The following is a 121,681-nucleotide window of genomic DNA, read 5'->3' on the forward strand; positions in this document are numbered from 1 at the left end:
CAAGGGGAAGACAGGGAGAGAGAAAGAGAGACATCTGCAGCACTGCTTCACCACTCATGAAAGCTTCCTCCCTGCAGGTGGGGAGCAGGGCTTGAACCTGGGTACTTGAGCATGACAAAGTGTGTGCTCAACTGGTATGCCAGTGCCCAGTCTCACTCCCCCCCCCTTTTTTTTTTTTTTTTTTTGCCTCCAGAGCTATCCTGGGGCTCGGTGCCTGCACTACAAATCCACTGCTCCTAGAGACTATTTTTCCCATTTTGTTGCGCTTGTTGCTACTGTTGGATAGGACAGAGAGAAATCAAGAGAGGAGGGGGAGACAGAGAGGAGGAGAGAAAGATAGACTCACCTGCAGACCTGCTTCACCGCCTGTGAAACGACACCCCTGCAGGTGGCGAGCGGGGGTGGGGGGGTGGGGGTGGGCTCCAACTGGGATCCTTAAGCCTGTCTCTGGTCCTTGTGCTTTGGGCTATATGTGCTTAACCCCTGCACTACCGCTCCACCCCCTCTGCTTTCCCTTTCCTTTTCTTTTCCATCTCATCTCCTCTACTTTCCCCTCCTTCCTTCCTTACTTACCAGAGAAAGAGAACATCATTCTGGCACATGCAATGCTAGGGATTGAACCCAGAACCTTATCCCTGAAAGTTTAATGCTTTATCCACTGTTCCACCTATCAGGTCAGCAGCAATACATTTCCCTCCCCTTCTTCTTCTCCTTCTCCTTCTTCTTTCTTCTTCTTTTTTTAACCAGAGTATTGTTCAGGTCTGGTTTATAGTGGTGCTGGGAACTAAACCTGGCTGGCATATTTGGTGCCTCAGGCATGGGAGGCTTTTTTCCCCCCATCTCCCCAGCTCCATTAATCTTGTATGACCTAGTGGTCAGCATAAAAAGCTCCTCGGACTGGTCTACAGACTGTCTGCAGAGTGGTGCCAGGGGGCCTGCATGCTGCCATGTGTGAGGACCCAGGTTCAAGTTTCCAGTCTCCACTTGCACAGGGAACAGTCACAAGTTGTGAAGCAGGGCTGCAGGTGTCTCTGCTTCTCTCTCCCGACCTCCCCCTTCTCTCTCAGTTTCTATCTCTATCCAAAAAATTACATATTTTTTAAAAATGAAGAAGGGACCAGGCTGTGATGCACCTGGTTAAGAGCACACAATGGAAGAAGGGGGCAAAAAAAAAAAAAAAAAGCACACAATGGGAGTCGGGCGGTAGCGCAGTGGGTTAAGTGCAGGTGGCTCAAAGCGCAAGGACCCGTGTAAGGATCCCGATTTGAACCCCGGCTCCCCACCTGCAGGGGAGTCGCTTCACAGGCGGTGAAGCAGGTCTGCAGGTGTCTATCTTTCTCTCCCCCCCCCCCCGTCTTCCCCTCCTCTCTCTATTTCTCTCTGTCCTGCCCAGAACGACATCAATAATAACTACAACAATAAAACAACAAGGGCACCAAAAGGGAATAAATAAATAAATAAATATTTAAAAAGAGCACATGTTACAGAGTGCAAGAACCCAGGTTCAAGTCCCTGGTCCCCATCTGCAGGGGGCAAGCTTCATGAGTGGTGAAGCAGGGCTGCAGGTGTCTCTCTATCTCTCCCTGCCCTCTTAGTTCTTCTGTCTCTATTTACTGAGAAATAAATAAAAATTCTCAAAAACGAAGAACAATGATGCCAGGAAAAATAGGCTAAGAGAATGTAGCTACAGTGAAAAGAGTTCTCTTACTATTATTATTTAAAAATTTTTATGTATTTGTTTTTTGAAGAATTTTCTTAGCTTCCAAGATTGGGCATGTTCAGTGTGGTATGGCCGTAGACAATAATTTTTATTTATTTATTTATTTATTTTCCCTTTTGTTGCCCTTGTTGTTTTATTGTTGTGGTCATTATTGTTGTTGACGTCATCGTTGTTGAATAGGACAGAGAGAGATGGAGAGAGGAGGGGGAAGACAGAGAGTAGGAGAGAAAGACAGACACCTACAGACTTGCTTCACTGCCTGTGAAGCGAGTCCCCTGCAGGTGGGGAGCCTGGGGCTTGAACCAGGATCTTAATGCCAGTCCGTGCATTTTGCACCATCTATGCTTAACCTGCTGTGCTACCACCCGACTCCCAACAAGAATTTTCTTTACAGTAGCTGAGATGGTGAAATCAACTGAACAGATGCCCAAACCACAATGAGACTGGAATGTCTGACCTTGGCTTCATAAATATATCAAGCCTGCTAGGAGAATTTCTCAATTTAAAATACTAAGTTGAGTTGTAACCTTTTTTAAAAAAATATTTATTTTTCTCTTGTAGTTATTATTGATGTCATTGTTGTTGGAAAGGACAGAGAGAAACGGAGACAGGAGGGGAAGACAGAGAGGGGGAGAGAAAGACAGACACCTGCAGACCTGCTTCACCGCCTGTGAAGCACCTCCCCTGCAGGTGGGGAGCCGGGGGCTCGAACCAGCATCCTTAAGCCGGTCCTTGCGCTTTGTGCTGCATGGTGTATTAACCTTGAATCCCTCTTGGGATTCCAGCTTCCATCAAGCATTTGTCCTTGGAATGCAGGGAAGCAGAGCAGCCTGGTGGTTAGGGAACTGAACCAGGGACTTTGGAGCCTCAGGCATGAGAGTCTCTTTGCACAACCATTATGCTATCTACCCCTCCTCCCGACTGTGAATTTTTATGAGTTAAGAAAAAAAAAATAAGACTTCTTTTTCTTTTTTTTTTTTTGTACCTCCAGGGTTATTTCTTGGGCTCAGTGCCTACAAGTCCACTTCTCCTGGAGGCTTTTTTTTCCCTTTTTGTTGCCCTTGTTGTTTATCGTTGTTGTTATTGCTGTCATTTTTGTAGGTTAGGACAGAGAGAAATGGAGAGGGGAGGGGAAGACAGAGAGGGGGAGAGAAAGACAGACACCTGCAGACCTGCTTCACCTCCTGTGAATCGACTCCCCTGCAGGTGGGGAGCCGGGGAATCAAACCTGGATCTTTCAGCCGGTCCTGGCTTTTCATGCTATGTGCGCTTAACCCGCTGTGCTGCTGCCCGACTCCCAAGACTTATTTTTCTAATTGCTCTTGTGTTTATTTTATTTCATCTTATTTTATTTTGGATAGAGACAGAAACTGAGAAGGGAGGGAGAGACGGAGAGAGAGAGAGAGGTGAGAGAGACACCTGCAGCTTTGCTTTACTGCTTGGGAAGCTTCCCCTCTGTAGGTAGGGATCAAAGGTTTGAACCTGAGTCCTTGCACACTATAATGTGTATGCTCAACCCAGGTGTGCCATCACTCAACCCTCTTTAAAGAATTCTATTTCTTTATTTAAAAATATGTATTTATTTATTTTCCCTTTTGTTGCCCTTGTTTTTCATTGTTGTTGTAGTTATTATTGTTGTTGTTATTTGATGTCGTCATTGTTGGATAGGACAGAGACAAATGGAGAGAGGAGGGGAAGACAGAGAGACCTGCAGACCTGCAGACCTGCAATTTCTCTCTCTCTCTCTCGCTCGCTCGCTCTCTTTTTTTTTTTTTTTTTGCCTCCAAGGTTATTGCTGGGGCTCAGTGCCTACACCAAGAACCCACTGTTCCTGGAGGCTATTTTTTTCCCCTTTTGTTGCCCTTGTTGTTTTATCATTGTTATGGTTATTATTGTTGTTGTTATTACTGTTGTCGTTGGAGAGAGAGATAGAGAGAGGAGGGGAAGACAGAGAGGGGGAGAGAAAGATAGACACCTGCAGACCTGCTTCACTGCTTGTGAAACGACCCCCCTGCAGGTGGGGAGCCCAGGGCTCGAACTGAGATCCTCACACTGGTCCTTGCGCTTTTCGCCATGTGCGCTTAACCCGCTGCACTACTGCTCAGCTCCCTCAATTTCTCTCTGTCCTGTCCTATTAAAAAATGGAAAATACAGCTGCCAGAAACAGTGGATTTGTAGTGCTGGCAGTGAGCTCCAGTGATAACCCTGGAAGGAAAAAAAAAAAAAAAAGGTCATTTTTACACTGTAGGATCATCACTATTATATATTGTTTTTTTTTTTTTCTTTTTGTTATTTTGTAGGACAGAGAGAAATTGAGAAGGAAGGGGGAAGTGAGAGATACCTGCAGGCCTGCTTCACTGCCTGTAAAGCTTCCCCTCTGCAGGTGGGGAGTGGGGGCTTGCTGGGTGCACTGCTGCCTGACCCTACATTACATATGCTGTTTAAAACAGTGGTTGGGGCCAATGAGATAGCATACTGGTTATGCCAAACCTTTTTTTCTTTAATTTGTTTTATTTTTATTTATTTATTTATTAAAACTTTATTTATTCCCTTTTGTTGCCCTTGTTTTATTATTGTAGTTATTATTGTTTTTATTGATGTCGTCAGTGTTGGATAGGATGGAGAGAGGAGGGGAAGACAGAGAGGGGGAGAGAAAGACACCTACAGACCTGCTTCACCGCTTGTGACGCGACTCCCTTGCAGGTGGGGAGCCGGGGGCTCCAACCGGATCCTTACGCTGGTCCTTGCTCTACGTGCGCTTAACCGGCTGCGTTACCGCCCGACTCCCAATTTGTTTTATTTTAGATCCTCACATTTTTTTGTTTTTTATTTATTTTTATTATTTAAAAAATATTTATTTATTCCCTTTTTTTGCCCTTGTTGGTTTATTGTTGCAGTTATTATTGTTGTTGTTGATGTTGTCATTGTTGGACAGGACTGAGAGAAATGGAGAGAGAAGGGGAAGACAGAGAGGGGGAGAGAAAGATAAGATACCTGCAGACCTGCTTCACTGCTTGTGAAGCGACTCCTCTGCAGGTGGGGAGCCGGGGGGCTGGAACCGAACCGGGATCCTTCGCTGGACCTTGCGCTTCACGACATGTGCGCTTAACCCGATGCACTACCGCCCCACTCCAGTTTTGTTTGTTTTTTAACCAGAGCACTGCTCAGCTCTGGTTTATGGTGGTATGGGGATTGAACCTTGGAGCCTCAGGCATGAGAATCTGTTGGCATAACCATTATACTATCTACCCCCCCACACACACCTATTTGTTTTATTTTAATGAGAGAGCTACAGAGAGAGAAAAACAGAAGACCAGAGCACTGCTCAGCTCTGGTTTACGGTCATGCCAGGGATTGAACCTGGGACCTCGAGCCTCATGCATGAAAGTCTTTTGTAGAACCATTATGCGGTCTCCCCAGCTCACAAAAAGACTTTCATGTCTGTGGCGCCAAAAATCCCAGGTTCAACCTTTAACATCACCATAAATCAGAACTGAGCAGTGTCCTGGGGGAAAAAAAGAAAGACAGCAGCCATTAGTTTTCCAAATTGCCTTGTTTTCCAGTTTCTGAGTTGGTTTCTACTATTTATTTACTTATTATTTTATTTTATTTTTGTTGCTGCCTTTTCACAAAATGTCTTGAAAGCCCTAAAGTTTCCTGCCTTGCCAGCTTCAGAAAGAAAGGCCTTTGGCTTCCTAACTGCTAGTTTATCTTTATTTTATTTTATTTTGGTGCAGGGACATGACTTAGTCAGTTTCACTGCTTCAGGCCCACTTTGTGAAATAGAAGGAGACAGACCAGGAGGTGATACATTGGTAAAGCACTATACTTGAAGGCATGAGGGTTTTGGGTTTGATTCCAGGCACCACATCTCAATGCACTGGAGCCGCATGAAGGCTTCATTCCCCCCAGTGTTTTTTTTTTTTTTTTTGTAATTATCTTTATTTATTATTGATAGTGATAGCCAGAATTTGAGAAGGGAGGGAGTGCTAGAGGGCTACTTTCACTACCCAGTGAGCCATCTCTCTTACCGCCTCCTCCCTTTTTTCTTTCATTAAATTTAATCATTACTTTATTAAATTTATTAAATTTATTTAACTTTAATTTATTAAATTTATTTAACTTTATTAAATTTATTTAATTTATTAAATTTATTTAATTTAAATAAATTAAATTTATTTAATTTATTAAATTTATTTAATTTATTAAATTTATTTAACTTTAATTTATTAAATTTATTTAACTTTATTTTAAATTTTTAATATTTTTAATATTTTAGTATTTTTAATAATTTTTAATATTTTTAATATTTTAAACTTTATATTTAAATTTATTTAACTTTATTAATTTATTGAATTTATTTAACTTTAATTTATTAAATTTATTTAACTTTATTAAATTTATTAAATCATTACTTTATTAAATTTAATCATTACATTAAAAGGATTTCCCCCTTGTCACTGGGGCGCCACCACCTTGGCTGGGTGTCTTGGTCAAATAAATAGAGAAGAGTAAAGACGGAAAGAAAAGAAATTGGAACTTGATTTTTACAGGTCTGGTTCTTTAGCTGCTTATGAAGCTTCCCCCCTGCAGGTAGGGACAGGAGTCTTGAACTAAGGTCCTTGAGCATTGTAACATGTATGGTCTATTAGTTGTGCCCATGCCTGGCCCCAGAAGTCTTTTTGGTGTTGATGTTTTTGTTGCTGGGACTTATCAGGGCCGACTTTTTCAGATAAAGAGGCAAAGATGCGTACAGCATCTAAGCTTCCTCCAGTGCAGTGGGAGTTGGGCTCTAAAGTGGGCACTCGGCAAAGCAGGTTCTTTCCCGGGTGGGCCATCTTGCTGGCTCCTGGGGAAACCTTTTTGTGACTTTTTTTCTTAAAGATTTTATTTATTTATGAGAAAGGAGCAGAGAGAAAGAGTCAGACATCACTCTGGCACATGTGCTGCCAGGGATCGAACTCGGGACCTCTTGCTTGAGAGTCCAAAGTTTTACCACTGCGTCACCTCCTGAACCACTTTTTTTTTTTTTTTAAACCAGAGCTTTGGCTTTTGGTGATGTGGGGGATTGAACATGGGAATTCAGAGCCTCAGGCATTAAAGTTTCTTTGCATAATCAATATGCTATCTACCCCTGCCTAGAACCTTTTTTATTTTTTATTTTTATTTTCCCTTTTGTTGCCCTTGTTTGTTGTGGTTATTATTGTTGTTGTTATTGATGCTGTTGCCGGATAGGACAGAGAGAGATGGAGAGAGGAGGAGAAGACAGAGAGGGGGAGAGAAAGACAGACACCTGCAGACCTGCTTCACCGCTTGTGAAGCGACTCCCCTGTAGGTGGGGAGCCGTGGACTTGAACCGGGATCCTTATGCCAGTCCTCGAGTTTCACACACCATGTGTGCTTAACCCACTGTGCTACAGCCCGACACCCCCCCCTTTTTTTTAAAGGTTAGGCCCAGGCTCAAGATCCTGGTCACCACCTGCAGGAGGAAGACTTCAAGAACGTGACGCAGTGCTGCAAGTGTTTCCCACTCTAGCTCCTCCTTTCCTTTTGATTTCTCCGTCTCTATCCAATAAATAACACATTAAGAAAGTATATATATATATATATATATATATATATATATATATTTTAAAAGATTTTATTTATTTATTCATGAAGAGAGAAGGAGAGAGAAAGAGAGAGAGAAAGAACCAGACATCACTCTGGTACATGTGCTGCCAGGGATTGAACTCAGGACCTCATGCTTCAGAGTCTGATGCTTTATCCACTGCGCCACCTCCTGGACCACAAGAAAGTATATTTTTTAAAAAGGCGTCTGGGTCGAGGGTAATAGCTCAACATGATAGAGTACAGTGCTAGCATGCCTGAGGCTCTGAGGTCCCAGGTTCAATCCCCAGTATCACCATTAGCCAGAGCTTAGCAGCTCACTGGGTTTCTTTCTCACTAAAGTCAATAAATAAGTCTTTAAAAAATGTGTATAGTCCTGCTCAAAATTGTCACCCACTCTTCTAAAAGTTCCCCATCTCATTCACACACATCCTGCAATAGCAGTACTTGACCAGTCTTCCTGAAACCAGTGCCTGCGATATTGTACATGCTTAGTAAATACTTGTTGAATATTTATTTATTTATTTATTTATTAGAGAGAGAAGGATATATAAATACATAGAGGACACCAGAGCATCACTCTGACACATACCATGTGGACCGGAACTCAGGGCCTCATGCTGGAGAGTCCTGTACTCTAACCACTGTGCCACCTGCAGGCCTGATGAATTTTATTTTGCCATGTCGAGTTCTGGGGCCTTGTGCATGTGCAGCTTCACTGCTCCAGATCACTTTGTCATTCAGATACAGAAGTGAAGAGGAGACATCCCAGCTCCACAGCTTCCTCTGTTTTTACACGTCCCATATATTGCTGGGCTTGGATCTGTGCTGTACACATTGCAAAATACACACCCTATCCAGTGAGCTATTTCACTTTTCCTCGCCTGCCTGCCTTTCTCCCTCCCTTCCCCAGAGCATTGCTCAGTTCTGGCGGTGCTGGGACTGAACCTGGGACCTTGCAGGTGGTGCAGGAGATAAAACCTTGGACTCTGAAGCTTGAGGTCCTGAGTTTGATCTCCGGGTCGCGTGTGCCAGAGAGATGCTCTGGTTTCTCTCCCTCTCATCAATAAACGAATATTTGAACAGCCCGGCTAGAGTGCTAGCAGGCGTGGCGATGTGTGCGCTAGTGCATGATCTCCGAGGCGATCGCGCGCGGGCGCGGTTGTTTGTTCTCCTTCCCAAAGGGGGCGCTCCGAGGCCGCAGCTCGCGGAGCCTCAGCCTGACCTGTCCCCTCTCCCCGCAGGTCCCGAGCGAGGCGCCCGCGCCCGTGGCCGACCCGGCGCGCCCCTTCGCGTGCTCGGACTGCGGCCGCGCCTTCGCGCGCCGCTCCACGCTGGCCAAGCACACGCGCACGCACACGGGCGAGCGGCCCTTCGCCTGCGCCGAGTGCGGCCGGCGCTTCTCGCAGAAGTCGGCGCTGACCAAGCACGGCCGCACGCACACGGGCGAGAGGCCCTACGAGTGCCCCGAGTGCGACAAGCGCTTCTCGGCCGCCTCGAACCTGCGGCAGCACCGGCGGCGCCACACGGGCGAGAAGCCGTACGCCTGCGTGCACTGCGGCCGCCGCTTCGCGCAGAGCTCCAACTACGCGCAGCACCTGCGCGTGCACACGGGCGAGAAGCCCTACTCGTGCCCGGACTGCGGACGCGCCTTCGGCGGCAGTTCGTGCCTGGCGCGCCACCGCCGCACGCACACGGGCGAGCGGCCGTACGCCTGCGCCGACTGCGGCACGCGCTTCGCGCAGAGCTCGGCGCTGGCCAAGCACCGGCGCGTGCACACCGGCGAGAAGCCGCACCGCTGCGCGGTGTGCGGCCGGCGCTTCGGCCACCGCTCCAACCTGGCGGAGCACGCGCGCACGCACACGGGCGAGCGGCCCTACCCCTGCGCCGAGTGCGGCCGCCGCTTCCGCCTCAGCTCGCACTTCATCCGCCACCGGCGCGCGCACCTGCGGCGCCGCCTCTTCATCTGCGCGGGCTGCGGCCGGGACTTCAAGCTGCCGCCGGGCGCCACCGACACCGAGCGCTGCCCCGAGTGCGAGGGCAGCTGAGCCGCGCCACCCGGCCCGGGTTAGGGCGACCGGCGGATCTGGCCGCCCGGGGACGCCGACGGGGGACAGTCCCCACCCGGGAAACCACGAGCCCCCACTCCACCCCCAGGCCCCGTTGGTGAATAAAGTGTTCTCTCCTCACCCCGCTTGCCTGTGAGTGCGGTGCGCGGGACGGGGCGCGGGGGCGCCCCCAGGCTTAGCGACCCCAGAACTGCGAAGCCAAGTAGTGCCAGAAACCAGGGAAGTGGGTTTGCATAACCACTAGACTATCTCTCTGAGGCCCCCTCTAAACCTTGCATGTCTAGACTCCGAGGTCATAGGTTCAATCCTATGCACCACCATAAGCCCCAGCAGATCAAGCAAACAGTAACGGGCTGATGGTGCACCTGGTAAGCGCTCATGTTACAAACAAAAATAAGCCCTCCTGGGAGGCAGAGTTAGAGCTTTGGAATTATAAGCATGAGATCCCGAGTTTGATGCCTGGCTTGAGATGTGCCATGTTTGACATGCCAGGTTGATGTTCTAGTTTTCGCTAAAAAATAAAATACTTAAAAAGTTAAGTCACTACCGACGGCGGTAGTGCAGCGGGTTAAGCGCAAGTAGCTGAAGGACCGGCATAAGGATCCCGGTTCGAGCCCCCCGGCTCCCCACTTGCCGGGGCGTCACTTCACAGGCGGTGAAGCAGGTCCCCGTCTCTGTCTTCTCCTCCTGTCTACATTTCTGTCCTATCCAACAACAACGACATCAACAATAATAACTACAACAACAATAAAAACGAGCAACAAAAAGGAAATAAATTTTTAAAAAGTTAAGTCATTTACTTGTTTTAAAATTTTATTTATTAATGAAACAAGAGGAAAGAGACAGAACCAGACAGCACTCTAGCACATGTGTGTTGCTGGGGACCAAACTTGGGACTTCTTGCTTGAGAGTCCAACACTTTTCTCATTTCTTTTTTCTTTTTTTGTTTTTCATTTCTTTTATACTTTTCATTTATTTATTTATTTATTATTGGATAGAGACAGACAAATTAAGGGAGGGAGAAGATAGGGAAAGAGACAGAGAGACACCTGCAGTTCTACTTCACCACTTGGGAGAGTCCAGTACTTTGGGACTCCATGAAGTCACCATATGCCACTGTAGCATGTGCACTCACCAGATGAGCCACCACTAGGCCTCTGCTTTTCTGCTTTGTAAAATATTTCTTTTTAAAAATATTTTATTTATTAATGAGAATGATAGGAAGAGAGAAAAAAACAGACCACTCTGATACATGTGCTGCTGGGGATTGAACTCAGGACTTCATGCTCGAGAGTCCAATGCTTTATCAACTGTGCCACCTCCCGGATCACTTGTAAAATATTTCTTTTCTTTTTTAATTTTAATATTTATTTATTCCCTTTTGTTGCCCTTGTTGTTTTAGTGTTGTAGTTATTCTTCTTGTTGTCGATGTTGGATAGGACAGAGAGAAATGGAGAGAGGAGGGGAAGACAGAGAGGAGGAGAGAAAGATAGACACCTGCAGACCTGCTTCACTGCTGTGAAGCGACTCCCCTGCAGGTGGGGAGCCAGGGGCTCAAACCGGGATCCTTACGCCGGTCCTTGTGCTTTGTGCCACATGCATTTAACCTGCTGTGCTACCGCCCGACTCCCCGTAAAATATTTCTTACCACGAGAATCATCATCACTCTGGCACATGTGATGCTGGGGATCAAACTCTGGACCTCAAGCTTAAGAGATCTAACCACCCTCTCTCTAACTACTGATAGGCCTCCCAGGCCTCAAAAGATTTATTTTATTTATGTTTTAAAATATTTATTTAATTTTAATATGAGAGAGACAGAGCAGACCACTGTTCAGTTCTGGCTTATGGTGGTGCTGGGGATTAAACCTAGGTCCTTGGAGCCTCAGACACAGAGTCTTTTTGCATAACCATTATGCTATCTCCCCAACCTAAAAGATTTATTTTATGATGGGGAAAACCACAGCACCATTCTGGCATGTGTAGTCCTGGGGCATTGAACCCAGGACTAGGCGTGCAAGTCCTGCACTCTACTGCTGAGCCACCTCCCAGATGCCGGACTCAAAATCGATTAAGCTCAAGTTCATAGGAGTCAGAGTGGGTCAGAGGAGAGAGGGCAGTGTCACCAAGATGCAGGTACAGGACCAGGAGCAAGACAGGAGAGCACAACACCTCAAACGATGTGTATGAGGTGCGTATGGAAGGAGCTGACGGGACTGGAAGTAACAGCTTGCAACAATCTGGGAGGTGGCGTGGGCTCTCAAAGCCAGCTGACCCCCTAACTTTGCATGTGTTGGAATGGTGCTTTGGCTCTCTCCAGTAAATTAAAAAAATTTTTTTGGGAGTTGGGCGGTAGCGCAGCGTGTTAAGTGCATGTGGCGCAAAGCTCAAGGACCTGCATTAAGGATCCTGGTTCGAGCCCCCGACTCCCCACCTGCAGGGGAGTCGCTTCACAGGTGGTGAAGCAGGTCTGCAGGTGTCTTTCTCTCCCCCTCTCTGTCTTCCCCTCCCTCCATTTCTCTCTGTCCTATCCAACTACGACATCAATAACAACAATAACTACAACAGTAAAACAACAGGGGCAGCAAAAGGGAAAATAAATATTAAAAAATTTTTTTTATTATCTTTATTGATTGATTGGATAGAGATAGTCAGAAATCGAGGGGGAAGGAAGGGATAGAGAAGGTGAGAGACAGAGACACCTGCAGCCCTGCTTCACCACTTGTGAAATTTTCCCCCTGCAGGTGGGGACTGGGGGCTTGAACCCAGGTCCTTGCACATTGTAACATGTGCGCTCAACCAGGTGCATCAAAGTCTTTTTGCCTCTCCCCCAGCTTGGGGATAAGGAAGCCATGAAGTCTTTCCTGGGGAATCGTTAACCATGTGTTTCATGAATTCATGGTTCCATTCGCCAGATGGCGCTGTAGTGCTGTCCACCTTATTTGCTTGAATTTGGGGGACAGAATAGCATAGGGGCTGCGGGTGGGGAGAAAGGCAGCCCTGAGCCCAGGCTCTTAATTGTGAGGGGAAACAGACTGGTTGAATATAGGCAGCCCTCACACACACACCTCATGAAAGTCTGTTAAGTAAAGTGTTTATCTCCGCAGCTCCCTCATCCCCCTTAGACAAAAAATATTTGGGGGCCAGGCAGTAGCCCTCCTGGCAGAGCACACACACTGCAGGTCTCACCTGCAGGTCTAACTCAATCTCTCTCTAACTTTATTATACAGAAAAAGAAAGAAAGAAAGAAAAAAAAATGAGCCACTGGGAGTTGTTGATTTATTATGCAGGCGCCAAGCCCTTGAGTTCAATCCCCGGCCGCACATGTACTAGAATGATGCTTTGGTTCTCTTTCTGGCTCTCCTATCTTAATAAATACAATCTGTGGTCTGGGAGGTGGCGCAGTGGTAAAGTTTTGGACTCTCAATCATGAGGTCCCAAGTTCGATCCCCAGCAGCACATGTTGCAGAACGATGTCTGGTTCTTTCTCCTCCTGTCTTTCTCATAAATAAATAAAATCCTAAAAAAATAAAATAAATACAATCTTTCAAAAAAAATTTTTTTTTAATTTGCTCTATGAAAGGAGAGCACAGCACAGCTCGGATGTGTGCACTGCTGGGAATTGAAACTCCTATGGGAGAGAGAGAGAGAGGTCTTCAACTGAGCCACCTCCTGAGCACAGTATCACTTCTCAAGAGGCCGGGCTGGAAAAACCCCATGGGAAGGAGTGAAGAGAGCTGGTTTTCTCAGTAGGGAAGAAGCCTGATTATGCTTCTGCAAGGAAGACAGAGAAGTTCTATAGAGAGAAGAGATAAGTGAGCTGAGGGCACAGGTAGATAGCAGAGGGGGCTGGGTAGTACACCTGGTTGAGCGCACATGTTACGGTGCACAAGGACCCGGGCTCAAGCCCCTGGTCCCCACCTGCAGGGGGAAAGCTGAAGCTCCAAAATCCCAGGTTCAATCCCTAGCACCTCCAAAAAACAGCTGAGCAGTGCTCTGGTTAAAAAAAAAAGGGTCTCGGGCAGTAGCCCAGCGGGTTACGCGCACATGGTATGAAGGACTAGCCTAAGGACCCAGGTTAGAGACCCCGACTCCCCACCTACAGGGGGGGTCACTCCACAGGCAGTGAAGCAGGTCTATAGGTGTCTTTCTCTCCACCCCCCCGTCTTCTCCTCTCTCCATTTCTCTGTCCTATCCAACAACATCAATGGCAACAACAATAACAACAACAAGGGCAACAAAATGGCCTCCAGGGGCAGTGGATTTGTAGTGCAGGCACCGAGCCCCAGCAATAACGCTGGAGGCAAAAAAAAGTGGGGGGAATCGGGTGGTAGTGCAGCAGGTTAAGCGCACATGGTGTAAAGCGCAAGGACCGACAGAAGGATCCCAGTTTGAGCCCCCGGCTCCCCACCTGCAAGAGGAGTCACTTCACAAGCGGTGAAGCAGGCCTGCAGGTGTCTTTCTCTGCTCCTCTCTGTCTCCCCCTCAATTTCTCTCTGTCCTGTTCAACAATGATAGCAATAACAATAATTACAACAATGATAAAAGTAAATAAATAAAAAAACAAGGGCAACAAAAGGGAAAAAATAGCCTCCAGGAGCAATGGATTCATAGTGGCAGCACCAAGCCCCAGTGATAACCCTGGAGGGAAAAAAGAGAGGAAAAAAAAAAAAAAAAGAAAAACCTAGATAGCCCAAACTGCAAACCTATGACAAGTACTGTGGGCCAGGTGGTGTCCAGCACTTGCTCTACTTCCAATAACTAACTTAAACCTCCCAACCTGTTCAGGTACAAACTATGCCTTCCTTTCAAACACCCTCCGGTATGTGGTGCTGGGAATGGAGCCTGGGATCTTGGAGCCTCAGGCTTGAGTCTTTTGCAGAACCATTATGCTGTCTCTCTGCACCTGTTGCATTTTGCAGATGGACTAAGGTGCAGACAGATTCATTTGAATAGTGCCGTTTGGTTTCCCAGTATAGGCATTTGAAAGTATCCCCGATGGTATTTTTTTTTTAATTATCTTTATCGGATAGAGACAGCCAGAAATTGAGAGGGCAGGGGGAGATAGAGAGAGACAGAGACAGCTGTGACACTGCTTTACCACTCAGCTTTCCCCCTACAGGTGGAGACCGGGGGCTTGAACCTGGGTTCTTGTGCTTTGTAACACATGCACTCAACCAGGTGCACCGCCTCCCTGCCCCCTTCCCCCCATGGCATTTATTTAGCCACCAGGGTTATTGTTGGGGCTTGGTGCCAGCAGTACACATGCACTGCTCCTGGTAGCTGTTTTTTCCTTTCCCTTAATTTTGTTATTAGATAAGACAGAAGTTGAGAGGGGAGGGGAAAAGAGAGACACTTGTAACTCTGCTCACCAGCAGGTAGGGAGTGGGGGCTCGAACCCAGGTCCCTGTGCATGGTAACTTGTGTGCTCAACAGGGTGCGCCATTGCTAGGCCCCCATGAGATGACTTTTGAACCTAGTTGCAGAGCCAGAAGTCTTTTGGGCGGAACTGGGGCAGGAGCCATGTCACTGCCTCGAGGCATTTTTTCCATTCACACATGGAGAGACATCACAGCTCCCCTCGTGTGGTGCTCAGGCTAGGACCTGAAGTTGTATGCATGATGATGCAGGCACCCTACCCCATGAGCTATCTCCTTGGCCTTCAACTCTTCTTTTCCACTATCTTTAAAAATATATATTTATTTATAATAAATTTATTTATTTATTTATTCATTCCCCTTTGTTGCCCTTGTTGTTTTATTGCTGTAGTTATGGTTGTTGTTATTGATGTCGTTGTTGGATAGGACAGAAAGAAATGGAGAGAGGAGGGGAAGACAGAGGGGGAAGAGAAAGACAGACACCTGCAGACCTGCTTCACTGCTTGTGAAGCGACTCCCCTGCAGGTGGGGAGCCAGGGGCTCGAACTGGGATCCTTGCGCCGGTCCTTGCACTTCGTGCTCCATTCTTTTTATGTCTGATAGAGAGAAACACCTGTGTTGCTCCACCATCTACGGAGCTTCCCCTGGTGCTCCCATGTGGTGCTGAGGCTCGAACCCAGGTACTTGAGCATGGTAATGCTTGTGCTCTGCTGGATGAGGAGCTATCTCCCAGCTTCCAGAATCTGGACTAACACCACACACAACCTCTGATCTCTGTTAAGAGGCTAGGGGTGAGAGAGAGACTTGAACAAGATCTAGGAAGGAACTTACTAGAAACCAGAACTCAGACCTGCAGGAGGGAGGTCTGATGGACAGCCACGGGGTGGGGGGAGGGGGGGGCACTCTCCATGCCCTTCTGGGATATTCTGCCCAGGAAGAACGCAGAAACTGCGAACCAACATCTTTATTAAGAGAGAAAACACCGGAAACCAGGAACTGTCTTCTGGAGCTCCTTGGGCCTCAGACCTCGGTACGTGGGGTTTCTCCAGGCCTAGGAAGACTAGAAGGTTCCACGCTAGGTCACCCTCTGCTGTTCAGATGCCGCTCTGACCCGCAGGCTCTGTGCTCAGCTGCTGTGAGGTCTAGTCGGAGCTGTCACAGGGCAGGTCTACAGCCCCCACAGTCTGATCGCCAGAGTTGCCCCCATGGGGCAAGTCTGTGTACTTGCGGGCCGAGCCTCGGGCCAGATGAGCCGGGTAACGGCGGCGGTTCAGGTCCATCTTGGAGAGCACTGCTCGGGGTAGGTCCACACGGCAACGGGCTGCCAGGGCCACCAGGTAGATGAGGACATCACTGAGCTCCTCCTGCAGGGCGGCTTGCTCCCTGGGGGTCCAGGCTTGGGGACTGGCCTCCTCGTCAGGCTTCCACTGGCTGGAGGCAGAACAGACAGGCAGCCCCTCACACAGAGGCCCACTCAGACCCTCTTAGGACAACTCAACCCACAGGGCCCTGGGCAGAGTCCAGAGAGGGAGGACATCCCAGGAGATGCTGTGTCCCCAGAACTGAGTCCCTTAGTTGAGCCAAGAGAGCATCTCACGTGCCATGATCTGCCTTCCTCTCTCCAGCCCTAGCTGCCACCACCCTGGACAGAGCCTCATGCCTAGACCACTGCAGAGCCTCACCCCCTAATTCTTGCTCAGTACTGTCTTTTTAAGGTATCATTACAGGGTTGGGGTGGCACACCCAGTACAGTGTACTTGTTATGATGTACAAGGACCTGGGTTCAAGCCCTGGGTCCCCACCTGGCAGGAGTGAAGCCTCATAAGCAGTGAAGCAGTGCTGCGGGTCTCCATCTATCTCCCCTTCCTTCTCAATTTTGCCGTCTCTATCCAGTAAATAAAAATTTCAAGAAAAGGGATCAGGCAGTAGTGCAGTGAGCTATGCGCACGTGCGCAAAGTGCAAGGACCGGCGTAAGGATCCCGGTTCGAGCCCCTCGCTCCCCACCTGCAGGGGAGTCACTTCACAGGTGGTGAAGCAGGTCTGCAGGTGTCTTTCTCTGCCTCTCTCTGTCTTCCCCTCCTCTCTCCATTTCTCTCTGTCCTATCCAACAACGACAATATCAGTAACAACAATAATAACTACAACAATAAAAAGGCAACAAGGACAACAAAAGGGAAAATAAATATTAAAATTTTTTTTTTTAAGTTTCAAGAAAGTAAAAAAAAAATATATATATATATGCATGGTCTTTTGCATATACTATTCATGGCTAAAAAAAAACTTTTCGGGGGTCGGGCAGTGGTGCAGTGGGTTAAGCGCACGTGGCGCAAAGTGCAAGGACCGGCGTAAGGATCCTGGTTCAAGCCCCCGGCTCCCCACTTGCAGGGGAGGCACTTCACAGGCGGTGAAGCAGGTCTGCAGGTGTCTATCTTTCTCTCCCCCTCTCTCCATTTCTCTCTGTCCTACCCAACAACGAACAACATCAACAATGGTAATAATAATAACCACAACAATCAACAATGGTAATAATAATAACCACAACGAGGCTACAATAACAAGGGCAACAAAAGGGGGAAAATGGCCTCCAGGGGCGGTGGATACATGGTGCAGGCACCGAGCCCAGCAATAACCCTGGAGGAAAAAAAACAAAAAAACTTGGGAGTCAGGCAGTAGCATAGCAGGTTAAGCACATGTGCCGCAAAGCGCAAGGACTGGCATAAGCGTCCCACCTGCAGGGGAGTCGCTTCTCAGGCAGTGAGGCAGGTCTGCAGGTGTCTGTCTTTCTCTTCCCCTCCTCTCTCCATTTCTCTGTCCTATCCAACAATGATGACACCATCAACAACAATAACAACAAAAACAACAAGGGCAACAAAAAGGAAATAAATATTTAAAAAAGTCTTTTTTAAAAAAGACTTTTTAGTTCTTGATAGGTGAGAAAGTGTGAAGGAACGGGGATAGAGACACACCTACAGCTGCTTCACCCCTCAGGAAGCTTCTTGAAGCTTGAACCCAGGTCCTTGTTCTTGGTAACATATGTACTTAACCAGGTGCGCCACTGCATGGGCCCATCCAGATATATATATATGTGTGTGTGTGTGTGTGTGTGTGTGTGTGTGTGTGTGTGTGTGTGTGTGTGTATATAATCTCCCTCTCTCTCTCTCTCTCTCCATATATATATATATGCCAGGGGTTTGAACCTGGGCCCTTGTGCACTACTAACTGGCCCCCAGACAGCCTTTTGATTTTAGAGACAGAGAGAGAGACACCACAGCACAGGACTCTAATTACTTTGGCTGGCTCCCCGCAGCCGTCTAGCACCACTGCGGCACTGCTCACTCTGGTATAGGTGATGCTGGGGGTTGAGCCTAGAACCTTTGGTGCCTCAGGCACGGAAGTCTTTTTTGCAGAACTATTATGTTGCCTCCCCCAGACTTTATTTATTTACTGAGAAGGAACCAGGAGGGGGCCAGAAGCACAAGCAATGCTAAGGGCTGAACTTTTTTTTTTTTTTTTTTTTGCCACCAGGTTTTATTCTTCGGGTTTGGTGCTTGTATGACAACTCCATCATCTTTGGTGGCTTAAACCTGGGTCCTTTGACATAGTGATGTATGTGCCCCACCAGGGCCCCCCTCCAGTCCTGCTTAAAATAATATTTACATTTTTTTTCTATTATTGTTACCTGTAGCCCTGCTTCACCACTGGAGCTTTCCCCTTGCAGGTGGGGACCGGGGGTTTGAACTAGGGTCCTTGCACATTGTAACATGTGCGCTCAACCAGGTGCATTACCACCCGGACTCTTCTTTTTCTATCTTCTAGGGTCCTACCCCTCCTGCCTCCACAGCCCCATCTCTCATTCAGTAGATATTCCCAGTGTCCCTCCTCTTCCATTGAGACCCTTACACCCATGGAGTTTCAAGCCCTTTGAAATTCTCTCACTCTCCCACGCACCACCTTTGCAGACACATCCCCCACCTGCAATGCCGCAGGCAGCTAGGTCTCCTGCAGACTATCTTCCTTCCCATCCCAGGGACTGAGAGGTAAAGTAAGGTTGTCACCACCCCTCCTTAAGCCTGGATCTGTCTAGCTGTTTCCACTTTTCTCTCCCAGGAGACCGGGCTGCCCCAGAGGGCAAGGACAAGTGAGTCATTTGTGTCCCTGGCACCAGGCACAGAGCCGGCCAGTGCAGAGGGGAAATCAAACAGACGCATAATGCTGATCAAGTAAACCCTCCCCTCCCACACACTGCACAGAGTTCCAAGAGGCCTTCCATCTACTCACAAAAGCTCTGCCAGTTCTCCCACTTCTCCCACCAAAGCCAGCAGGAGGTTCCGAGGCTGATGGAACTGGTCCCAGTCTCGCTCCGCAGCAAATTCAGCGTGGAGGCGGCGGCTGGAATGGGAGAAAGCTGTTGGAGGCTCAAGTCCCAAGGTTAGGAGAATGGGGAGAAGGTGCATGCAGGGCCCAGGCAGGTATCTTGGGGGCATGTTATCAGGAATGTTACTCATTTCCTTGCAAGAGGAGACATAAGTACCTTCTTTGTGGCACTGGGTTTCCTCATCTGTAAAACAGCAAAGCCCCAAAACCAGAGTGACAGTCTGGTTCTTCCTCTCATTAAATAAATAAATAACAGTGCAGGGGTAGATAGCATAAAAGTTATGTAAGGAGACTCTCGAGCCTGAGGCTCCAAAACCCCAGGTTCAATCAATCCCCTGCACCACCATAAGCCAGAGCTGATAAGTGTTCTGGTAAAAATAAACAACAAATCCTGGGAGGTGCCACAGTGATAAAGTATTGAACTCTTCTTATGCATGAGGTCTCAAGTTCGAGCCTCAGCCCCAAAGTGATGTTCTGGTTCTTGCCCATGAATTAATATACAACCTGGGGGTGGTGGAGGCAGTATAATGACTATGCAAAAGGACTTTGATGCTGGAAGCTCCAAAGTCCCATTTTCAATCCCCAGCACTACCATAAGCAGAGCCAAGCAGTGGTCTAGTTAAAAATTATATCATATATGACCTAGGAGGTAGTGCAGTGGATAAAGCGTTGGACTCTCAGGCATATGGCCCCAAGTTCCATCTCTCGAACTGCATGCACTAGAGTGACGCTATGGTTCGCTCACTTTCTCGTTAATAAATAAATAACGGGGGGGGGGGAACCACGGAAGTTCTACTAAATACTACTACAAGTTAGCAGTGCCCTCTTTTCCATTATCCCAGCACCTGTTACTGTTGCTTCTTCAATCTCCTCCATTTTAAATGCCTCTTATCTCTATTTTATCCTGTCCCGTCTAGAGAGTTAACTTTTAGCAGATCCCAGGTCACTAGACAGTAAGACTGCCTGGATTTTATTTATTTTTTTTCTAGCAAGGCCTTGCATTTCTTCTCAGCTCTGCATTTGCCTAGAAGGTAGGCAGAAGCAGCAGAATGGGTTTTCCCCAGGGCTGGGTCTGTGCTCCCCAGCTCCCCGGCCTCAGGGGTGTACCGCTATGCCCGCCTGGCATGTGATGGGGAGGCTGGCAGGCGCACCCGGGTCAGAGGGCAGAGCTCGCCCCGCGATCTGCCGCTGGGCTTCCTGGAGACCACGTGGAGGGACCCTCTCCAGTAATGGAGAGAAAGATGCGCCCACCCCAGCAGCCCCGACAAGCACAGCTTACATGTCTTCAAGCGTGGGCTCCGGGCTGAAGCTAAATGGATCGGCGGTGGCAGCCCCCACTTGCCCCTGGGCCTCGTGCGGCTCCCCACCGGGAGTGGACATAGCGCCCACCGTTCGGCCGCCGGACCTGCTCTCCCGAACCCGCGCCGAGCTCGGAGCCCGCCCCTGACCAATCACAGGGCTTTTCGATTACGTAAAGGGGCGTAACCTAACGGCAAGGCCAATTAAGAGTGTTGAATTTACTACAGCCCGCCTCCGACCTGGACTGGACCAATCAGTGTGGACTTCAGGCCTGCGCTGCGTGACCGACACTTTCTGCCAAGCACCTTAAAGGTAAAGGAACCAGATTTGACCGAGAAAAAGACAAAAGGGCAGCGGGCTCGTCACTCCTCTTCTGGGCACCAGATGGCGCCAGCGTGAAGGAGAATCCCGCTCCTACCAGGGTTCTAGTAAATGGAGAGTTTAAGCTAGAGAGTTGGTTGTTTTTTAAGATTTTATTAATTTATTCATGAATAAAATAGTCTGAGAGAGTGGTCCGAGAGGTGGCGCAGTGGCTAAGGCACTAGACTCTCAAGCATGAGGTCCTGAGTTCGATCCCCGGTGCACATGTACCAGAGTGATGGCTGGTTCTTTCTCTCCTATCTCTCTCATGAATAAACTCTTAAAAAAAAAAAGAAAAGAGGGAGTCCGGCGGTGGCGCAGCGGGTTGAGCGCACGTGGCACAAAGCGCAAGGACCGGCATAAGGATCCCGGTTCGAGCCCCCGGCTCCCCACCTGCAGGGGAGTCGCTTCACAGGCGGTGAAGCAGGTCTGCAGGTGTCTATCTTTCTCTCCCCTTCTCTGTCTTCCCCTCCTCTCTCCATTTCTCTCTGTCCTATTCAACAACGACGACATCAACAACTACAACAATAAAACAACAAGGGCAACAGAAAGGGAATAAATTAAATATTAAAAAAAAAAACTTAAAAAAAGAAAATAGTCTGAGAGAAAGAACCAAACATTACTCTGGTACATGGGCTGCCGGAGACTGAATTCTGGACTTTATGCTTGAGAGTCCGGTGCTTTATCCACCGTGCCACCTCTTGGACTACGAGAGGGAAATCTGTTACTGGGTGTCAGCTGAAATCAGAGATCTCAATTCATTTTATTTTATAATACTTATTTATGAGAGGGAGAAAATGAGAGAGAACCAGAGCATCACTCTGCAAGGCCAGAGACTGAACTTGGAACCTCATGCTTGAGAGACCAATGCTTTACCCACTGCTCCGCTTCCCAGACCACTCAGCTGATTTTATGAGACACTCACCTGGAGATTCAAGTGGGGGCGGTCCGGAACATGGTGCAGCGGACAGGCACTGGACTCTCAAGCATGAAGTCCTGTGTTCATTCCCCAGTCGCACATGCACCAGAGTGGTGTCTGCTTCTCTCTCTTTTCCTATTTTTCTCATTAATAAATAAATAAAATCTTAAAAACAAAGCAAACAAAAAACAACCAAGATTCCAGTGAGGAAGAATAACAGATTTTACTGTGTGAGAACTGCTCCAGATCCAAGTTTGAGTGCAACTGCGTACTTTGGAAAAGAAAGAAAATAATCTTTTGGGAGTCGGGCGGTAGCGCAGCGGGTTAAGCACAGGTGGTGCAAAGCGCAAGGACCGGCATAAGGATCCGGGTTCGAGCCCCCGGCTCCCCACCTGCAGGGGAGTCGCTTCACAGGCGGTGAAGCAGGTCTGCAGGTGTCTGTCTTTCTCTCCCCCCCTGTGTCTTCCCCTCCTCCGTCTATTTCTCTCTGTCCTGTCCAACAACAGCAACAATAATGGGAAAGGGCTGGCCGCCTGGCTGCTGGTGCCGGCACGTGCATCTCCGCAGCTCCTGGAGAACCGGCGCCTTGTCGTCCCTGTGACCCACTGCGAGTCCTGCGGGCTCCCACCGCCACTGGAGGCAACCTCGGTGCCGTGGCATCTTTCCCTCTCTTCCTGTGTCTCTGTCTGTTTCTCTTTTCCAGATGTTTTTGGCTTCTTTTAAAAATATTTATTTCTTGGGTAGAGGCAGAAGTTGAGAGGGGTGGGGCAGATAGAGAGAAAAACAGGGAGACATCCGCAGTCCACTTCATCACTCATGAAGCTTCCCTCCCACAGGTGGCGACTGGGGGCTTGAACCCAGGTCCTTGCTTTTTTTGTTTTCACCACTCCCCTCACCAAAGGTGGAAATATATATATATATATATATATATATATATATAGAGAGAGAGAGAGAGAGAGAGAGAGCCTGGCTCAGTATTTTTAAAAATAAACCATTGACAAAAGCCCTGGACCAAAAAGAACCTAGGTCCTTGCACACTGTCATGTGTGCTCAAGCAGGTGTGCCACCACCTGTCCCTTCTGTCCCTTTACCTGAAAAAGTTGGCCTCAGGAGAGATCACTGTATTTTGTGTATTAACTTAAAAAAAAATCTGTCAATAACAGGAAGTGTACTTTTTTTTTTGCTTGAATATCCCATTTTTCTATGCAAAAGGAATCTCGCTAGTTTACATAAAAATTGAGACTACAACTACAGAGTTTTCCAGATTATTTAATCAAGTTACTTACAATGTACACATTCCTGAGTATAAGCCATTGTAGCGACATTGTTTATTTCCAGATTTTTAAATTTTTTTTTTGTTTTGTTTTCAGCTTAAAAGGTGTTTCTTCCCAAGAAATTGGACTTTTCGGTCAAATGCACTTGATCGAATAGGAGAATTGGGTTCATAGAAGGGGTTCACGGCGAACTTTATGTACAAGTCATAGACGTCCGTGAAGAAGTTCTTTATCCCATCTTCCTGCTTCACGTCATGAAGCATAAGAAAGCGCATGTGGCCCGCGGTCACAAAGGCAGAAACGAACCACTCGTTGAACTTGTCCACGGTTTTCAGGTACATGCTGTTGGACAGCCACATGCTCTCGTCTACCAGGTCGAGCGCGGCGTGGGCTATGAACTGGTCCAGGTGGCGGTGATCGTCTTTGGATTCTGCTTTCCCCGCGGGCAAAAACTCCATCTCAAAAATAGGGTTATCGTGGTGGCCAACGATCACAAAGTAGAAGCTCCCGGACATCGTCTCCCCCGGATAACCGCGGCAGCGGCGACCCTCTCACGACCACGACTCGGGATCAGCCCCAGAGACGGAGGCCGGCGCTCCACCACTTCCGTCGAGACGCCCGGGGCCAATCCTCGCGAGACTCTGCCTGGGCGCTCTCGCGTTACTCGGCGGGATCTTCAAGCTCCCAGAAGCCAGATTCAATCCCCCGGCGCCGCCGTGAGCCGGTGTTAAACCGTGCTCTGGCTTATAAACAAATAAATTAATTTAAACTATGTAAATGATATATGATAGACTTAAGTATTACATACACGCATATATATGTACATATAAAAAGCTACAAATATAGTTGTCACTGCTTTCTATATACAGTGGGCAACTCAGCTTGCTCAGCTTTCTCCTGACTCTGGGAGAAATTCCTACTTGAAGTCGCTGCAGAGTCTAGCTGTAACTGCCTGCTCGGTGACAGAGGTTGAGAGTTGTTTTTATTTTGTCACTGGAACAGGTGGTTTTCTTTCTTTTTTTCTGAAATATATATTTTCTTTTTTTTTTTTTTTCCTGTATTACTGCTTCATTCCAACTCTAGCCCAGGAGAGGAGTCCTGAAATGTATTTTCAGTTGCCAAAGGCTACAAGGATGTCTCCAGAGTGAATCTAAACTAGAGAAGTGCGCGCGCGGTGTGTGTGTGTGTGCGCGTGTGTGCGTGTGTGTGTGCGTGCGCGCGTGTGTGCGTGTGTGCGTGTGTGTGTGCGCGCGTGTGTGTGTGCGTGTGTGTGAGTGCGTGCGTGTGTGTGTGTGCGTGTGTGTGTGCGCGCGCGTGTGTGTGCGTGTGTGTGTGCGTGCGTGTGTGTGCGTGTGTGTGTGTGCGCGTGCTTGTGTGTGCGTGCGTGTGTGTGCGCGTGCTTGTGTGTGTGTGCGTGTGTGTGCGCGCGCGTGTGTGTGTGCGTGTGTGTGCTGCGTGTGTGTCTGCGTGTGTGTGTGCGTGTGTGTGCGTGTGTGCGTGTGTGTGTGTGTGCGTGTGTGTGCGTATGTGTGTGTGTGCGCGTGTGTGTGTGCGCGCGTGTGTGTGTGCGTGTGTGTGAGTGCGTGCGTGTGTGTGTGTGCGTGTGTGTGTGCGCGCGCGTGTGTGTGCGTGTGTGTGCATGCGCGTGTGTGTGCGTGTGTGTGTGCGCGCGTGTGTGTGTGCGTGCGTGCGCGTGTGTGTGTGCGTGCGCGTGTGCGTGCGCGTGTGTGTGCGCGTGTGTGTGCGCGCGTGTGTGTGTGCGTGTGTGTGTGTGTGCGTGTCTGTGTGTGTGTTTTAAGACAGAAAGAGTGAAAGACCACAACACTAAAGCGTCCTTTCACGAGGTGGGGGCTGGGCTCAAACCTGGGTCATCCATATGGCAAAGCACACTATCCAAGTGAGCCATTTTATTGGCCCTAAACAAGTATTTTAAATATTCGAAATACACCCCCACCCCCCACCCCCCGCCCGCCAGCGCACTGCTCAGCTCTGGCTTATGGTAGGTAATGTTGGGGGTTGAATCTGGGGCTTCAGAGCCTCAGGCATGAGAGTTGCTTTGCATAACCATATGTTAATTTACCCCTGCCCCTGACATACTTAATCTTTGCAGCAACTCAATGAATAAGTAGCAACTCAATGAATAAGTGAAGTAAGTAGTTTTAATGTTATCTGCCCATTTTACAGATATGGAAACAAAAATTGAGCAGTGAGTAAGATGGTAGCTAGATTTTAAATTCAGGCCATTTGGCTTGACCTTTTGGTACTAACCCCCCTACAGTATGTTAATGTCCCAAGTGGAAATAAATAAAACCAAAGAATTTGTTTTTCTGTCTGTCTGTCTGTCTTTCTGTCTACCTCTCTAGAACAGAGTAGTGTACTTTGCTCGTATGTAATTCCCAGGGATAGAATCTTGGACCTGAGGTTTTCAAAGCAACATGCTCTCCTTGCTGAGCCAGCTCCCAGTTTGTCTGTTAGTGTTTGTTTTGCCACTAGGACCTCGATGGGCTGGGGGCTTCATGCCCACATAATTCCACTCATCCCAGGTAAGAGACAGGTAAAAAGAAAGACAAGACAGAGGAAAAACCCCACAATACTGCTCTACCATTCACAAAGCTTCCCCTGTGCGGGTGCTCCTACATGGTAGCCAGGGGCTTGACTCTAAGTCTTTAATCATGGTCAAGAATGTTCTCCATGGGAGCTGGGCGGTAGCGCAGTGGGTTAAGCGCAGGTGGTGGAATGCACAAAGGCCGGTGTAAGGATCCCAGTTCGAGCCCCCAGCTCCCCACCTGCAGGGGGTTGCATCTCAAGCTGTGAAGCAGGTCTGCAGGTGTCTATCTGTCTCTCCTCTCTGTCTTCCCCTCCTCTCTCCATTTCTCTCTGTCCTATCCAACTACAACAAGCGCAACAAAATGGGGAAAAAAATGACCTCCAGGAGCAGTGGATTTCTCATGCAGGAATGGAGCCTCAGTGATAACCCTGAAAGCAAAAAAAAAAAAAAAAAAAAAGAATGGAGAGTTGGGCGGTAGCTAGCAGGTTAAGCAAAGGTGGCGCAAAGCGCAAGGACCTTCATAAGGATCCCGGCTCCCCACCTGTAGGGGAGTTGCTTACAGGCAGTGAAGCAGGTCTGCAGGTGTCTATCTTTCTCTCCCCCCTCTGTCTTCCCCTCCTCTCTCCATTTCTCTCTGTCCTAACAACGACGACATCAATAACAACAACAATAATAACCACAACATTAAAACAAGGGCAACAAAAGGGAATAAATAAATATTAAAAAAAAAAAAAAGAATGTTCGTCATTGGCTGAGCTGTCTCCCTCCACCCTCCAATTTTGTTACTGAGAAGTTGGAAGAGGGCTGGAGAGGCAGCATAATGGTTAGGCAAAAAGACTTTCATGGCTGAGGCCCTAAAGTCCCAGGCTCACAATCACCAACTCTACCATAAGCCAGAGCTGAACAGAGCTCTCGTCTCTCTTTCTGTGTGTATCTTTTTTCTCTGTATCTCTCTCATTAAAATAAAATTAAATTAAAAGAGAGAGAGAAGTTAGAAGAAGATTGTTGGAGACTTCTGGGTTTGAGCCTCCAGTGCCAAGACAAGGGGAAGATTCAGAAGCCGTGAAGCTGTGTTGTGGTGTCTCTCCTTCTGCTGACCCTCTATCTGATTGTTTTTTCTTTTTGCTTCCAGTGTTATTGCTGGGGCTCAGTGCCTGCCCTACAAATCCACTGCTCCTGGAGGCTAGTTTTTCCCTTTTTGTTGCCCTTGTTATTTATCATCGTTATTATTATTGTTGTTGTTGTTATTGCTGTCATCGTTGTTGGATAGGACACAGAGAAATCGAGAAAGGAGGGGATGACAGGGCGGGGGGGAGAAAGACACCTGCAGATCTGCTTCACCACTTGTGAAGTGACCCCCTTGCAGGTGGGGAGCCAGGGGCTCGAACCGGGGTCCTTGTGCTTGGCACCACGTGGGCTTAACTTGCTGCGCTACCGCCCGACCCCCACTATCTGAATTTTTTTTTTTAAAGACGGGAGTCAGATGTTAGCGCATGGGGTTAAGTGCAGGTGTTGCAGAGCGCAAGGACTGGCATAAGGATCCCCGTCCTTGCTATCTCCTTCTCTCCTCTAACTCCCCTCCCCTTTCAATTTCTCTGTGTGCGGAGGGCCAGGTGGTGGTACACTCAGCTGAGCACACGTACTGCCGTGCTCAAGGATCTGGGTTTGAACCCCCACTCCCAACCAGTAGAGGGAAGCTTCACTAGTGGTGAAGCAGGTCTGCAGGTGTCTATCTTTCTCTCCCTCCTCTCTCAATTTCTCTCTGGCCTAACAACAATAACAGCAGCAGCAACAACAATGGAAAAAAGATAGCCACAGGAGCAGTAGATTCGTAGAGCTTCAGTGATAACCCTGGAGGCATAGAAAGAAAGAAATTCTCTGTCCTATGAAAGAAAGGAAGGAAAGAAGAAAAAGAAAGAAAGAAAGAAAGAAAGAAAGAAAGAAAGAAAGAAAGAAAGAAAGAAAGAAAGAAAGAAAGGGGCTGCTGGGAGCAGCGTAAATTGTCACGCTGGCCCCAAGCCCCAGAGATCACCCTGATTGGGCGGGCGTGGGAGGGAAAGTCTGCTGGGAGCAGTTGAATCTTTCAGGCGCAAAGCCCCAGTGAAGCTCTGGAGGAAAGGAAAAAAAATAGAACAGAACAAAACCTCCTCATAAAAGCCCTCTCTGATCTCAGCCAACACCCAGCTACTCTCCCGTCCAGCGCCCTGTGTTTGCTTCGCCGTTCTCATCCTGATCTGCAATTACCTTGAGCATTCATTAGTTTGCTTATAAATAGGAGTGAGGTCATGGGAGGAATGTTGCTGCTATAACGACCCCCACACACCACCACCACCACCACCACCACCACTGCTTTGGCAGCTTGGCCTATATGGCGAATCCACTGCTCCTGCTGTCTTTTTTTTTTTTTTTTTTTTTTTGTCTGCAGGGTTATAGCTGGTGCTCGGTGCCTGCACTACAAATCCACTGCTCCTGGAGGCTATTTTTCCCCCTTTTGTTGCCCTTGTTGTTTATCATTGTTGTTGTTATTATTGTTGTTATTGCTATCATTGTTGTTGGATAGGACAGAGAGAAATGGAGAGAGGAGGGGAAGACAGAGAGGGGGAGAGAAAGATAGACACCTGCAGACCTGCTTCACCGCCTGTGAAGTGACCCCCTGCAGGTGGGGAGCTGGGAGCTCAAACTGGGGTCCTTGTGCTTCATGCCATGTGTGCTTAGCCCACTGCGCTACTGAATGGCACCCCCTTTTTTTCTTTGTCATAGAGCATGAGATAGAAATAGAAATGTAGAGGAAGAGAGAGAGAAGGGGAGGAAGAGATAGAGATAGAGAGAAAGAGAGAGAGAGGAAAGATACTTGAAGCACTGCTCTGCTGCTTATGAATCTTCCCTGCTGCAGGTGGGGACCAGGGGTTTGAACCCTGGCTCTTGAACATGGTAATATGTACGCTGTACCAGGATACACTGCTGCCTTGACTCGGGGGGAGAATTCTTGTTCTTATTAATATTTTCAGGAGGAGTCATGGGAGAAGTTTTTTGGAGTCTCCAGCCCAGCCCCCTTAGGCCAGGGAGTTCCTGGAAGCCTTACAAGTCCTCTTCCCCCAATCTCTTTGCCCAGTCCTTTCCTCCACAGGAGGGCTGAGGCCTAGCCAGATATCCTCTCTCTCCTTCTCCCTCTTTCTTTCTCTCCCTCTCCCTCTCTCTCCTTATCAGAGCACTGCTCAAGCCCGGTTTATGGTTGTTCAGGAGATAGAACCTTGGACTTGGGAACCTCAGACATGAAAGTCTGTTTGCATAACCATCAAGCTATCTATCTCCCCCATTCATCAAGCCAGATGTTCTCCACTTACTCCCCAGTTAGAATGTTCATTTTCCTTCTCTGTATGTCAAATAGCATAATGGTTATGCAGAGACCCTCCTGCCTGAGGCTCTGTAGTCCTAGGTTCAATCCCCTGTACCACCATAAATAAAGAAAGTAAAATCTGTTCTCTACTTCCACACTGCCATGTCTTCATTCTCCTTCGTTCACTGCATCTCCAAGTTTCATCCAACCTTCAGAGAATCCTGCTTCAGGTGCCAGGCGGTGGCACACCTGGTTTAGCTAGTACATTACAGTGAGCAAAGACTTAAGTTTAAGCCCCCAGTCCCCACCTGCAGGGGGAAAGCTTCATGAATGGTGAAGTAGGGTTGCAGGTGTCTCTGTCTCCCTCTCTATCTCCCCCTCCACTCTCAATTTTTCTCTGTCTCTATCAAATAAATAAATGAATAAATAAATAAATAATTTAAAGAGAGAGAGAGAGAATCCTGCTTCAAAGCCACCTCCTCTGGAAAGCCTTCCTAACAGTCTTCCAAAAAGGAAAGAATTTAACTTCCTTTTTTCTTTAATTTATTATTTATTTTAGATAGAGAGGGCAGGGCTTTGGATGGCATAATGATTATGCAAAGAGGCTTTCATAACTGACGCTCTGAAGTCCCAGGTTCGATTCCCTGCACCACCACAAGCCAGAGCTGAGCAGTGTTCTGGTGAAAAATAAACTAAGAAAGAAAAATCAAAAGACGGACATAGATATGGAGAGAGAGAGAGAGAGAGAGAGAGAGAGAGAGAGAGAGCTGCAGCACTGCTTCACCACTTATACAGCTCCCTCCCTGTAGGTGGGGAGCTTGAACCCAGGTCCTTGCTCATTGTTACATAGACCCTCGACTGGGTGTGCCACCCCCAGCCCCAGAATTTTACCCCCTAAAACACTTAATCCACTCCAACTCTCCTGGTACTTACCACTCTTTTAGAGAATTTTTAACAGTTTTTATTTATGTTTACTATTAGATAGAGACAGAGAGAAACTGAGAGGGGGAGGGAGAGTGACAAGAGACACCTGCAGCCCTGCTTCACCACTTGTGAAGCTTTCCCTTGAAGGTGGGGATTGGGGGCTCAAACCTGGGTCCTTGTGCACTGTAATATGAGTGCTTAACCACACGCACTACCACTGTCCTCCCACCCTCCTTTATGAGTGGTGAAAATTGTTGACTAATTACTAGCTGTATTTTTATATATTTTAAATAATTTTATTTATTTTAATAAGAGAAATATATATATGTATATATATATTTATATATATAGAGAGAATAGAGCACTGCTGGGATCTCAGAGCCTCAGGCTTGAAAGTCTCATTGCATAGCCACTGTGCTATTTCCCCAGCCCTATATTCATTTTTTTTTTTTTAACCAGACTACAGGTCAGTTGGATTGAAACTTGGACTTTAGAGCCTCATGCAACAGTCTCTGTATATTCATTAAGCTATTACCTCCCCAACTCAGTCTGATATACTTTTTTTTTACTTCAGTATTTCTTTTTTCACTTATTATTTTTATTTTTTTCCTCCAGGGTTATCTCTAGTACTTGGTGCCTGCACTACAAATCCACTGCTCCTGAAGGCTATTTTTTTCCTTTTGTCGCCCTTATTTATGGATATTGTTATTGCTGTTGTTGTTATTGCTGCCGTTGTTGTCGGATAGAACAGAGAGAAATGGAGAGAGGAGGGGAGACAGACAGGGGGAGAAAAAGAGAAACACCTGCAGACCTGCTTCACTGCCTCTGAAGCGACCTCCCTGTAGGTGGGGAGCCGGGGACTCGAACCCTGATCCTTACACCAGTCCTTATGCTTTGAGCCATGTATGCTTAATCTGCTGCACCACTGCCCAACCCATATTTAAAATTTTTAATCTTTATTTATTGTATAGAGACAGCCCAAAATTGAGAGGGAAGGGGGTGATAGAGAGGGAGAGAGACAGACACCTGCAGCCCTGCTTCACCACTTGCAAAGCTTTCCCCCTCCAAGTGGGGACCAGAGGATTGTACTGGGGACCTTGTGCTCTGTAATGTGAACACTCAACCAGCTGCACCACCACCTGGCCCCTCTTTTTCACTTTTTAAAAAATCTTTATTTATGTATTGGATAGAGACAGCCAGAAATCAAGAGGGAAGGGGGATAGAGAGGAAGAGAGACAGACAGACACCTACAGCACTGCTTCACCACTCATGAAGCTTTCTCCCTGCAGGTGGGGACAGGGCATTCAAACCTGGGTCTTTGCGCATTGTTAACATGTGCGCTCAAACAGGTGTGCCACCACCGGGTCCCTTTTTTTTCACTTTTTAAAAATCTTAATTTAAAAAAAAATTATTGCCACAAGGATAATAGCTGGGGCTCAGTGCCTGCATGACAAATTCACTACTCCTGCTGGCCATGTTTCTTTTTTTCTCCCCCACCCCTTTTCTTTTTCATTAGTAAGGACAGAGGACTGAGCAGACAGTATAATGGTTATGGAAAACACTTTCGGGCCTGAGGCGCCAAAATTCCCAGGTTCTGCCCCCAGCACCATAAGCCAGAGCTGAGCAATGCTCTGTTTAAAAAAAAAAAAAAAAAGCAATAAATGGCCACCAGGAGCTATAGTGCCAGCACTGAACCCCAGCAATAACCCTGGAGACAAAAAAAGAGAGACTTGCTTTGCCACTTGAGAAGTTTTCCCCACTCTCCACCTCCCACCAATAGGAGGGGATCAGGGACTTGAACCATGGTCTTTGTGCATGGCAATGTGTGAACTCCACTGGGTGTGCCACCACTTAGTCCCTATTATCTTTCTTCTTCAATATTTTAATTTATTATTAGGTAGAGAGAAACTGATTGGGGACAGGGAGATAGAGGGAGAGAAGCAGAGACACACCTGCAGCTCTGCTTCACCACTTGTGAAGCTTCCCCCTGGAAGTGACGACCAGGGACTTGAGCTTGGATCCTTGTGTACTGTAATTTGTGCGTTTAACCAGGTGCACCACTGCCTGCCCCCTCCCCATTATCTCTTTTTAAGGAGAGAAAGAGAATATGCACTGTTCCCCCATCTCCATTTTCCATTTTTTTCCTTTTTATTATTTATTTTCTTTTGTTGCCCTTGTTGTAGTTATTATTGATGTCGTCGTTGTTATTGGATAGAACAGAGAGAAATCGAGAGAGGAGGGGAAGACAGAGAAGGGAAGAGAGACACCTGCAGACCTGTTTCACCGCCTGTGTTGTGACACACCTGTAGACCTGTTTCACCGCCTGTGTTGTGACACCCCTGCAGGTGGGGAGCCGGGGGCTCGAACCAGCATCCTTATGCTGGTCCTTGCGCTTTGTATCACGCGTGCTTAACCCACTGTGTTACCGCATGACCCCATCCCCATTTTTCAGTTTTAATTCTCTTGTCTTTGGTTGAGTCTCTTGTCTTTTGGTGTGCTTGCTGCCTTAATTTGTGTGAGTTTATCCCTTTTATTAATTTTTAAAATTTAGTATTTATTATTGGATAGAGACAGAAAGAAATTGAGAAAGGGAAAGAAGTGGAGACACACCTGCAGCTCTGCTTCACCACTTGCAGGTGGGAACCAGGGGCTTGAGCCTCGGTCCTTGTACACAGTAATATGTGTGCTCAATCAGGTGTGCCACCGCCTGGCCCTTATTCTTTATTGGATAGAGACAGCCAAAAATTGAGAAGGGGGGGTAGAGGGGGAGAGAGAGAGAGATACACTTGAAGCACTTCTTCACTTGTGAAGCTTTCCCCCTGCAGGTGTGCATGGGGACTTGAACCTGGATCCTTGCGCATTGTAACGTACACTCAACCAATTGCACTACCACCAGGACCCCAAAATATCCCTTTACATGCCAATGTGAGAGGCTGTGATGTAGAGGACTTATACAAACTTTTTCTTTATTCTCAAGCACAGGGCCCTGAGTTTGATCCCCAGCACTGCATGTGCCAGAATGATGTCCTGGTTCTCTCTCTCCCATTAAGTAAATAATCTCGGGGTGGGGGGGAACTGTAAAGGAAAAAAACAAACAAACTGGGAATTCCAATGATCCATACATTAGCTAGAACAGGTTTTCAACAGAGTACTTTTTATTTCACTAGAAATCTATTAAATCACCAGCAATTTTCAGTGCGAGGTTTAACGTCGTAATGGCCATCAAGACCTGGGCTCTGGGGGTTGCTCTGAGTCTCCCAGCCCTTAATGGGGTTTAGAGGGAGAGACGTCATGAACAGAGCCCAAGTCAGACCGCATCAGGTTTTCCTTTCCCAGTCACTGGACAAGCTGCTCAATTCTTGTCCAGAGCAGGAAAGAGCCAGACTTTCAGACAAATGTAATAAAGAATTTGACACTGCATTATAAGATTTCTCTGCACAATTCAGATTTGTCAATAGCATTGGTCCAAACTGGTTTGCTTCGGATCTAAGTATTTTTTTTGTTTGTTTTTACAATTTTTTTTTTGGTGTATGTAATTTTAATAATCCCATTCCCTGTGCAGAAGTGAATCGAATTCAGTACCAAGAAAAAGAAAAAAAAAAAAAAACCCTCATGCCTGAGTAGCCGCATCTTACTCTTAGAAAGAGGAACCCGGCTTTGCTGCAAATGGTGAACAAACCTCCCCCTTACAAAGTCAAAATGTTACTTTTGGTCTTGGAATGTTTTGACTTCTGCTGGGCCAAACTAAGATGCAGGCAGCCTTGTTCGGAAAGTTCTTAAAGTCAGTCCTTGGGGATGGCTGGATGGCTGCTCTGCAGTACAGACAACTGCGGTCCCATCTCACGAGCTTGGCTCTGCAGAGGCGCTGGAACTGTCCGGAGCAAGAGCAGCTGCGGAGGCTCCTCGAGGTAGGACTTCGATAACTCTGGGCTTATCAATGATCCGGGCCGTCCGGTTACCCTTCTCCACGATGCCCACGATCCACGCCTGGTGGCCTTCTCCGTACTTGGAAGATTTGATCTCGGAACAGAAGCGAGCTGCCTGCTCTCGCGGCAGACAGATGAGCAGGCCTCCAGAGGTTTCCGCCGAGGTGCCCTGCAGGAGCCCGAAGCGCCCGCTGGCCTTGCTGATGGCCGCCATCTTGGCGATGATGGGCAGGTTGTGGATGACGAAGGACACCTCGTTCCTCTGCTGCTTCGCCAGGTTCTGCGCGTGGCCCAGGATGCCGAAGCCCGTGATGTCGGTGGCCGCGTGGGCGTTGAATGTGTGCATCAGGCCCGCGGCCGTTCTGTTGAGGGTGGCCATGTTGAACATGGCTTCCTGGTAGGCCAGTTCCACCTCCTCCTTGGAGACCACCATCTTGATCTTATTCCACCTCTCGGGGTGGTCCAGCCACTGGTGGGCGTTGACGGCCACCTGGGTCCCCAAGGGCTTGGTCAGCACCAGCACGTCCCCGACGACCGCGCTGTCGGGCATGATGAACTCGTTGGGCTGACACACCACCGTGGCCACCCCGCCGACGATGATCCACGGGTTCACCACCGTCTGACCGCCCGTCACCGCCGTCCCGCCTTCTTCGGCCGCGTCCCGGAAGCCCCTGACCATCAGGGGCACGACCTTGTCCCGCTCCTCGTCGGTCATGCTCTCGCTGACACTCAGCAGCATCAGCATGTTGTCGCACTCCGTGATGCCCAGGGCGTACAGGTCGCTCAGCACGTTGGCGCAGGCGATGCGCCCCATCATGTAGGGGTCCTCCACCAGCGGGTAGAAGAAGTCCGTGGTCTGCACCAGCGACAGGCCCCCGTGCCGCAGGGGGATGACACACGAGTCCAGCCCGATGCCCAGGGATGGAGATGCGGGGCTGGCCTCGGTCCCGATGGGCAGCCCGGCTTCCTGGGCCGCCTCCTCCAGGCCTCCGAGCGGAGCCCGGCCCAGCGGCCGCGCGTCCGGCTGCGTCAGTCCCGCCAGGAGTTTGAGCAGCGTCTCCTGGGGGACCTTGCAGCCTCAGCCCTTCATGCCGGAGAAGCCCGTCAGCCGCCAGCTGGGGCTCAGCCCCAACGTCTGGGGCTCGAAGGGCCGGTAGCTCGAGAAGCCGCGGCCGAGACACCAGCCCGCCGGGCCCAGGGAGCCTTCCACCGCCGCCATCGCCTCTCCGCCCGCGCCGGCCGCCCCGGAATCCGCCATCGCGTCCGTCGGGCGGGGAGCCGGAGAGAGAAGAGGCGCGGGCGCCGGCGTCCCCACTCGAGCGAGTCGGGGTAACAGTCAGACACCACCGCGGACGCGCCCGGACCCGGCTCGCGGCGCTGCGCTCGCGCCACTCCGCGCACTCCCACCTTCTTGCCCGAGTGGGCGCCGCCGCGCCCCATATTTATAGTCGCTGGTGATTGACAGACGCCCCATCCAATGACGGCTCCGCACGGGGAGGCGGGCTTCCTTTGATCTGAAAGGTACACGTACTTGCTCGCTAGCCGCGTTTGCGAAACCGTTCCCGGCGAGATTACAAAACTAGCTCTCGGGTTCATCTCTCCCCCTGCGTGGAATTTAAATACTGTGTCGGGAGTGGCTAGAGGATCTGCACTCCCCTTCCGGCTAGTTTACCAACTGCGGCGTTTTCCAAGTCCCGGGAGGTCACTTGGCAGAGCTCATGCGGGTCAGAATTGTCCAAAGGTCACTAGTCAGGACATTTGTTCAATCCAGGATAGGGAAACAGTCCGTGGAAAAACTAGGGAGCAATGAGAAATGAGATATGGGTGCGGGTGGTGGCGCACCTGGTTGAGCGCACACATTACAGTGCACAAGGACCCCGGTTCAAGCCCCTGGTCCCCACCTGCAGGGGGAAAGTTCACGAGTGGTGAAGTAGGACTGCAGGTGTCTCTCTGTCTCTCTCCCCTCTCCATTTCTGACTATACCCAATAAACAAATAAAGAAATTTTAAAAAGAAATGAGATGTGAAGTTCCTCTCTTTAAACAAGCCCATTGCAGCGTCACAATGATGAAATTGTTTAACCAGAACTCTGCTCAGCTCTGGTTTATGGTGTCATGGGGGAATTGAACCTGGCACTTTGGGATCTCAGACACGAGTTTGTTTGCATAACCATTATGCTGTCTCCCCCGCTCAAAATATATGAGTGTGTTTTACTTTTTTATTTTTGAAAATATTTTACTTATTCTATATCAGAAAGAGACAGAGAAATTGAGGAGGGGGAATAGGAAGGGGGAGAAACCGCTCATGAAGTTTCCTTTCTGCAGGTGGGGACTAGGCGTTTGACCCAGGGTCCTTGTTCATGGTGACATGTGCACTCGACCAGGTGTGCCACTGCCCAGCCCCTACTTTTATTATTATTTTAAGTTTTTTTTTCTTTTCTCTAATATTATTAATATTTAAAATTTTTTTTTGCCTACAGGGTTATTGCTGGGGCTCAGTGCCTGCACTACGAACCCACTGCTCCTGAATGCTATTTTTCCCATTTTGTTGTCCTTGTTGTTGTGCTTGTTGTAGTTGTTATTGTTGTCATAGCTGTTGTTGGATAGAACAGAGAGAAATGGAGAGAGGAGGGGAAGACAGAGAGGAGGAGAGAAAGATAGACACCTGCAGACCTGCTTCACTACTTGTGAAGGGACTCCCCTGCAGGTGGGGAGCTGGGGTCTCAAACCAGGACCCTCTCTGGTCCTTGCACTTTGCGCCACCTGCGCTTAACCTGCTGCACTACCGCCCGGCTCCCACTTTTATTATTTTTTTAAAATTTTGTTTTATTTTCGCTCATCTCTGGCTGTACTGAGGATTAAACTTAGGACCTTTGGTGCCTCAGCCATGAAAGTCTTTCTGTATAACCATTATGCTTTTTCATCAGCCCAATAATAAAATGTTAATTATTATTATTTTATCAGAGCACACTGCTCAACTTTGGTTTATGGGGCCTTGGAGCCTCAGGCATTAGGGTCTGTTTGCATGACCTTTATGCTATCTCCCCCACCCATTAAAGTGGACTTTGGGGGCCAGGCGGTAGCACACCTGGCTAAACACACACATTACAGTGCACAAGGACCCAGGTTCAAGCCCCTGGTGCCTACCTGCAGGGGGAAAGCTTCATGAGTGGTGACGTGGTGCTGCAGGTGTCTCTCTGTCTCTCTTCCTCTCTATCTGTCCCCATTCCATCTCAACTTCTCTTTGTTGGAATCCAATATTAAGAATAAATTAAACATTATTTAAAGTAGACTTTGAAGAATTTGAAGATGCTCTGTCCAAACATCTTTATGGGTCCTGGCACCATCCCCCCTCTTAAGAGCTTGTGTGACTCTCTGTCCAGCTCCCAGTGTCAACTGACTCATCTGGACAAAAAAGCTTGCCTCAATCACTTCTGAAGTTTCTACATTTTATTAGCATATATGAGAATCTATGTTGTATCTATGGAGGGCAGTTTGTCAGCATCTACTAAAAATACTTGTATGAGCCAACAGAATAGCTCATGCAAGTATTAGCACTTGGAGAGTGCACTACTTTGCCATGTGTGTGACCCAGGTTCGAGTACAGCCCCCACCAAGTTAAAGGAAACTTCAATTCTGTGGTCTCTTTCCGCCTCTAAATAAATAAAGATTTGTAAGGAATCAGGTGGCAGCACATCTGGCTAATCACACACATGACAGTGTGCAAGGGACCCAGGTTCAAACCCCTGGTTCCCATAGGGGAAAACTTCACAAGTAGTGAAGCAGGGATACCAGTTACTCTGTGTCTCCTTCTCTCTCTATCTTCCTTCTCAATCTCTCTCTGTCTCTATTACATTAATTAATTAATTAATTAATTAATTAAAAAGAAATACTTGCACACAATATCTTTAACCAAGTAGTTCCAATTCCTAGGACATTATCCTACAGATAGACTCCCCAGTGTGACTTGGAAATGATGTTTCTCACTGCTGGGATGTTTATAATCTCAACGTTTTGGAAACAGTGAAAATGTCCAACAAGTATGAGTAAGAGTGATTGTGATACACCCACATAGTAACAGACTATAGGGTGGGGTGTGTGGGAAGAACACCAAGCAGACTCTGTTGATAAGCACAGGTCTAAATGTTTTACACATGTTAACTAGTCTCATTCTCAGAAGAAGCTTATGAGTTAGGATTCTTCCCACATTTGACAGAGTGGGAGTGTAAGTTTCAGGCAGATTAAATGACCTATTTTTTTAATATTGTAGCCAGTTTAGTCTGGACCGGGCTGTGAACCCAAATGCCACTGAGTTATATTGCCAAGTACACCAAGGTATGAGCTCTCCCTCCTCCTCCTTCCTCTTCTCCTCTCCTCCCCCCTCCTCCTCTTATTTATTTATTTATTTATCTTATTTTATGTTTTTTTCCAACAGGCATCTAACATATACGCAATTTTACTGCTCTAGGACATTTTCATTCAGAGAGAGGGAGGGTAACTGGGAGCTGGGTGGTGACATGTTAGGTTAAGCACACGTAGCACTAAGCACAAGGACGCCAGCAAGGATCCCAGCTCCCCACCTGCAGAGGGGTTGTTTCACAGGCGGTGAAGCAGGTCTGCAGATGTCTATCTTTCTCTCCCCCTCACTGCCTCTCCCACTTCTCTCGATTTCTCTCAGTCCCATCCAACAACAACAACAGCAATACCAACAAGGACAACAAAATGGGGAAAATGTCCTCCAGGAGCAATGAATTCCTGGTGCTGGCACCGAGCCCCAGTGATAACCCTGGAGGCAAAAATCTGTGTGTATTTATTTTGGATAATGACATAAAAATTAAGGGGGAGATAGAGAGGGAGAGGGAGAGGGGGAGGGGGAGGGGTGGGGAGGGGAGGGGAGGGGGAGAGAGGGAGAGGGAGAGAGAGAGAGAGAGAGGGAGAGAGGGAACTCTTGCAGAACTGCTTCGTTGCTCATGAAGCTTTCCCCCTGCAGGTGGGGACCAGGGGCTTGAACCTGAGTCCTTGCACACTATAACCAGGTGCATTACCAACCAGCTTCCCAATTTTATTTCCACATTAAAGAGGGGAAAAAAAAACAAACAGTGGTAGCACACTCTGTAGTATGCACTGGTTATAGTGAGCAAAGACCGAGGTTCAAGTCCTCATTTCTCAGCTGCAGTGAGACGAGTTTCAAAACCAATGAGACAGGGCACGGGCAGACAGCATAATGGTTATGCAAAGAGACTCTCATGCCTGAAGCTCCAAAGTCCCTGGTTCAGCCTCCCACACCACCATAAGCCAGAGCTAAACAGTGCTCTGGTTAAAACAAACAAACAAAAAAAAACAGACCACAATGAAACAGTGCTGCGTCTTTCTTCCTATCTTCTCCATTCCCTGTCAATTTCTCTCTGTCTCTAGTCAATAAGTAAATAAATAAATGTATGCTGTCATTTAAATATTTAAAATCAAGTCTCATTCTTTCCCCACAAAATAAATAAATAAATAATAAATAAAAAGACAAAAGAAAGAAAAGAAACCCAAAATAGGTAGTGAAAAAGCAATTGATGTGAAAGTTCATAGGCCTTGTGGCTTTTACCCAACCTCTGTGTTCTGCCTTGAGGAGCTGACAGACCTTGAGGAAGTTATAAACCCTCCTCCACTTTAGCTGCCCCCTCAGTGAGATGAGGACCACGCTCCCTGCTTGGGGTCTGGAGGAGGGGTCTCAGGAACCTCAGGGGAGGCCCTTGCAGGAGGATTTGTGCATTGTACAAGGGGCTTCATGGTGCCAGGGGACACCTCTTCTTCACCCCCCTCATCTGGGTTGCTCAGCTTTAGCGTTTCCCTTGGCAATGCCATCTCTTGAGTTGGGTTTAAAGCCACAGCCGAGGAATAGCTCACCAGGTAGGGAGTGTGCCTTATTCTGTTGGAGGTCTGGGTTTGAACCCGTGGCACCACATGGAGTGTCATAGCACCAGGAGCAGCTCCTCTGGAAGCTGTGGTGTTTCTCCCTTTCTCTTTTGCCTCACTCTGCTCTTGTCTCTGTCTGAAATAGAAAGAAGGACACAGTTGTGGCCTGACAGGTGGTGCAGTGGATAAGGTATTGGACTGTCAAACAAGAGGTTCTGAGTTTGATCTTTGGCATTGAGTCAATCAGAAGCCGGGGGCTCGAACCAGGATCCTTACGCCTGTCCTTGTGCTTTGCACCACCTGCACTTAACCCGTTGCACTACCGCCCAACTCCCTATTTTTTATTTTTTTTTAAAGGTGTGTGTGTGTGTGTGTGCGTGTGTGCTACCAGGGTTATTGCTGGGCCTTGGTGCCCTCACAACAGTGTCCAGTTTTTCCTTTTATTATTAATATTATTTAAAATTATGAGACAGAAATAAGGAAAGGAGAGCTGGGTGGTGGTGTACCTGGATCTTGAAAACTATAATGTGAGCACTCAACCAAGTGCTCCACCACCTGACCCCATAAATACGTCTTTTTCATTTCTTTTCTTTATTTTTTTTAATTTTTAAGAACATTTTAATTAATTTATTTTCCTTATTGTTGCCCTTTTTGTTTTTGTTGTTGTTGTCATTATTATTATTGTTGTTACTGATGTCCTTGTTAGATAGGACAGAGAGAAATGGAGAGAGAAGGGGAAGACAGAGAGGGGGAGCAAAAGAGAAACACCTGCAGACCTGCTTCAACGTTTATGAAGCAACTCCCCTGCAGGTGGGGAGCTGAGACTCAATTCGGGATCCTTAAGCCGGTCCTTGTGCTTTGCACCACCTGCGCTTAACCTGCTGCGCTACCACTTGACTCCCCATTTTTCTTTCTTTAAAGTCAGCACATGCCGGGGACCTCATGTTGCTAGGTCCAAGACTTGAGCCACTGCACTATCTCCTGGGTCTTGAAGACGCAATATTTTAAAAGGAATTCTTTTACTGTGGTAAGACAGCATATTTTTAGTACTCTGAACAACATTTTCAGTAGGTTTAGGACACATAAGGTTTTTTTATTGTAAAATAATTCTGTGTCATCATAGGAAAATAAAATGCATTTTTAATATTTATTTTTTACTCCCTTTTGTTGCCTTTGTTGTTTTATTGTTGTAGTTATTATTGTAGTTGTTATTGATGTCATTGTTGTTGGATAGGACAGAGAGAAATGGAGAGAGGAGGGGAAGACAGAGAGGGAGAGAGAAAGACAGACACCTGCAGACCTGCTTCACCGCCTGTGAAGCGACTCCCTGCAGGTGGGGAGCTGGGGCTCCAACTGGGATGTTTTTGCCGGTCCTTGAGCTTTGAGCCAGCTGGGCTTAACTCACTGTGCTACTGCCCAACTCTTTTTTCCCCCAGTATGTATGTATATATTTATTTAATGAGAGGAGAGAGAGACAGGGAGAGTGACAGAGAACTTTTTAAAAATTATTTATTTCTCCCTTTTGTTGCCCTTGTTGCCTTTTTATTGTTGTTGTAGTTATTATTGTTGTTGTTATTGATGTCGTCATTGTTGGATAGGACAGAGAGAAATGGAGAGAGGAGGGGAAGACAGAGAGAGGGAGAGAAAGATAGACACCTGCAGACCTGCTTCACTGCCTGTGAAGCGACTCCTCTGCAGGTGGAGAGCCGGGGGCTCGAACCGGGATTCCTTTGCCGGTCCCTGCGCTTTACGCCATGTGTGCTTAACCCGTTGGCCACGCCCGAATCCCGACAGAAAACTTTATGTAAGAGAAAGAGAGAAATAATCCAGAACATCATGTGACACTGGGAATTGAAGAAGTAACTTCAAACATGCAAACCTGATTCTTAGAGCTTCAGGCTTGAAAGCCATTTGCTTTGCTTTATTTTTTATTTGTGGTTAATAGTGGGTTACAACATCTTAAGATTACAATGTATAGTTTCACACCACACCCACCACCAAAGTGCTGCCTCAGCCTCCCAAAGATAACCACCACAGTTCTCACAGTCTTAGAAACAGTTTGTTTGCTTCTGTGTTTTTTAAGCTCATGTGTATCAGTTCTCTAGATCCCACTTTTATTATTTTATTTTTTTAAAATATTTCAATTTATTTATTATTGAATGGAGACAGAGAAATTGAGGGAACAGAGAGAGAAGGAGACAGAGAGACACCTGTAGCTCTGTTTCACTACTCGTGAAGCTTTCCCCCTGCAGGACCAGGGGCTTGTACCTGAGTCCTTCAGTACTGTAATGTGTGTGCTTAAGCAAGTGTGCCACTGCCTGGACCCTCCATTTTTATTTAACTTTACTTTATTATTATTATTTTCCTTTTGTTGCCCTTGATTATTGTTGTTGTTATTATTGCTGTTTTTGTCATTAATGTCATTGTTGTTGAGTAGGACAGAGAGAAATCTAGAGAGGAGGAGAAGACAGGGAGGGAGAAAGGCAGACACCTGCAGACCTGCTTCACCACTTGTGAAGCGACTCCCCTGCAGGTAGGGAGCCGGGGCCTCCAACCGGGATTCTTATGCTGGTCCTTGCACCATGTGCGCTTAACCTGCTGCACTACTGCCCAACCCCCTTTACATTGTTGTTATTGTTATTATTATTATTTTAACCAGATCACTGCTCAGCTCTAGCTTACAGTGGTGCTAAGGATTGAATCTGGGAGCTCAGAGCCTCAGGCTTGAAAGTCATTTGCAGAAACATTATGCTGTCTCCCCAGCCCTGAAATCTGATTCTCTACCACTTGTGGTATTTTCCCTGGCCCACAAAATCCATCTTAAAAAAAAAGGAAGGTAGGTTATGCAAGAAAACTCTCATGCCTGAGGCTCTGATGTCCCAGATTCAATGTCCCCCTCCCCCACTGCCATGAACTAAAGCTGAACAGTGCTCTGGTAAAACAAACAAACAAAAACACAACAAAGTCCCAGGTTCAGTTCCCCAGCACCACCATAAACCAGAGCTGAGCAGGGCTCTGTCCCCCACCTGCAGGGGTGAAGGAGGGGAAGAAGCTTCACAATTAGTGAAGCCATACTGCAAGTCCCCCCCCTTCTCTATCTCTTCTCTCAAATTCTCTCTGTCTCTATTTTTTAAAAAGTAAGGTAATAAACAATAAAGACAAGAAAAAAAATTTTTTTTAAGGAGGAGGTTGAATTCCCCATATAACCATAAGCCAGAGCTGAGCCGTGCTCTGGTAAAAAGAAAATAAAATATAAATTAAAAAAATTTTAGGAGGCTGGGAAGTAGTGCAGCGAGTTAAGCACAGGATGCTAAGCGCAAGGACTGGCTCAAGGATCCGGGTTCAAGCCAATATGGCTCCCCCTGCAAGGGGATGGTTTCACAAGCAGTGAAACAAGTCTGCAGGTGTCTGTCTTTCTCTCCCCCTCTCTGTCTTCTCCCCCTGTCTTGATTTCTCTCTGTTTTATCCATCAACGACAGCAACAACAACAACAACAACAATGATAAATAACAAGGGCAACAAAAAGGGAAAAAATAGCCTCCAGGAGCAGTGTATTTGTAGTGCAGGCACTAAGCCCCAGTGATAACCCTGGAGGCCAAAAAATAAAATAAAATATAAAATAAATATTAAAAAATTAAAAAGAAAGTTGTGACCTGTGAGATGGTACAGTGGATCAAATTTTGGCTTCTCAACCATGAGGTTCTGCATTTGATCCCTGGCATTGAAGTGCCAAAGTGATGCTCTGGGTGCCTCTTTCATTCTCCCTTTCCTTTTTCTCATAAATATAGAAATAAATAAATATTTTTTTAAAAAGAAAAAAGGAAAGTTAAAATAATTTGAAATCCCTCTTGGTAGAGAAAAGAGCTACTAAGTCTTTCACTTGGATAATTTTAAATATTTTTCATATATATTACCACCTCATATTAAACTCCAGGGGGCGTCCTGTCATCTTCCATGTATAATATAAGCTGTTTGAAAAATAAAGAAAAGAAAAATCAGCCCATTTATTTCCAGGAGGAAATAAAATACTAGCTCAAGAATACCTGGGACTTAATATTCCTCCCTCACCCCCATTCATCACAATTTTGAAAGATCTTTTTTAGTATTTTCTTTTTCTTTTCTTTTTTTTTTTGAGAAAGAATTTTTTCTTTTTTTAAATATTTATTTATTTATTTCCTTTTTGTTGCCCTTGTTGTTTTTATTGTTGTTGTAGCTATTAATACTGTTGATGTCGTCATTGTTGGATAGGACAGAGAGAAATGGAGAGAGGAGGGGAAGACAGAGAGGGGAGAGAAAGATAGACACCTGCAGACCTGCTTCACCACCTGTGAAGCGACTCCTGGGCAGGTGAGGAGCTGGAGCTCGAACAGTAATTCTCATGCTGGTCCTTGCGCTTTGCGCCTAACCCGCTGCGCTACCGCCCAAATCCTTTGTTTTTTTTTTTATTTTTTAAAAAATATTTATTTATTCCCTTTTGTTGCCCTTTTTTTTTGTAGTTATTGATGTCGTCGTTGTTGGATAGGACAGAGAAATGGAGAGAGGAGGGGAAGACAGAGGAGGGAGAGAAAGACAGACACCTGCAGACGTGCTTCACTACCTGTGAAGCGACTCCCCTGCAGGTGGGGAGCCAGGGAGCCAGGATCCTTATGCCGGTCCTTGTGCTTTGCGCCACCTGCGCTTAACCTGCTGAGCTACAGCCCGACTCCCTCCCTTCTTTTATTTTCTTTTTTAAAAAATTTATTTATAAGCAGTGAAGCAGGTCTGCAGGTGTCTTTCTCTCCCCCCTGTGTCTTCCCCATCTCTCTCAATTTCTTTATGTCCTATCCAACAACAACAACAGCTATAACAACAATAACAATAGCAACTACAACAAGGGCAACAAAGTGGGAAAAATGGTCTCTAGGAGCAGTGGATTTGTAGTGTAGGCACTGAGCTCCAGCAATAACCCTGAAGGCAAAAAAAAAAATTATTGGATAGAGACAGAGAGAAACTGAGAGGGGAGGGGGAGATAGAGTGGGAGAGAGACACCTGCAGCCCTGCTTCACCACTCATGAAGCTTTCCCCCTGCAGGTGGGGGCAAAGGGCTTGAACCCTGGTCCTTGCACAGTGTAGTGTGTGTGTCTAACCAGGTGCACCACCTCCTGGCCCCTTAATTTTTCTTTTTCTTTTTTTTTTTTTTTTTTTAATATGTGCACACTTATCTTCATAGCAGCACAATTCTTTTTTTTCTTTTTTATATTTATTTTATTTACTTACTCCCTTTTGTTGCCCTTGTTGTTTTTTATTATTGTAGTTACTATTTTTATTGTTGTTGTCGCTGTTGGATAGGACAGAAAGAAATGGAGAGAGGAGGGGAAGACAGAGAGGGGGAGAGAAAGATAGACACCTGCAGAGCTGCTTCACTGCCTGTGAAGTGACTCCCCTGCAGGTGGGGAGCCGGGGCTCGAACCGGGATCCTTATGCCGGTCCTTGGGCTTTGCGCCACCTGCACTTAACCCGCTGAGCTACAGCCCGACTCCCTATTTATTCTTTTTTAATGTTTATTTATTTATTCCCTTTTGTTGCCCTTGTTGGTTTATTGTTGTAGTCGTTGTTGGATAGGACAGAGAGAAATGGAGAGAGATGGGGAAGACAGAGAGGGGGAGAGAGAGATAGACACCTTCAGACCTGCTTCACCGCTTGTGAAGCGACTTCCCTGCAGGTAGGGATATTTACTTAAAGAGTAGAAAGAGGACAAGGGTAGATAGCATAATGGTTATGCAAAAAGACTCATATGCCTAAAGCTCCGAAGTCCCAGGTTCCACCTGCACCACCATAAACCAGAGCACTGCCAAGAGCGAGGTCTTCTACCCAGGAGAGACAGTGGTGCCCAGGCCTGGTGAGGCAGCCACTGTGAAGTGGGGACCAAACACTTGGTCCATGATGGTAGAGTATGGCCGAGGTGTCATCCCATCCATCCTGGCTTTCGCACTGGCCAACACACCATCTTCAGCACCCAGGTCTTCCTCACTCTCTTCTACACTATCTGCGCCTATGCCCAGGGCCTCCGGCTGGAGCTCACCACCTACCTCTTCGGCTAGGACCTCTGACCAGCCGGGCAAAAAGAGGACCTGTGGATGGACAGAGTGGGCAGGCCCGCACACATCCATTGGCTGAAGTCCTTATGAGAAACAGGGACATACTTACAACATGCAGACACTGCGTCTCTGGTGTACTAGGAGGAACCTACAAGCTTACACAACCAAACACAGTGACCATGGAGATATAGGGGACATGCAGTTAAGAGACTGAATCCCATGTGTACGACAGCATCATGTATTCATGCCCATCCGGAGAGGGAACCCCAGCTATACCAAGGGAACCGGTCACGTTCAAACACATAGACCACAAGCTTGACTCATGAACTCAGGCCTTTCCAGAGTTTCCCTGCCTTTGGTCAGGGCTTTGGAGTTAGGAGGAAGGGTATTACACTCTTGCCTAAGTCTGACCCCTCAACCCAGAGCCAAAAGGGGAGTGAGGAGGAAGAGGAGCTGCCCTTGGAGACCCCCTTCACCTGTCCCCTTCATCTCCCTGGCCTCACCATATGCCTTACCCCCATTCTGTTTTCCTGCTCTGCAAGTACCCTGATGGCTTGTGCCTCGCCCTCTCAGCAGTCAGGTTGTCTGGGGAACCAGAATGTGAAGAATGCTGACATGGGAGGACAGAAGCTTTTGCCCTGAAAGACCCACACTGCTCCCTGAGGGATATGATGGGGAGATTGGCATCAGCCTAGGGTCTACCACAGTGGGGACATGGAGAGATGGGCTTAGTTAGGTCCAAGGGACCATCCCTGGCCTAGAGAAGGCCATCTTTGCATATATGTGTCTGAGACAGCTTCTAGACACCGCCCCTGCTACATTCTCTGCCCATCTGTCTCTGTTAATAAAGACCTATTGGACAGTTCAAAAAGAGAGAGAGTGGAGAAATAGAAACAGAACATGACTTTGGCACATGCAATGCTGGGGACCGAACTTAGGATCTTATGCTTCTAAGTCCAGTGCTCGCTCTAGTCACTGTGCCACCTCCTGGCCCACTGGAAGACCTGTTTGTGCTGGCCACAGTGAACGCAACAGACAAAAATCTGTAGTCTTGGGAGCTCATATTCTCGGGGAGAGAGACAACAATAGATAAAAATCTTTTTGGGGGGGGCGGGGGAGACAGCATAATGGTTATGCAAACAGACTCTCATGCCTGAGGCTCCTAAGTCCCGGGTTCAATCCCCCGCACCACCGTAAGCCAGAGCTGAGCAGTGCTCTGTTGTTTCTCTCTGTGTGTGGCTCTCTCTCTGCATCTCTCTCAAAAGTAAAATTAATAAGAAAAAAAAATCTTTTTTTTGTTGTTACTTCTAGATAAGAAGGAGGAAAAGGAGAGTCAGGCGGTAGCACTGTAGGTTAAGTGCAGGTGGCACAAAGTGCAAGGACCGGCGTAAGGATCCTGGTTTGAGCCCCCAGTTCCCCACCTGCAGGGGAGTCGCTTCACAGGCGGTGAAGCAGGTCTGCAGGTGTCTGTCTTTCTCTCCCCCTCTCTGTCTTCCCCTCCTCTCTCCATTTCTCTCTGTCCTATCCAACAATGACAATAATAACTACAACAATAAAACAACAAGGGCAACAAAAGGGAATAAATAAATAAATATTTTTTTAAAAAGGAGGAAAATGAACCTTGTTCAAGCCCCTAGTCCCCACCTGCAGGGGGAGCTTCATGAACAGTGGAACAATGCTGTAGGTGTCCTTCTCTGTGTGTCTTTCATCCTCTATAAAAAATAAAGAGGCCACCAGGAATGATGGAGTTGTGTAGGCACTGAGGTTCAGTGATAACTCTGGTGACAAAAGGAAAAAAAAAGGAGCTTTGAGGTTGTATATTGTGTGATGGTAACAAGCAAAGGTGATTTGGAAGCAAAGTTGTGAATGAAGACAGGAATAAGCATGCTAACGAGAAGCATGCTAACTCTGTCATTTCACGAACATCTCATAAAAACTGCAGCGAAGGTGGGCGCGAGGAATAACATCATTGCAAGACTGGCCAGCTCCTCATGGGGCGCGAGCGCTTCCACACTACAGTGATCATCATCCCTGGCATTATGCTATTCCACTGCAGAATACTGTGCCCCAGTATGGTTCCGTAGCCCCCATGTCCACTTGGTCGATTCCAAATTATATTCCTCCATGAGGATAATTTCTGGAACCATCCGTTCCACCCCGGTTCCATGGCTGCCAGTTCTTAGCAACATCGCCCCGCCAGATATTCGTCGGGATGCGGCATCATCTAAGTTCATTTCCCACGTCTACGCTCGACCGGACCTGCCAATCTACGCGGAGATCTTCGCCCACCCTGTCCAACGCTTGACGTCTCGTCACCCAATCTGGTCCCCTACGCCTACACTGAACTTCTCTGTTCCAGACTCTTGGAAACAGAGTTGGCAGTCAGCTGAGGTCAAGAACAAACACCTCATCACAGACCCCTGCGAGCGTCAACCCGGCTTTGACCTAGCACGTTATGATTGGGCCCTCCTCCATCGCTATCGAACAGGCCATGGCCGGTGCGCCGCTGGGGAGCCAGAGACGACCCGAACAGCCCCTGCGGCTACAGACAGACTATGACCCACATAGTCAACGACTGCCACCTCTCCAGATTCAAAGGAGGTCTCGAAACTTTACATCAGGCTCAACCTGACGCTGTTGACTGGCTACGGAAGAAGGGCAAACGCTAGAAGAAGAAGCATGCTAACATCTGGGGATGAGTATTTCTGGTGTCAAGAAAGGCAAGTGCAAAGGTCCTGAGACTGGTGTGTACCAGAAGCCACAGCGAAGCCAAGGTGACTGGGGATTGTAGGAAATGAAATGAGACAGGGTGTGGGGAGGTGGCACAGGACACAGAGCCTTGCAGGCCATTGTAGGACTGACATAGTAGACATTCACTTTATTTTAATTTTTAAAATTATTTTTATTATCTTTATTTATTTATGGGGAGACAGCCGTAAATCAAGAGGAAGGGGGAGATAGAGGGGGAGAGAGAGAAAAACACCTGAAGCCCTGCTTCACTACTCATGTAGCTTTAGCCCTGCAGGTGGAGGCTGGGGGCTTGAACCTGGGTCCTTGAGCACTCATCCAGGTGTGCCAACATCTGGCCCCTTTAATTGATTATTTGTTTATTTTTATTTAATAAGATAGAGAAAGATTGAGAAGGGAGAGGGAGGTAGAGAGGGAATGAAAAAGAGAAATACCTGCAGCACTGCTTCACAGTTTGTGAAGCTTCCTCCCTGCAGGTGGGAAGTGGGGGCTTGAACCCAGATCCTTGTGCATGGTTAACATGTATGCTCAACCAGGTGCAGCACTGCCCACCCACCCCATTTTTTTATTTTAAAAAATACTTTATTTTATTTTAATGAGAGATAAAGCAAAATACAATGAAAGAGAGAGAGAGGGAGAGAGAGATACAGGTACCAGAGTACTGCTGAGCTCTGGTATATTGTGAAGCTAGGGAACTGAACCTGGAAGCTGGGAAACTCAGGCATGAGAATCTTTTTGCAGAACCCTTATGCTATCTCCCCAGCCCTATTTAAACTGATTTTTAAAAAAATTTACTATTAAAAATTATTGTTATCTGTATTTAAAATAGTCTAACAGCTTTGTTGAGATATACTTGACATAAACAGAATACACATCAAGTGTACAGTTTGATACATTTTGACATTTGTGCATATCCAGCTTAATTAATTAATTAATTAATTAATTACACAGTACTACTCACTCTGGCTTATAGTGGTGCTGGGGATTGAACCTATGACCTCAGACCCCCCTAGCATGACAGCCTATTATGCTGTCTCCCCTGCCTGTTGTGCCCAGGTTCTCTGATTTTTTTACTAGAGCAGACCAAAGTCTCTCAAGATGTCCCTCTGTCACCAGCTCCCCCCTCGCTCACTTATCATCAGCTACACAGGCTTCTGATCCATCACGCTTATTCTTTTTTTAAATATTTATTTATTTTTTATTTATTCCCTTTTTGTTGCCCTTGTTGTTTTATTGTTGTAGTTATTATTATTGATGTCATTGCTGTTGGGTAGGACAAAGAGAAATGGAGAGAGGAGGGGAAGACAGACAGGGAGAGAGAAAGACAGACACCTGCAGACCTGCTTCACCGCTTGTGAAGCAACTCCCCTGCAGGTGGGGAGCCAGAGGCTCTAACCGAGATCCTCATATAGGTCCTTGTGCTTTGCGCCACCTGCGCTTAACCCGCTGCACTACCACCGGACTCCCCATCATGCTTCTTCTAAGACTGACCCCTTAGCGAGGTTATTTCTCTACCTGGAGTGCTGCCCTTCCCCCCAGGTCCCCATGGAGCTTCCTGCTGTCTGTCCCAGAGTGGTACCACCACTCTTTCCCTTCTTAGCTCTCTTGCTCACTTCTGCCAAGAAGTGACTCATCAGCAACCTTCTCACATCTGTCTTTTCATGCTACCACTTCCTGTCCCTTGGGACCACGGGTCCTGGGCACATTGCGAGTGTGAGAACTGTGGCCCTGGGTGTCATTCTCAAGTCTCTGAGGCAGAGAAGGTGTGTGTGTATATGTGTGTGTTGGGGGGGGGTGCTTCCTGGCCTGAGGCTGGGACCTGCAGTGGGAACAATGGCACCCTGGATGCTGGTCCAGGAAGGTGGGGGTCTAGACCACTGGGAAAGGTGTTACAGAGGTTTTAGCTCTCTAGGGTGTAACTACAGGCTGAGTGAAGTAGCTCCCAGGATAGTGCGCTGCTTTGCCAGGTGCATGAACCAGGTTTGAGCCTGGCCCCTACCACAGGGAAGGAAACTTTGGTGCTGTGGTCTTGTTCTCTTTGTCTGTCTATCTGTCTCTATCTGAAAAATGCAGTAAAATGGTGGCCAGGCGGTGGCACACATGGTTAAGTGCACACATTACAGTGCCTAAGGACCCAGGCTCAAGCTCCTGGTCCCCATCTTCAGGGGGAAAGCTTCACGAGTGATTTAGCAGGGCTATAGGTGTCTCTCTGTCTCTTTCCCTCTCTCTTTTAAAAAAGTTATTAGTGACTTAATATTGATTTACAAAATGACATGTCAGTAGGGGTAAAATTCCAAACCGTTCCCACCACCAGAGCTATGAATCGCCAATCCCTCCACTGCAAACCACAGCAGTTCTGCCAAGGTTGCAGGCATGGGTTGACTGTCATCTCTACAACTATCTACCTACATTTGTAGATAATTGCGCCCCTTTCCTTCCAGGTCCAGTCTTCTCTTCCCCTCTCTTTTCCCCTCTCTATCTCCCACTCCCCTCTCAATTTCTCTCTGTCTCTATCAATAAATAAATAAGTAGGGGGCTGGGTGGTTGTGCAGCGGGCTACTGCACATGACACAAAGCACAAGGACTGGCGTAAGGATCCCTGATTGAGCCCCGGTTTCCTACCTGCAGGGGGGTTGCTTCATAAGCAGGTGAAGCAGGTCTAAATAAATAAATAAATGATTAAATGTTTTTAAAATGCAGTAAAATAAAACAGCACTATAGCAAAAGCAAAGGGGAAGTAGCAGAGTTCATGCTCCAGGCTCCTATAATGAGCTGGCTATGACCCTTTAGAAGAGGCCAGGAAACAGTTCACTGTGATAGTGTCCTGCTTTGTCATGTGTTCAAGCCCAGTCTCCAGCATATGGAAGGAAGCTTTGGTGCTGTGGTCTCTTTCACTCTCCCATTGCCTTTCTGTTTTGGTCTGTCTCTCTCTATCTGAAAAAGTTAGCCTGCATAAGGATCCCGGTTCGAACCCCGGCTCCCCACCTGCAGGGGAGTCGCTTCACAGGCGGTGAAGCAGGTCTGCAGGTGTCTATCTTTCTCTCCTCCTCTCTGTCTTCCCCTCCTCTCTCCATTTCTCTCTGTCCTATCCAACAACGACTACAACAATAAAACAACAAGGGCAACAAAAGGAAATAAATAAATAAAATAAATATTTTTTTTAAAAAAAGTTAGCCTGGAGTGGTGAAGCTGTTTTCCCCAAAGCCTTCATCTCCTTCTACCAATCATTGAACACTTCACATAGTAACAGGTTCTGTTTAATTTGTTTTCTAGATGGGGTCAAACTACCTGGTCAGGAGAGAGGAGAGAGTTTCTCCCTTCTCCTCCTCCCTGGGGTGGAGTGTCGGCAGGGAGCTGACTTCCCACCCCCACCTCCATACACAGCAGGTAAAACCGAGGTTTGGGTCACTTCACAAATGGTGAGGCTGGCCTGCAGGTTTTGTGTGTTTTTTTTTTTTTGTAGTTATTATTGTCATTGTTGGATAGGACAGAGAGAAATGGAGAGAGGAGGGGAAGAGAAAGATAGACACCTGCAAATGCTTCACCACCTGTGAAGTGACTCCCCTGCAGGTGGGGAGCCGGGGGCTCGAACTGGGATCCTTATGCCGGTCCTTGCTCTTTGTGCCACCTGCGCTTAGCCCGCTGCCTACTGCCTGACTCCCCCAAAAGTATTTTTAAATGTTTCTTCCAAAGGCTTTCATGCCTGAAGCTTAGAGGTCTGGGATTCAATTCCCAGCACCACCACAAGCCAGGTGGGAAGAGAAAAGAGAGAAAGTTCAAGGATGACTGGGCACATCTGGAGAAGACATTGTCAAGAAGGAGCAGAAGCACTTCCTGAGGAAGTTGTGGGCAGACAATTCAAGGTGTGAGAGCCCAGGATTTCTTTTAAAAGATTGTATTTGTTTATTCATGAGAAAGGTAGGAGGAGCGAGAGAAAGAACCAGACATCACTCTGGTACATGTGCTGCAGGAATTGAACTCAGAGCCTCATGCTTGAGAGTCCAGTGCTTTACCCACTGTGCCATCCTAGACCACTTTTTCTTTTTCCTTCCTTCTTTTTGGACTTGGAGATAATGGACCTGCAGAGATGTAATTGACATAGGAAACACAGGGCTGTCGCCAGAGTGGGCTAGCATGGGAGCCAGTCCCAAGGCACACAGAATAAACCAGAGAGCCAAAGGGGCTTTTTGTTCATTGCAGTAGACAGATGCCTAAAAGCACTGGGGCACATACACTGGCAAGGAAGTGAGTGTGAGGGTAGAGAGGAAGCTGGCTTCTGTGTGTTGCAGGGCTGTGGCATGGGCTCAGCCCTAAGAAGGCAGGAGTCAGGATTTGCATGTTTGAGGCCCCAGAGCTCCCAAGTTCAACCCCGATACCGTCATAAGCCAGAGCTGAAGGGTGTTCTGGCATCCATCTCTCCCCCACCACTCTCATAAATAAATGTTTGCATTAGCAAAATAGCAGATTACTTGGCTAGTGTGCTGCTTTGCCATGTGCACAACCTTGACTCGATTCGAGCCTGGCTCTGAAGGAAGCTCCAATGTTATGGTTTCTGTCTATTATTATTATTAATTATTTATTTTCCCTTTTGCTGCCCTTTTCTATTATTGTTGTAGTTATTATTGATGTCATCATTGTTAGATAGGACAGAGAGAAACGGAGAGAAGAGGGGAATACAGAGAGGGGGAGAGAAAGACAGACATTTGCAGACCTGCTTCACCGCCTGTGAAGCGACTCCCCTGAAGGTGGGTGGCCGGGGGCTCGAACCAGGATCCTTATACCGTTACTTGCGCTTTGTGCCACCTGCACTTAACCTGCTGCGCTACCTACTACCTGACTCCCTCTGTCTGTTATTTTTATTTTTTACCAAGAGCACTGATCAGCTCTGGCTTACAGTGAGGCGGGAGATTGAACCTGGGACTTTGGAGCCTCAGGCACTAGTCTCTCTTTTCAATACCATTATGCTATCTACCTCCACCAGAGCTATGGTTTCATTCATTCTTACTTTTTACCTTTCTACCTCTGTTAAATACATTTAAAATAAATTAATTAATTTTAGGAAATAGACTGAGTTTGATCCATAACAAAGTCTTAGTTGGCTGAGGAGAGTAGTGACCCTGTATGCATGCTATTAGCTCAATAAAATAGAAAAAATGGCCACTAGGAGCAGTGGATTCATAGTGCCAGCTCCAAGCCCCAGTGATAACCCTGGAGGAAAAAGAGAGAGAGAGAGAGGAAGAGAGAAAGACAGGTACCTACAGACCTGCTTCACTCTTGTGAAGTTCCCCCTGCAGGTGAGGAGCAAGAACTCCTGAACCAAGTCCTTGGGCATGGGGATACATGTGCTTAAGTAGGTGTACCATCGCCTGACCCCCTGAGAATATATATATGCACATATATTCATATATATGCACATATGTATATATATATTTATAATTATTATTTTTACCAGAGCACTGTTCAGTTCTGGCTTATGGTGGTGCTGAGGATTGAACCTGGGACCCTTGATGCTCTCATGTGAATACCCAAGGGTACCATCCTTTACAAATCCCTAGTTGTTCTGTGTTCAGATCAGCTGTCTCTCAGAAAACCCAAGCAGAGCTTCTAAAACTTCAGCAGCAGGCTGGGGAGATAGTATAATGGTTATGCAAAAAGACTTTCATGCCTGAGGAACCGAAGGTCTCAGGTTCAATCCCCAACCCTACCATAAACCACAGCTAAGCAGTGCTCTGATGTTAAAAAAAAAAAAAATGATAGTGTGGTCTGGGAGGTGGCACAGTGGATAAAGCATTGGATTCTCAACCATGAGGTCTTGAGTTCCATCCCCGTAGCACATATACCAGAGTGATGTCTGGTTCTTTCTCTTCTATCTTTCTCATGAATAAATAAATAAATTCTTTTAAAAAACAATAGTACCTAACTATAAAAACAAAAAAATTAAACTTCAGCAGACCCAGGCCCACCCTGCCACCAAGTCACAAGGGCCTTGCAGTGGACACTAGGGGCCTCTATTCTGGGGCCCAGGCCTCTTATCTGAACAGGTCCTTCTTTCCTCTAGGCAGATGGGCTGGAAGGGGAGGAGCCAGCCCATGGTGACCCAGTTGTTCTTGTCAGAACCATCCTGCAGAGGAAGTTGTGGGTGGGGCACCTGGGATTAGAGATAGCAGCTGATCGCAATCAGCAACCGTTTGTAGCCACCTGCACTACTAGCCAGATGGCCAGTGTCCAGGGATGCCCTGTGGCCATATTTTCTTGCCCTTTCTTACAGGGCTCAGGGGACAAGGGCACTAGGAGGGTCACTGGGAATAGAGGCAGCAGCGGGGTGGGGGTGCAGGCTAGCCTTCCTGTCCATATGTCTCGTGACACCTCACTCAGGACTTGGGTTTCTCTGTGTATCTGCACTCGTCTCCCCTTGCTTAGAGCTGGGGGATCTTTGTCTTGACCCCTCGGCTGATTAAGAAAAATTACAGCATGAGGAGACAGCATAATGGCTCAACAAAAAGACTTTCTTGCCTTAAACTCTGAGGTCACAGATTCAATCCCCAGTAACATCGTAAACTAGAACTAAGCAGTGCCGGGGGGGAGGGGGAGGAAGGAAGAAGAAGAGGAGAAAAAGAAAGAAAAGAAATTTAACAAAAACCTGTGGCACAAACTGACCAAAGCTCACTGCCTTCACTGTACATGTGGGTGCCAAGAGTGAGGAGTTGGTGGGTCTGGTTCTGGACACCCCTGATTATGGAGGCTCGGGTGCAAGGACCTGAGACAAGAGAGAAGAGGAGAGGCAGAAAAGCAGCCTTCCAGGGACAACCAAAGCCCCAGCTTCCAGAAAAATCAGTCACTGGAGGTAGACAGAGCCAATACATGACCCTGCCCGCTTCCCTCAGTGCACAGCTAACATGAAGTCAGGAGATATTCTTTCTTTTTCTTTAAGATGTATTTGTTTGTTTGTTTATGAGAAAGGAGGAGAGACAGAGAAAGAGCCAGGTATCACTCTGGTATATGTGCTACCGTAGAGCAAACTCAGGACCTCATCATGTTCAAGAGTCCAGTGCTTTATCCGCTGCCACCTCCCAGACCACAGGAGACATTCTTCCTAGGAGTTGCTGTGTTGTAGAATTCCTAGGATCTGAGAGTTGGGCGGTAGCACAGCAGGTTAAGCGCAGGTGGTGCAAAGTGCAAGGACCAGTGTAAGGATCCTGTTTCGAGCCCCGGGCTCCCCACCTGCAGGGGAGTCGCTTCACAAGCAGTGAAGCAGGTCTGCAGGTGTCTGTCTTTCTCTCCCCCTTTCTGTCTTCCTCTCCTCTCTAGATTTCTCTCTGTCCTATCCAACAACAGCAACAGCAGCTATAAAAATAATAACAATTACCACAACAAGAGCAACAACAGGGGCAATAAAATCGTGACAAAATAGCTCCTATAATGATTTGGTTTATCCAACTCCAAATTCAGAAGCAGTGGATTCATAGTGCTGGGACCAAGCCCAAGTGATAACCCTGAAGGCAGGAAAAAAAAAGATATTTGTAGTAGGCACCCCCTCACATACGCACAGTGAACTAAGTCTCCACACCAGGACCCGGAGTTTGAAGCAGTTTCCTCAGAGCAATCTGAGGGGTGTTGCTAGACTTCTCCCTTCCATTGCATCCTCAGATTATAATTTTTTGTTGTTGGTGGTGGTGTTTTTTAAATGCAATATTGGGGCACAAAGCCAGCTCCTCAAGTATGCATCTTGAATCCCTTCTCCAGCTTCAATTATTTCATCCTATATATTTATTATTATTTTCCCCCACGGTTATTGCTGGGCTCGGTGCCAGCACTACCAATTCACGGCTCCAGGAGGCCACTTTTTTCCATTTTATTGGACAGGACAGAAAGAAATTGAGAGGGGAGGGAAGGGAAAGAGGGAGAGAGGGGGCCAGGCGGTAGCACACCGGCTTAAGTGCACATAGTATGAAGCGCAGGACTCGAGCACAGATACCAGTTCAAGCCCTAGGCTTCCCACCTGTAAGGGGCTCATTTCATAAGTGGCAAAGCAGGTCTGCAGGTGTCTGTCTTTATCACCCCTCTCTATTTCCCCAGGCCTCTCAATTTCTCATTGTCCCACTCGATAAAGTGAAAGAAATGGCCATCAGGAGCAATGGATTTGTAGTGTCGGCATCGAGCCCCGCATTAACCCTGGAGGCAAGAGAGAGAGAGAGAGGAAGAGGGAGAGGGAGAGGGTGAGGGAGAGAGACACCTGGAGACCTGCTTCACTGCTTGTGAAGCGTTTCCCCTGCATGTGGAGATCAGGGGATCGAACCCAGATCCTTGCACGGGTCTTTGCACTTAGTACTATGTGTGCTTAGCTGGATGTGTGCCGCCACCACCCAGGCCTGCTTTCTATATATTGTAGAAATGATTTAGGGAGATAGAGAGGGAAAGACACCACAGCACCACCCCACCACTCCTGGACTTCCCTTGGTGCTGTCCATAGTGCTGACAGAATGAGAGACACTACAACAACGCTCCACCACCAGCGAGCTCCACCTGTCTCTGTCCATGGTGCTAACACACAGGGCGGGAGGTCAAGCATAGAAAGCAGGTATTGTCACTGACTTACTTGCCTGTCCCTCTCAGTTTGGTTCTTGAATCAACTCACCCCAAATCTAAGTGTATCTGTTTCCAGTTGACATAGTTCAAGTTGTAGAGTCACATATGTATGAATCACATTCCTGTCACTGGGCTTTCAGCCCTCCCTGAAGTCCTTTAACTCTCTGTTGGATTAATACACCATTTTGCTTCTAAGCATGTAGATCTTAGAAAGCAAAATCCTCTGAACTAGCCTCAGCAGTCAAGGTAGCACCAAGCACTCATTCTGTCAACATTTACTAACTGAACAAGGATCTTCGATGCTGCGGGCACTGTTTCAGATGCTGGGATCACAGCAGTGTACAACAGCAAATAACATTGCTGCCTGGTGGGCCTGGAGGTAGCTCAACTGGTAGCATGCAAGACTTTTCATGTGTGGGGACCTGGATTCGAGCTCCAGGACCCCACATGGAAGCACTATGTAAAATAAGAATCTCACAAGTAGTTAAGTGGCATTGTGGTGTCTCTCCTCTTCCTCCTTCTTCCTTTTTCTCTCTCTGACTCAAACTTTCATTATGAGAGAGAGAGAGAGAAGTTGTGGAACCATGCAATTGTGGAGTTCCAATCCTCTTGGTAAAGAAAAAAAGTTAATATGATATATGATGCTATCTCTTGAAAACAGCCTACCTGAGAAGGGGAGACAGCATCATGGTTCTACAAAAGGCTCTCATGCCTGTGGTTCTGAGGTCCTAGGTTCAATTCCCCTGCACTAACATAAGCCAGAGCTGAGTGTGTGTGTAAGTGTGTGTGTGTGTGTGTGTGTGTGTGTGTGTGTATTCCTCTGGATCTCTCTTACATAAATAGATAAATAATTTAAAAAAGAAACCCCAATCTCACTATCTATAAATTGGAATTCTGCCTGGTGGCCTTCACCAGCCAGTGGGGCAGATGGGCTATGAAGGAAATGAAGAGGTAAGTGTGGTTGTGTGAGTGGAATCCTTCAGGTGCAGAAAAGTGATGATCTGAGGGAGGCAAGGGAGGAATGGAGAAATTGTCAATAAACCTGAGACTGAGTGGGTAGAGCAGAGCCTGAGCACAGCAGGTGCCAAGGTGCGGAGGCAGGGCAGGCTGGATTGAGTGTGAGCTGGTCGGCAGCAGGGCTGGGGTGGACTGAACTTGAGGCCAGAGAGCCGGAAGGGGTGTGCTGGGCTAAGGTTTTCCAGGCCACAGCCAGGACTGGAGCCACTGGAGGGTCCTGAGCAAGAAAGGGGCATGATTGGAGGATATTTATTTATTTATATTATTTATTGATCTTATTATTTATCTTTTATTTATTTAGGATAAAGAAAGAGAAATTGAGAGGGAAAAGGAGAGAGAGAGAGAGAGAGTAGCACAGTTTCATAATTTGTGAAGCTTCCCCTCCGTAGATAAGGGCCAGGGGCTTGAACTGGTATCTTTGTGTACTATAATGTGTGCATTCAACCAGGTGCACTACCACCTGGCCCTTCATTTACTTTATTTTGTTTTGTTTTGTTATTTTTATTACTATTTGTGTGCGTGTATCACTGGGACTTCACCACTCCAGGATGACCTTTTTCCCTATAGAAATAGAGAGGCAGAGATAGTGAGACAGTGGGAAAGAGAGAAAGATACCACAGTACTGAGCTTCAGCCAGTGCAGGGGGGTTGGGCTGGAACCTGGGCCACCTGCATGGCAAAGCAGGCTCACTATCCACGTGTGCTATTTTGACAGCCCTAATTTAAAATTTTAAACAAATATTTATTTATTTATTTATTTATTTATTCATTCATTCATTTATTTATGAGAAAGGGGGTTGGATAGAGAACCAGAGCAGCTCTCTGAAACATGCAGTGCTGGGGATTGAACTCTAGGTCTCACTCTTGAGAGCCCAGTGCCTTATCCACTGTGCCACCCCCTGGACATAGAGGTGTTTTTTGTTTTGTTTTGTTTTGTGCCTCAGGGTTATCGTTGGGGCTTGGTGGTAGTATGATGAATCCACTGCTCTTGGTGGCCATTCACTCACCCTCTTTTATTTTTTAGTCAATAGAACAGAAAAAAATTGAGGAAGGAGGGGGAGATAGAGAGGGATAGAGAAAGATAGACACCTGCCGACCTGCTTCACCACTACTGAAGTGTTCCCCCACAGGTGGGGAGCAGGGACTTGAACCCGGGTTCTTGTACAGGTCTTTGTACGTGGTACTGTGTGTGTCTAACTGGATGTGCCACCGCCTGGCCTGTGATTTAACTTTTAGAATTATTTATTTATGAGAGAGGAGGAGATAGGGAGAACCAGATCATCACCCTGACACACGTGATGACAGGGATTGAACTTGGGACCTCACGCTTTAAGAGTCTTCTGCACCACCTCTGGGGCTGCTGATTTAAAAAAAATGAGGATCCCCTGGTTGCTGGGTAGGGAACAGACTGGAGCAGGTTAGTAGCTGGGCCACCAGCTCTGAGGCTGTCACAAAACCCAGGCTCATAGTGACAAGTGGCTTGAACCAGGGAGTGGCTGAATGAGGGAATGAGCAGTGGTGGCATAAAAAAATGGTTGGATCCAAGTCCTGTCTGCATGCTTGAGTAGGACAAGAAAAAATGCCCTAAAATGCACCTGGTTAGTGCATACATTATAGTGCACCAGGACCCAGGTTCAAGCCCCTGGTTCCCACCTGCAAGGGGAAGTTTCATGAACAGTACTGAGTCTCTCTCTCTCTTTCTTTCTCTCTCTCCCTACCCCCTTTCTTATTTCTTTTTTTGCCTCCAGTGTTATCATTGGGGCTCACTATAAATCCACTGCTCCTGGGGTCATTTTTTTCCATTTTATTGGATAGGACAGAGAGAGCTTGAGAGAGGAGGGGGAGAGAAATAGAGACACACCTCCAAACCTGCCTCACTGCTTGTGAAGCATTCCATCTGCAGGTGGGGAGTCCCGGGCTCAAACCGGGGTCCTTGTGCTTCATGCACTGTTTGTTTGTTTTTTTTTTTTTTTTTTACTAGAGCACTGTTCAGCTCTGGTTTATGGGGGGGGGGATTGAACCTGGGACTTTGGAGCCTCAGGCATGAGAGTCTGTTTGCATAACCATTATGCTATCTACCCTCCACCCATACACTGTCTAACTGACTGTGCTACCACCTGTCACCCTCCATCTACCTCCCTCTTCTCTCTCAATTTCTTTCTGTATCTCTACTAAATAAATAAATATAATTATTTTTTTAAAAACGAAAAAAAAAAAAAGCCCTGTGTTCACCTTCAAAGAAGACAGAGGACTTGGGTCATCCAGCTCCCCGGCTCGATCTTCAAACACCGTCTCCCCAGGCCCCAGAAGCCCTCCAGCCTGGTCACTCGCCAGTGGGGCAAGTGTGAGTTCATTTGCACAGATCTCATGAAATAGCTCTTGGGAGTGGAACCACGGAGCCTCACTGTCTCGAGAGAGCCAGCCAATGTGGATGCTGTCTGGCCTCAGTTCCCTAGCCCCAGGCTCGGTTCTCAGTCTGACCAGACGTCCCCAGGCCCACCCTCCCTCACCTGAAGCTGCCCGGGAATGGCCTACTCTGGCCCTCACATTCTAGAAACTTACCGCTTCCTGGTAGCTCATAGCTTCCTCAGGCTTATAGTCCTCAAACGGAAGGGGGAATTATTCTTGGTTTTGTTTTCTTATACTGGAAACCATACCAGAGTACATAAATGAGTGTGTGCTTGGCGGCAGGAACCTAGTGTCAGCTGCTAGCCAGGCAGTGCTGACAGCTAAGTCCCTTCACTGAGTCATTTCCAGAGGACACTGCCTGGGAGCACAGTAGAGCGAAGACTGAAATGACCATCTCTCCGAGTGCCAGGAGGATGTGTGCCAGGTATGTGGGGGGCTCTTTAAAGGGGAACCTAGTCTGGGAGATGGTGCAGTGGCTAAAACGTTGGACACTCAAGCATGAGATCCTGAGTTTGAGTCCCGGCATTACATGTGCCAGAATGATGCTCTGGTTTTCTCTCTCTCCTCTGCCAGACACCTGGAAGGGTGTCTGCTTTGCTGTGTCCCTACCAATCTGAGGGACATTTTGGTGCTGTGCTGTCTTTCCCTCTGTCTCTGTCTTTGTATTTGAAGCAGTAAAGCAGTAAATCAGTGATGATGACCAAACAAGTGGGGATGTGTGTAGGAGAGGGTTAGGAGTAGGGGTACTTCTTTGAGATGATACTCCTAGCTGGTCATATGATTTTTTTTCTTTTAGATTTGTAAAATTCTACTTATTTTCAGAAAAGAGTCACAAAGAAAAGACAGAGAGAAGAAGAAGCCTGGAGCAAGGCAGGAAGCTGGCTTACCTGGTAGAGTACACATGTTGCCACGCACAAAACCCCAAATTCAAGACCTCAAGCACCACATGGAAACTTCCCCAGCAGTGGAGCAGTGCTGTGGCATCTCTCCTTCTCTCTCTCTGCCTCACCCTCTATCTACAAAAGAAAAAAAAAAAAGAAAAAGAAAAAAGTGGCCCACAGGAATAGTACAGTCATACCAGCACTGAGCACCAGAGATAGCCTAGTGGAAGAGAGAGAGAGAGAGAGAGAGATATGGGGAGGGGGTAGGCAGAAGTACACCAGTTAAGCACACATAGTAAGAAGCACAAGGATCCAAGGGAGATTCTGTGGCACCAGAGGAGGCTCTGGTGTTGTGGTCTCTCTCTCTCTTTCTATATATATAAATATATATATATATCAACTATTTCATTTAGAGAAAGAAAGCAGGAGAGAGCCCCCTCCATTATTATTCCCACTATTATTGTTTAGACACACACACACACACACACACACACACACACGGGGGTTGGGAATCACAGCACCAAAGTATCATTCAATGTGGTGGAAGCCAGGCTTGAACCTGTGGCACACACATGACAAAGCGGTACATTAACCAAGTGAGCCATTTTGCTGGCTCTCCACCGGTTATTTTTAATATTTATTTATTTATTTTCTCTTTTGTTGCCCTTGTTTTTTATTGTTGTTGTAGTTATTAATTGTTGTTGTTATTGATGTCATCGTTGTTGGATAGGACAGAGAGAAATGGAGAGAAGAGGGGAAGACAGAGAGGGGGAGAGAAAGATAGACACCTGCAGACCTGCTTCACCACCTAGGAAGCGATTTCCCTGCAGGTGGGGAGCCGGGGCTTGAACCGGGATCCTTATGCCGGTCCTTGTGCTTCGTTCCACATGCGCTTCACCTGCTGCACTACCGCCCGACTCCCCATTGGTTATGTTTTCAAATATTTATTTATTTAAGGTAGAGAGGGAGAGAGAGAGAATAAGAGCATCATTCTAAGCACATTCTATGCCAGGAGTTGAACTCAGGACCTGATGTTTGAAAGTCACCTCTGTTCTGCCTCCCCCACCTGTCCCCCCAATTTTTGTGGCACTTCCATGTGGTGCTGGAGCCAGTGACCCGTCCACTGAGCAATTTGTTAAGTGCTCTCTAGGTTTTTTTTCCCAAGATTTTTATTTATTTTTCAGAGGTGGGGGGAGAGAGAGAGAAAGGGAGAGAGGCAGAGAGGGAGAGGGAGAGGGAGAGGGAGAGGGAGGGGGAGGGGGAGGGAGAGGGAGAGGGAGAGAGAGAGAGAGAGAGAGAGAGAGAGAGAGAGACTATACTATGCTATAGTATGGGATGCTAGGGATCGAATTTAAGACCTCTTACTTCCAAGTTCAGTGCCCTGCTTACCACACCACCTCCCAAGCCTTCTCTAGAGCCCACTTCTGTAAGTAACATTTGAATGTCAAAATATCTATTCTGTTTGTAACTTCAGACCCAAAGAATTGGCTTAGATGGGAATTGGAACTGCTCTAAGAGAAGCAAAGAAATCTTTTGGATGTCTGATTTTTCTCTAGCATTTGGAAACGATGACCTGATATCCTTTAATTCTGAGAAGCCAGTCTGCTTGTGGCTGTTTGGTGGTAGATTATAAGTAATCTGATCTGGGGTCTGGGTGGTTACTTACCAACAGAGCCCACACACTACCATGTGCTAGGACCCAGGTTCAAGCTCCTAGTCTCCATTTGCAGGGGGGAAGCTTCACAAGCAGTGGACCAGGGCTGCAAGTCTCTCTCTCTCTCTCTCTCTCTCTCTTAATTTTTAATTATCTTTATCTATTTGATAGAGACAGTCAGATATCAAGAGGGGTGGGGGAGATAGAGAGGAAGAGAGACAGAGACGCCTGCAGCCCTGCTTCACCACTCATGTGACTTTCCCACTGCGGGTGGGGACCAGGGGCCTGAACCTGGGTCCTTGCACACTGCAATATGTACGCTCAACCATGTGTGCCACTGTCAGCAATCTCCTCCCTCCCTCCAGAGCACTGGTCAGCTCTGGCTTATGGTGGTGCTGGGGATTGAACCGGAGACCTAGAGTCTCAGGCAGGAGAGTTTCTTTGCAGAATCACTGTGTTTTCTTCCTTGCTCATGCTCTATCACTCTTTCTTTCTTCTTCCTTGCCCCATCCCTCTCTATTTCTCTGTCTCTGTGAAAGAAGGAAAAAGAAAGAGAAAAAGAAAGAAAGAAAGAAAGAAAGAAAGAAAGAAAGAAAGAAAGAGAAAGAGAAAACAAAAGGAAGGAAAGAAAGGCCGCTGGGGGGTGTTGGAATCTGGAATCATGGTATAGGCACAGAGCCCCAGTGATATCTTTGGTGGCAGTAAATAAATAAATAAATAAATAAATAAATAAAAATCTGCTTGGAAATCTTTCCTGAGGATAGTCTCACTGGAAATGGTAGGTTGAATCAGCATTTTCTGACAGCAGAGGAATCTGAAAGTCTTACCATCTTCCCAGAAACAAATGCAGTTCCTCTATTCTCTCCCGTTCTTAATGATGTTGGTTTATGTATTTATTTATTTTTACATTTTAAAATTATCTTTATTTATTTATTGGCTAGAGACAGCCAAAAATCAAGAGGGAAGGGGAAGATAGAGAGGGAGAAAAACAGAGACACCTGAAGCCCTGCTTCACCACTCATAAAGCTTTTCCCTTCCGGGTGGGGACCAGGGACTCGAACCTGGGTCCCTGTGCATTATAACATGTGTGTTCAACCAGGTGCGCCACCACCTGGCCCTTTGGTTTATTTATTTATTTTTATTATTTATTTATTTATATTATTTTTTCTTTTTTCTTTTATCTATTTATTATTGGATGGAGACAGAGAGGGAGAGAGACAGAGAGACACCTGCAGCTCTACTTCACCACTTGTAAAGCTTTCCCCCTGCAGGTGGGGACCAGGGGCTTGAACCCAAGGCCTTGCAAATTGTAGTGTATGCGCTTAACCAGGTGTGCCACTGCCTGGTCCTTATTTTATTATTATTTTTTGTTTGTTTAATTACTCCAGTTATGCATATCCTCACTGGAACACATTCAGACAAGACAGAAATGTACACACTTTCTTCTGTGCAAGAGAAGCCCATTTAGGGTTTGGTGATGTGTCTTTCCTGACTTATTCACCCAACTAATTTGTCTGCCATTTGCTTACATATTTATTCATTTACTTTACCAGAGCACCGCACAAGCACCGCACAGCTCTTGGCTAATGGTGTTGTAAGAGTGCTGTTGGGGAGCCTGGAAACTTCAGACATGCCAGACTTTTTGCATCACCATTGTGCTGTCTCCCCACCTTCTTCTTCTTGCTTTGTCACTTTTTCAGATAGAAACCACTACGACCCTGGGTCCATGCTCGCAGAGGGACAGAGAATGGGAAAGCTATCAGGGGAGGGGATGGGATATGGAGATCGGGTGGTGGGAACTGTGTGGAACTGTACCCCTCTTATCCTATGTTTTTAATTTTGTTTTGTTAATGTCTCCTTTCTTAAAGAAAAAAAAAAGAAATCGCATTTCATAAAACCCATTATTTGAAATTGTATAACTTAGTGGTTTTAAACAGATTCCCAAAGTCGTATGACTAATATAACTAATGCAGAAATATTTCATCACCCTCTCCCCCATATGTACTAAGTATTCCTTCCCACAACCTCATTCCCTCTGGTCTACTTTCTCTTTTGCTATTCATTTATTCTGGACATTTGGTCTAATGTGATCATGAACACATGGCATTTTTGTGCCTGGCTTCTCTCATTTAGCATAACAACAAGGGTTACTCATGTTATAGCCCATATCTTGAGTTAATTCCCTTTTCATGACCAAATAATATTCTACCAGGTGTGTGTGTGTGTGTGTGTGTGTGTGTGTGTGTGTGTGTACCACATTTTTGATTAAGGGCATTAATTTGGGATTTTGTATAAACTTAAGTTTTGAAATCTTTTGATTTATATTTAGCAATAACAATGTCATATGGTAGCCTGACATTTAACTTCTTTTTTTAGAAACTGAAACTGACTTTCATAGTAATTGCACCATCTTGCAGCCTCACAGGCAATGCCCAGTAGTTCTCCTTGCATCTCTTCACCTTGCTCTTTTTTTTAAATTTGTTTATTTATTTACTTTGGATAGAGATAGAGATTAAGAGGGAAAGGAGAGGGAGGGAAAAAGAGAAAGATAGCACTGTTCCATCACTTTTGAAGCTTTACCCTCATTGGTGGGTCTTGAATATGGGACCTTGTGCACTGTAATGAGTGCACTCAGTCTGGTGTGCTACCACCTGGCCTCCCAGCCTCCCTTGCTTCTTTCTTTTCCTTCCTTCCTTTCTTTCTTTCTTCCTTTCTTTCTTTTTGTATAGGACAGAGAGAAATGGAGAGAGGAGGGGAAGACAGAGCGGGGGAGAGAAAGACAGACACCTGCAGACCTGCTTCACCGCCTGTGAAGTGACCCCCCTGCAGGTGGGGAGCCGGGGGCTCAAACCGGGATCCTTACGCTGATCCTTGCGCTTTGTGCCACCTGCGCTTAACCTGCTGCGCTACCGCCCGACTCCCTGTTTCTTTCTTTCTTTCTTTCTTTCTTTCTTTCTTTCTTTCTTTCTTTCTTTCTTTCTTTCTTTCTTTCTTTCTTTATCTTTCTTTCTTTCTTTCTCTTTCTCTCTCCTTCTTTCTGCCATCCTGATGTTTGTGAAGTGTTATCTTGTTTTTTTTTCCAGGTAAATTAAACTTTATCGGACACAAAAACATGTTAGGAGAGAGAGAGAGAGACAGCGAGAGAGAGAGATGGAGAGAGGGAGAGAGGGACAAGAAGAGAGAGAGAAGGGGGACCCGACCCACTTACAAGCTAGATGGTCACATGGTGGTATGGTGGTCCTGGGAGAGAAAAGACTATGCCCCCAAAAGTTCACCCCTTTAAAGCCAAAGGCTCCACCTATACCTGCAACCACTCCCATTTCTGGGTGGTCCCTTCTCTCCCTCAACATTCCTCCCACTATGTCTTGTCCTTATAGTAAAAGGGATTAATTAATTAATTTTTTATTTTCCCTTTTATTGCCCTTGTTGGGGGATTAATTTCTTTTTTAAAATGTTTTTTTTAATATTTATTTTATTTATTTATTCCCTTTTGTTGCCCTTGTTTTATTCTTGTAGTTATTATTGTTGTTGTCGTTGTTGGATAGGACAGAGAGAAATGGAGAGAGGAGGGGAAGACAGAGAGGGAGAGAAAGATAGACACCTGCAGACCTGCTTCACAGCCTGTGAAGCGACTCCCCTGCAGGTGGGGAGCCGGGGTTCGAACCGGGATCCTGATGCCGGTCCTTGTGCTTTGCGCCACCTGCGCTTAACCCGCTGGGCTACAGCCCGACTCCCTGGGGGATTAATTTCTAATTTTATTCTTCTTCTTCTTCTTCTTTATTTTACCACCACTCTGGGGATCGAACCTGGGACCTCTCACAAGCAAATCCTGGGCACTGCCCTTACCCTATCTCCCTTGTCTCTCTTAATTTGGTTTTGATTTGCATTCTCTAGCGACAGATGGTGTTGAGCATCTGTTCATTTGCTGAGTGGCCATTTCCACATCCTTTTTGAAGAAATGGCTCTTCACATGTCTTGCCCACTGGGAAGGAGTCGGGCGGTAGCGCAGTGGGTTAAGCGCACGTGGCGCAAAGCGCAAGGACCGGTTTAAGGATCCAGGTTCGAGCCCCCGGCTTCCCACCTACAGGGGAGTCGTTTCACAAGCAGTGAAGTAGGTCTGCAGGTGTCTATCCTTCTCTCCCCATGTCTGTCTCCCCCCCCCTCCATTTCTCTCTGTCCTATTCAACAACGACAACAGCAACACAATAATAATAATAAAAACCCAAACTGGGTTAGTTGTCTTTTTAAAAAAAATTTCCTTTTTAAAAATATTTTATTTATTTGTTTTCCTTTTTTATCATTGTTGTGGTTGTTATTATTGTTGTCGGATAGAACAGAGAGAAGTGAAGAGAGGAGGGGAAGACGGGGAGAGAAAGATAAACACCTGCAGACCTGCTTCACCGCTTGTGAAGCAACTCGCCTGCAGGTGGGGAGCTGGGGGCTTGAACCGGGATCCTAATGCCGGTCCTTGCGCTCTGCGTCACCTGCGTTTAACCCGCTGCGCTACCGCCCTACTCCTGAAACTTTTTATATATTCCGGATAGAGGTTGTGAGGGCTATCTGGCTGCAACATCTGTCACCCCATTGATCCTCAGGGTTGATTCGGCTCATCTGGCTGGCTAGGCGGGTGTCCCCTTCCTCTTTCAAAGCTCCATGTGTATCCCTCCCAAAGCTATGTGCTTGACCAAAAAACGATGGCCTTCCCTGAAGAGAGACGGGCTGGTCTTCAGTCGAGGGTATACGAGTAGATTCTCTCCCCAGCTGGAACCTCCAAACAAGTTCTCAAGTTCTAGGTAGAGTCCTGAATCATACATATGCTTTTTAAATGTTTTCCCTATCCTGTGAAATTTATTTATTTATTTTTAATTTATTTACTGTGGTCCAGCTAAGGGGTCAGTGGATAAAGCCTTGGACTCTCAAGCATGAGGGTCTGAGGACAACCCCCAACAGCATATGCACCAGAGTGACGCTCTTTTCCTCTCTTCTTTTATCTCGCTCATTAACAAACACATAAAATCTTTTCAAAAGATTGATTTTCTGACATGAAAGAGAGCCAGGACATCACTCTCCCACATGAGATGATGGGGATTCAACTAGGGACCTTATGTTTTCAAAAGATTTGTTTGTTTATTTATTTGTTTGTTTCAGAGAGACGAGGAGAGAGGGTGAGAAACTGAGTGTCACTCTAGAACATGTAGATATTGGAGACTGAACTCAGGACCTCATGCTTGAGAGTTAGCAATATTTTATCCACTGAGCCACAACGCAGGCCAAGAATTTCATGCTTTTAAGTCCAACTCTCTAACCATTACACCACCTCCTGGGCCACCTATTATTTACTTTATTTTATTTTATTTTATTTTACTAGAGCACACTACTCAGCTCTGGTTTATGGCAGTAGGGGGACTGAACCTGGGACTTTGGAGCCTCAGGCTTAAAAGTCTCTTTGCATAACCATTATGCTATCTACCCCTGCCCATATTTTTATTATTTTTTTAAAAAAATTTTATTATCTTTATTTATTTATTGGATAAAGATAGCCAGAAATGGAGAGGGAAGAGAGAGATAGACACCTGCAGTCCTGCTTCACCACTCGTGAAGCTTTCCTCTTGTAGGTGGGGACCGGGGGCTCGAACCAGTGTCCTTGGGCACTGTAACATGTGTGCTCAACCAGGTGGGCCACCACCCGGCCCCCATATTTTTATTATTTTTTAGAATGAAAATGTTGTATATTTTGCCCTTCTTCTTTAACCATGGATCTTGGACCTCCTTCAATGCTATCTCACCTCTCTTGTGTTCCTAGCTTCCTTCCTTCCACCTTACTCTTTCTTTGTGCCCACATCACATCCCATTGCAATGGGAGCCCAGCTTGTCTTGCAAGCCCACTGCTGAGCTGGTATGTTGACAAAAGATGCAACCAGCAGGTCTTAGGTAGGAGATGCAGGCAGCTGATGGCCCTGTTGGCTTCTGGATGCTATGAATATACAAGCGGGCACAGGAAACTCTAACCTGCTCACACTTCCTCTCTGAACCCACGCGGTTTCACAACCCCTCCAGTCACTACTCCCCCCCCCAATGTCACCACATTGGAGCTTCTGTGAGAAAGTCCCATCTCAAGAGGCGGCAGGGCACTATCATTTCCTTCTTCCATCTCATCTAGGCAGCCAGAAAGTCCCAAGGGGCCCTCTGAGATTAAGCCCAGGTCAAGGCCTTCCAGTTGCCCAGAGATGAGCTCCTGCATCTTCCTAGTCAGGCTGCTGCTGTTGGGGCCTCTGCTGTTTGGTACGTTGCTGGGGAGGCTGGGGAGGCTGGGGAGGCTGGGCAGGGGAGGGGTTGGGGAGCAGGCATGTGTCTGGGGCTGGGGAGGTTGAGCAGCTTTGTGGAACTGGAGTGAGTGAGTTAGTGGTTGCTCTGAAGGAGAGAGCATTGTGGTGCTCTGGCATCCTGGGGGAGTGGGGGAAGGAAGAAAAAGAAAGGAAGAAAAGAAAGAAAGAAAGAAAGAAAGAAAGAAAGAAAGAAAGAAAGAAAGAAAGAAAGCCAGAGCACATAGAGTATTGACAAGGCCCAGAGCATAAGATGTACAGGGAAGACCAAAGCAACAAGAGTTAAGAGGCAAGAGAGCAGGCCCTTCAAAAGGCAGGTGTCTGGTGGCACCTGGGGCCAGTGGGGTCCACCATTCCCACAGCGTTGCCTCCTGTGCCATCTAAGCAAGGCTGGGATTCCACCCGGGCATTGAGAGGGTCAGTGTATTTGACATCCTGCAGTGCCATGGGGTGGATGCCCAGATGAAAAGCAGACGCAAGGAAGGGGAGCTGGGAAATTTGCAATGCTGTCTGGGATATCTGAGATGGGGGCCAGGCGTGGGCAAGCGAGATGGCATGATGGGCCATGGTGCGGTGGGGAGTGAGGGAGGGTGAGGGAGAGGAGGTGGCCTCAGAAGAATTAGGGAAACTTGAAAAGCCACAGTGTGGAGGAGGAAGCCCAAAGTTACTTATCTGGGTTCTCTGGGTATAGGGGCCCCAGGCCTAAGGGAGAAGTGGGAGTGTGGGGAGACGCACCCTGCCTTGGGGCATCCCCATATTGTGTCCTCCTGGGAACCTGGTCACCTTCTGTGCCTCTGGGGGCCCCTCGGTCTGTCTCCTCAGCTTTGTCATCCTTCCTTCTTTGTTGAGAAGCCAAACAGGAAGTCCTTGGTGCTCCCAGGCCCTGCACTGCAGAGTCGTGCTTCCATATTTCCTTGAATCAAGTGCCCCAAGGGGAAGTTCAGAGCCCAGGAGCAGGCTGAGCCCTGCCTGGTGTGTCTCTGGCCAGGGGGAAGGGACATAGGGTTCTTGTGGTCAGTTGCAGCTTGGGTATGTGGCTGAAGATCCCGGCCAGAAGTGGTTCCTGGGCAGAAATGGCTGACCAGCCCCTCTTGCCTCCCTCAGCCCTGGCCTCCAGCTACAACCTGGATGTACGGCATGTGCAGAACTTCTCCTTCCCGCTCGCTGGCAGGCATTTTGGGTACCGAGTCCTACAGGTTGGAGATGGGTGAGCTGCTGCCCCAGTCCTCCCTGCCCTGCGCCCCAGGCAACCCAGACACCCACACTGGATTGACCAGCAGGCAAAAGTGCAGGCCACAAGGCCCTTCCCGTCTGGGAGAGCCTGACAATCAGTGGGACTGAGGTAGGGCAGGGTGGGAGTGGAAAGCCCCAGCAGCCAAGTCCATACAGGCTGAGTCAGAACCATCCAGGGTGGTCACAGCACCATATTCAGTGTCCAAGAAAAGGGGAAACACCACAGCCCCTCAGACACTTTACTACACGTCCTAGGATCTTGACTCTGACTAGACAAAGGTCTTGAAGGCAGAGATTACATTTCTATCCTTTAAAAAAACAGGTTGCTTGTTTTAAAATATTCATTTTTAATTTGATAAGACAGAGAGAAATTGGAGAAGGAAGGGAAACTAGAGAGGGAGAAACAAGACATCTGCAGACTTGCTTCACCACTCATGAAGCTTCCCTCCTGCAGGCAGGGACCGGAGACTTGAACCTAGGTCCTAGCACATGGTAACATGTGTATGTATCCAGGTGCACCACTGCTTGATAGCCTCTTATTTATTTATTTTTAGTGAAAAAGAGAAAGACAGAACAAGCTTAGCTCTGGCTTATAGTGGTGTTGGGGATTGAACCTGGGACCTCAGAATCTCAGGCATGAAAGTATTTTTATAGAACCATTAGGCTGTCTCCCCAGCTCTCCTTTTTAAATTTTATTTATTATTTATTTTATTTTTTATTGTTGTAGTTACTATTGTTGTTACTGATGTCATTGTTGTTAGATAGGACAGAGAGAAATGGAGAGAGGAGGGGAAGACAGAGAGGGGGAGAGAAAGATGCCAGATTCTCTGCCTGGGAGTCACTATGGAGAGAAGGTGGCTGAGGTCCTCCCTACCAGGGAGCTACCAAATCGCATTCAGATCGTAAGGGGAGCCGAGCTCCCTTAACTGGTAGAGGGAGGGGGGTAGATACCATTCCATCTCACCAGTGGGATTTCTCACCAGGATTGTTGTGGGAGCTCCCGGTGAGGGGAACAGCACGGGGTCTCTCTATCAGTGCCAGCCGGGATCTGGGACCTGCCAGTCAGTCAGCCTGAGTGGTAAGTGGTTGCAGAGAAGGGGGAGTTGTTGGGTTCAGGGGAATCCAGATGCCCACTGACACCCCCTGGATCGCCTGGGATCCTCCAGACCAACTTTGTGCTGCCTATAGGTTCCAACTACACCTCCAAGTATTTGGGAATGACGCTGGCAACAGACCCCACAAATGGACATCTTCTGGTAAGACTCTGTTTTGACGTGGTGTCAGCTCTACTGTCAGCTTTCTGTTTTTGATCTGCATTTCCCTAGTTAGTGATGTCTAATCCTTTGTCATGTACCTTTTGATCAGCTGTTCGTCTTCTTTGAAAAAAAATTGGATCATTTTCCCATTTAAAAATATTTATTTGGGGCTGGGTGGTGGCACACCCGGTTCAGCACACATGTTATAATGTGCAAGTACTCAGGTTCGGCACCCAGTCTCCACCTATGGGGGAAGCTTTGCAAATGGTAAATCAGTGTTGAAAGTGTCTCTGTGTCTCCCTTGCTTCTCTATTTCTGTTGAATAAATAAAGATAATAAATTAAAAAATTAAAAATATATTTGATTTTGTTTGTTTTATGAAACAGAGAGCTAGGACAGGGCCAGAGCAGCACTCTGGTATATGATGTGCTAGGGACTGAACTTGAGACTTCATGCTTTTTAAGTTCAAAGTTCAACCAGCCTACCACCTCCTGTGTCACTGATGAACTTTTGTCTTTAACTTAAATAGCAAGGACTCCGTTTTTGTTTTCTTTCAGTAGTTTGCCAAGGCTTCACACCTCCTTAGTTCTACCATTCCTAAAGAACTTTATTTCTTTCCTTCTTCTTCTTCTTCTCCTCCTCATCCTCCTCCTCTACCTCCTCCTCCTCCTCCTCCTTCTTTTTATTTTTTTACCAGAGCAAAGCCTGGTAGAACTCAACTTTAAAAAAAAAAAATTTTAGGGGGTCGGGCGGTGGCGCAGTGGGTTAAGCGCATGTGGCGCAAAGCGCAGGGACCGGCGTAGGGATCCCAGTTCGAGCCCCCGGCTCCCCACCTGCAGGGGAGTCGCTTCACAGGCGGTGAAGCAGGTCTGCAGGTGTCTATCTTTCTCTCTCCTTCTCTGTCTTCCCCTCCTCTCTCCATTTCTCTCTGTCCTATCCAACAACGAATTGCGTCAACAAGGGCAATAATAATAACCACAACGAAGCTACAACAAGGGCAACAAAAGGGGGGGGGGAATGGCCTCCAGGAGCGGTGGATTCATGGTGCAGGCACTGAGCCCAGCAATAACCCTGGAGGAGGAAAAAAAATTTTTATTTATTTATTTATTTTCCCTTTTGTTGCCCTTGTTGTCTTTTTATTGTTGTTGTAGTTATTGTTGTTGTTATTGATGTCATCATTGTTGGATAGAACAGAGAGAAATGGAGAGAGGAGGGGAAAACAGAGAGAAAGAAAGATAGACACCTGCAAACCTGCTTCACCGCCTGTGAAGTGACTCCCCTGCAGGTGGGGAACCGGGGGCTCAAACTGGGATCCTTCTGCCGGTCCTTGCGCTTTGCACCACCTGCACTTAACCCATTTGAAGATGTATTTATTGCTTGCTTATTTATTTATTTCAGTTTTTGATAGAGGTAGAAAAAGGAAGAGATTGAAAGAAAGTGTGTGAAAGAGACCACAGTACCAAAGCTGCCTTCAGTGCAGTGAAGGCTGGGCTCAAAACTGAGCCACACTTAAGACAAGGCAGCATGTTATCCAAGTGAGCTATTTTGCCGACTTTACTATTTATTAATGAGAGAGAAGGGAGAGAGAGAAGAAGAAAGAGAGAGAGAGAACCAAAGTGTTAATTTGGCAAATGTAATACCAAGGATTGAACTCAAGACTTCATGTCTAAGAATCCAGTGCTCTGTCCACTGCACCACTTTTGGACTGCTTCTTTTTATTGTAGTTGTTGTGGTGGTTGTTGTTTATTTGTTATTGTCAGGGCTTCACTGCTCTGGGATGATTTTTTCAGAAGGAGATGGAGGAAGAGAGGGAAAGACACCACAGTACATGAGCTTCCTCCAGTGAAGTGGTGGCTGGACTGGACCATTCAGCCAGGGAAAATACCAACTCTGTTCCCTGTGTTCCCTTCAGGCCTGTGACCCTGGGCTGGCACGGATGTGTGACCAGAATATCTACCTGAGTGGCCAGTGTTACCTCTTCCACCAGAATCTGAGGGGTCCTGAGAAGCAAGGGCGCCCTGGCTATCAGGGTGAGGAAGTGGGGGTGTCACTGGGTGACAATGCCTCCTGGTAGCAGCCTATGGCCTGGGACACTTGACCAACCTCATTGCGTTTGGTCTCCGCAGAATGTATAAAGGGCAACGTTGACCTGGTATTTCTGTTCGATGGCTCCGGGAGCATGAGGAAAGATGAATTCCATAAAATCCTGGACTTCATGAAGGATGTGATGAAGAAACTCAGCAACTCTTCCTACCAGGTAAGCACTCTCGCTGGGATTCCTGGCAGTGGGCAGTAGAGCCGGAAGTAATTTGCTCCCCTCTTCTCTTTCTTGCTGTAGACTGGCTCCTTCGGTCTCCTTAGTATCATATGGGTCAGTAGGAAGCACTCAAAGACATATGTTAAAGTTCTGGAAAGGGGGAAAGGGAGGCCCAGTGGCGGTGCCTCTAATAAAGCACACATATTATGTGTCCAAGGACCCAGGTTCTAGCCCCTGCTCTCTACCTGCAGGGGGGAGGACTCATGATCAGTGAAACAGGGCTGCAGGTGTCTCTGTCTCTCTGCCTCTCTATCTCCTCTTTCCCTCTCAATTTCTGTCTCTACTCAATAAATCAATAATTAAAATGGGGGGGGCAGGCAGTAGCGCAGCAGATTAAGCACACATGGCCCTAAGCACAAAGACCAGTGCAAGGATCCCAGTTCGAGCCCCTGGCTCCCCACCTACAGGGGGCTGGCTTCACAGGCGGTGAAGCAGGTCTGCAGGTGTCTATCTTTCTCCCCCTCTCTATCTTCCCCTCCTCTCTCCATTTCTCTCTGTCCTATCCAATAACAATGACAACAATAACAATAATAAGAACAACAAGGGCAATAAAATGGAAAAAAAATAGCCTCGGGAGCAGTGGGTTCATAGTGCAGGCACCAAGCCCCAGCAATAACCCTGGAGGCAAAATAATAATAATAATAATAATAATAATAATAAAATGTTTTGTTTAAGTTCAAGAAAAGGCTAGGGAGACAGCATAATTAGACCAAAAGCCTTTCATGACTGAGGCATCAAAGGTCCCTGGTTCAATCCCTACCACCTCCATAAGCCAGGGTTGAGCAATGCTCCAGTAAAAAATAATAATAATAATAATAAGTAAATAAGTAAGATCGCAGTTGCATGTTGACACACCTGGTGAGTGCACATGCTACAATGCACAAGGACCCAGGTGCAAGCCCCCAGTCTTCCCCACCTGAGGGGGAAGGTTTCATGAGTGGTGAAGCAGAGCTGTCTCTCTTACTCTCTATCTCCCCCTTCCCTCTTGATTTCTGGCTGTCTCTATCCAATAAATAAAGATAACTGGTAGTGCAGCGGGTTAAGCACATGTGGCACAAAGCGCAGGGACCGGCGTAAGGATCCCGGTTCAAGCCCCCGGTTCAAGCCCCCAGCTCACCACCTGCAGGGGAGTCGCTTCACAGGCGGTGAAGCAGGTCTGCAGGTGTCTATCTTTCTCTCCCCCTCTCTGTCTTCCCCTCCTCTCTCCATTTCTTTCTGTCCTATCCAACAGTGACAACAACAATAATAACTACAACAATAAAACAGTAAGAGCAACAAAAGGTAATCAATCAATAAATAAAATTTTTAAAAAGATAACAAAAAATAAAGATCTAGAAAAGTCATTACTCATTTTTTAAAAAAAGATTTTATTTATTCATTCTTGAGAAATGATAGGAGAGAGAAAGAACTAGACATCACTCTGTTACATGTGCTGCCGGGGACTTAACTCAGGACCTCATCCTTGAGACTCCAATACCTTATCCACTGCACCACCTCCCGGATCACTTTTTTTTTTTTTTAACCAGAGCCTTGTTCAGCTCTGGCTTATGGTGGTATGGGAGATTGAACCTGGAACTTTTGAGCCTTAGGCATGAGAGTCTGTTTGCATACACATTATGCTATCTACCCTCTGCCCACTCATTTGTTTATTCAGTTAGCTTATTGGGATCTCACCCTTGTGAGATTCCCCTGCTCCCAGCAGACATTATTTTTCCTTTTAATTTTACACACAGCAAGACAAACAATGAAACCTGGAATGTGCTCACAGGTCAAATGTTCTACCTGCTGCTCAGTTTTCATGGTTCTCTCTCTCTCTCTCTCTCTCTCTCTCTCTCTCTCTCTTTCCCCACCAGGGTTATACTGCTGGGGCTCAGTACCTACATGACCAACCCACCATTCCTGACAGCCATTTTTTTCCTTTCTTTTTTTTTTTCTTTCTTTCTTCATAGGAAAGAGAGAAATGTAAAGGAAAGACAGTGAAAGGGAGAAAGATAGACACTTGCAGACCTGCTTCACTGCTCCTAAAGCAGCCCCTGTAGCTGTGAATCGGGGTTTTAAGTTTGGATTCTTGAGCATGGTAATGTGTGTCCTTAACCAGGTTCACCACCGCCCAGCCCTCAGTGAGCAAGAAAGAACAGAAGGGAGACAGGCAGACTCTAACAATGCACTAGTATATTCAGTACCAGGAACTGAACTCAAATTGTGTGAGGAGAGGTGTTGACTGAGGCCAGCAGAGGGAAAGAACAGGGCTCGGGCCAGAGCACTGTTGAGGGAGCAGAGGTTTGCTCAAGGCTCACTGCAAAAACGTCATGTGTTGACATGCTGCCTCCTCGTCAGCAGTGCGATTTGGGCAGGGCTGGACAGCCGAGCGGCTCAGGGCCTGCGGGAGGAGCAGAGTGGAACAGACAGGTGGGAAGGGCTGTGTGACAGTGAGCGTTCTGTTGCCTCCTTGCTCTCTCTAGTTTGCTGCTGTCCAGTTTTCTTCCACCTTCAAGACGGAATTTAACTTCTTGGATTATATGAAGCTGAAGGACCCTGATGCTCTTCTGGGCCAAGTGAAGCACATGGCCGAGCTGACCAACACCTTTGGCGCCATCAAATATGTTGCGTGAGTCCCTTTCCTGGGAGAAAGTCCCTTTGGCAGTGCTCCAAGTGCACTAGTTTCTTCCAGGGCAGAGTGCTGGGACCTAGCCACTGAGAACTCAGCCACTGGGTCCAGCATGGGGTGTGTTGTTCTAAGAATTCAGCTGGAGCAATGTGAGTCCCGGTTATTCTTTATTTTACTATTTTTTAAATTTATTTATTATTGGATAGAGACAGAGGGAAACTGAGAGTGGTGTGGGAGAGATAGAGAGGGAGAGAGATAGAGAGACACCTGCAGCCCTACTTCATCACTTGTGAAGCTTCCCCCCTGCAGGTGGGAACCAGAGGCTTGAACCTGGGTCCTTATGCACTGTAGTGTGTGCGGTTAACCAGGTGTGCCACTGCTTGGTCCCCTGAATCCAGTTTTTACCAGCTTTGGCTTATGATGGTGTTGGGGATTGAAGCTGGAACTTCAGAGCCTCTGGCAGGAAAGTTTTTTGCTTAAATCACTGTACTATCCCTCTTAAGACTATAGTTTATAGTGATAAAAAGAAAAACAGAAAATGGACAGAGAAGTTAACATAAGAAGGCAAACGACTTTCCTGCCTGGGGTTCTGAGGTCAGTTCTGTCTCTGTTTATTGCCAACAGGGTTATCACTGGGGCTCAGTGTAGCCATCTGTCTCTCTCTCTCTTCCCTCACCCCTTTATTTGATAGGACAGAGAGAAACTGAAAAGTGGAAGGGAGAGGAGAGAGAGACAAAGAGATACCACGGCACTTGCTGCACAGCACCCCCTGCAGGTGGGGAGCAAGGAGTCTCAAACCTGGGCCCTTGTGTATAGTAATGTGTGTGCTTAACCTGGTGCACCACTACCCAGCCCCTGAGGTCTTACTTTTTTTTTTCTTTATTGACGCCTCACTTTTAATCCTTGGCCCTACCATAAGCCAGAGAGAGCTGTGCTCTGGAAGAAATTAAAAAAAAAAAAAAAAGAGGAAACTACTGGGAGGATGGTTCATATGAACCCTTGGGTCAGGAAGTATTTGCAGGTCTCATGAAGGACTAGAGCCAGACTTGGAAAGTCATCAAAAACCACAGCAGCTGCAGTGGAGCCATCCCAGACAAGACACCACTCCTGAAGTCAGTGTGTGAAGCCAAATCTGAGTGGCAGTATCTTTGAAGAATCCTTTAAGGGGTTCAGAATTGTTCATTATGATCACGACCCCACTCTACCCCACTCCCAATATCTGCACCAACTCGCTTTGGATAAAGTGTGTTGAAGGACCATATTGTGTATTTCAATTGACTGATTAATTATTTTGTCATCACTTGGGATTTCACCACTCCAGGATGGCAGAAGCAGAGGCAAAGACAGAGATAGAGGCTGAGGCTGAAGCTGAGGTAGAGGCAGAGGCTGAGACAGAGATAGAGTCTGAGGCTGAAGCTGAGGTAAAGGCAGAGGCTGAGACAGAGACAGAAACAGAGGTAGAGGCTGAGGCTGAGACAGAGATAGAGGCTGAGACAGAGACAGAGACAGAGATAGAGGCTGAGGCTGAGACAGAGACAGAGATAGAGTCTGAGGCTGAAGCTGAGGCTGAGGCTGAGGCTGAGGCAGAGGCTGAGGGTGAGGCAGAGATAGATGCAGAGGCTGAGGCAGAAACAGAGACAGAGGCTGAGGCTGAGGCTGAGGCAGAGACAGAGACAGAGACAGAGACAGAGACAGAATCTGAGGCTGATACAGAGAGAGACAGAGGCTAAGGTAGAGGTAGAGGCAGAGAGAGAGAGAGAGAGTGCCTACAGAATTGAAATTTTCTTCAGTACAGTGGGAGACAGGCTTGAACCAAGGTCCATGGCAAAGTGGCACACAATCCAAGCATTATTTCCATTTTAAAACAATTGTTTTAAATTTGTTAACTTTTTTATCTGATAGGACAGATATTGAGAAGGAAGGGCTGGGTTCAACCCCCTGCCTCACCAGAAACCAGAGCTGAGCAGTACTCTGATAAAAATGAATAAATGAATAAATAAATAAATAAACCTTTTGTGGGGGGACTCAGCATAATGGTTATGCAAAGAGACTCTCATGCTTGTGAGGGAGGGTGATAGAGACAGAGAACAACCCTACTTGTGCAGCTTTCCTCCTATAGGTGGGTTCCAGGGGCTTGAACCCCGGGCCCTCATGCATGGTAACACGTGCACTTAACCAGGTGCACCACTTCCTGGCCCCTTTCAACACACTATCCAAATGAACTGTTTTGTCATTTCATTTCCATTTCCATTTATTTCATTTCACTTCACTTCACTTCATTTTATTTCATAGCTGTTTCTTTAATGACAGAGAGAACCAGAGCACTATGTCTACTTGTGTGGAGGCTGAAGGAATTTTTTTGCAGAGAATCAAAAATTTTGAGAGAATCAAAAATAGTTGACAGCGAGTCTGTCACCCTCCATTTTCAGCTCCACTGGCTTTGGCAGCTTCCAGGAGCGTTTCCACCTCCCCTCCACCTTGGCCATGAGTTGGCTGTCCTTGAGCTAGTGCCAGAGGAAGACTGAGGTGGTGGTCAGAAGTAGATGCTCCCACTAGAGCACTGAGTCTTCAGAGGCTGTATGTGAGCAGTGCAGGCACTTGGGGCCTCAGCTGACCCCATATTCGGTCCCCTCTTCTTTCTTCCATATCACAAGCACTGAGCAAAGCTAACCAGAACCTTTCTGTGAGGAACTCGACAGCCCCATCCATCCCCAGGGTCCTCCTAGCAGAGAGTTAAGGTGCCTGTGGGTGAGGGGGGCTGAGGGGGGTGAGGCAGAAGAGAGCCTCCACAAGCTTGCCGTGAAAGAGTCCATTTTCTTCAAGTCTGGAGCCCAGAGACAGAGAGGGGAGGAGCAATACCACAGCCCTGCCCCACCACTCAAGAAGCTTCCCTTTGCATCATGGTGCTCCCGTGTGGTACTGGAGGCTTGAACCTGGGTCCTCTCACATGATAAAGTGTGTGCTCTATTGGGTAAGCTCTTCTGTCCATCCCCCACCTCCAAAAAATAAATAAATAATAAGGTTGGTGAAATACCAATAGTTCACTTGGATAGTGCACTGTTTTGCCATGTATATGACCCAGGTTTGAGCCTGGCCCCCACTGTATTGAAGGAAGCTTTGGTGCTGTGGTCTTTTTCACTCCTCTCTGCCTCTCTGCCTTCTCTATCAATCAATCAAATAAAATTACAAAAACTTTTTTCTCTTGCCTCCAGGGTTATCCCTGTGTCTCAGTACTGCCAATAAGGATCCACTGTTCCTAGAGGCCATATTTTCAATTTTTTTGACTGGACAGAGAGAAATTGAGAGAGGAGGGGGAGGTAGAGAGGGAGAAAGATAGACACCTGCAGACCTGCTTCACCACCTGTGAAGCCACCCCCCTGCAGGTGGGGAGCTGAGGGCTCCAACCAGTATCCTTGTGCAGGTCCTTGCGCTTTCTACTTTGTACACTTAACCAGTGCACTATTGCCGGGCCCCCAGTTTTTTGTTTGTTTGCTTGTTTTTTACACCAGAGCACTGCTTGACTCTGGTTTATGATGATGCTGGGGATTGAACCTGGGACCTTTGGTGCCTCAGACATGCAATTATTATCTTCTCAGCCCAATCACCAGCCTTTCTAGGTGATTTAGGGGGAACTGCTGTATGGCAGCTGTGAAGGTGGGAAAACTCTCACAAAACCTCCCCTCTCTACCCCTGGGCTCAGGGACCAGTGCTGGACCAGTTCAGGTAAGCAAGCGGGATGGCAGCAGTGGGAGGTCACGGTGAGAAGCTGAGTGCTGGAGACATCACTGGAGACCGTGAAGTGACAGCAGGGCCTGTGGGTGGGGATGGGAGACTTCAGCTGATTTTTTTTGGGAGGGATCTCTCACATCCCCCCTTCCATGAACACAGGAATGAGGTGTTCCGACAAGACTTGGGGGCCCGACCAGATGCCACCAAAGTAATGATCATCATCACAGACGGTGAAGCTTCCGACCATGGCAACATCGATGTGGCTCAAGATATCATCCGCTACATCATCGGGGTAGGACAATGCCCCAGCCTCTGGCAGCCCCTGGCTGTCATCTTCCTCTCTACTTTTTTTGTTTAAAGATTTGTTTGTTTGTTTATTTATTTATTTATTAGGGAGAGGGGAGATAACAATGGTTGTGCAAAAAGATTCTCATACCTGAAGATCCAAAGTCCCAGGTTCAATTCCCCAGCATTGTCATAAGCCAGAGATTAACAATGCTCTAGTAAAAAAAAAAAAAAAAAGGTGTCAGGCAGTAGCTCAGCAGGTTAAGCGCATGTGGCACAAAGCGTAAGGACCAGCATAAAGATCCTGGTTCAAGCCCCAGCTCCCCACCTGCAGGGGAGTTGTTTCACAAGTGGCAACAGGTCTGCTGGTGTCTGTCTTTCTCTCCCCCCTCTGTCTTCCCCTCCTCTCTCCATTTCTCTCTGTCCTATTCAATAACAATGACATCAAGAACAACAACAATAACTACAACAATAAAACAAAAGTGAATAAATAAATAAATCTAAAAAAAATAAAAAGAAAAGGAGAGAAAGAATGAAATGTATGTATTTACTAACTTAAGAGAGAGAAAGAGAAAGAGAACCAGAGCATCACACTGGCATATGTGATATTGGGACCTCATGCTTTTAAGTTCCAGTGCTCTAGCCACTGTACCACCTTCTCCTGTTTCCTTTTCTCGCACGCCAATTTCTTTGCCACCAAGGTTTCCACTGGGGCTGGGTGCCAGCACAGTTCCACTGTTCCAAGCAGCCATTTCTTTCTTCCTTTTTTGATAGTGAGTGAGGTAATGAGATATAGAGAGGGATAGACAAACAGAGAGGAGGAGAGACACCTACAGCACTGCTTCACTATTCGTGAAGCTTCCTCTGCAGATGAGGACTGGAGGCTTGAACTTGGATCCTCAGGCATGGTAACCTATGTGCTCTACTGGATATGCTACCATCTGGCCCCCTTGCTTTCCTATTTCTGAATCCCACTCCCCATTCTTTTTTTTTAAGGTTGGTTTTTTTAAAGTTATTTATTTATTTATTTGTTCATGAGAAATGATAGGAGAGAGAGAAAGAACCGGACATCACTCTGGTACATCTGCTGCTGGGGATTGAACTTGGGACCTCATGCTTGAGAGTCCAAAGCCTTATCCACTGAGCCACCTCCCCGACGGACCACCTTTTTTTTTTTTAACAATTTACTTATTTATTCATGAGAAATGATAGGAGAGAAAGAACCAGACCTCACTCTGGTACATGTGCTGCCAGAGACTGAACTCAAGACCTCATGCTTGAGAATCTGTTTAATCCACTGAGCCACCTCCCGGACCACTCCCACTCCCCATTCTTCATGGGGTCCACGGTCTTGTGAAAATAACAGACACACTTGGTCTGAGATTCAAGAGGTGCAAGCTCTTTGTCCTTTGCCCCCTCCTAGATTGGAAGGCAATTTAAATCCAAGGAGAGTCAAGAGAAACTCCACATATTTGCCTCGACTCCCATAACAGAATTTGTCAAGATTTTGGACACATTTGAGAAGCTTAAGGATCTATTCACAGAACTGCAGAAGAAGATCTACGCCATCGAGGGTAAGTGGAAGGCCATAGGGAAGTGAGGTTGGGAAGGTACATTCAGAAACTCATCCAGGTGGCCAGGATGGTAGCACAGTGAGTACAGCATTGGACGCTCAAGCTTGAGGTCCTCAGTTCAATCCCTGGCAACATGTGTACCAGAGTGATGTCTGGTCTTTTCTCTCTCTCTCTCTCTCTCTCTCTCTCTCTTACCTTTCTCATAAATAAATAAATACCTTTAAGAAGGGAGGCAGCAGGGGTAGACAGCATAATGGTTATGCAAAAAGACTCTGATGCCTGAGGCTCCAAAGTCCCAGGTTCAATCCCTCACACTACCATAAGTCAGAGCTGAGCAGTGCTCTGATAAAAAATGGTGAATTCACCTTCTTCACCTCATCTTGGATGGAGCTTGAAGGAATCATGTTAAGTGAGATAAGTCAGGAAGGGGATGACTACGGGATGATCTCACTCATAGACAGAAGTTGAAAAGTAAGAACAGAAGGTAAAACACTAATTAGAACTTGACCTGGAGTTGTATTGCACCAAAGTAAAAGACTCTGGGATGGGAGGTCCTAGAACATGATGGCAGAGGAGGACCTAGTGGCAGTTGAATTGTTATGTGAAAAACTGAGAAATGTGGGGGCTGGGCGGTAGTGCAACAGGCTAAGCGCACATGGCGCAAAGCACAAGGACCGGCATAAGGATCCCAGTTTGAGCCCCCAGCTCCCCACTTGCAGGGTGGTCGCTTCATAAGTGGTGAAGTAGGTCTTCAAATGTCTATCTTTCTCTCCCCCTCTCTGTCTTCACCTCCTCTCTCTATTTCTCTCTGTTTTATACAACAATAATAACAACGATAAACATCAAGGGCAACAAAAGGGGGGGAGCCTCCAGGAGCAGTGGATTCGTAGTGCAGGCACTGAGCCCCAGCGATAACCCTGGCATTTAAAAAGAAAGAAGAAAGAAAGAAAGAAAGCTGAGAAATGTTACATGTGTACAAACGATTATATTTTACTGTTGACTATAAACCATTAATCCCCCCAATAAAGAAGAAAAAATAAATGTTGCCAGTAGTGGTGGATTCATAGCACCAGAACTAAGCCCCAAAGGTAACTCTAGTGGCAATAAAATTAAATAAATATATATATATTTTTTAAAAAAGATAATTTTAAAATTTTCATAAGCTAGTGAGAGAAAGAGAAATCCAGAGAGAGCGCGCACAATAGTCAAGAGTATGACTCTGGCAAAGCGCAAGGACCTGCATAAGGATCCCAGTTCAAGCCCCTGGCTCCCCACCTGCAGGGGAGTCGCTTCCCAGGCAGTGAAGCAGGTCTGCAGGTGTCTGTCTTTCTCTCCCCCTCTCTGTCTTCCCCTCCTCTCTCCATTTCTCTCTGTCCTATCCAATAACGATGACATCAATAATAACTACAACAATAAAACAACAAGGACAACAAAAGAGAATAAATAAATAAATATATTTTTAAAAGAGTATCACTCTGGGGAGTCAGGCTGTAGCGCAGCGGGTTGAGCACAGGTGGCACAAAGCACAAGGACTGGCATAAGGATCCCAGTTCGAACCCCAGCTCCCCACCTGCAGGGGAGTCGCTTCACAGGTGGTGAAGCAGGTCTGCAGGTGTCTATCTTTCTCTCCTCCTCTCTGTCTTCCCCTCCTCTCTCCATTTCTCTGTCCTATCCAACAACGACAACAACAATAATGACTACAACAATAAAACAACAAGGGCAACAAAAGGGAATAAATAAATAAAATAAATTTTAAAAAAAAGAGTATCACTGGCACATGCAGTGCTCGGGCATGCCAGTCCCACACTGTGCCAGCTGAGCTATTTTGCACAGGCCTGTAAGGTTTAAATGCTGGGTTTGTTTCCTCAGGCTGCTCTAACAAAGCCCCAATCTGGGTGGTTTAAAGCAACAGGAATTTAGACTCTGACAGTTCTGGAGTCTGGAGTCAGAACTCCAGGGTCAGTAGGACTTGCTGTTCCTCGAGCGATGCTCTCTGGCATCTCCCCGATGCTGGAGCTGCCCGCAGTCCTGCGTATCTCTGGTCGTCTCCGCCCAGTCCTGCGTATCTTTGCCATCTTCCTTCTGCGCGGCTCTGGGTGCACATTCCTCCTTTTCAGAAGGACACTGGCCATAATGGATTGGGACGCTCCCTAAAAGGCTCATTTTGATTTCCTGTCAGAGAGAGTCTCAGTGATTGCACGGCTCTAGAGATATACTGGGAGACAGAGCTAGATGCGGGGAGGTGAGTGGGTGTACGTGTTACAATGCACAAGGACCCAGGTTCCAGCCCTGGGGGAAAACTTTTCGAGTGGTGAAGCAGTGTTGCAGGTGTCTCTCTGTCTCTCTCCACCCCATTTCCTCTAGATTTCTGGCTGCCTCTATCCAATAAATAAATCAATACAATAAAAGAGACAGAGAATTAAAGGTACCACGCATGAAACCCCCCTGACAGCGTCCCTGTGTGGTAACTCAGGACTTGAAGCTGGGTCCTTGTGCATGGTAATGTGTGTTCTATGGGCTGAACTACCTTGGGAGGTAGCACAGTGGGTAGAGCTCTGGACTCAAAGGCAAGGGGTCCTGAGTTGTATACCCAGGACTGCATATGCCAGAATGATACTCTGGTTCTCACTCTTATTGATGGATAATTTTCTAAAATGTGTTTTTGCACACCAGGTTAAGTGCACATAGTGAAAAGTGCAAAGACTGGTGCAAGGATCCCAGTTCCTGGGGTCGACTCCCCACCTGCAGGGGGGTCGCTTCACAAGCGATGGAACAGGTCTGCAGATATCTATCTTTCTCTCCCCCTCTTTATCTTCCCCTCCTCTCTCAAATTCTCTGTCTTATCCAACAACAGTAACAGCAACAGCAGCAACAACAAAAATGGAAAAATAGCTTCCAGGAGTAGTGGATTCGTAGTGGTGGCACCAAGCCTCAGTGAAAACCCTGGAGGCAAAAAAAGGAAACTAGCATGGGAAGATTAAAAAAAAATGTACTCAGGAGGGATGTCTTGTAAATCATTTCCCTAATGAAAAAATTGGAGGAGGAGGAGGAGGAGGGGGAGGGGGAGGGGGAGGAGGGGGAGGAGGGGGAGGAGGAGGAGGAGGAGGAGGAGGAGGAGGAGGAGGAGGAGGAGGAGGAGGAGGAGGAGGAGGAGGAGGAGGAGGAGGAGGAGGAGGAGGAGAAATGTCATTGTGGGGACCAAGACAGTGGGTAAAGAACTGAGTATAGGGAGTCAGGGGTGCAGCGGGTTAAGCACGTGGCGGAAAGCGCAAGGACCGGCGGAAGGATCCCGGTTTGAGTCCCCGGCTCCTCACCTGCAGAGGAGTCGCTTCACAGGAGGTGAAGCAGGTCTGCAGGTGTCTTTCTCTCCCCTTGTCTTCCCCTCCTGTCTCCATTTTTCTCTGTCCTATCCAACAATGATGACATCAATAACAACAACAATAACTACAACAATAAAACAACAAGGGCAACAAAAGGGAATAAATAAATATTAAAAAATAAATAAATGTAGTGCATCTAAAAAAAAAAAAAAACTAAGTATATTGACCATGGGGGCTTTGGTTTATTTCCTGGCATCACCTGGGAGTACAGGGGCAACTCCAAAGGTAATTCTGTAGATGGTGGAGAGGTGCTTTGGCCTCTCTCTCTCTCTCTCTCTCTGTCCCCTGTTTCTTCCCCCTCACTCTAAAAACATATATAATTTAATAACAGTCTGGGAGGCCTCTAGGCAGTATTGTGCAGATGTAAGACCCTCAGTTCATGACCACCACCACCACTTTAAAAAAGGAAGCGGGGGGGGGGGGGGGGGTCAGGCGGTGGCGCAGTGGGTTAAACGCATGCACGTGGCGTAAAGCGCAAAGACCGGCGTAAGGATCCCAGTTGGAGCCCCCGGCTCCCCACCTGCAGGGGAGTTGCTTCACAGGCGGTGAAGCAGGTCTGCAGGTGTCTATCTTTCTCTCCCCCTCTGTCTTCCCCTCCTCTCTCCATTTCTCTCTGTCCTATCCAACAACGAACAACATCAACAATGGTAATAATAATTACCACAATGAGGCTACAACAAAAGGGGGAAAGGCAACAAAAGGGGGGAAAATGGCCTCCAGGAGCGGTGGATTCATGGTGCAGGCACCGAGCCCAGCAATAACCCTGGAGGGAAAGAAAAAAAAAAGGAAGAGGGGGCTGACAGGTGGCTCATTACCATTCATGGAGGTTCCCCCATGGTATGCATGGTGCTTCCATGTGGCGCCAGGGTTGGCACCTGGGCTCTCCCAAGTGGTAAGGTGTGCACTTTAGCGGGTGAGCCACCTCCCTGGTGCCACCAACCCTCTCTCCACCTCCCCCAACTCCCCAGGCACAAACAAACAGGACCAAGCGTCCTTTGACATGGAGCTCTCTTCCAGCGGGATCAGCGCCGACCTGAGCCAGGTGAGTGGTGGGCTGACTGGGAGGCCGGGGCACCAGGTGGGGGTGCAGCTGACCCTGTCTGTCACCTCCTGGAGCAGAACCATGGTGTCGTGGGGGCAGTTGGTGCCAAGGACTGGGCCGGGGGCTTCGTAGACCTGAAGGCAGACCTGCGGGACGCCATGTTTGTTGGGAATGAGCAGAGGACCCCAGAAGTGAAAGACAGCTACTTGGGTGAGTGCTTCTGTCTGCAGGGTCACCTGTCCCTGGGGGTCACACAGAATGGCTTTCAGAGTAAGAGTAAGAGTGAGTGGCCAGGGCGGTGGAACAGTGGTTAAAAGCCTTGGACTCCAAGGCATGAGATCCCAAGTTTGATCTCCAGCATGACATGTGACAGAGTGCTGCTTTTGTTCTCTCTTTGATAAATAACTTTTAAAAAAAAGTATGAAAGCAATTAAGCAACCAATGTGGACACATGCAGACTTATTTTACACAAAGGTCTTGAGCTTGTGTGATTCCACTGCTTCTGAAGGACACATTTTCCTTCCTTTTAATTTTAAAGAGAGAGACAGAGAGAGGAGAGATGTCACAGCGCCACTCCTCTATTCACAGCACTTTCCCTGATGCCATGTCTGTATGGTGCTCCCATGCAGTGGCGAGGGCTCAAACTCAGATCCTTAAGCATGGCAAAGTGTGCACTCTATCTATCTCCTAGACCCCAACACATATTTAAATAGAGCTAGAACATTCCGAATAATTTTCCTCTTAATCACTTCTTACCTGTGTTTTAACAATGGCTTTAAAAAAAAATACTAATTTGGAGGGGTCAGGCAGTAGCACAGTAGGTTAGGCACACGTGGAGCGAAGCACAAAGACTGGCTTAAGGATCCAGGTTCAAGCTTCCGGCTCCCCACCTGCAGGGGGGTCACTTGACCAGCAGTGAAGCAGGTCTGCAGGTGTCTATCTTTCTCTCCCCCTCTTTGTCTTCCCCTCCTCTCTCTGTTTCTCTCTGTACTATCAAAATCAATGACATCAATAACAACAATAATAATAACTGCAACAATAAAACAACAAGGGCAACACAAGGGGGGGGGGGAGGCCTCCAGGAGCAGTGGATTCATAGTGCAGGCACCAAGCCCCAGCAATAACCCTGGAGACAATATATATGTGTGTGTGTGTGTGTGTGTGTGTGTGTGTGTGTGTGTGTGTATTAATTTGTTTTGTTTTATCTTATTTCATTTTTAGTTTATTTTTATCAGAACTCTGCTAAACTCTGGCTGAGTTACTTGTTTTTTGGTTGTTGTTTTTTTTTTAACTGGATTACCAGAGCACTGATCAGCTCTGATTTATGGTGGTGCAGGGGATTGAACCTGGGACTTCCAAGCCTCAGGCATGGCAGTCTGTTTGCATAACCATTATGCTGTCTACCCCCGCCCAAAGTTACCTGCTTTAATAAGAATGAGAGATGCCACAGCACTGCTCAGCTCTGGCTAACAGTGGTAGCCGGGGTTGGGTCTCCAGCTTGCAGGCCTGGCGCACCACTGCTGACCCAGTCTTCCTTTCATTTTCTGTATTTCGTGACATTTTGAAACCTTGCAGCCTTGTGAATCCCGGAGAGACTGCCCCTCCCAGGGTGAGCCAGCTCCTAGAGTAATAAACACCTGGCAGATCTGCACAGCACACTGCTTTGCCGTGTGTGTGTGTGTGTGTGTGTGTGTGTGTGTGACCCAGATTTGAGTCTGGCACCCACCACACTAAAGAAAGTTTTGGTGTTATGGTCTCTTTCTTTCTCCTAGTCTTTCTGCTTCTTTGTCTCTATCTAAAAATAAATAAATAAATGAGACCGGTTTAAAGAAAAAAGGCCTCCCCTGCAGCCAGAGTCTGCCAGCGTTATGGAAGCTGCAGACTTGTCCCTCTGTCCCATCCATTCTTCCCAAGGAAGCAAATAGGACCTGAGGCCAAACCCTGTGAGATTAAGACTGGGATGAATTGATGTACTAACAAGATGAGGAAACTGAATCTCAAAGGCATTAAAGGGATTTGCCGGAGCTTGCCCAGCTAAGAAGTCTCAGTGCTGAGACTGAAACTTGTCTGCCTGAGGGCCGGGAGATGGCTCACCCCAATCTGATCTTTGCTACTCATAGTAGTTGAGAGTGAGGAAAAGAATCCACCATTCTTGGTGGGCTCTTGTTTTTCCCCAGATTGAAAGTGAGAGACAGAAAGAGAGAGAGAGAGAGGTGGAGGAAAGGAGAGAGAAAAGACACCACAGCACTGCTCTGCCTCGTGTAAAACCTCCCCTCTGCAGGTGCTTCCAGGTGATGACCTGGAGCTCAAAACTGGGTCCTCGTGCATGGTAACATGTGCGCTCTACTAGGTGAGCCACCTGCCAGCCGCCAGCCAGTGGAGGCTCTTTCCTGAGCATTCTGTTGCCCACACGTTGAGACATGCAGCCACCCCAGTGGGAAAAATTGCTGAGTGGACAGAGCACAGGACTTGCATAACTGAGGTCCTGGCACTGTGTATACCAGAGTAGTTCTTTGGCTTCTCTCTCTTTTAATTTTTTAATTATTTTTATTTATTTATTGCAGAGACAGCCAGAAATTCAGAGGGTAGAGTGAGAGAGAGAGAGAGAGAGAGAGAGAGGGACCTGCAGTTCTGCTTCACCACTTGCAAAGCTTTCCACCTGCAGGTAGAGCTTGGGGGCTTGGACCTGGGTACTTGCTCATTGTATCATGTGCTCTCAACCAGGTGTGCCACCACCCGGCACGCTTTCTCTCTCTCCCTCCCCACTCCCTCGCTCACTCATTCTCTTAAAACAAATACCATCAATCTTTTTTTAAAAAGTTTTTTTTAAGTTTTATTTATTTATTTATTCATGAGAAATGATAGGAGAGAGAGAAAGAATCAAACATCACTCTGGTACATCTGCTGCCAGGGATTGAACTTGGGACTTCATGCTTGAGAGTACAGAGCCATATCCCCTGCACCACCTCCCGGACCACAACCGTCAATCTTAAAAAGAAAAAGTGAGGGAGTCGGGTGGTAGTGCAGCGGGTTAAGCGCAGGTGGCGCAAAGTGCAAGGACCGGTGTAAGGATCCCGGTTTGAGCCCCTGCCTCCCCACCTGCAGGGGAGTCGCTTCACAGGCGGTGAAGCAGGTCTGCAAGTGTCTGTCTTTCTCTCCCCCTCTCTGTCTTCCCCTCCTCTCTCCATTTCTCTGTCCTATCCAACAATGATGACATCAATAACAACAATAATAACTACAACAATAAAACAAGGGCAGCAAAAGGGAATAAATAAATATTTTAAAAAAGAAAATAAAAAAAAAGAAAAAGTGAATGCTTGATTTGCCATGTGTGTTTCCCAAGTGTAATCCCAGCCCTCACTACACTGAGGAAGTTTGATGTTGTAATGTTTTCCCCTCTCTCTGTCTCTGTCTCTATCTCTATTTGAAAAATACAGCCCAGAGTGGTGAAACCCCAGTGTTGAGATGATTGAGGACTAGATCACCATATCAGGCACATGTCTTGCTGGGCATGTAGCCTGGGTTCTCAATGGGGATGTCACAGCACATGAGGAAGCTCTAGTGGTTTGGCATCTCTGAATTTTTTTCTCCTCCTCACTCCCCTGCCCTCTAATCTCTGAATTTCTCTGTATCTTTCTATCTGAAGTAAAAAAAAAAAAAAGAGAGAGAGAGAATGAGATAAGTTGGCCCAGAAATGATGAGATTGGTTGTGCATGAAGGAAGAGGTGGGGCGGGGAGAGGAAGGAAAGGAGAGGAGAGAAAAGAGAAGAAAGGGAAAAATGGGCTTAGATTAAATATTGAGATTTGTACCACTCAGAACATGTGACTGTGTTTCTCCAGAGATGGTTCACCTGCAAACCCCTGGCTCTTTCCTTCCCCTCAGGTTACACGGTCACCTGGCTGCCTTCACGAGGGAGTACTCCACTGCTGGCAGCTGGAGCCCCCCGGTACCAGCACGTGGGCCAGGTGCTACTGTTTCAAGAGTCACAGGCCCAGGGGAACTGGAGTCAGGTCCAGAAGATCCAGGGGGTCCAGGTGAGTGTGTGGGCAGGGGTGGATTGGGTGGCACTGGTTATACCCCTGCAACCCCCAGACTCAGCATTTACTGGGTGGTGGGCCTGCCTCCCAACATGGCCATACTCACTCCTCACAGAGCCCTCTACAGACAGTCTAGGAAACTGAACCTTAATGGCTGGGGAATATGCTAACGAGTAGAACAGCAGACACTTGAAATCCTGAGGTTCCTAGCTCCTTCTTTTTTTAATTTTTTGTATATTTATTTATTTTCCCTTTTGTTGTCTTTTTATTGTTGTAGTTATTATTGTTATTGTTATTGATGTTGTCATTGTTAGATAGGATAGAGAGAAATGGAGAGAGGAGGGGAAGACAGAGAGGGGGAGAGAAAGACAGACACCTGCAGACCTGCTTCACCGCCTGTGAAGCGACTCCCCTGCAGGTGGGGAGCCAGGGGCTCAAACTGGGATCCTTACGCCGGTTCCTAGTTCTATCCCTGATACCACATGTCTCTCCAATGTAGTACACAGGACAAACTTAAAAAAAAAAGTAAAAGGACTGGGAAGATAGCACAGTGGGTATGAATAGGACTCTGGTTCCAGAGGCTCTAAGGTCCCAGGTTTAATCCCCAGTACCACCGTAAGCCAGAACTGAGCAGTGTTTTGGTAAAAATAATAATAGTAACGTAAAATTTTTATTATCTTTATTTATTTATTGGATAGAGACAACCAGAAATCAAGAGGGAAGGGGGTGATAGAGAGGGAGAGAGGCAGAGAGACACCTGCAGCACTGCTTCACCACTTGCAAAGGTTTCCCCCTGCAGGTGGGGACTGGGGGCTCAAACCTGGGTCCTTGCACACTATAACATGTGCACTCAACCAGGTGCACCACCACCCAGCCCTATTTTTATTTTTTTTTAAAGAATTTATTGACTTTTTCGTGGGAAAGACAGGAAAGAGAGAAAGAAACAGATATCACCATGGTACATGCGCTGCCAGGGACTGAAGTCAGGACCCTATGATTGAGAATCCAATGCACTATCCACTGTGTCACCTCCCAGAACACAATAAATATTTTTAAATAGTCTGGGGAGATAGCACAGTGGTTTAGACTTTCACACCTAAGCCTCTGATCAAGCCCCAGCCGCAGCCCCACCACATGTCAGCGCTGAACAATGTTCTGGTCTCTTTTTTCTTTCTCATTTTTTTTATTGTTGTAGTTATTGTTGTTGTTATTGATGTCGTCATTGTTGGATAGGTCAGAGAGAAATGGAGAGAGGAGGGGAAGACATAGAGGGGGAGAGAAAGATAGACACCTGCAGACCTGCCTCACCGCCTGTGAAGCAACTCCCCTGCAGGTGGGGAGCCGGGGCTCGAACTGGGATCCTTATGCTTTGCGCCACGTGTGCTTAATCCACTGTGCTATTGCCTGACTCCCTCTCCTCTCTCTCTCTCTCTCTCTTTCTCTCAGTGTGTGTGTGTGTGTGTGTGTGTGTGTGTGTGTGTGTGTGTGTGTGTGTGTGTGTGATTAAAATGTGATAAAACATTTTTTTAAAAAAGGCAAAGAAACTGAACCTTGGTGCTGAGAGATAGCTGATCAGGTTGAACAGACTCTTAAAGGCAGTAAGGCCCTAGGTTCAAACCCTGGCACCACATGGGAGCTCCAGAGATGGAACTTATGAGTTTCCATGGATGGTAGAATGGTGCTGTGGTGTCTCTCCTTTCTTCTTCTTCTTCTTCTTCTTTTCTCCCTTCTCCTTCTGCTTCTGCTTCTTCTTTCTTTCTTTCTTTCTTTCTTTTTCTTCTTCTTCTCCTCCTCCTTCTCCTCCTCCTTCTCTTCTTCCTTCTTCTCCTCTCTCTCTCTCTCTCCTCCCCTCTCTCTTTACCAGAGCACTACTCAGCTCTAGCTTATGGTGGTGCTGGGGATTGAACCTGGGACCTATGGTGCCTCAGGTATAAAACTCTTTTGCATAACCATTATGCTGTATCCTTCAGCCCACTTTCTCTCTTTCTTTCCCCTTCTTTCTTCCTTATTCTTTATTAACTGAAAGGAATGAAAAAGTTGACTCCAGGGGGTCAGGTGATGCCACAGCTGATTAAGTGCACGTGCTGTGATGCATAAAGACCAAAGGGACCCTTATGCACAATGGAATACTACTCAGCTATTAAAAACAGTGACTTCGCTGTTTTCAGCCCATCTTGGATGGAGCTTGAAGAAATCATGTTAAGTGAAATAAGTCAGGAACAGAAGGATGAATATGGGATGATCTCACTCTCAGGCAGAAGTTGAAAAGTAAGATCAGAAGAGAAAACACAAGTAGAACCTGAACTGGAATTGGTGTATTGCACCCAAGTAAAAGACTCTGGGGTGGGGGATGGAGTACAGATCCTGGAAAAGGAAAACAGAGCACCTAGTGGGGGTTGTATTATTATGTGGAAAACTGGAAAATGTTATGCATGTACAAACTATTGTATTTACTATCGACTGCAGAACATTAATCCCCCAATCAAGAAATTACCAAAAAAAAATGCATAAAGTCCCAGGTTCAAGCCTCTGGTACCCACCTGCAGGGGGAAAGCCTCAGGAGTGGTGAAGCAGTGCTAAAGGTGTCTCTCTGTCTCTCTCCCTTTCTATCTCCCTTCCCCCCCAGTTTCTCTCTGTTCTATCAGATAAAATAAAGTTTAAATTTTTTTAAGATTTTAGTTATTTATTAATGAGAAAGATAGAAGGAGAGAGAGAGAAAGAACCAGACATCACTCTGGTACATGTGCTGCCGGGGATTGAACTCAGGACCTCATGCTTGAGAGTCCAGTGCTTTATCCACTGCACCATCTACTGGACCACAAATAAAGTTTAAGTGTTTTTTTTTTAAATGACCAAAAAAGATTAAAAGAAGAAGAAGGGAAAGGAAAAAGTTGACTCCAGAGCAGTGGTGCAAGAGTCCAATACCACACAAAAGAAAGGAAGGGAGAGGGAGAGAGGCAGATAGGGAAGCTGTCTCCAAGAACTCATTCTGCCTTCATTCCTCCAGGTGATGAATGGGCCCCTGGGCCTGGAATCTTGGCTGAGAGCTGCATCAGAAAGGATGTTCCAGAGCTCCAGGGTGGGGTCCTGCCCATGTACCCATCTCTAAACCTCATCCTCTCCCTGCAGGTAGGCTCCTACTTCGGTGGTGAGCTGTGTGGCGTTGACGTGGACCAGGATGGGGAGACAGAGCTGCTGCTGATCGGAGCCCCCTTATTCTATGGGGAGCAGAGAGGAGGCCGGGTGTTCATCTACCACAGGAAGCAGGTGGGGGCTGGGCCGTCAAGCCAAGGGGGTGGGAAATACACACTCCCTGGCTCACTGGGTTCCCAGTCATCCTACAGGGCCTGTCACATCTGACTGTGTGTTATAGGGCTGGGGAGACAGCATAACATTTCTGCAAAAAACTCTCATCCTAAAGGCTCTGAAGTCCCAGGTTCAGTTCCCACCACCGCCATAAGCCAGAGCTGAGCAGTGCTCTGGTAATAATAATAATAAATATATAAATAAAATAAATAAAAGTGGGGAGGGTTAGTTATCTAGAACAGAAAATACAAGGAGTACAGGCAGATCTGAGACCTCACTGGATGCTCCCTTAGTTTACAAACAAGAGCACTGCTTCTCAGCAGGCTGGGAAATTTTCCAGAGCCACAAAGTCACACAGAAATTGAGAGGTGGCCCTGGGTTGTTGCCCACACTAGTCTGGACACCCATCCGGTCTCTGAATTTTCTTTAGCATCACTCATGGTACTCAGTGCCCCGTGCCTTAAAAGCTTGCTGAATGATTGACAGCAGGCCCTGTCACCTTGCCTCCTCCCAGCTGGAGTTCAATGTGGCCTCAGAACTGCAGGGGGGCCTGGGCTACCCCCTCGGACGGTTCGGAGCTGCCATTGCTGCCCTATCTGACCTCAACGGGGATGGGCTGACAGACGTGGCTGTGGGGGCCCCCCTGGAGGCACGGGGCACTGTGTATATCTTCAGTGGAAGGCGTGGAGGGCTGAACCCCCAGCCCAGCCAGGTGAGGTACCCCCCACCCACCAGTGCTCCAGACCTAACCCATCAGCCTGATTCATCCCGCCCCCAACCTGTGCATTCCCTGGCTTACCACAGACTTCTCTCTTGGTCTCAGCGGATAGAAGGAACCCAGGTGTCCCCAGGAATTCAATGGTTTGGACGCTCCATCCACGGAGTGAAGGACCTTGGAGGTGATGGCCTGACCGACGTGGCTGTGGGGGCTGAGGGCCAGGTGGTTGTGCTGAGGTAAGAGGGGGTATCTGACATATAAGGCATATGAGAATTTGACGTATGACGTATAAGAATTTTCACTCTCCATGTTGTGCTAAACATTCCCAGATAGTGAGAGAGTTTCTTATTTATTTTTACTGATTTGTTTTTGATGAGTCATATGAGACTTCACCACTTCCAGGTCACTTTTTTATTCAGATGAGGTGGGGTAAGGGGGAGATACTAGAGTTTCCTCTGGTGCCATAGCACCTCCCAGGTGGTGCTGGGTGCAAACCTGGGTCATGTGTATACAAGGCAGGTCTCCTACCCTGTGAGGGTATTCCTCTGACCCAAGCTTCATGCTGTGTGTGTGTGTGTGTGTGTGTGTGTGTGTGTGTGTGTGTGTGTGGGAGAGAGAGAGAGAGAGAGAGAGAGAGAAAGGGGCGTGGGGCTGGATGGTAGTGCACCCGGATGAGTGCACATGTTATAATGCGCAAAGATCTGAATTCAAGCCCCCAGTCCCCTCCTGCAGGGTGACAGCTTCACAAGTGGTGGAGCAGGTCTACAGGAGTCTCTTTGTCTCCTCCTCCCCTTTCAATATCCGTTTGTATATATCAAATATATAAAGATAATAATAATAATAATAATAATAATAATAATAATGGCAGCAGTGTCACTGATGACTATAGAAGCCAGTCATTGGCTCAAGTCAAAGAACATCAGTGACGCCACTTACCTCTTGGTGAACTTGCTCCAGCCATTTAGCTTGTCAAGCTTGGCCACAGTTTCCTCGTGTTTGAAATGGCCATGACATTCCTTGCCTCCCCATCTCAGTTCCTAGAAGCATCATTTAAATTCACAGAGTCAATAGCTGTTTACTGAGTACCTGCTGGGTCTGAAATGACAGCGCCTGGCATGGCTAGGCCTGGATGGGTGTCTGCACTGGGTGATCGAGGACTCAGGTGTCAGGGAAGGGCTATGAACATAGGCTTAGCTTGTTAGGACTTCTCTTTTTAATTTTTTTTTTTTTGCCTCCAGGGTTATTGCTGGCTTGATGCCTGCACTACAAATCCCCTGCTCCTGGCAGCCTTTTTTTTTTTTTCATTTTTGTTGGATGTAAATATATACATATATATTAAGTATTTATTGTGGCTCAGTGGAAAAAGCAGTGCACTTTCAGGCACAAGGTCCTGGGTACGATCCTTAACATCTGAATGTGCTGGAGTGATGCTCTGGTTGTTTCCCTCTCCCCCCTCCCCCCTATTAATAAATAAGTAAATAAATCTTTTTTAAAAAAAAATAAAAACACCTTATTTAGTGGGGGCCAGATAGTGGCACACCTGATTGAGCATACACATTACCGCACATAAGGACCTGGGTTCAAGCTCCTGGTCCCCCACCTGCAGGGGGTAACATCGACAGAAGTGTATCAATGCTGTAGGTGTCCCTCTCTTTCTCTTCCTCTCTATCTCAGCCCAAAATGGGTTAATTGATTAAATTAAATTTTAAAATGTTATTTAGTAATGAGTGAGAGAGAGAGAACCAGAGCCTCAGTCTGGCACATGCTGTGTCTGGGCTCAAACTCATAACCTCACACTTGCTCTCAGTGTGAAAAATGAGTCAGAGGGAGGCAGGAATGAACCAGGAGGCCTGAATGAGTTGTCACTGTCCCCAGGAGGCAGTGGTGCTGAGGCTGCTGTAGGGCAGGGGAGTCACCTAGATTTGGGGGTGGAGTCTCGGGTCTGATTGAAAGGTGCACAGCTGAGGCACAAGGAGACCTTGGGGATTCTCCATGCCCTGCAGCTCCCGGCCCGTGGTGGATGTGGTGACTGTGGTGTCCTTCTTCCCGGCGGAGATCCCGGTGCACGAGGTGGAGTGCTCCCAGCCCACCAGCGAGAGGCAGAAGGAAGGTGTGAACATCACCATCTGCTTCCAGGTCAAATTGCTCACACAGCAATTCAAAGGTCTGTGCTGCCCACTGCCGCCCCCACCCCAAGCAGCCTTGTGCCCAAACCCAGGCCTTAGCCACCTGCCACCTTCCAATGCTGGCTTCTGTCTCCCACCCAGGGCGCCTGCGCGCCAACCTCAGGTACACTCTGCAGCTGGATGGCCACCGAACCAGAAGCCGAGGCCTATTTCCTGGAGGGAGCCACGAGCTCAGTGGGGTCACCATCGTCACCCCCACCAAGGCCTGCACTGACTTCTGGTTCCACTTCCCGGTGAGGAGTTGGGGCGAGGGGTGGGGGGCCCTGACCACAGGGCCAGGCTTGCTGGTCACACACTGTCCAGCTGGGTCCCCTGTTGCTTAGCTCGCCCTGTCCTCACACCTCCTCTTCCCTGTGACATCAGTGCCTGAAGTATGTCCTTCTAGCTCTTGGCCTGTGTGTGGGCACATTCTCCCAGACTGTGGCTGAAGAGAAATTACTTTTCTTTCTTTTTTTAGATATAATTTATTTTATTTTAATGAGAGAAAGAGATACAGAGAGCAAGATACACACACACACACACACACACACACACACACACACACACCTCAAAAGTACTGCTCAGTTCTGGTTTATGGTGGTACTGGGTATTGAACCTGGGAGTTTGGAGCCCTGGCATGAAAGTCTTGCAGAACCATTATGCTTTTTCCCCTGCCCCTACTGTCTTTCTCCCTATGCTTTTCTGTTTCTTTTTTAAAAAATTTTTAAAAATATTTATTTATTCCCTTTTGTTGTCCTTGTTGTTTTATTGTTGTAGTTTTTATTGATGTCGTTGTTGTTGGATAGGACAGAGAGAAATGGAGAGAGGAGGGGAAGACAGAGAGGGGGAGAGAAAGACAGATACCTGCAGACCTGCTTCACCGCCTGTGAATCGACTCCCCTGCAGGCGGGGAGCCGGGGGCTTGAACCAGGATCCTTATGCCAGTCCTTGCGCCACCTGCGCTTAACCCGCTGCGCTACCGCCCGGCTCCCCTCTCCCTACGCTTTTCATGCTGTGTCTATTAGTGCTGATTTTTTTTTTAATAGAGGTAATTCTTTTTTATTTTTTTAATATTTATTTATTCCCTTTTTGTTGCCCTTGTTGTTTTATTGTTGTAGTTATGGTTGTTATTGATGCTGTTGTTGTTAGACAGGACAGAGAGAAATGGAGAGGAGAGGACAATAATAACAATAACAATAACAAGAGCAACAAAAAGGGAAAGGAAAAAAGTATCAGCCAGAGAGGTGGCTCAGTGGCTTGAGCACAGGACTTGCAAACACGAGGTCCAATTTCCGCCCCCAGCACCACACATTCTAGAGTGATGCTTTGGTTCTATCTCAATCTCTCCCTACCTCTCATCTCCTCTCTCCCATTCCCGACCACCATCTCATTAAATAAATATGTGGCCTGAGAGATGGCCTAGTAAAGCTTTGGATTTACAAGCGTGGGGCTCTGAGTTTGATCCCCAGCATCACATGTGCCAGAGCAATGCTCTGGTTCTCTCTGTCCTTCTCTAGCTCATACTAATAAATAAATAAAAAGTATTAAAAATAAATATATACCACTCAAATTAGAGTTGTTATGTGGCCTAAACAACTGCTAAAGTGCCCAGGTTCAATTTGCTTATGATAGTCCTTTGCAAAAAAATCATATTGTGGGCAGGGTTAGATAGCATAATGGTTATGCAAAAAGGCTCTCACGCCTGAGGTTCCAAAGTTCCAGGTTCAATCTCTAGCACCACCATAAGCCAGAACTGAGCAGTGCTCTGGTAAATATATATATATATATTTATATTTATATATATGTAATAAAAAGTATATTGATAGTAAACTATTCATCTCTTAAATATTCCATAAGAGCCTGAGTATGGGCTTGGTATGTAAGATTCTGAAATTCAGACAGGGAGATAGCATGGTGTTTCTGCAGAAGATTTTCATGCCTAAAGCTCTGAAGTCCCACCTAGGTTCAGTCCCCAGCACAACCATAAACCAGAGATGAGCAGTGTTCTGCTAAAAATCAATAATTAAACATATATATATATATATATATATATATATATATACATACATATATATAGCAACTCGAGTTAAAATTTTTTAATTTATTTATAAAGTTGAAATGAGGATGCTCAGAACTGAACCCAGGGCCAGTGCTGTGGCTGATTAATGATGTCTGCCATGGGCCTGGCGCTGAGAAGATCCTCCCCAGCCCCAACATACTATAAACACCTGCTATGCAGTCAGTGTGTTTCCACTACTGGTAAGACCTAGGGCCAGTAAGTGCTAGAATGTCAGCCCCTGTGAGGTGTGCATTTAGCTGGAAAGGTGGTAAAAATCAAACTCGTGCCATCCATAGGTTGTCTTTCTGCCTCCCTCAGGTATGCATTCAAGATCTCATCTCTCCCATCAACGTCTCCCTCAATTTTTCACTCCGGGACAATGAAGAGACTCCGAGGGACCCAGGGCTGGTAAGAAGAGATGAGCTGGGTTTGCCCAGGAGGAGGCACAGTGGATATCTCATGCATGTGGTCTGGAGTTCAATCCCTGACATCGCATGTTCCAAAATGATTTTCTGGTTTTCTTTCTCTCCTCCTTCTCACTCTCTTGATCAGAAACTGATAGATAAAGAAATAAATCTAAAAGAGAGAAAAAGATGGAGATATAATCTTTGCAAAGCAATAGGATACAGAGAGTAGAACTCTTTTTCTTCTTTTGCCACCAGCATTATCGCTGGGTTTGGTACCTATAGGACTCTACCACTTCCAGTGACCTTTTTATTTTTTTTCCCCTTTTCTTTCCTTTTATAGACAGAAATACAAAGGCAGAGCAAGAGTATTACTAGGAGTCTTTGATTTCAGCCAGTGGAAATCAGATATGACTTCCTTATGCAGGAATGTAGGGCTTGTAGGTTGGGGAGAAGGGGACCCGGATCAGACCCCATCAGGCTCCTGACCTGATGCAAATCCTACAGAGCACAAACGTCAGAAGACCTTGGCCTCCCTTCATGGACAGACACAGGCCCCTGCTTAGCCCCCATCTCCTGGCATGCTCAGTTGAGGGCAGACAGTTGCTCTAAGCAGATATGGATGCTGTGATAACATAAAGGAGAGGAGATGCCATGTCCAGCAGTGTTCAGACCTGGCTTCCTTTCAGAAAGGAAATTTATTCCCTTTTGTTGCCCTTGTTGTTTTATTGTTGTAGTTATTACTGTTGTTATTGGTGTTGTCGTTGTTGGATAGGACAGAGAGAAATGGAGAGAGATGGGAAGACAGAGAGGGGGAGAGAAAGACACCTGTAGACCTGCTTCACTGCCTGTGAAGCAACTCCCCTGCAGGTGGGGAGCCGGGGGCTCAAACTGGGATCCTTATGCCGGTCCTTGCGCTTTGCACCATGTGCGTTTAACCTGGTGCGCTACCTACCACCTGACTCCCAGGAAGCCAGTGGTTTGACGTCTGTCCAGGGGCAGTGGGCCTGGTGGAAAGAACTTGGGCAGGGGTTGTGTGGTGGCACACCTGGTTGAGCAGGACATTACTACACACAAGAACATAGAGTTAGAGGGGAGGGGGACGGAGGGAGAAAGAAGGAAAGAAAAAAAGGATCAGGACCTGATGGTGGCACGCCTGGTTGAGCACACATGTTGCAGTGCCCAAGGACCCAGGTTCGAGCCCCTCGTCCCCACCTGAAGAGGAAAAGCTTTGCAAGTGGTGAAGCAGGGCTGCAAGTGTCTCTCTCTCTCACTCTCCCTCTCAACCTCCCCTTTCCCTCTCAATTTCTGGCTGTCTCTATCCAATAAAAAAGATAATTAAAATTTTTTTAAAAAAAAAGAAAAAGGAGGATCTAAGTCTGGAAGCCTGGGGATGTAGTTTTGTTTCCTGGCCCCTGTGGGAGTGTCCTCACCTAGAAACTTGAGTCTGTATCCGTGACTGGTCCATGGTGACTTCGGGGGGTGTGTGTGCGTCCTGAGGCAGCAGCAGGCAGTGAGCGGCTCTCCGTCACTCACGACCTTCTTCAGCTCAGGTGACTGACACGGTGTGCTCGCACGTGCTGTAACTTAGATTAAACTACTGCCCTGTCCCACCCCACCCCCACTGGGCACTGTCTCCTCCAAGTCCCTACGCACAGGGGCCGTCAGACAAGTGCAGGGGTAGGGAGGCAAGGATCTTTGGGGAGAAGGAAAGCCTTCCCACAGGGGTGATGCTTTCAACCCCAGGTAGACCTGGGATAGTGGGACCTGCCCTGGGGAGGCCTGGGCTTCTGGGACTTGCCTCCGCTAATATCCCTGTTGCTTCATTCTCCATTCCCGGTAGGACCAGAACTCAAGACCCATCCTCAGGCCTTCAGCCCACTCTGAGACCAAGGAGGTGAGTGGGGAGAAGGAGCAGAGGGTGACCAGGCTCAGGCCTCTCCTAGGCCTGGGGCCAGAAACTTCTAGTTCTTTTTTCTCGGCCTTTCAGATCCCATTTGAGAAGAACTGTGGGGAGGACAAGAAATGTGAGGCAAACCTGAAGCTGGCCTTCTCTCCTTCCAGGTCTGAAGGGCCTCCACCCTGGCCTTTCTCTCTTCTCTGGGTGTGGGTGTGGGAACAACAGAGGACTAGAGGGTTTAACTTTGAGGACCCACAGTCGCCCACATTGGGTGTGTCATGGGCCTCAGCACCTCTGAGGAAGGTGGGCACCTCAGGAAGTCTTGTCATGATGAGAGACTCACGATTTGAGGGGGTGTCAGTCGTATCTGGTCTGCCAAGTCCCTCAGTTCCCTCAGTGTTACTCCCACCTCTGATCCTGCACCACCCCAACCCCTCCCCGGCCCCCCACAGGTCCAGAGTCCTGCACCTGACGCCCTCAGCCAGTCTCTCTGTGGTGCTGACACTGAGTAACATGGGGGAAGACGCCTACTGGGTCCAGCTCAGCCTGCGCTCCCCCCGGGGACTCTCCTTTCGCAAAGTAGAGGTGCTCAAGGTGAGGAGAATGTGGCAGCGTGTCCTGACAGATGGAGCTTTGGGCAGCTGGTGACCTGAAGATACATCAGCTGGTGTGTGTGCCTGGGGGTCACCCTCCAGCTGTGCCGCCCGAGGAGATACAGCTCAGCCTCTTAGCCTCAACTTCTACAGGCAGAGGCTGAGGACACCCCAAGTACTGTTGAGGAGGCTGGTGACAGTGACACTCTGTATACCTGCTGACTAAGGACAAGTGCACAGGGCTGTGGGTAGAGCCCCCTCCCTCCCAAAGGCAGCCATCATGTGCGTGAGGGTAGCTTCAATACACCTAAATTTATTATTATTATTATTATTTATTTAGGAGAGAGAGCCAGAACATCACTCTAGCACCAGCAATGCCAGGGAACTCTTGCTTGAGAGTCCAATGCTTTATCCACTACCCCGTCATTAATACGCCTTCGGTACATTGTTTCCAGATTTATTTATCTATGACAATGAGAGAGAAACAAAGAGACCCAGAGCACCACTCTGTCTTGTGGGCACTGGGCATGAAACCTGGGGCCTCAGGTGTGCAGGTCCCGAGCTCTGAGCACCTTCACATCTTAACTGTTTAGTGACCAGATGTACATAATATACGCAATCTACCGTTTTATTTTTGCTTGTTTGTTAATGAGAATGAGAGAGTGAGCCAGAGAGACAACCAGAGTGTCATGTGGGCAGATGCAGTATTGGGGCGTGAACTTTCCACCTCATGGATGCACCTTCCTGGCTGAGCAAGCAGCCATTTTGTTCATCACTGAGCACTCAACCTGGGGGCACAGAATTCATTCTGAGTGCTGTGTGGACACCCTGCTATCTGTTAGCAGAACATTCGCACCATCACAAACACTGTGCCTGCTAAGCAATAACCACAACACACGTACACGCTCATGCCACCACACTGTGTCCCCTCAGTCAGAACCGGCTGCCACCAGCTGTGAAGCCTCAGAAAGTCCTGGCCTGCCCGGAGCCTCTATTTCTTAGACATTCCTGTCCTCACCTGACATTCCCCTGTCCCAGGCTGAACATGTGGGTGGAGCAGTTGTGCCCACCATGCCTCAGCCTGACCTCTGAGCATGCGCCCTAGCAGGGACGGTGCCCACACCCCAACTCATCCCTCTGCTCTGCCCCAGCCCCACAGCCAGACCCCTGTGAGCTGTGAGGAGCTCTTGGAGGAGGCCCCGCTGCCCACCAGGAGCCTGGCTTGCAATGTGAGCTCCCCCATCTTTAAGGCCGGCCGCCTGGTGAGTGCCCAGCATGAGGGGAGGGTGGCCTCTGAGCTCAGGAAGGGGGACTCCTGGGATGGGTGCAGGGGACTGGCAAAGGACTTGCCCCAACCCCAACCCCAAGTGGGTGTTTGCCTGGTGCCTGGACTGAGAGTCCGGACTTTGAGGTCATACCAGCTGCATGGGGCTAGAATACCTCACCCAGTACCTGGGCAGCAGGAAGATCCTTTTTGTTTGTTATTTTAAAGATTTATTTATATATTGATAGACCGAGAGTAATAGGAGAGGGGCTGGGGACACAGCATAATGGTTATGCAAAAAGACTCATGCCTGAGGCTCTAGGTCCCAGGTTCAATCCCCAGCCCCTCCATAAACCAGAGCTGAGAAGTGCTCTGGTTTCTCTCTCTCTCATTAAAATAAAATAAATAAAATATTTATAAAAGAGAGTAGTGGTCTGGGAAATGGCTCAGTGGATAAAGCACTGAACTCTCAAGCATGAGGTCCTGAGTTCAAGCCTCCGCAGCACATGTAACAGGGTGATGTCTGGTTCTTTCTCTCTCCTCCTATCTTTCTCATTAATAAACAAAATCTTAAAAAAAGAGGGGGGGGGGTCAGGCTGTAGTGCAGCAGGTTAAGCGCACACGGTATGAAACTCAGAAGGATCCCAGTTCAGTTCAAGCCCCCACACACACACCTGCAAGGGTGGGTTACTTCACAAGCGGTGAAGCAGGTCTGCAAGTGTCTATCTTTCTCTCCCCCTCTCTGTCTTCCCCTCCTTTCTCCATTTCTCTCTGATCTATCTGGCAACAACAACATCAAAACAATAATAATAACCACAACAATGATAAAAACAACAAGGGCAACAAAAAAGGAAAATAAATAAATAAAATATTTTTTTAAAAGACAGAGAGAGTAATAGGAGAGGCGGAACCGGAGTATCACTCTGGCACATGGAAGCTGGGGAATTGCACTCAGGACCTCATGCTGTAGAGTACAGAGCTTTATCCAAGATGCCACCTGCCAGCATAACACTCATGGCGTTTGAACTATTGGGCACCATTCTGGCTGATGACTGGGTGCTGGAGTGGTGGGGACGCCCCTTAAGATCCAGTATCCCCCTCTTTCCTCCTCCCTTGCCCGCAAGGTTGAAGTCCAGGTGATGTTTCACACGCTGCCCAACAGCTCCTGGGGGGACACGGTGGCGCTGCAGGCCAACGTGAGCTGGTGAGCAGCCCCGCGCCCCGCCCTTCCAGGCCCCGCCTTCATACGCATAACCCCGCCCACTGGGGACCCGCCCCTCATGACCCCGTCAAACCCCACCCCCCACCCCCCACCCCCGAGGCCCAGCCTCCAGCTAACGCCGCTCGGCTCCCTGCAGCAACAATGAGGACCTGAACCTCCTTGAGGACAACTCTGCAGCCACCAGCATCCCGATCCTGTATCCCATCAACATCCTCACCGAGGAGTGAGTCCTGGGCTTCCCCCAGACCTGTCTGGGCCTCCCTTTCCTGAGTACCCCTCCCCATTAAAACTCTAGGTCGGGGAGTCGGGCTGTAGCACAGTGGGTTAAGCGCAGGTGGCGCAAAGCACAAGGACTGGCATAAGGATCCCGGTTCGAACCCCGGCTCCCCACCTGCAGGGGAGTCGCTTCACAGGCGGTGAAGCAGGTCTGCAGGTGTCTATCTTTCTCTCCTCCTCTCTGTCTTCCCCTCCTCTCTCCATTTCTCTCTGTCCTAACCAACAACGACAACAACAATAAAACAAGGGCAACAAAAGGGAATAAATAAATAAATAAAATAAAATAAAATAAAAAAACTCTAGGTCAGGACTTGGGGTGCAGGACTTTGCACCAGATGATGACAACCTCCTCCGTGAGCCTCAGTTTCCAAAGGGAGTCTGCAGCGCTGGGCTGCACTCTGGGGAGCTGGTGGGGAGGGGAGCAAGGGGGTGGGCGGTGGCACAGTCCGCTGAGTGCACACAAGTGAGGACCTAGGCTCAAGCCCATCCCTCCCCACCATGGGGGAACGAAGCTTCATGAGTAGTGAAGCAGGTCTGCAGGTGTCTTTCTTTCTCCCTATCTCCCTCTCCCTTTTCAATTTCTGTCTGTGCTGATTGATTGATTGATTGATTGATTGTATAGAAAAAGAGAGAAATCTGAAAGAAAGGGGAAACAGACAGGGAGATTGGGTCAGGTGGTGGCACACCTGGTTGAGTGCACATATTCCAGTGTGTAAGGTACCCCCAGTCCCCACCTGCAGGAGGAAAGGTTTTTTTTAAATCTTTATTTCCTTTTGTTGCCTTTGTTGTTGTATTATTGTAGTTATTGATGTTGTCGTTGTTGGGTAGGACAGAGAGAAATGGAGAGAGGAGGGGAAGACAGAGAGGGGGAGAGGAAGATGGACACTTGTAGACCTGCTTCACCACCTGTGGAGCGACTCCCCTGTAGGTGGGGAGACGAGGGCTCAAACCAGGATCCTCTCTCCGGGTTCTTGCGCTTTGTGCTATGTGCGCTTAACCTGCTGCACTACCACCCGACTCCCAGGAAGAAAGCTTTGTAAGTGGCGAATCAGTGTTGCAGGTGTCTCTCTTCCTCTCTATCACCCCTTCCCTCTTAATTTCTGGCTATCTCTATCCAATAAATAAATAAAGATTAAAAAAAAAAAACCGTTAAAGAGAGAGAGAAGGAGGGGGCCAGTTAGTGGTATACCCGGTTAAGTACACACATTACCATGCATAAGGACCAGGGTTCAAGCCCCCCCCCCACTCCCTACCTGCAGGGGGATGATTCACAAGTGGGGAAGCAGGTCTGCAGGTGTCTATCTTTATCTGTCCCTCTGTATCTTCTGTTTCCCTTTCAATTTCTCTCTGTCCTATCTAATAAAAAAATTTTTCTGTCTGTGCTACCTAACAAAACAGAAGAAGTAAAAAATATATATATAATGAAAGGGAAAAATGGCTACCGGCACCAAGCCCCTGGCAGCAATAAAAGAAAGAGAGAGGGGGCTGGGCGGTAGTACAGCTGGATAAGCGCACATGGCACAAAGCTCAAGGACAGGGTAAGGAGCCGGGTTCCAGCCCCCAGCTCCCCACCTGCAGGGGGTCGCTTTACAAGAGGTCTTTCTCTCCCCCTCTGTCTTCCCCTCCTTGCTCCATTTCCCTCTGTCCTATCCAACAATGACAACATCAATAATAACTACAGCAATAAAACAAGGGCAACAAAAGGGAATAAATAAATATTTAAAAAAAGAAAAAAGAAACTTTATCAACATGTGCCCATGCTCCCTGGCACAGTGGTAGGCACTCAGAGCTCCCCCAGCCCAGACCCAGCAGCCACCTCCCTTCACCTCTGCCCCCCCCCCCATCTCCACAGCCAGGAGAACTCCACACTCCACGTCAGCTTCACCCCCAAGGGCACCCAGAGCCACCAGGTCAAGCACCTCTACCAGGTAGGAACTGTGGGGGGGAGGTGTGGAGGAGGTCATTACTGGTCATTCATCAGCTCTGCCTCCTCCAGGCCCCGGGTGAGACCACTGGATGCATCGTCTGCCTCCTACTTCCATGAATTCCTTTAGTCATTTCCATTTCTTTCTTTCTTCCTTCCTTTCTTTCTTTCTTTCTTTCTTTCATCCTCATTTGCTAAACCAGAGCCTCACTAACAATGAGTTCACTACTCTGGCCAGCTTTTTCATATAGCTAGAGAGACAGAGAGAGAGCCACACCACAGCACAATAATAACAATAACAATGATAACCACAACAAGGCTACAACAACATGGGCAACAAAAGGGGGAAAAGATGGCCTCCAGGAGCAGTGGTGCAGGCACTGAGCCCCAGCAATAACCCTGGAGGCAAAAATAAATAAATATACAAGATCCTGAGTTTGATCCCCAGCATTGTATGTACCAGAGTGATGCTCTGGCTCTCTCTATACAAACAAACACACATTTTAGTCATTTTTTTTTTTAACCAGAGCACTGCTTAGCTTTGGCATGTAGTGGTGTGGGGGACTGAACCTGGGACTTTCAAAGCCTCAGGAATTAAAGTCTTTTTGCATAGCCATTATGCTGTCTCCCCAATCCATAGATAAATATTTTAATGATGGACAGGTGCATAGCTCACCCAGTAAAGTGCTTACATTATCGTGCTTAAGTACCTGGGTTCAAGCCCCTGATCACCACGTGGGAGCACCGTGCACAAGGAATCAGCCAGGAGCAGTAGAATTGGTTGAAGTCCCAGCAAAGTCTTGTTAGGAGAGAGAGACAGAGAGACAGAGACAGACATGGGTGAGCAGGGTGAACATATCAGATCAGAATTGGCACCATCCTGCCTGGAAGCTGAGGCAGAGCAATGCGGTGGTGCTGGTACATGTTGGCCCAGCCAGTACCTGGCAGAATATGGAAGGTTCCAGAAGGCAGAGAAACACCTGCCACCTGTACAGTGAGATTCGAAGAGTGGGTGGGACCGGGCGAGCAGGGCCTTGTCCTCGTTCACTGCCTGACCAAAGGCCTCAGCCTGTGGGGAGCCGCAGGCACACAAGGACCCAGCACTCACTGGTCCGGGTCCTCTGCCAGGTGAGGATCCAGCCGTCTGTGTTTGACTACCATGTGCCCACCCTGGAGGCTGTGATTGGGGTCCCAGGGCCTTATATCGGGGGACCGGTCACAAGCAAGTGGAGCATGCAGATGGTAAGTGGGGGAGGGGAGGAGCTCCTGAAGGGAGACAGGTGTTGGGGGAGGCCTGGAGGGTTGAAAAGCCTGCCCTGGAATGGAGCAGGGCTACCTGGTGTCCCCAGGGGAGGAGCCAGTGTCCCATCACCTCCGTCACCTCTGGGCCACCTCACCTCTTGATTCCTAGGAGCCCCCGGTCACCTGCCATGAGGAGAATCTGGAGAGGCTGCCAAGTACAGACGAGGTTCGAGGGCTGAGGAGTTGGAGGGGGCACACAGGGCAGTGAGCTACATACCGGCCCCTCTGACTCCCAGCTCTGTCCTCCCCTCCTCCCCCCTCAGCCCTGCTCGCCTGGAGCCCGGTTCCGCTGCCCATTCACTTTCCAGCAGGAGCTCCATGTGCAAGTGTTGGGGACGGTGGAGCTGGCCAAGGAGATAGAGGTGGATGCTGGGAGGGATTGCAGGGGGCTTCCCTCCAGAGAGTTTCTCTGCTTTTTCTCTTTCTTTCTTTCTTTCTTTCTTCCTTTTTATTTGATAAGACAGAGAAATTAAGAGAGAAGGGGGAGATAGAGAGGGAGAGAAAGAGACACTTGCAGACATGCTTCATCACTCAAGAAACGTACCCCCTACAGGTGGGGAGCAGGGGCTCGAACCCCCCCAGGTCTTTGTATGTATCCTTGCGCATAGTATTATGTGTGCTTAACCACACTGGGTGTGCCACTGCCCGACCCCCCTCACCTTTCTTTCTTAAAAAGATTATTGTAGGGGGTCGGGCGGTAGCGCAGTGGGTTAAGCACATGTGGCGCAAAGCGCAAGGACTGGCGGAAGGATCCTGGTTCGAGCCCCTGACTCCCCACCTGCAGGGGAGTCGCTTCACAGGCGGTGAAGCAGGTCTGCAAGTGTCTATCTTTCTCTCCCCCTCTCTGTCTTCCCCTCCTCTCTCCATTTCTCTCGGTCCTATCCAACAACGAACGACAAGGGGAAAAAAATGGCCTCCAGGAGCAGTGGATTCACTGTGCAGGCACTGAGGCCTAGCAATAACCCTGGAGGCAAAAAAAAAAAAAAGATTATTGTATTATTAGTTTTGTTGTTGTTGAAGATCCATTCACTTATTAATGAGAACTAGAGGACCAGAGCATCCCTCTGCACGTGAGATGGACTCGGGATCTCATGCTAGAGAGTCCAACCCTTTAGCCACTGCACCACCTCTCAGATCACTTATTATTTCAATCATATTCAATCAAGGCTGCTGGGAGCTAGCTCACCTGGTAGAGCGCACACTGTACCATGCCCAAGGACTTGGATGCAGGCCGCTGGCATATGGGAGGACCTTATATAGCACTATGACTGGTGGAGCAGTGCTGTGGTGTCTCTCCTTCTCTCTCTCCCTCTCCCTCTCTCTGTCTGAAATTGAAAATGCAGGGGTGGTGGGGGGGAGAGTGTTTGGAGCAGTGGAACAAGGGAGGGACAAGCCTGGTGCCAAAGATAAAGAAATTGTAAGGGAAGGAGTTTCTCTTTTTTTCAATATTTTATTCAGTCTGGGCAGGGGAAGAGGAACCAGAGCATCACTCTGACACATGGGAGGCTGGGGATCGAACTCAGGACCTCATGTTTGAGAGTCCAGTACTTAATCTACTGTGTCACCTCCCAGCCGACTCATCTATTTTGATGAAAACTTCCCTGTGTTCACACAGTTGCAGGTGACAACAGGTTTCATTGGATCATGGTTTGGCTGCAGTTTGCCTGCCTTTATGAGAAATATCCTTCTGTCAGCAGGGGGAATGTTCCAGAAGGGAACTCCCAGGCTGTTCTCTCCTGCCTCTTCCCACCAAGCTGAGGGGAAGAGTCAGTGGAGCCTTGGGCCTTGTAGTTAGCCTGACGCCCTCCCGTCCTCCCACAGGCCTCCTCCATGTTCAGCCTCTGCAGCTCCATTGCCGTCACCTTCAATAGCACCAGGCATTTCTACCTCTATGGCAGCAACGCCTCCTTGGCCCAGGTACCCCCTTCCTCCCAACAGACACAGGGTGCTGAGGAACCGCAGGGCAGAGCCAGGGCAGTTGCCTACAGCCAGAGCCGCCAACCCTGGCCAGCAGCTGAGAGGTGGCAGCTCCACAGTGGGTCCCCATCCCCGGGGAAAGGGTGAGGGGAGGGTGCTCTAGGCAGCTGGGAGGCGGGTGGCAGGGCAGGCTGGGCTGGACGTACACATTCTGGAAGGCTCTACGCCATCGCTCATGCAGCAAATAGAAACCGTCTAAGGGGTTAAGGTAGCTGCAGCACCGTCAGAGGGGCTGCTGGGGGGCGGGGGTACACTGGACAGAGCGGGTGTGTGCTCCAGTCCCATGGAGAAGCGCAGCCCTGGGTGGAAGCTGGCCTCACAGGAGTTGCTGACAAAGGCCCTTCGCTCTGCCCACCCAGGTCATCACGAAGGTGGACGTCGTGTACGAAAAGGAGATGCTCTATCTCTATGTGCTGAGCAGCTTCGGGGGGCTGCTGCTACTGCTGCTGATCTTCGCGGGGCTCTACAAGGTGGGAGCTTGGGGGGGCAGGGAGACAGCCAGGTTGGGGGGTGGAGGAAAGCAAGCCCAGGCAGCAGCCCCTTCCTACAGACCAGGCTGCTGAGAAGACCCCCAGCACCCAGAGAACCAAGGCAAGATGCCCAGGGGAGGAGGAAGAGGAGAAGGAGGGAAGAGAGGAGGAGGAGAAAGGGGGGAGAAAGAGGGAGAGGAAGAACTGGGAGGGCTTTTCCATGTGTAGAGTCAGAGCCTTGAGCATTTATGACTTCACCATTCCTGGACTGATTTCTTTTCTTTTCTCTTTATTTATTTATTTATTTTAAAAGATTTATTTATTCCCTTTTGTTGCCCTTGTTGTTTTGTTGTTGTCGTTATTGATGTCGTCGTTGTTGGATAGGACAGAGAGAAATGGAGAGAGATGAGGAAGACAGAGAGGGGGAGATAAAGGTAGGCCCCTGCAGACCTGCTTCACCGCCTGTGAAGTGACTCCCCTGCAGGTGGGGAGCTGGGGCCTCGAACTGGGATCCTTCTGCTGGTCCTTGCCTTCGCACCACGTGCGCTTAACCTGTTGTGCTACCACCCGACTCCTCTTTTCTCTTTTAAGATTTATTAATGAGAGAGAGATTGGCCGGGTGGTGACACACCTGGTTGAGCTCACATGTTATAATGCACAAGAACCCAGGTTCAAATCCCCAGCCCCACCTGCGGGGAAAAAGCTTTGCAAGTGGTGAAGCTGTGCTGCAGGTGTCTCTCTGTCTCTCTCCCTCTGTCATCTCTTTTCCCCTCTATTTCTGGCTGTCTCTATCCAATAAATAAAGATAACTTTAAAAAAATTTTTAAAAGAGGGAGTTGGGCGGTAGCACAGCGGGTTAAGCGCAGGTGGCACAAAGCGCAAGGAGCAGCATAAGGATCCTGTTCGAACCCCTGGCTCAGCTCCTCACCTGCAGGAGGGTCGCTTCACAAGCAGTGAGGCAGGTCTGCAGGTGTCTATCTTTCTCTCCCCCTCTCTGGCTTCCCCTCCTCTGTCCATTTCTCTCTGTCCTATCCAACAACAACAACAACAATAATAACTACAACAATAAAACAAGGGAAACAAAGGGAATAAATAAATAAATAAGTTTTTTTTAATTTTAAAAAGAGGTGTATTGCACCAAAGTCAAAGACTCTGGAGTGAGGGTGGGGGAGTACAGGTCCAAAAAGGATGACAGAGGACCTAGTGGGGGTTGTATTGTTATGTGGAAAACTGAGAAATGTTATGCATGTACAAACTATTGTATTTACTGTCAAATGTAAAACATTAATCCCCCAATAAAGAAAATAAAAAGAAAGGGAGGACGAGATAGGAAGAGAAATAGAGACTCCACAACTTTGCTCTGTCACTTGGGAAGCTTCCCTTGTACATGGTGCTCCCATGTGGTTTCTGGATTCTTGAACCCAGGTCCTCTCACATGGTAGAGTGTGTCCTTTACGGGGTGAGCATTCTCCCTCCCACCCACCACCCACCCCATGGCTCCTTAACATAAAGAGTGCCTCCATGTCATTCCAGGCCAGTGGGCCGGTCATGCTCCACGGCCTCTCACTGTGTGTCTTCCCCCAGGTCGGCTTCTTCAAACGGGGCCTGAAAGAGAAGATGGAGGCTGACGAAACTGCCCTGAATGGGGTTCCTGGAGGGGAGCCTGGGCAACCAGAGCAGCAGGCACCCCAGGAAGAGGCTGAGAAGCTTCTCCCTGAGGAGACACCCCAGAAAAAGGACAGTGAAGCCTGAGGCCAGGCCTGCACACAGGGACTAAACATCTCCACTGCGTGAACTCAGGCTAGTGACTGCCTGCCCTAGGCCTGTTTCCCCATCTAGAACATGGAACTACTGCCTGGTCAGGACCTGCTGAGAGACAGGCCAGGAAGGCCACAGAGGGAACCTTGTCACCAAATGGTCTTTATGTCTACCAGCCTCACTAAGCTTCCTCCCCCTGGGGAGAAAATGTGTGATCTCGGGCCTACCAGATAGCTCACCTGGGTAGTGCGCTGCTGTGGCATGTGCATGACCCAGTTTGGAGGCTGGGCCCTATTGCACTGAGGAAGCTTTGGTACTGTGGTCTCTTCTCTCTTTTCCTGTCATCTGTCTGCCTATCTATCTATCCATCTATCTAAAATGTCAGTCCAAAGTGGTAAAGCTCCAAAATTGACAAGAAAAAAAAAAATCTAATGTACATTTGGGAAAACTGCAGAGTCTCAGGACCTCAAGACACCCCTGGCCTTCACCCACCTGCCTTTAGGTGTCCAGGGATGGGGGGGAGGGTTCAGACTCCCAGAACCTGCCCTGCTCTCTGTCCCCTGCAAACTCAACTCGAGTCACTACTGAAGACAAAATCCCTTACTGAGATTCCATAAGCTGCGGTGCTAAGTGGCCCTTCCAGCATCCTCCTCACTGAGCCCTGGTTACACCAGCCCTGCTTCTTCCTGTCTCCTTCCTGAGGGCAGTATCCGCCTCTGCTCTGCAGGTACTGGTGGTGACAGCAACTCACCAGTCAGTGCCCATCCTCATGGCACAGGTCAGACTTAGTCCATCCCTGTCAGATGATCAACTTAGTATCAGATAGAAGGGGAGCACTTCTGCCTGTCGCATTCACCTCGGGAGCCTTGCCGACAGAAGAGCCAGACGTGGTTCTGGTGGGTGCTCTCTCAGTGGAGAGACAGTCTGTAGAGACCCACCCTTCAAGGCTTAGTCTTCCTTGCCTGGTAACCCCCAGGGCACACTCACTGGCAGGACCGTGTCTGAGATCCAGCCCCCCGGTGCCATGAACCATCCCTGCTTCTTGTTTATCCAGTAAATGTAAATTCCAGTCAGTTCCATGACACTTTTGTGCCAGTGCAACCTGCCAGCCCCGCTCAACTGAATAGGTGTTTTTCTCTTGGCCCAGTTGCCAGGCGTGACCCCCCCACCCCATGCCTTTCCCCCGTGACCCTTGGAGTATGACCTGCACCTGACATTGAGGGTTCACTCAAGAGGACCAAGTGAGCAAAACTCACAGGGGTCATGCTAAGAGGAGAGTCTCTTGCAGCCCCCTGCTCTCTCAGAATCAATGACTGTCCAGAGACAGCTCATCTGGTGAGGTATTATCGGAAGGGCCCGAGGTTCCCAGGTCGATCCCAACAACTGCTTGTCCTGTAATGGGACTCTGCCTGTCTCTCCCTTTTTGTCTCATGTGAAACTTGCTATTGTATGTAATAAATTAAATCTGGAAGAAAAAAAAAACTTTGATGGGGCAGAGGGTGGGATGTCTGGGAAGGTAGCTCAGCAGTAAAACATGTAGGTCATGTGCGTGAGGATGTGGGTTTGATTCCCTGCACCACATGGGAGCAGAAAGGAATGGGCTACAGATGGTGGATGGGTGCTTTGTACACTCCCTCTGTGTCTAATTCTTTTCTGATCAGAGCATTGCTCAGCTCTGGCTAATGGGTATGCTAGGGATTGAGCCCAGAACCTTCTGGAGCCTCAGGTGTGAAAGTCTTTCTATATAACCACTATGCCGTCTCCCCAACCCCCTTGAATTCTTGGGTGTTTTGTCTGTTTTGTTTTTACCAGAGCACTGCTCAGCTCTGGCTTACGGTGGTTGGGGGATTGAATCTGGGACTTTGGAGTCTCAGGCATGAAAGTCTTTTTGCGTAACTATTATGTTACCTACCCCCTCTAATTTTTGTTTATAAAAGCTGTTTATGGGGATCGGGCAGTAGCACAGTGGGTTAAGCGCATGTGGCACAAAGCACAAGGACCAGCGTAAGCATCCTGGTTCGAGCCCCCAGCTCCCCACCTGCAGGGGAGTCGCTTCACAGGCAGTGAAGCAGGTCTGCAGGTGTATATCTTTCTCTCCCCCTCTTTGTCTTCCCCTCCTTTCTCTATTTCTCTCTATCCTATCCGACAATGAACAACATCAACAATAACAATAATAACCACGACAAGACTACAACAACAAGGGCAACAAAGGGGGGAAAGATGGCCTCTAGGAGCAGTGGATTCATAGTGCAGGCACTGAGCCCCAGCAATAACCCTGGAGGCAAAAAAAAAAAAGTTATTTATGTGGCCCAGGAGGTGGCACAGTGGAGAAAGCACTGGACTCTCAAGCATGAGGTCCTGAGTTCAATCCCCAGCAACACATGTACCAGACTGATTTCTCTCTTTCAATCTTTCTCATTAATAAATAAATATAATAAAAAGGGGGAGTCTTGATCTTTAAAAATTAAATAAATAAAAGCTATTTGTTGGGTTGCATAATGGTTATGCAGACTCTCACTCCTGAGGCTCCAAAATCCCAGGTTCAACCCCTAGCACCACCATCTGCCAGAAATAAGCAGTGCTGTAGCAATAAACAAACAAATAAATAAGTAAATACAAAGTTGGGTCTGAGATATGGCTCAGTGGTTGACTATATGTATAAAGTCCTTGGTTTGATCTTCTACAATGCATTTAAAATATATAGATAAATAAATGGGGAGGGCAGTGACAGTGGCTAAAGTGCTACATTTAAAAGTCTGAGGAATTATCCTCTGGTTCTCTCTTTTTCTTCCTTCCCCGTTACTAAATAGAAATTAAAGCAGAGTCTGGCGGTAGCACAGCGGATTAAGCGCACGTGGAGTAGCTTGGCGAGAAATTAAAGCAATGATTAGAGAGAGGGTTCAGACCCTCAGCCCTGCTTACCCAACACCCACCACCACCACCAAGGGACAGAGGGGCTTGGCACTGCTGCCCTCTTGTGGTCAGCCTGAGAGCCTGTTGAGTAAGTTCAGGCCAGCTCAGTGACCTTGGACTTGGCACCCTTCTGCCATCACAAGGCCCAGAGGGTCTTTCAAGGCCTGTCATCTTTCCAACCCCACTCTCCCTCTTCTAGTCCATTCCACAAAGAATCCTGGGATAAAGTAGTGAGACCCACGTTCCCAAAGACAGAGAGAGAGAAAAAAACTGTGGGTTTTTTTTTAAGCATTTATTTATTGATTAATGAGAAAGGAGGAGAGAGAGAAAGAACCAGACATCACTCTGGTACATGTGTTGCTGGGGATTGAACTCGGGACCTCATGGTTGAGAATCCAATGCTTTATTCACTGTGCCACCTCCCAGACCACACGAGAAACTGTTTTTAACTGTCGGGATTATTCTAGTGCGTGGAATGATCTCTAGGTTTCATAAAGCGTAAGTCGGGGTCTAGTCGTTCTCTCGGTCATCCTTGAGTGCCTTGTGTCTGGTCTGCTCTGTGCACCAAGATCACAGGTGCTCGCCCTCGGAAGCTCCATTTCAGTGGAAAAACAGTTAAGACATGGGGGTGGGGGCAGGGAAGTAGCTCACTTGGATAATGTGCTGCTTTGCCATATGTATAACCCAGCTTTCAGTGCAGCCCCCACCACACTGGAGGAAGCTTCTGTGATGGTGTTTCATTCCTTCTCTATTCCTCTGTGTCTCTTTTTCTCTGAAAAAGTCAGCCTGGAGTAGTGAAGCCCCCAGTGATGCACCCCCCAAAAAAGAGGGGGTCAGGCGGTAGCTCAGTGGGTTAAGCGCAAGGACCGGCAGCAGAAAGATCCCGGTTCGAGCTCCCGGCTCCCCACCTGCAGGGGAGTCGCTTCACAGGCGGTGAAGCAGGTCTGCAGGTGTCTGTCTTTCTCTCCCCCTCTCTGTCTTCCCCTCCTCTCTCCATTTCTCTCTGTCCTATCCAACAATGACATCATCAGTAAGAACAACAATAGGGGGTCGGGCGGTGGCGCAGTGGGTTAAGCGCATGTGGCGCAAAGCGCAGGGACCGGCGTAAAGATCCCGGTTCGAGCCCCCTGCTCCCCTTCTTCTAGCGTTTGCCCTTCTTCCGTAGCCAGTCAACAGCGTCAGGTTGAGCCTGATGTAAAGTTTCAAGACCTCCTTTGAATCTGGAGAGGTGGCAGTTGTTGACTATGTGGGTCATAGTCTATCTGTAGCCGCAGGGGCAGTTCGGGTCATCTCTGGCTCCCCAGCGATGGAACATAGCGGCGCACTGGCCATGGCCTGTTCGATAGCGATTGAGGGCCCAATCATAACGTGCTAGGTCAAAGCTGGGTTGACGCTTGCAGGGGTCTGTGATGAGGTGTTTGTTCTTTACCTCAGCTGACTGCCAACTCTGTTTCCAAGAGTCTGGAACAGAGAAGTTCAGTGTAGGCGTAGGGGACCAGATTGGGTGACGAGACGTCAAGCGTTGGACAGGGTGGGCGAAGATATCCGCATATATTGGCAGGTCCGGTCGAGCGTAGACGTGGGAAATGAACTTAGATGATGCCGCATCCCGACGAATATCTGGCGGGGCGATGTTGCTAAGAACTGGCAGCCATGGAACCGGGGTGGAACGGATGGTTCCAGAAATGATCCTCATGGAGGAATATAATTTGGAATCGACCAAGTGGACATGGGGGCTACGGAACCATACTGGGGCACAGTATTCTGCAGTGGAATAGCATAATGCCAGAGATGATGATCGAAGTGTGGAAGCCCTCGCGCCCCATGAAGAGCTGGCCAGTCTTGCAATGATGTTATTCCTCGCGCCCACCTTTGCTGCAGTTTTTATGAGATGTTCGTGAAATGACAGGGTGCGATCGAGAGTAACGCCAAGATAGACTGGCTGAGCTTCATGCCGGATTCTCGTATCATCAAGCTGCACATTAAGCTCACGCGAGGCCGAGGCATGGTGTAGATGGAAAACAGATGATACCGTTTTTGCAGTGCTAGGGATTAGTCGCCATTTTTTACAGTAATCAGATATCAGAGACATGTCTTTCGTGAGTGTTTCCTCGAGGGTGTCGAACTTTGATGCCTGAGTTGCACAGCAGATGTCATCGGCGTAGATGAACTGCCTTGAAGAAGTTTCTGGGAGGTCATTGATGTCAATATTAAATAGCGTAGGAGCCAGAACAGAGCCCTGGGGGAGGCCACTTGAGACAAGTCTCCATCTGCTAGACTTGTCACCCAGATGCACCCGGAATCTTCTGTTTTGGAGAAGAAACGATATAGTGTTGGCCACCCATGGAGGCAGGCATCTTGAGATCTTGACTAGGAGACCACAGTGCCAGACCGTGTCATAGGCTGCTGTGAGATCAACAAAGGCAGCACCTGTCTTTAAATTCTTCTGGAATCCATTTTCAATGTAAGTTGAGAGAGCCATGGCTTGTTCGCAGGTAGATCTTCCTGGGCGGAAACCAGCTTGGGCGGGTGATAGGAATTTCTCTGTAAGAAGAGAAAATAGAAGCAGCTTCTCAAGGAGTTTGTAACACACGGAGAGGAGAGAAATTGGTCTATAGCTGGCGGCCAGTGTTGGGTCTTTCTTTGGTTTCAAAACTGCTATTATCTTCGCATGACGCCAAATTTTGGGCATAGATTCAGATTCCAAGATGTGGGACAGGAATGAAGTGAGCCACTTCTTTGCTGTGGGGCCCAAGTTAAGAATGAGTTCTGGGGTGATGTTATCATAGCCAGCAGCCGTTCCCGGTTTAACCCTCTTCAAAGCGTCTTCCAGTTCAGACAGTGTAAAGGGAGAGAGTTTTGGAGATGGACAAGATAAACGGAAGTGGGATGACCACTCATGGGAAATTTCTCTTTTCCAGACTGGGTCGATCTTAGCACGTCTAACTTGAGTTAAGTGACTGGCCACTGAGTTTGGAGATACGGGAGGATGGGAGATGGGAGAGGGCTGGCTACTGGCACCCAGACTATGAAGAAGCTTCCAGGCCTTCCTACTTGAGTGGGTGAAGTTCAGACTTTCCGTGAGTTGTTGCCAGCAGGCTTGGTGTGCTGCATCCAGGGAGGCAATGAGTTGGTCAGCCACATCTGGGTCGCCCGACTCATCATACTGCTTTAGTAGTTGCTCGCATTCAGCATCAAGACAAGGCGTATAGTTAGCACGTCTCTCACGAGGAATAGCTTGGGAAGCTGCTTTGAAGATGGCTTGGCGGAAGCGCCTGTAGGAATCTTCAGAGGGGATAGAGTTAATTGGAATTGCAGGGGAGTCGCTTCACAGGCAGTGAAGCAGGTCTGCAGGTGTCTATCTTTCTCTCCCCCTCTCTGTCTTCCCCTCCTCTCTCCATTTCTCTCTGTCCTATCCAACAATGAACAACATCAACAATGGCAATAATAATAACCACAACGAGGCTACAACAACAAGGGCAACAAAAAGGGGGAAAAAATGGCCTCCAGGGGAGTCGGGCTGTAGTGCAGCGGATTAAGCGCAGGTGGCGCAAAGCACAAGGACCAGCATAAGGATCCCGGTTCGAACCCCGGCTCCCCACCTGCAGGGGAGTCGCTTCACAGGCGGTGAAGCAGATCTGCAGGTGTCTATCTTTCTCTCCTCCTCTCTGTCTTCCCCTCCTCTCTCCATTTCTCTCTGTCCTATCCAACAACGACAACAACAATAATAACTACAACAATAAAACAACAAGGGCAACAAAAGTGAATAAATAAAATTTAAAAAATAAAATAAAATAAAATGGCCTCCAGGAGCGGTGGATTCATGGTGCAGGGACCGAGCCCAGCAATAACCCTGGAGGGAAAAAAAAAAAAAAGAGAGAAAGAACAACAATAAAAAAAAACAAGGGCAACAAAAGGGAATAAATAAATAAATATATTTAATAAAAAAGAACTATAAAATTAATAGTTAATTCTCAATCCCCAGCACTACCAGAAGCCAGAGCTGAGCAGTGCTCTGGTCTCTTTCTATGTGTATGTTTGTGTCTCTCTCACTCTCTCATTAAAATACAATAAATAAAAATATTTGGGGCAAAAAGTTAGTTCTATGGTCTGGGGAGACAGCATAAAGGTTTTTCAAAAAGACTCTCATCTCCTGAGGCTCTGAGATTCCAGGTTCAAGCCCCAGTACCACCAGAAGCCAGAACTGAGGAGTACTTAGGTTAAAAAAAATAAATTATACAATAAGGGCAACAAAAGGGAATAAATAAATAAAATAAATATTTTTTAAAAAAAATTAAATAAATAAATTATATAAAAATAAATTTCGGAGGTGGGCGATAGCACAGCAGGTTAAGCACAGGTGGCACAAAGCACAAGGACCAGCATAATGATCCCTGTGTAAAGATCCCAGTTCGAGCCCTCGGCTCCCCACCTGCGGTGGGGTCACTTCACAACTAGTGAAGCAGGTCTGCAGGTGTCTTATCTTTCTCTCCCCTTGTCTTCCCCTCCTCTCTTGATTTCTCTGTCCTATCCAACAACAACAACAGAACTAACAATAATAATAACAACAATGAGAAACAAGGGCAACAAAAGGCGGAAAATAGCCTCTAGGAGAAATGGATTCGTAGTACAGGCAATAAGCCTCAGCAGTGACCCTGGAGGCAAAATAAAGAAAAGAGAATAATAGACTGGGGGATAATGGAAAGTGTGATTACACAGACAGGCAGGGAATTCTCTAAGGAGGTGACACTCTGGGACACTGAAAAGAAATAGTTTGGGGGCCGGGTGATGGCACAGCTGGTTTAGCAAGCATGTTACAATGCTCAAGGACCCTGCTTTGAGCCCTCAGTCCCCACCTACAGGGGGAAAGCTTTGCAGTAGTGAAGCAGTACAGCAGGTGTCTCCCTGTCTCTCTCCCTCTCTATCTTCTCCTTCCCTCTTGATTTCTCTATTTTATTTTATTTATTTTCCCTTTTGTTGCCCTTGTTGTCTTTTTATTGTTGTTGTAGTCATTATTGTTGTTGTTATTGATGTCGTCGTTGTTAGATAGGACAGAGAGAAATAGAGAGAGGAGGGAAAGACAGAGCGGGGAAGAGAAAGATAGACACCTGCAGACCTACTTAACTACTTGTGAAGCGACTCCCCTGCATGTGGGGAGCCAGGGGCTTGAAAAAAAAACTTTTACTCTTTATTGATTTATAAATTTATTTATTCCCTTTTGTTGCCCTTGTTGTTTTATTTTTGTAGTTACTATTGATGTCGTTGTTGTTGAATAGGAAGAGAGAAATGGAGAGAGGAGGGAAAGACAGATAGGGGGAGAGAAAGACAGATGCCTGCAGACCTGCTTCACCACCTGTGAAGTGACGCCACTGCAGGTGGGGAGCTGGGGGCTCGAACCAGGATTCTTATGCCGGTCCTTGTGTTTCGCGCCACGTGTGCTTAACCCGCTGCTCTTCCGCCCGACTCCCTTATTTATTTATTTTGATAGGAAAATAAATTGAAGGGGAGGGGAGCAGAGAGAGAAAGAGAGATGCCTGCAGCACCACTGGTGGGGAGCCCAAGTATTTGCACATGACAACGTGTGCATTCAATCAGGCACACCACCCCCGACTCTCCATTTTTTATTTTCTTCTTTTCAAGTGTGTTCTGGCTCTGTCTGAAAGATAAAGCTATCATAGAGGAAGATAGTAGATATATCTCATTGAGACTGGACATTTTACCGAAGGCAATAGTTCTGGACAGTGGTTAGTTTACCTTTCTTTTTTTTTTTAAATACTTTTTTATTTATTATTGAATAGAGACAGAGAAATTGAGAGAAAAGGGAGAGGTAGAGAGGGAAAGAAACAGACACCTGCAGCCCTGCCTCACCATTCATGAAGTTTCCCTCCTGCAAGTGGGGACCAGTGGCTTGACCCTGAGACTTGGGAGCCTCAGGCACAGAAGTCTCCTTGAAAAACCATTATATTATCTACCCCCCCACCTGCCTCTTCATTTTCTTTAATTCAATAAATAAAATGAGAGAGAGAAAGAAAGAAGCCAAAGTTCCACTCTGGCATTGGGGATACATCTGGCATTGGGATTAATCCAGGAAGGGGCCTCAGGCATGAAAGTCCAGTGCTCAGCCAAATACACTATCTCCATATCTACTGCTACCTCCCAGGGAACTGTTTTCCACATGAGAACACCCGGCCCACATGCCATGTTAGCCACCTCATCAATGGGGACACACGCCGCCACATGTCAAGCAGTCTCTAGAGAGCAGTGCACTCATGACAGAGAGTGAACATGTAAAGACATCTTGGTATTCTTCAGAAAACAGTGCAGCCAGCCCTGGCTTTGAGCCCATGTTCTGTGGCTATCTGGCTTGGGGATATGGGGCAGCACCCCCTCTCCTCTGGGGACTCATTTATTCATCCGTAAAATGGGGACAGTGGCTTCTCTTCCTCAGGCCTGCACTGAGTGGCCCCAGTTGGTCAAAGAAACAGCCTGGTGCGGGAGTGCTGGCTCTCCGCCTGTGACCTGAGAGGAGACTTTCTGGGTTGTCCACACAGGATCTGTGCCAGAGGTGGTGGTGGGGTCCGAGCAACAGAGTGCTCCCCCAGCTGGCCTGTTTCTCCAGCTCCACACCTTATC

At 47.7% G+C, this 121,681-nt stretch overlaps 5 protein-coding genes and 1 long non-coding RNA gene across 8 annotated transcripts in view; 2 read left to right on the forward strand and 4 right to left on the reverse strand.

Annotated features, from left to right (window-relative positions):
- The window catches only part of ZNF771 (zinc finger protein 771), a 23,002-nt gene extending 13,483 nt beyond the window's left edge, over positions 1 to 9,519 (forward strand). The window contains exon 3 of the mRNA XM_007536149.3: positions 8,575 to 9,519. Coding sequence (XP_007536211.1) covers positions 8,575 to 9,378 — 804 coding nt within the window. The 3' untranslated portion in view covers positions 9,379 to 9,519. The remainder of the gene's footprint in view (positions 1 to 8,574) is intronic.
- The window catches only part of LOC132533109 (uncharacterized), a 162,832-nt gene extending 151,528 nt beyond the window's left edge, over positions 1 to 11,304 (reverse strand). The window contains exon 1 of the long non-coding RNA XR_009544996.1: positions 10,897 to 11,304. This is a non-coding gene — a long non-coding RNA (uncharacterized LOC132533109). The remainder of the gene's footprint in view (positions 1 to 10,896) is intronic.
- A 4,422-nt stretch (positions 11,305 to 15,726) lies between these two features.
- On the reverse strand, positions 15,727 to 20,598 carry DCTPP1 (dCTP pyrophosphatase 1). The gene is made up of 3 exons (XM_007536173.3): positions 20,432 to 20,598; positions 19,057 to 19,167; positions 15,727 to 16,208 (listed from the first exon to the last, which is right to left on the reverse strand). The coding sequence occupies exons 1-3, from the start codon at positions 20,530 to 20,532 to the stop codon at positions 15,920 to 15,922; spliced, it is 501 nt and encodes a 166-aa protein (XP_007536235.1). The 5' UTR covers positions 20,533 to 20,598; the 3' UTR covers positions 15,727 to 15,919.
- Positions 20,599 to 22,983: 2,385 nt separating this feature from the next.
- Positions 22,984 to 23,622, reverse strand: LOC103125373 (trafficking protein particle complex subunit 2-like). The gene has a single exon (XM_007536147.3). It carries the CDS (start codon positions 23,517 to 23,519, stop codon positions 23,097 to 23,099), a length of 423 nt encoding a protein of 140 aa, XP_007536209.1. The 5' UTR covers positions 23,520 to 23,622; the 3' UTR covers positions 22,984 to 23,096.
- Positions 23,623 to 32,946: 9,324 nt separating this feature from the next.
- SEPHS2 (selenophosphate synthetase 2) lies at positions 32,947 to 35,153 on the reverse strand. Its single transcript, XM_007536146.3, has one exon. The coding sequence runs from the start codon at positions 34,995 to 34,997 to the stop codon at positions 33,654 to 33,656; it is 1,344 nt and encodes a 447-aa protein (XP_007536208.3). The 5' UTR covers positions 34,998 to 35,153; the 3' UTR covers positions 32,947 to 33,653.
- A 25,690-nt stretch (positions 35,154 to 60,843) lies between these two features.
- On the forward strand, positions 60,844 to 113,595 carry ITGAL (integrin subunit alpha L). Of its 3 annotated transcripts, XM_060173040.1 has the most exons (32): positions 60,844 to 60,901; positions 69,173 to 69,294; positions 70,440 to 70,542; positions 71,552 to 71,646; positions 71,757 to 71,824; positions 73,737 to 73,854; positions 73,951 to 74,081; positions 76,604 to 76,749; positions 80,638 to 80,770; positions 82,187 to 82,337; positions 86,686 to 86,759; positions 86,837 to 86,969; positions 90,643 to 90,794; positions 93,927 to 94,064; positions 94,618 to 94,815; positions 94,927 to 95,057; positions 96,825 to 96,985; positions 97,089 to 97,240; positions 99,364 to 99,453; positions 101,293 to 101,346; positions 101,440 to 101,513; positions 101,802 to 101,943; positions 103,094 to 103,204; positions 104,331 to 104,410; positions 104,565 to 104,651; positions 106,557 to 106,632; positions 107,757 to 107,870; positions 108,040 to 108,096; positions 108,194 to 108,292; positions 109,752 to 109,847; positions 110,267 to 110,377; positions 111,962 to 113,595. In XM_060173040.1, the coding sequence occupies exons 1-32, from the start codon at positions 60,864 to 60,866 to the stop codon at positions 112,127 to 112,129; spliced, it is 3,603 nt and encodes a 1,200-aa protein (XP_060029023.1). In that variant the 5' UTR covers positions 60,844 to 60,863; the 3' UTR covers positions 112,130 to 113,595. The 3 variants fall into 3 exon arrangements, 2 of the variants coding, with proteins under 2 accessions (XP_060029023.1, XP_060029024.1); XM_060173041.1 differs by lacking the exons at positions 60,844 to 60,901; positions 69,173 to 69,294; positions 70,440 to 70,542; positions 71,757 to 71,824; XR_009544993.1 differs by lacking the exons at positions 106,557 to 106,632; positions 107,757 to 107,870; positions 108,040 to 108,096; ... (2 more) ...; positions 110,267 to 110,377; positions 111,962 to 113,595 and adding an exon at positions 105,008 to 105,290 and having other exon boundaries at positions 104,565 to 104,723.
- Positions 113,596 to 121,681: the final 8,086 nt, after the last annotated feature.

The sequence above is a fragment of the Erinaceus europaeus genome, chromosome 15 (genome assembly GCF_950295315.1).
Source record: "Erinaceus europaeus chromosome 15, mEriEur2.1, whole genome shotgun sequence".
NCBI classification, from domain to species: Eukaryota; Metazoa; Chordata; class Mammalia; order Eulipotyphla; family Erinaceidae; genus Erinaceus; species Erinaceus europaeus.

Excerpts from the sequence above, each read along its gene's own strand:
- DCTPP1 (XM_007536173.3), bottom strand. The coding sequence starts at position 20,532 with ATGTCCACTCCCGGTGGGGAGCCGCACGAGGCCCAGGGGCAAGTGGGG. Across the intron at positions 19,168-20,431 it reads GAGCCCACGCTTGAAGACAT|CCGCCGCCTCCACGCTGAAT; the intron begins GTAAGCTGTGCT and ends CTCCCATTCCAG. Across the intron at positions 16,209-19,056 it reads GGAGAACTGGCAGAGCTTTT|CCAGTGGAAGCCTGACGAGG; the intron begins GTGAGTAGATGG and ends TTCTGCCTCCAG.
- ITGAL (XM_060173040.1), top strand. The coding sequence starts at position 60,864 with ATGACCATCTCTCCGAGTGCCAGGAGGATGTGTGCCAG. Across the intron at positions 94,065-94,617 it reads TCATCTACCACAGGAAGCAG|CTGGAGTTCAATGTGGCCTC; the intron begins GTGGGGGCTGGG and ends GCCTCCTCCCAG. Across the intron at positions 110,378-111,961 it reads TCTTCGCGGGGCTCTACAAG|GTCGGCTTCTTCAAACGGGG; the intron begins GTGGGAGCTTGG and ends GTCTTCCCCCAG.
- LOC103125373 (XM_007536147.3), bottom strand. The coding sequence starts at position 23,519 with ATGTCCGGGAGCTTCTACTTTGTGATCGTTGGCCACCACGATAACCCT.